Source organism: Netta rufina, assembly GCF_964035555.1.
Source record: "Netta rufina genome assembly, chromosome: 1".
Taxonomy (NCBI): domain Eukaryota; kingdom Metazoa; phylum Chordata; class Aves; order Anseriformes; family Anatidae; genus Netta; species Netta rufina.
Genome location: NC_140123.1, coordinates 11,839,811 through 11,981,923, shown reverse-complemented (window position 1 = coordinate 11,981,923; position 142,113 = coordinate 11,839,811). Strand labels below are relative to the sequence as shown.

Here is a 142,113-nt window from a genome sequence, read left to right as displayed (position 1 = left end):
CAGGTGACAGGGACGAAGGGAGGTGCTGCAGAAGCGGGCAGGGAAGGTGAGGGGCCCGTCATGGCGGTGAGCCAGGCCGTGAGGAGCAGGAGGAGGCATGGCGGCCAGAGGGGGTGACGGGCCTCAAGGACGCCATCTTGGCCGCCTTGCCTCTATGCCCTCGCTCTGATAGCAGGTGCTCGCTCTGCTAGGTGCAATTTGTGCTCTCAAAACTCCTTACCCTTCCTCGCCACTATAGCAGCAGCCTGCTAAAAGCTGTCCTCTGTCCCAAAAGGGCAAGAGGACACCTCGCACAGGCACCCATGCAATGGAAGGAGAGCACCTCAGCCTAGCCCTGAGAGCACAGCCAGGCTGAGGTGAGGACAGGGACACCTTCAGCTTTCAATCTCCCCTTCCCAAATTCTCCCATCACCTAAAAGGGGGCCACCAGTATGACAGCCACTCTTCTGGGACAAGGGGGAATGGCTTTAAACTTCATCCTGCCTGCACACAGCGCCCACACCCCAGCACCCAGCTCCAGCATCCTGCCCTCACCCTGCGCCTGCCTCAGCTCTGAGCTCAGCAGAGCAAAGGTGGCTACAAAATGATCACTGCTGGAAATTTAGGGAAAAAAAAAAAAACAGTTAAGGAAGAGTTAAGGTGAGGCATACTTGTTGTCATAGGGCACTAGCAACTTTTTAAGGATTCCTTTTAAATATAACAGACTCATGGAGCTGCTGAAACATGGTGGATGTCAGGGGAGCAAACCCCACCGAGGCTGCAGCAGCACTCAGGTTGCACCACACAGCTGGCTGCGGGACACGGCACCTCCCTTCCCCGCCCAAACCTGCAGCCGGGGCACGCTGTAACACTGCGAGTCAAGGTGGTGAGCCACGAGCACACGCTTTGTCCATGCTGTGAGGCTGAACAGCTCTTATCAGGGCCGGCAGCAGGGCAAACTCCAGCTTGGCGCTGAGATGTTTAACCCCGTCACCCACCGGCAGTATCACCCGGGTTATCTAGTGCAGGGGTGACTTTCCTTGCCCCCACGCTGTGTTTCACACCCAAAAGCCTCCCAAAAGCTCTCCTGACAAGCTCCATGGGACCAGGAACTGTTTGTTTGTCCAGTTCCAAGCACTAAAATATCTCAGTTCTGCCCATAGGGAATTAATATCCAAAGGGGGGTTCACAAAATCCACAGAGCTCTGGGGTATTTTGTTAAAATCCTCCCCCCTGCTAACAGCTTCTCACCAGGAAATGTGCCCAGAAAATATTTGATTTACAGCAAAGAAAACACTGACTTACCTGCGGCTCGACCAGCCAGCTCTCCTCCTCATTTTGGGCTGCTTTTGTATATTTAAAAGCTGAATAAAGAGGGATTTTGTCCTTGGTACTGTAGAGGGTTGCGAAGCGCGGCTCCCTGTTGTACTGCTGACAGATTTTCACGTGGAAGGGCTCGGTGAATCCTTCTGGTGGGACTTGTCCGGGGAAAAACACGTTGCACTCAGCAAAACCAGCCTCGTCCTCTCCCACGACTCTGCCCTGGGAAAAGCCGGGAAAAAGCGAGACGCAAAGCCAAAATAAAATCAGCGCCTTCATGGTCCGCTCCCTGGGGCTGTCTGCTTGCGCTGGGTACGGCGAAGGACCCATGCTCTGCGTCCATGCAGCGGCGGAGCCAGAAAGTGTCTGGAATTGGGGTGTAGCGTGCGAGGGAAATGAAATCTGAAACCCGCTGGTCCCTGCGGGGAGCGAGCGCTTCTGCAGGCAGCAGCCGCACCGCCCAACGCCAGCGATGCCTCAGTGACACCCGCTGCGGGCACCGCGGTCCCAAGGAGGTGATGCCGGCCAACCCAAAATCATCGGGGCTAATAGGGAGGAGGAGGAGGAAAGCCCTCGGCGGTGCTGGTCTGTAGCTGAGTGGCACCAGCGGGGTGTGGTGTCTGCATTGCAGCACAGTCCCCGGGAGGAATTTTGGCTGACGCAGCCAGAAATCTTCCTGGGGCTGCCAAGGGGGATGCTGCAAAGTCGGATCCACCGCCCAGGAGAAGGTGTGGGCTGCTCTGCCCAGCCACGAGCCTGGCCGAGGGAGTGGGAGGAAGGGAGAGGAGAGGAAAGAAAGAGGCAGCAGGTTACTAATGCTGCTGGGAACACACTCTGCCTCTTTTTGGGGTGTCTATCGCCGCTATTGCTGCCAGCACTGTGCTACACAGGAGCCTGGGAATGGCACTCTCCTGGAGCAGGATGGGGTGTCCGAAATCCTCCTGCAGTGCAGCATCAGCACACCTTGGCAGAACCTCCCCCGGGGGAGGCAGAAAGGCAGAGAGTCTTGGATCGCACGCCCCAGTCACAGCCACCTCTGGATGCCTGACCAAACATAGAACTGACAAAAAAAAAAATCTGTCTAAAGGGAATGAAAACACTGCTCAAGTTTATGATCAGCAGGGCTATCACCTGCCCTACACTGGACTTCTTCTGGGCAAAAGGCTGTATTACTTCAGTGAATGGGAAAATTAATGCTCTCACAATAATGGGGATGGAAAGGAGACTGTACAGCAGTTCCTCAGGGTCAAGAAAACGTGCAGTTTCCCACCCCAGAAGTTCAATATGATCCGATGTATTGCCAACAGCACCTTAAAAAATCCGAGGTGCTGAAAGCTCACAGGGTGTTTTCAGACCAAGCTGTCTCATATCATTCCAGCGATTTCCAAGCATGAATCCCCAGGTTCAATCAACCCTCATCTGCACATGAGGCTATATTGCAAATACAGCCCATAGTGTGCGTGACGCAAGGGGATGGAGGGTTGCTAAAGCTCCTGCCCGAGGTCGGAGAAGGAGCCTGTAAAAGTGCTAAAAATAATCCGGGCTCTAAGACTCATTCCCGCACTGGGGGATGACTTGAGTAGCACGGTGAGGAAGTACGTCAGTGCCATTTTTTGTGATGTTATCAGCCGGGGGAGACAGAGGCGGGCTGGACAGGCTGGGGAATGGCAGGAAACGGGGTAAGTGGCTTGTTTGGTTTGCAGGCAGATGCCTGGTCACCCAGCCCTGGCAGAAAGAGTTAGTCATGTGCAGGAAAGATGATGGGAATGAAAACACAGACGCAGCCCAGCCAGAACACAGCAGCTCCAAAAGGCAGGCTGAACATTGCGTTTCCCAAATGTAAAAAAAAAAAAAAAAAAAAAAAAAAAAGCTCCTGGGAAACTGAAAACTGAAGCTAAACCTGAGCTATTTGATGTTTATCTGATCCCAGGCTTGCAATTATCAGGGCAGCAGAAGAAAATATTTCCACACATGCGGTGAGCCCGGTGAAAGTGAGGCAATGCTTTTAAATATCCCACTCCAGCTCTGCTCTGCAGTATCCCGAGCTAGGCACGGTCCCAAGGCAGTGGAAAGCAGCTTGAGGTGTCTCCAGATGGGCATGACAGCAAGCAGCACGCCAAGCAGATGGATGGCTCCCACCAGCAAATGGACACCCTGCCTCTCTCCTGAACCTGCACATCTGCCTCCTGCCCCCAAGGGCACCTCAGCCTCACTGGGATGTGCAGCCCCAAACTGTCTTCCTAGCCTCAAAGGACCCTTATCTGCTTTTCTGGCTCTTTTTTTCCTTTCAGGCTGTGAGGCTGGGCTGTACCTGCCCTTTTTTATCCATCTACCAGCAAAGAGGTAGCCCTTGGCTCAGCCTGAAGAGGGCTTGGGCTCTCTTTCCCCATGAAGACCATCAGTGTGGAACCCAACACGGACCAAGGGGTGACACTGCGACAAGCCCAACAGGGCTGGCAGTGAAGGCAAAGGCTTGCGGTTGATGTGAGGGAGAAGAGGGAGCCCGCAGAAGATGCGTGGAAGATGCCAAGAGGCAGGTGATGTGGTTACAGGGAAGAAAAGCGATGTCTCAGCAGCAGGAGAAGGAGTGTGGGTGGAGAGGAAAGGCTGCACACAAGAGCTTGCCTGCATGCTGAATTGGCAAGGAGAACCAGAAAGTGCATGGGGGAGAAGAGATTTAAGACAGGGAGACTGGAGAGAGGAAAGGGCAAGTAAAAAGGTGAGGCTCAACAAATGTTTGGGAGACTGGGGCAAAATAATTGCCCCAATTGCATTGCATAAAACTGGAGGACAGGTCAAGTGAAGAAATAAGAAACTGCTGAGGAAAGCAGCCTCCTCCTGTGATAAGAAAATGAGGAGAACATGAGAAGAAGGGGGAAAGGAGCTCCTTTCTCCTCACGCGCACGACCCTTCAAGGCTGATCTTTCAAAACACACTCCACTCTAAATAATTCCCCAGGCTGGAGCTCCTGCCTCCTGCCATGACCTCCGGGTGCTGCGTGTGACTGTCCTGTTCTTCTGGGAAGAAAATGAAGCAGAAAGTGACTCTGAGGGCAAGCAGTCCTGCTGGAAGCAACACCATTTGATTCAGTGGAGACACCGCTGCCAAAGATTTGGCTCGGAGCAAGGCAGTCCCAGCAGACACGCCACGGCATCTCAGAGAGCACTTCTGTCTCTTCCTTGTCTCATGGGGATGGAGTCTTTTTAAAATTAGCTTCAAAACTCAGTCTGGGAAAGAAGCCCAGTGCTGAGCTAGGGAGAAAAGCAGGGGTGAAAAAGTTTTCTGGCTAAAACTAAGAGATTCATTGATGGGAGGGAGAGGAGGCAGAAGGAAAATAAACTCTTTAGGGACTTGTTTTTAGGGACTGTGTTAGCAGCACATTGTTGCAATTTTAAGTCCCACTTTAAACCAGGTCTTTCTGACAGCCTCTGCTGCTTACTCTCCGTATTATAAAGATGGAGTACAAAAACCTGCATAGCAGGAGCCTGGTCCTGACAGGGACCTTGTAACCTGGAAGTATCAACACATTGCATAAGTATGGAATAACTAATAACATCCAGAAGCTACATCCTTTAGCACTTTGTCACAACCTTCAGACCCAAGATATCTCTTCAACTGAAGGGACCAGAAAACAAGAATTATGAGGAGCGACTGCAGGACCTGGGATTGTTCAGTCTGGAGAAGAGGAGGCTGAAGGGAGACCTGATTGCTCTCAGCAACCACCTGAAAGGAGGTGGCAGTGAGAGGGGTGCTGGTCTCTTTTCTCAGATGGCAAGTGATAGGATGCGAGGAAACAGCCTTAAGTTGTGCCAGGGGAGGTTTAGGTTGGACGTTAGGCAGGATTTCTTCAGGGAAAGGGTGGTCAGGCATCGGAACAGGCTGCCCAGGAAAGTGGTGGAGTCCCCATCCCCGGAGGGATTTAAGGGATGTGGTTTAGTGGTGGGACTCCGTAGCTCAGGGTGATGGTTGGACCTAATGATCTTGTTGGTCTTTTCCAACCTGGATGATTCTATGAGTCTGTGATAACCCCCAGACTGTTAGAAACAAGCACAACAACGATCCTGTGTCTGACAGCCACAGTTAGTACAAGGCAGGCTTTTTAACAGTGTGAATGTTGAACTGTCGGATTGAGTTATTTAGGGATGTGCTGAAAGCTCCAGCACTTCCATTCTTGAAATCAAGACAGAAAGAGACAACGAGCTTTGCTTTGCATATTGTCGTTTTGTCACAGCCACAATAGGCCCTTCACACCTTAAATTTGTTCTGGACAGGGAAGTCAGTCACTTGCATGCTTTTCTTCTAGGTGTTATTACTTACTAATTGTCAACAGCTGATATTCCCAGGCCCCGTGTGCTTCAGGCCATGCTGAGACCTGTGCCAGGTGCTGCACGAGAACAAGCCGTGGCTATGCCTCGCAGTCTGTGCTGGCAGAGGACTCAGGGGTGGGACCGAATTTAGGCACAGGCTTGTTGCGCTTGCATCACCCCCGAAAAGGGGATGAGAAAGCCATAATCCCTGGGAAAGCCCAACCTGCTGGCAGGACCCAGCTTTAATCAGGAGGCAGGAGAGCAGCCGCACCCAGGGCTGCCTGTCTCCAGCAGCAATGGTTGAGAACCGAAAAGGGGGAGAAGGAGTGAGATGTTCTGCATTAAAAGCTTGGCCAGGCCAGTGGGCAGTGCTATGAGATGGGGTTTATAGCTCTGTGTGCTTTGTGGGGCCAGTCAGTGGGGTTTTCCTCATCCTTCATGGATCAGTGATGGAGACGGAGCCACCCCCGCAGCCCACACAGAGGAACAGGCACTGCAAGGAGGGGGGCACTCATCCCGTGTGGCTACGTGAGGATGAGATGGCATCCCCGAGACAAAGCTCTGCCTCTGCCCCGGCTGGGAAGGGAACCCAGGTTGGCTACGGCCGGTGAGACAATCCTTGGACGGGCTCTGACACATTCCTGCCCCTGTGGGAGCTCAGCTCCTGAAAAATGGACTCGTTGGCCATGGTAGGGAAGAGCAAGTAGGTCTTTATCCACGCCTCGTTGCTAAAATACACCTTGGGACTGCTGCTAGGCGTGGATGCAGTATCAGATTTTCCACAGGTTGCTTCTGACCGTGCTGCTCTTGCCCAATACTGCCTTGGGATGGATTCAAATGAGAAGAGCAGAGCCATCAGCCCCGGGATCCCGTCACTGCCCTGCGAACACAGCGGAGCTTCTGCTGTCCGTGTGTACACAGCAGCACGTGTGCTACGGCCAGGCCACGGCTCTTCCCCTAAACAACAACAGCAGCAGCGCTTTCAGGAACAATAACTGACAACAGGGTGGAAGGAAGTGCTAGTATTATTTATTTATTTTTGTTCTAAATAAAAGGGTGGCTGATTGGGATTGCAGGTTAAATTACAAGCGCAATGCTCTAGGTCTCTGGAGAGCAGACCTGGCAGGCTTGTGGTTTTTTCCCCTCCACCAGGAGGCAGGAAGGGCTTGGGGTCGGCAGTCCTGCTCCTGTCCTAGTGCTCCACTCACCGTCCTGCTGCCCCGAGCCATTTCTCCTGCCGCTGGGCTGCACAGAAAGTCACCTATCCAGGAAATCCAAAGGCAAAACGCCTTCTGCACTTTAATTCTGTAGTTAAAGCAGGGACAGGGACCTCCTGGAGAGTACCTGGTCTCAGAGCTGCCACTTTGGCAGTGATGGGGTGCAAGGCAGTGCCCTACCTCTCTCGGGGACTGCAACACTGTGAGCCTGGCTAGCACAGATTACGGGCCTTGCAGCTGGCACAGCAGCAGTCGGGAGTAGGCAGGCTCTGGACAGAGCAGAGGATGAGAAGCTGAAGGGGGGAGAGATGGGAACAATGCAGAAAGCACATTCACCACGCTCCAAACATTCCTGTGCAGCCCTACGCCCGCCCTGTGGCACCAGCCCCGTCTGTGCTGTGGGGGAATTCCCCTCCAGATGGATGGGGCACCATGCACAGCGCTGGGCTACTCCTCCTCGACCCCTGCTTCACATTTTGTCCACGAGGATGACGAGATGAAGTTACTGCAGGCATGGTAATGCAGGGATGGAGGGGAGCGACGGGGTGCAGCCGCTTCGTGTATGCTTTGGTGTCTGAGCAGCCCCTCGCACTGCAGGCCAGGGGGAACGGGAAAGGGAGGGGACACAAAGCTCAGTTTCAGTCACCGCTGCTCAGCAGTGATGATGTGTCAAGATCGCCTTGTTTTCATAGAATCATAGAAGTTTTCCAAGCTAGTGTTTGTTGTTTCCACTTGGATGGCAGTGAGCTGGCTTCTGCCCATCTCCAGAAGGAGCAACACGGGCATTTGAGGCTCCTCCAGACCCCGCAGTGCCTCAGGACTGGACACGCACGATGCAGAGCTGTTACTGGAAGCTATAGCTGTGCCTGGCTTCTACGGAGCCACGCCATCCTGCCTGATAACGTGGCTTGTGGGGTATTTCACTGGTTTCCTTCGTACTGTATCTATACAGAAAGGCCAGAAAGAGAGGAAATCCAAAGATAGAGCACAGTGATGTGTGGGTGGCAGCCCCTGCCTTCTGGCCAGGCAATAAAATGCCAGTTTTTGAGTCTGGGAACTGCGGTGCTGATGCTCCTCCCCGACAGGCCGTGAGTGTCATTGTCAGCCAGCACTGAGAAGAGGATAAAATTAGCTTAGCTATTAGCGGAGCTGTTTGGTTAATGAATCAAACAGAAGGATATTTTTGCCTAATGCTGGACGCAGTCGTAGACAGAGGTATGGGCTGGCTGCTCATCTGGATGCAAACATCACATGGCTAAAATTAATTGCTTTACCCAAGCTCAAAGAAAACATTTGATTTTTTAGAAACAAGGCAGCTTCCACAGGAATGAGCATGTGCCCAAGACCGAGGCCAAGAGGCACGAGCTGTGTGCTCCTCAGTGTCACCTGTGCTCCCTCCCTCCCTCGCTGGGTGCCTTTCGGTTGGCATCGCATCCGGGGTGGGCAGTGCAGTGGGATCTCAGGGAGCTGTGACCATGGGGACGCAGCGAGGGGAAGAGGCAGCAAAAGGAGGCATGTGGTGGCTCCAACTGATGGGCAGCTCAGCACCGCCACGCTGCTCACTCATGGCCTCTCCTCACAGGAACTTACGATGAAGGGAAAATATGATGGGAAAAGCTCGTGAGTTCAGATAAGGACGGGGAGATCACTTACCTGTTACCACCACAGGCAAAACAGACTCATCCTAATGGAAATGAATGCCATTTGTTGCCTATTGCTCACAGACTTGAGCAGTGAGAACTAAAAGCAACCTAAAACCACCTTCACCCCATCCAACCTCTTCTACCTCCTCCAGTCAAATGGTGCCGGGGAACAGGGAATGGGGGCTGCGGTCAGTCCCTGACGCTTCATCTCCGCCGCTCCCTCACGGTCCCTCTCTGCCCCTGCTCCCCATGGGGTCCCTCCCACGGGATGCCGTCCTTCCCAAACTGAGCCTGCGGGGGCTGCCCACAGGCTGCAGCTCTTCAGGAACTGCTCCCACACGGCTCCGTCCCACAGGGTCCATCCCCCAGGAGCAAACTGCTCCAGCACAGGTCCCCCACGGGTGGGCGGCAGCTCCCCCCAGACCCCCTGCTCCTGCGTGGGCTCCTCTCCACGGGCTGCAGCTCCGGCCCGGGGCCTGCTCCTGCGGGGGCTCTCCATGGGCCGCAGCCTCCTCCAGGCCACATCCACCTGCTGCACCGGGGGCTCCTCCACCCATGTGGGGGCTGCAACGTGGAGATCTGCTCCATGTGGGACCCATGGGCTGCAGGGTTACAGCCTGCTCCACCAGGGGCCTCTCCACGGGCCGCAGGGGAACTTCTGATCTGACCTGTGGCAGCCGCTGGGCTCTGCTCACAGAGACCAACCACCCCAGCAGCCTCCCCAGCCCTCCCAAGCACCCACTACCAAACCCTTGCCACATAAGCCTCATACAGCACACTCAAAGCCACTGTGTCAGACTTCGAGCACAGCTCCAGCCCATTTCAGAGCCTGCAGGGTTAGATGAAGGTGGTCACACCTCAGAGATGGTCTAGATCAAGCCCTCACCCTGTGCCTTTTCTTGCAGGGGATTCCTGCCAATTCTTGGGATTTTCTCTCTGTAGTGAACAGGTTACAAGGTCTCTTTCTCAGTACAAAGCCACTTACACCTGCTTGTGCCACCTTGAACCTGAAGGAGCAAAGGGAGTCAGCAGTGCAGTGTATGCGATTGAGCACAGAAGCAAACCGGCACCGGGCCAGTGGGGTGGGAGGCAGAAGGGAGGAGGTTTGGGGACAGGATGGCTCCGTGAGCATGTGGAGAAGCAGCAGCACGAGGGTTTAGCAGCAGCACGAGGGTTTTATGGCACCGGAGCAGGAGAGGGTGTGACGGCGAGCTAACCCTGCGAGATGTCCTCATCGGAAAGCAGCCCCGCGCTGACTCACCGACTGAGTCACAGCCCTGCCAGGCCTCTCTGCTCTTTTCCCAATCAAGGAAACAGCAACTCCTCGCCGACTGCTTTTAAGGCTGCAGTTTGGATGCTGCGCATTCCTGTGCTAAGCCGCCACCCCTGACGATCCCTTCTGACATCGCTGGCCCAGTGGGAGGCCCGATCCTTCAAAGCACGCTCCCGTCCCCAGGGAGGAAATGTGCCGTGGCCTCAACTAAGCAGAAATCAAGTTTCTGAGCCGTGCAATCCACGCTCTGGAAAGCAAAAGACAAGCTCTTACAGGAAAGGAGGCAAGGAAAAAATTCCAGCAGAGAAATTTCCATTCGGGCACTGGATCTCTGCCCCACTCAGGAAACATGCTTGTGAGCTGTTTGCCATCCCATGCTGCTTTAAACGCACAGATCATACATACAGCCCCGATGCCGTGCTTCAGGGTGGGCAGAGGACGGCCTCAGAGCCTACAGCATGAGACCCAGGGATTCATGGAAGAATAGGGCCTTGCCTAAGTTCCCAGTCAGTGAAAAAGTCAGAAAAAGTCAGTGAAAAGCACCAGTTAAAAATAGAAGTAATGTTACAAATGGAAGAAAGGGGAAAGAGATAGCAAAGACTAAAAATAAGAAGCTTAAAAGAGCAGAAAAATAACACAGGAAATGGGGGTAAAAAAATCCCTCTCTTGGCAAGGCTAAGAGGGAGTTTTTAATGTCCATTAGGAATATAAGAGATCTTCCTAATGTTATAGGCCAAGAAGTTGATGAGAAAAACATTATTAAGTTTCCAAACAGGCACAAGGTTTCTGTAAATGTTTCTGTTCTCTTTTAGGAAGTGATGCATTCTGCAGCCCTTCAGTAAGCCCAGAGAAAGACCAGCATTTAGGAGGAACACACACTTGCTAAAGTATATGCATCCTGGAGCGCCGAGATAACCAGAGAATATTGGTCTCCTGGTTTTAATATATTTAACACATCTTTGAACATGGGGGAAGCTCCAGAGACCAGAATGCTGTGGATCCTGGGGAACTGTCATTCTTCAGCAGGAGCTTGGCTGGTGACCTTGTCCTGTTAATGGAACGTAGTAAGAGCTAATGAAATGTCTGCTCTGTGGTGTCATTATTACAAAGTGGGCACTCTGGTAGGAGTTAGATCCCTTTCCACGTGTGTCAGACCCTGAGACACCTCCAAAAGCCGGGGTTTCTAACAGGACCCCAGAGGAACTGGTGTAGTGGTCTCTGCTACTCTGCATTTGCACCAGCAATCTACAAGTAAGTATAAAATCACCCTAAAACTATACACATGTGCCATAAAGGATTTGGGATGGTGACTAAGAGACCACGCCAGTGACACCAGCAGGGATTTCTTTTCAAGCTAAATGCACTTAGCACAACCAAACAAGTTTATTCATCTTGAATCAAAGACTGCATGCAAATTTTTAACGATGAAAGCAGCAGCCCTGGGAAGGATTTAAGAATCACTAAGGCCAGGCATCTGCACCCAAGCACCCGGTGTAGTGATGTGGGAAGAAAAGCCAGTCTGATCCTTGGCTATATAAACAACAACTGTGTAGAAAGCTGGGGGAGGAAAATGATCTTATCTGCCTCGTTCACCTTTTTGGGGCCAAGGATGAAATAGTTCTTATACTTCTGATGTTGATAAATTGGAGACAGAGCAAAGAAGAGCTGGCAATTAACTGGTGGGAAGAAGGAAGGGACTAGAAGAGGCCAGTCAGCTTGCCTTATGCAAAGGTAGTTGCAAGACTAGATTGCAAAGCATAAATACCTAGGGAGAAAATGGGCTTTCTACATTACCAGAGGAAAATGCAGCAGGCACTCATGGTTGGGAATAAAGCCAAGCAAACTGAAATTAAAAACAAATGAGGTGCCATTTTAAACTGTGAGGATAATTAATCACTTAAGGAAATTATTAAGGGAAGTTGTGAATTTTCCTGTTTTTCGTGTTACCTGTGCAATACAGAATCTCTTCCTGAGTTGCCACAGCCAAAATGCTCAGCAAAGGAATAACCAAATCCATGATGTAAATTGTTGTGTGCAGAGAGGTCCAAGGCTCAAAGTGACACAGGGAAAAAGAAGGTCTTGAGCTGGTCTCAAAGAAAGGGGGAAGACCCAGGATTTTGTCATCGTCTGGTTGTTTACCTTATCTGACAATGCTTTGATGTATAATGCTGTAAACAGAGCCTGGAGTCCAGGAATTCCCACCTGCAGACAAGCAGCCATACCAGTGAACTTGACTGGTACTCCCTTCTACATACATGCTCTCTTTCTCAATTATTTTTTTATTCCTGTTCTTGTGGGATGGGAGGAGCTATGAGAGGAGAACCCCCCAAGTTTACTTTCCTTCTCTCCATCCCTCTCTCTGTGCAGTGACAACCCAAGACAGGGTTCGTGTCACCAAGTCCCAACAATTCATGCAGACACACATGCTTCATTCCAGGAGCTCAGGGGAATGCAGTTGAGGGGCTGCCCTGTGAGAACCTTCACCACTGCAAGAAAAAGGGGAAACCACACCAGGGTGCCCAGGACCAGCTCCAGGTGACCCTGCTTAAGCAGAGGTTGGACCAGATGACCTCCAGGTGGCCCTTCCAACCTCAACCATTCTGTGATTCTGTAAACATACAGAGTTTTGGCCAATTGTGAATTTGTTTGGAATTAGTTCAGGTCTAGGAAGTTTAGCATCCTGCTCACACCAAGGCCTCACAAAAACAAGATGTATTCCCCAGCTCGAGTGTGCAGGCAGCTCTCATACAATAATTACTGAGAGGTCTTTAATGATTATAAATGAATAAATAACAAAAAAACTATTATTTAGAGATGTTTAAAATCAAAAGTTGTGGATCTGTGAAGGTTCAGTGTTGCTGCATAGGAGGGATTTCCAGGAATCTGGACTAAAGCACCCCATCTCCCCTGGTATCCTTCTTCAGTGCCCAAGTCTTTTAAGGAATCTAGACCCTTGACCACAAAACGCACCCACGGCTATTTGTACTTCACATCTATATACACAAGCTGGGAGGAAGCACCTCAGGGTTGTGGGGAACAATTTGGCTCTCATCTTCAAGTAATCCCCTACTCAGACGATTCTTGCCATTTACTCATACCCAACAGCAGAAGTCTCCTCAGTGCCTGAAGTCTTTAAAACAGGACTTGATACCTTCTGACAGATCATTACAACCAAACAGTAGCCTCTGCCCTCAGGACAGGTAACAGAGGAGAATGCAACATTCTGCTGCACCAGTGTAGTCAAATTAGCTCAGCAGCTCCTTCTGATTTAAAGTCCAGAGATAGCTATTTATAAAGTTACGAATAACATTTGCCATCATAGGATGACGTGCTGATTTCAGCTTGCTGTGATCTGTAGTCTGCTGACTGGCAAACACTGAATTCCTGACTGCCCAGCTGGGAAGCCAGACCCCTCTCAGAGGTTTGGTCTTGAGTCTAAGCTGCCTGTAGTGAAATCAATAGCAAACCAGGCACGTGGACTGAGGCTTGCAGATAGGAAAATGCAGTTGTGGATGCTTGAGTATTGACATACAAAGTGACACAGTAATTATTGTTACTACCTACATGTTCTGCTTAAGTTTGAAACTTTTGTCAAGTTGCCTAAAATAACTGATGTAAAACTTCTACCATTGTCAAGAAGGAGAAGAAAATTTTCTTCGCTGCCAGCCAAAAGGATAGCTGCCAGTCTGTCATTTTCTAAGTGCTGGAAATGCAAAGGGAAAGTGGACTGGAGCAACACTGCGGGTGACAAACTCTGAAGAAATAATCAACCCGAAAAATAATAGAAGACAATGTAAATAAACATCCCTCGCACCTCTTTAGACAAAGAGTGAAGAAACGCATCAAAGCAAAATTCCCAGAGGCAGGGTACGCAACTGGGAGTGTTTCCTGCTGTTCCTAGACGTGTCTTCCAACCCAAATGGAAACGACACAGACTTCCTCGAGGTTCAGTGTGCCTCGGAGCTGGTTTATAAATTCTTCTCGCACAAGCCAAGAACGGGACGTGGTTTCTTTGTACAACAAGGGCCCACTTCTTCCAAGTGCTTTCGTTGATGGCTTGCTGCCCACAAGGGTGTCATTTGCATCAGTTGCTGTAGCTCTCTGCATCGCAATGTCTTTGGGGACCTCTTGCGGGCTCTCTTCTAAATTGCATGCTGGGTGAAGAGTAGTTTAGGAAAGTTTCCGTGTTAGTTTGCAGATCACAGAGTCACTATGCAGCAAACCCCAGAATGGCTGGGGTTGGAAGGGACCTCTGGAGATCACCCAGTCCAACCCCTTGCCAAGCAGGATCACCTAGAGCACGTTGTGCAGGATGGCATCCAGGGGGGTTTGGGATATCTCCAGAGATGGAGACCCCACAGCCTCTCTGGGCAGCCTGTCCCAGTGCTCTGTCACCCTCACAGTACAGAAGTGCCCCCTCGTATTGAGTTGGAGCCTCCTGGGCTTCAGTTTGAGCCTGTTGCTTCTCATCCTGTCACTGGGCACAGCTGGAAAGAGACCAGCCCCATCCTCTTGACGTGCTGCCCTCAGATATTTAAATACGTTAATAAGGTCTCAAGATACATAGGAGAACCTTTTACTTCACATACCCTAATGCAATTCACAATGGCTTAGCAACCAAATGCAATTTAAAAACAAGGGCAAGCACAAGAGAGAAAATGTGTTTAATAACTGAGTAATATTCGTTCACACTCTGGCTTCTTTTTTTGGGGGGGGGGGGAGTGGGAGGGAAGGGACAGCAGGGAAAACACACCAATTCGAGGGGATTTGGTGGGGACAGCAATGAAAACACACCACTTTAAGTGGATTGGGGGGGGGAACAGCAGTGAAAACACAGCAGTTTGAAGATATTTTGGGGGTACAGCAGTGAAAACACACTATTTGAATGGTAATTTGGGGGGACAGCAATGAAAACACAGCAATTTGAGGGGATTTTTAGGGGGCAGCAGTGAAAACACTCCAGTTTGAGGGGATTTATAAGGGGGTGGGTTGCTGACTGGCAGGCTGAGGCTAACACTGTCAATGCACACGGCTACGCAAAGGGAAGATCTGGGCGTTTTTATCACCCCCGTACTCGTTTCTACACTTTTTTTTTTTTATTTGTGAACCCGTGTGCTAGAGGAGGAACAGCCTGCAAAGGGCCAGCGCCGAGGGCAGGGGGCGCCATGGCTGGGTAGGCCGCGGCGCCATTTTGGGGCGTGCCCCCGCCCCGGGCAGCCATGATGGCGGGCGGGGCCGCCTCTATGGTAGGGCCTGGCGGGCGGGGTGATGGCGGCGGCCTAGGGACGGGCTGTGAGGGGGAATCTGAGGGGCTCTGAGGGGCCAGGAGGGCTCAGGGACGGCTCTGGGGCATCCTAACATCGGGGTAAGCCCCCTCGTTGTCGCTTGGGGTGGCAGGGAGCTGATGGGCAGCGAGGCGGCGCTGCCTTGCTGTGGGCCCTGAGGTGGCTGCGGTCCCAAAACCTGAGGGGTCGGGTGTGGGGTTTGGGGTTTTTAAGGCCAAGGTGAATGCGGGCAGGGCTCGGGAAGAAGCAGGGGTGGTTTAGGGGGCGTTGGGGCTTCGGGTTGGGCTTTTGTACGTCTTGTGGAGGCCGTGCTGAGCCCCAGCTGGCTCGCATGGCGTTTGGGAAGGTGTCAGCAGCTCGCAGGGAGCCTGGCCAGCTGCTGGCTCCTTTTTTTATTTTTATTTATGCTGTGAATTGTGCTTTCTGTGTAGTGCTTCAGTATCAGTGTGTTCTGCGCGGTGGGATGTCGCTGTGAGCAACAAATACATTGCTTACTTTTAACACAAACCCACGTGCTTTGTGCAAGGGGAGCATACATAACTTTTATTTGCAATATGACAAAAGCACATGGAACAATATCATCTGCTGGGTTTTCTCTGATTTAAATTTGTTCTCTTGACAGCTTTGAACACCTGGCCCTGTGGCTCTTCCTGTATCCCCGCGGATGTATCTGTAGGCAGTGGTGAGTGGGAGCGCGTGCCCTGCTGGAGCAGGATTAAGCGCTGCTTTGCGTAACAGAGTTACGGTGGCACTGGTCAAGCAGACAGGCAGTGGTTGTGTACTGGCCGTGGTGTCCTGAGTGCACTGCATGCTGACAGGGAGTCTGTGTGGCCAAGGCTGCTCAGAGCCTGTTTTGCTCCTTTGTCACAGCTGCAGCTCTTGGCTCCCATTATTCTATTCTTAGGACATGCTGGTGGTAGGTGAGATCCTGCAGGTTCTAAAACAAGAGCTGCTGAAAACTTATGCCTTTGCCTGAGCAGGTTGTTTTGTTATTTGCATGTGGTTTATGTATGGTCGAAGCCATCAGCCTTGTGCTTGCAGAGAAAACATTAGTCCTAGTGCTTGAGAAAGTTCCTCTGGCCAGCTGGAGCTCTGTGCAGGGCAGTCCCACAGGGCTCTGCCACGTTACTAGTGTCAGTGCTGTGCCTGCACAGAAGAACTGACAGGGCCAGGGCAAGGGCTAGAGCCTACAGGATGTGTGACCATCATTGCTTTTTAATTACCAGCACCATCCTGGGCATGCTGTGAGCTGTGTCAGGCAGCATTGGTGGTAGTGATACCGAGTCACACTTTGGGGAATGAAGGAGAAATCATTCTGAATAGGCAGGGAGTTTTTGGCTGTCCTTTTTCCAGGGGAAGGAGTTCAGTTACTTGCTTACCACCGGGACTTAAGGAGAGGAGACTGGCTCCTGGCAATTTATTTACTATATTAACATGACCTTGCATGCTCATTTACATCTGTATGTCAGTTTTCAGTCACATTGGAAAAGACTTTCTTTTGAAAATCTGAACAGATTCTGTCAATAAGAAGCTCCTTAAATTTTAAGGGTCAGGTGCCAAGGGATGGTTAGAGATCTGTTGCTACAGTTCCAGGAACGACGTAGCAGCTTCTGGTGAGTGCCTTGTGCTGTAAGCTCTAGTAACGGCTGCTTCTTGCCCTTGATTCTGTAGCCACCAAAATGACGACAGCAGCAAGGCCCACATTTGAACCTGCGAGAGGAGGAAGAGGAAAAGGCGAAGGAGACCTAAGCCAGCTATCCAAGCAGTATTCCAGCAGAGACCTTCCCTCTCATACTAAAATCAAATACAGGTAAGTGCTGTGTGTTTGGTCTGGCTTATGAGAAAACAGAATAGGAATGTTTGGTGGTTTTTTTTTGTTTGTTTGTTTTAACCAGATACTGTGCAGCAGTGCTGAGTGAGTGGGCTGAAATTGCACATCTCCAAAGCAGATTTAGGAGACCGAACGGTTTGCAGGTTTGAGAAGTTTAATTTTAGTGGTACGTACAGGTATGGAAGTGAGCCATCAGAAGGAGCTTTGGGGACCAAGTGTTTCAGGCAGTGGAGTGAAAAGAAAAGCTTTGGGAGTGGAAGGAGACAGCTGAGCCATTCAGGGTCTGTCACTTGCAGGATCAGACTGAGCAAGTCTCAGAAGGTGGAAAGTGTTTTATGTCTTGATTGAGAACCACTGGGGTATTAAGAGGAGGCAGGGAAATCATGGAATAGCACTCAGGTGTTGGAAGAGCTGATATCAAACACTGCAAGTGGTTCGTGCAGGTCCCAGAAGAGGCAGTTGCTTTAAATAGTCTGAAAGATAATAGGATTTTACATAAATATTATCCTCTGTATGAAATTTGTAATAAATTGTTGATGCTCTGCTGAAAGATGATGTGAAATCTGAGTCAGTGCGGCACAGGCACCTAGAATTTAGCTGAAATGTGTCAGCCTAAAATCATTTTCATCTAGCTGATGTTACTCTTGTCAGTGAAACTCCTGCTAAGGTTTCCCACTTGCACTTTCCCTGTGCAGATTTTTGCCCTTTCACCTCTTCCCTCCTGCCCCTCTGAAGAAAACCTGTGGATGAGGGAGCTGGAGAGGTGGTGTGTTTTTTTTTTTTTGGACAGTACCAAAATCAACAGCACAAAAAGTGCTGTCAGGTGCATTCTGTTATTACAGGAGAAGTGGCTGGTGGTTTGCCTCTTTAAACAGCACTGGGGTTTGGAACACGAGGCTCTTGTTTTGAAAGGAGCTTGTGGGGAGAAATTTATACAGGGCTACAGTGTGTGTTTTAACTAGTCCCTTGGTGCGTGCAGGAGAGATGGAGGGGGCAGTAAGTGTCTCCTTTCTCCCCAAAACCTAATCCAAAGTTGACTTTGTTAAACTGCCAGGCCTGCATCACTGCAGGAAAGATGCTGTGTTTCAGTCCCACTCAGGCTTGCCTGAGTGACACAGGGCCTCAGGGGATTTTTGCAGCAAGTCAGGGATTCTGAAATCAGGTTTTTAATTACGAAAGCAAATGAAGTACTCCATCATGAAGACAGCCTCTGCACACGGTGTATTTATAATGGCTAGAGCCTGGGTTTCTTCAGGCACTCTTACTTCCAGAAGTGGGTTCACAGAAAGGTGAAAAGAATTGCTGCTTTCTTTTTTCTTCATTAGTTCTCCTCCAGGTTTCCACACAAATCCAGCACACTCTGGGTGGAATTCAGTGTGACTCAAGTATAAACAGGCTGCTGCCTTTGGCCAGCGTGTGTTGTATAATAGAGAGGAAAAGGTGTATTTGCAATGTGTTTTGCTGCTTCTCCCTGATTATTTCTTTTCCAGACATGGGACTTTATCTTGTTTCCACTTGGGGGGAAAAGGTTTGAGAAAAGTATACTCGAGTTTTGGTCTTATTTACAAGCTTTAGAGATTTCTTTCCAGTGGCAAATTGAGATGATAAAACTGAGAGAAAAGTTGACCTGATAGATGTCACCCTGGACTGCAGGAGAACAGATTTACAAATACCTATAGGAGGTAGATGCAGTCAGCCTGTTTTTGCGTGAAATTATGTAGGGTTTTTTAAATTCAAGAGTCACTGGAATGAACATGTGTAGGTGTCATTGCATGTCTGTGTGTGTGCAGTGTATGCAAGGAGAAGAGGACTGATGAAGAGAATGAAGAAATGCATGTCTACCGTGTACCCAGTTCTTATTCTCTGCACTTAACTTGTTCACCCCTGGGTTTATTCTTCAAATATTTATTTATTTATTCTTCAAATATTTATCCTTCAAATATTGCTACCAGCTGCAGGCTGTCACCTTCAGCTTCTCTCCCTCCTTGTTATTTCAGACAGACCACTCAGGATGCTCCTGAAGAGGTGCGTAACCGTGACTTCAGGAGGGAGCTGGAGGAGAGGGAACGGGTTGCTGCAAGAGAAAAGAACAGAGACAGACCAACAAGAGGTAAAACCAGCACTTTAACAAGAAACAATACCTCTGTGACATCGCATTTGCACAGAATTCCATGTTACAAGGTTCAGGTTGCAGACAGCGTGTCATGAGAACAGAATTTAGGGTATTGCTCTGATAGCTCAGAGCTGTTGACCTGCAAGGGAATGTCCGCTGCCTTTCACGCTGGCTTCGAGCTGGCGAAAATCTAGGCCAGCCAGTAGAAAAGCAGAGTCCTTCATGCAGGCCAGCTGGTACAGTATGATTGTAATGGTTTGGCAACGGTACGTGCAGTTAATAAAGGCTTTTTTTGTGCTTGGACAGATGAGAGAGGAAGGAGAAAGGGAATGACTCATCTTCTAGTGAAGTAATACGTTGTTTTTTAAAGTACCTGGTTCTGTTCCTGTAGAGTGAATGAGAATTAAAACAAAAATCAAAGGCTGGGATTTAGTGGGATTGTGTTGGTTTTTTTTTGTTTTTTTGTTTTTTTTGAGGAATACTCGTTTTTAATATTAAGCTTGACAGAATTTAGATACTTGAGGTTTAGTTGTGATGTGTACAGAAGTCTTACGGGGATTTCAAATTCACAGATAAAAACAGGTGTCTTTTGGGCCAGACTAGGTAATAGTAATGCTTTGGGGTGGTCCACAGTGGAAACACTGCAATTGGATATATCAAATAAAGATATTTTTCCACAGCTTTTCCTTCTGTTCTTCTTTCATCTTGAAATAATAACTTCAAAAACCACTTAGAGGCTAAATAGTAAGTTTGGGGATGTTTGTTTGAGGATACAAGGGAATTAGCACAGGCATTAAGATTGAGAGGTGAGGAAGAACTAAGCATGAGCTCATTTCTTTCTCTAATGCAAGACAACTTCATAATGGAAATTTTTGTTTTCTGACATTAGGTGCTGTTAAGTGAAATTAACTTAATCACTTTTTTTAATCCTGTCCCTTAGAGCACACGACGTCATCTTCGGTGTCCAAGAAGCCTCGACTAGACCAGATTCCTGCAGCAAATCTTGATGCAGACGATCCTCTTACTGATGTATGTATCTTTTTCCATCTTCTTTCCTTTCATTGTCCTGCCTTGGGGATTTGCTATTAATAGAACATGTACTTGTAGGTATGTTAAAGATTTAAGACAGGTAACTAACAGCTGCTTCCAGCATAGTTTCCTTATTCAGTTGCTCTGCTCTGGCAGAAGTCCAGAGAGCTTCAGAGGATTCTGTTCCACGCTGCAGTGGTGCTCTTAGAAGGAGCAGTTTGCTGTGACTCCTAGCGCACAAAAACTAGAGAACTGAAAATACCTCTTAAAATACTGTTTTTTTTAGACTCAGTCAAGTACTGGATTAGTTAGAATTTCCCAAAGGCAGAACTGTTGAGATAAAGAAGCTGGGAAAACAAGTACACTCTGGGAGACTTCTCATAATTCTTTTTTTTTTTTTTTTTTTTTTTTTCAAATAAGATCTCTGTAGTAATCTTCAGAATTAAAAGATGCATTTATTTTAAAAATGTATTTATTAAACAAAATGAATTGAACTACTACTCTCTTCCTTTTGTTGCTGCTAGGAGGATGATGAAGATGAGGACTTGGAAGACAGTGACGATGATGACACTGCAGCTCTTCTGGCTGAACTGGAAAAAATTAAGAAGGAGCGAGCTGAGGAACAGGCTCGAAAGGTAAAATCTCACCCATTAAAGAGCATCTGCTTTTTGCAAACGTGCTTATCAAAACTGTTGTGCCTTAGGTATTAGGATAAGGGAGAACTGGTAAACAAAGTAAGTGCCAAGCTCCCAACACTTCAAAACAAACTTCTTAAGTGGAGTCTGATGGGTTTGTTTTTCTAGGATTTGCTGTCAAGAATTTTTTCTTCAGCAGACATATTTATGGGTGAATATTCTACCAAAATGTTTTATTTACTTTCCCAGTGCTTTGTAGAGGTGTTTGACTGACGACAATCTTGCTTTTAACACACAAGTCCTTCTCTGAAGGCAGCTGTCACACCAAACCTTATAACGGCATTGGTGACCTACCTGTCATCATCCAGTAGAATTTCATTTTTAACTAGCTTGTATAGAAAAAAGAAATTTGCCATTTTTGTTCATGAATTAAAAATATCAGTGTGCTCTTTGCTTTTGATTCTGGCTTCAACTTCTGATAAAGTTTTTGATCTGTTTACAACACCAGTGCTATGTTGCCTTGGCAAGAAGCACCAACTGTAACTGTAAAGCCAGAACTACTTTGATGTATTCATACATGGATGAATTTATTTAGAAAACGTCTCCATGGAAATTAATAATGTGGCTGATAATCTTTCCAGGATGTGGTAAATCAACTTGCGTATGGCCTACGATTCCTATACCACTGACTCCCCCACCTCCTTGGTGTAAGAGATGGTTGGGCTGGAGTTCGTTACCGAAATCCTTGATTAATGAGAGGACTTTAGGGACTTCGTTCTGGGAATTGTCAGTGTTAGCAAAATGCTGAGTGGTCAGGATGGAACTGCTTCGGCTCTAACACCGTATTGCACTGGAGTTTGCAGTCTGACTATTTCATTTGCACTGCTGAAACGCTTTACCTATGGAGGTGCACGAAATTTGGTGGATACATACAGCATTCCCTTTTCTACTTTGAGTAAGCTCTTTTTTGGAGGTAGGGCTTAAATGGTTTTAGTGCTTTTGAACAAAAAGTTACATACTTTGGTCTGCGTAGTTTTATATGTTGTTGTTAGTTCTGTTGACACTAATGTAGAATCTATCATCTTTATATAAAGTAATCTGAGATAGCATGTGCTAAATAAATCTAAAAACTATTGAATATCGATCGGGATCTTTGCTGCTGTGACAACAATGTTTTGATACCTCCGAACAACTCGTAGCTTTTTCTGTAGCTCAACACGCACCCTTACAGCTGGAATGTTTTTTCACAAATGCTCTCCACGAGATTCAGCTGCTCTCCACTAGAGTTAGTGAGCAGGGCATAGCCTCTAGCAGACACTAGGAGCAGCTAAGAGAGAATAACATGTCAGCTGCTGCAGGCACCAGGGCTTGACTGCTCTTTCAGCTAACAGTATGGAAGTTAACCTTTAGAGTCAGCAAGACCTGTAAAAAAAAACAAAACAGTGAGTTTAACCAAAACAAGTCTGCAATCTTAAAGAAGTTTGGGAGGTTAAAAGCTGTACTATGTTGCTTCAGTGTAGAAACTTTCCTTAAAAGACTGTTGATAATTGGTTCTCCATCTGGCCTGCAAACAGTCTTTTAGGTTAAACTGTAGCTGAAGCATCTCCCATCTCTTGGCCTAGCCATTTGTCACACATTAGGTGAAATTGTCTTCTGCAGTTACAAAATGGCAAAAATGACCTGAAAACACTGGCAACAGTCCTTCCTGGTATTTTTGCTTGAAGTGTATCAAAATACAACTTAAGAGTAGCAACGTAGAGGGAAGGCTGCTAGTTGAAATAACCCTGCACACAGTGCCTAAAGTGAAAACTTGTATCCGGGTACGTTTTCAGTTTGCTTCATTGTTGCAGTTATACATCAAGAATAAACAGCGTAACTTTTGCCATGCTTCAATTTGGAGACCTTGCCTTGGGAAAATAATGGTAGTAAATTACAGCACGCACAACCACACAGGTGCTTGTCTGTTCATTTGTGGAAGGCAGGGCTGTTAGCAGTCTACAAAGTTCTTATTTTGTCACTAGAGGGTGCTAAGAGCTCTGAAATTTTTCTTATAGCACTTCTTTTATCTTGCTGTCTTTCAACTGGTGTTATTCTTTGCCTTCATGGGTGCTCCCCACCCATAGAACAAGGGGTTTACAACGTCCAGCACCACGTGAATACTTAATAAATGCACATTTATCTGAAATTAATCCCTTTATTTCATCCCTAAAATCATTAGTTATTTGCAATAGTATTGCACACTCACTACCTACTCTGTTCATCTTAATGAATGGTGGTTAATTAAAAAGTGACATCTATATTAAACAGCGGGTGCTCTGAAGTAATTGGAACTTTATTTTCTTTAGGGTAATTTTTTGAGTGTAGGGAACTAAGAGTATGTTCATGGAAAAAAAGTAAAAACCAACGCAGAGTGCAGTGTTGGAAAGAATTTCTGGTACTAAGGGTTTATTTAGGAAAGGTTTCCTAAGGGCTGCAATCTGTCTAGGTAATGCTGTTTCCTGTGTCCTTAAAATAAGGTGTTATTGACAAAGCATTTCATAACCATTTAATATAAATCCCCTTTCATAGGATATATGTGGATTTTGTATTATCACATGTTGCAAACTGTAATTTAAATCTAATTTTGTAAGTAACTTTATATTAGTCGTGTAGCCGATTTCGGGATAACATCTCATGCAAACTGTTAATTGTAGCTGCCGTTAACCCTAAGCCAGGTAAAGAGTTGGTTTATCTGCTGGAGCAGCGTTGTCCCCAGTGGACGGGTTGGGTAAACTGGTGGCAAGGCAAAAGGGAAACAGCAGGGAATGCCTCTTCACTCTGCTGCACGTTATTCTCACATCTGTTCAGTGTTATACAGGCAGATTAACATGTCCGTGCATCTTCTTGGAAAAGATGACATAGCTAAAATGTAGCACTCGATCCCAAAATTGTGCTATATGTGGGTCTTTTCCTTGTACTTCAGGTACGCTATCCAGCAATGTTAGTGCAGTTACTTCTGAGACTTCATTTAAAGTAAATGCTGTATTTTTGGTAACTGTTTTCACTGGTCACTTTGGTGCTCAGTACTGAAGTTGCCATGGGAGGAGGACTGTTCCTTTTAAAGTGCATTACTGGTCAGGCAGTAAAAAATAGGAGATAGGAATGTGCTGTTTTTCGGTTCATCATGTTCTGTGTTAACTTCCCTCATGTGGTAATGCCAATCTCCGCCAAAAACCTCTAATTTTGGTAAATGTTAGTGTGAAGAGGTCCTAATTTCCTTCATGCTGGTATTTCCTTTAATCTGTGAAGGAAATAGTGGTTTTTTTTGGTTTGTTTTTGTTGTTGTTTTTTTTTTTTTAATCAAATAAAAGATTGCCATCAAAGCCTATTAATATCCCAAAATGCTTTCATTCCCTTTAATTTTTAGAAACAAAACAATTACTATAAACTTCTTAAAAAGCTGACTGGGAATGGAAGTTGTTCTGACTTTTCTCCTGCCCTCTGCAATTTGAACCTCTTTAACCAATTTTAACCTAGCTCATTTCTAGGAGAGACAGAACTGACCAGCAAATCTTAGTTTTGGGAGCCATTTCTGTGGAATAATCCTGAATCTGTCTAAAACTGTACAAACACAGGAACTGCTGCCTGTGCTAACCATCCACGGATAGCTTTTGTGGGACCACGTTTCAGTATTCCAAATTCAGCGTTACAGCACTCCTAATTTCCAATTTTCAAGACTTCCTTAAAAGGTAAATTGCAATAATTAAAAACAAACCTCAAACCAGCGAGCTGCTGAATGTACAAGCACAGTTCCAGCAAAGCTATTTTAGCATCCAGTCATTTTATGCTTATCTGAGCACAGACGTAAAGTTTCTGGCTGGCTCTATTACAGTTTCATTTCACCCAGTGCTTCTCTGTAACTGGATGCATTTCTTTACTCTAATGGCCAAAGGAGATCTTAGCTCTGTCCTGTGTTGTAGCCACAGTTTCTCTCAATTAATACATTAAATGAGTCTTGATTTTAACCCTTTCATTTAAATTTTAAGTATATAACTAAAACTGGAGTGCCAAATTGGTGATTAAGGAAGGATTTCAATAAAGAAGCAGATGTTGGAGTATGTTTCTTCATTAAATGTTTGTGAGACGTGCTGGCAGTGCCTTCCCTTGTCAAAAACTAATGATAACATCCCATCACTTGTGGGGAGAATGACAACAAATTTGCATATAGGCACTGCAATTACTCTGTATGTTTATTTTTTGGAGTTTCAAACAATTATTTGAAACACTGTATTGCACAGAGTTAGTGATCTGGGTGGGATTAAATTACTTGAGTTGATTTCTGCATTATTAAGTTTTGTTCTGTGCTGCTAAAGATGCTGCTGTCACAGTTTGTCATTCAAAAAATATCACTTAAATAAGGTTTTGTGATTTTTAGCCTTCAATGAAACAGGGATATTTCAGATTTTCTTCAACAACTCCGTTTCTGTAAGAACCGAGCAGGGTAACTTATTTTAATACAATGGAGTCATTTCAGGAATTTCAGCACTTTTCTGCAAAAGTAATCTTGCTCTGTGCGAAGGGTAGCAGCTATACTGGAAGAAAAATAACCATGGTAACAATACTGTTTTTCTTTCCTTTGCGGTCAGAAACAAGTATGCCAAGGGACTGTTATTCTTGCAGCAAGATAAGGAATGATTGTTCAGTTCAGGTTAATGCAGCTTTTTCTGCTTTTTTTCCCCCCCCCATGATGAGTTCAGGCGTGCAGTGGAGGCTTGCTGTGACTCCCACTTCTCACAGCATCACCTCCGTCTGCTTCCTTGGGGCACAGGGCTCCCTCTGCCAGTCCAGTTTTACTCCCCACACCACAATATTCCTCTTCTCTTGCCTCTGCCACTACCACGGGGGCAGCAGAGGGAGGAGCTGCTTCCCACCACCGTGGCTGGCTTCTGAGTCATCCCTGCAAGCAGTTGGTACAGCGCTGCTGCATGTAGTGATGGAATAACCTGCAGCGTGGTGGTTTTTTTTTTTTCCTGTAACAGTTTAGGAAAAGAATTGTATGCCTCATTTTGCAGAACGGAAAGGCGGACAAAGAAACCTTATTTTTAAAAGGGTGGAGTGAACAGAGAGAGGCTATTCTCTCCCTTAGGCTTTTCTCCCGTTGTAGGTTCGTTGTACCCGCAGTGTTTTAACCTAATCTGCCTTTGTTCCACCACGCAGGAGAACGGTGCAGGCTTTGGAGGAGGCTGAGCCGTTTATTTTGCAAACAGCTGTGCTGTGTCGTGCCCCAGAGGTGTGAGGCTCAGACAGCTGGGAAGCTTGTGTCTGCTCTGTTGGGTTTGATACAAGCCATGCTCCGTCGCCTGGAGGAGTGGGCAGTGGAAGATTGATGTGGAAAATTCTGAAATGTAACGAAAACCTTTTTTTGGCTGGAGATGAGGGGTTTTACAGCTCTGGCCGGAGTGTATAAATGAGCCTGAGTGTAAATGTCAGCTTTACAGCCCCGTGAGTTACACCTCGGGTTTCCTCCGTGCCTAAGATACAGAATTGAATAACCAACCGATTTCGTACTTTCTGCGTACCTTCCTGGGGAGGTTTTAGTAAAGCTAAATGATACAAAAGTCTTCAAGACTCATCTTCAGAATGAGCCTACTTCCTAAATCTGGAATGATGGAATTCCTGCAATAAGCCACCGCGTGCACCACGTCGTCTTTGTGAGGTGACTGAGCCTGGCGATGTCTTACTCAACAGATCTGTTCCCCATTTGCTTTTGGGCTCTAATCCGTTGATCTTTAATGACAAAGATAACGCAGCTTGTTCCTACTTGTGGTTGTGCTGTCTCTGCAGGTCTAAAAGCAGGGTTCTGTTCACCAGCAGAGCGGCAAAGCAGCCAACAACGTGCCCAGGGGCTCTGCGGTGTTGCTTGCAGCAGAAAGGGAAAATGGATCTTTGAAATAAGATTCCTGGGTGTTTTCTACAACTGCTGTATCTCTGAAAGATCTGACAGCTTCTGTTGGCATTGTGTTCTTAGTAGTTTCTAATAATTTACTAGGTGCAAAAGTAAAATGTAATCATTTGAAAGTCCTAATATAATCCTTTGTTTCTTTTATTAATAGCGTGATTTATTTTTTTTGCTGCCTTTCAGTCCTCTGGAATTGTAGGTGACTTGGGTCAAAGTATTTTTTTTAGCAGGAATGTGCAGTTTTAGACAGGATTCAGTTGCCCTTGAAATGCCAAATGGGGATGCACGTACAGCTTACTCACCCGAGCTTCCATTCTGGTGCAGTGGAGACGAAGCCAGCACAGCAGGCAGAGCCCGGAGTGTGGTTAGTTCCCCGGGTGCGTGGGTTAGGGCGAGCAGCACAGCTCTCCTGGCACCACGCTGTATTCTCCAGATCTCCTCTGAGATGTGAGCTCCGATGCCTCCAGGCAGATGTCTAAGTGTAGGTGGCTGAATCTGGAGCTAAATCCTGCTCTTGCACTACTCCTTGTAGGATAACGCTTCTTAAAAATGTGATGTCACTCTTCAATTTGATTTTTTTTTTTTTCTGTCACCAAATCTTAACATGTCAGGCTGATGATACTTTTTTCATTATCAGACAGCAAAATATGTTAGGCTGATCGAGACTGGAAGGTATTACGTGGGTCATGCAAAGCGTAAAGGTTGGGATGATGGCTATGTGCAGTTTTAAAATCTTATTACAGAAAAACTAGATATGCACACATGCATTCGGGTCCAGTAACTGGACCGTTGCCGAGGTTGGTGGCTTAGAAATCTGATGTGCCGTGCTCTGCATGCCTCCTTGAGAAGAGTTCCCCGGCGTTCAGCTCTAAAATGGAAAATTGCTCTGGTGGTTGCATTTATAGGACTTGAAGGAAATTCTCTTCGCAGAAACTTTTGTCAACAGAGGAATATTAATTCATTACAATGCTTTTATCAGTACCAGTTTCTCTTGAGTACCGTCCAGTATCGTTTTTGTTTGTTTTTTTTATGTCTGTACCAAATTACAGGTCCCTTTTTTTTTTTTTTTCAAAGTCTGACTTTTAATGGAGCAACAGAGATTTAAGCTTAATGAGGCAGAACCCACCTCATTTTGGATGACACAGGAGCACTTCGTGTGTTTGCATCCTGTTGTAGGTTTGCCAAATGGGATTAAACACAATCTCTTGGGAGTAACCTGAAAATCAATAATGATACATATATATATACATATATATATATATATATATATTTTTTTTTTTTTTTAATTTTATTTTGCTCATATCAATATCAAAGTTTTTGCTTGGTTTCCGATAAGTCCTCCGTAGGCACCAGGGTCCGGGTGAGATGGATGTGCTGGGCAGCCTGAGGGCTGGTGGGAGCACCTGAGCTGGAGAGCAGCACATCTGATGGCGCTCCTCTGGGCTCCTCCTTGTTATGAGGAAAGAAAATGGCAAATCAAAGGCTGGCATGCCATGATAAAGAGGTTGCAGGCATTTCTCCTGTGTAATCCACAAAGGAAACAAGTGTAAAATTTGAGTTTGTAATTCTAAAACGGGGGAAGTTGCTGCTCTCTATAAAATATCTTTTGATTTCTGTGTTTCTTTATTTACTGGGGTGGTAACGAGTGATGTTGGAATGCAGATGCTGGATTTAGACCCCTGTGTGGAATGCAGAGCTTCAGTTTATTTGTGTTAATAACACTCACGGCTGCAGTCTGTGGTAAAGCTCCGTTGACAGCGCAGAAGGAGCAAGTTTGCCTACCCACGTGTTTGGGTAAGGGTACCATGGGGTTGTCCTCAAGCAGTGCCATGTTTCCAAGCAACATGCTCTTTTGGGGAGCTCTTCCATTCCATTGGCAATTAATTGCAGCTAGTTACAAACTCTGTTTTTGAGAAGCAGCCTACTGGTAGCTGTTTTTTCATAAGTAGAACTCAGATTTTGAAAGGTAAAACCTTTAGCAGTGCCCCTGCCTAGTCTGGTGTTTGTATACATGGCAAGCTGGGATTGTTCTCAAGAGGCTTGGGTTGTCTTAGAGGAATTTTCTACATACCTGGGCTGTGGAATTGAAAAACGCTGCAAGTTATAGATAGATTTAGTAATATGTCACTTAGTTTTGATTAAGTGTTTGAAGCTAGAGAACTCTGGCTAGGATCAGTTTTCAAGTTTAGCACTTAAACCTTGTAAATGCTATCATCAAGGAAAACATTTCCTCTTCTGGGGTCCCACAGCAGCCCTCAGCCGTGAATTTGCTGCACGTTCGAACACAAACCTTACTCGTGATCTCTGTCTTTCATTTGTATAATTTATGAAAGCAAAGCTTTGAGTTTCCTGGGGCGCTAATGAGACTTGAGGATGTTTTTTTTTTATATATATATTTTTTTAACTAGGCTGTTTGCAGGCCATACTTCAGCGCGCAGGGAGGGGGAAACATAGTTAGTCATCCAAATGAGAAAATGTTGTTTTCCTTCTGGTACGTTCACCAAAGAACCCTTGTAATGCATTCAAAAGGGTGTGGCAAAGCGTACTGATGTAAAATGAGCATTACATTACCAAGCCTGAGCATTTAAGTCACTAAATGTATGAATACAGCTTGTAAGCGCGGGCAGCAAGATCCTCTTTGTGTTGCTTGTAGTGCAGCACCTTGCTTAGGCTGGAGTTGGATACCTCTAGCAGTGCAAGGAGAAGTAAATATTGTCTTTAATCAGTCCCTAGGGAAGGTGTAGCTGTAAAACCCAAGCAGATTGCTCAAGATGATAGAGAGGTTTCAAGAAGCTGAAAGGTTTTTTCCACCTAGTGAACACAGTGTAATGTATTCTCTTCTCTCATGAGGATAAAGCAAGTCTTTTAATCTGGATACAGTTTTTCATATAATAAATATGTAAATGGTAAAGCTAGAGTTTAACTGAATATTTGATGGGATATCAGAAGCAAGTAGAGCAGAAATGAGCATTGCTAGATGTAGGGTTTATTAGAAACGTTAAGCTCTTTAGTGTATCCCTGCTTCTGTCCTTACTCCCGTCGTATACAAGTGTCAAATGCTCTGGGAAGTCGGAGCTGTGACGGTGGGTATTTGCAGCCAAATAATGTTTTATCTGTCTCAACCAACTAAATTAGAACAGTGTCCCAGAAGAGTAATCTGTCCTTTTTTGGTTCTCAGGAGCAAGAGCAAAAGGCTGAAGAAGAACGAATTCGAATGGAGAACATCCTAAGCGGCAACCCCCTGCTGAACCTTACGGGCCCAGCGCAGCCTCAAGCAAACTTCAAAGTGAAGAGGAGGTAGGGTGCAGCCTGTGCTGTGAGGTCCCCCCCCCAAGTTCCCTCACATTGCTGTGAGTCTGTAAATGTCAGCGTTTTGCTCGTTTCTCTGAACAAACCATCCTGCTACTTTTTGGTACAAAACCAAAAAACAGGTTAAGAATTGTCTGTGACATTATTCATATTGATACGAAAAGTAGCAGGACCAAAGTTCCTAGAGAAATCTGATGTAGTGCTTCTCTTTAAAATGTAACTTTGTATTTATAGGGTAGCTGCAATTAACAGTCTTTTTTTCTGAAAAGGATTCCTGTTTGCAGATATTCCAATTACTGTTGTGTTTATCAGAATTCTGGGCCATTTGTTTTCTGTTCTGCTCAAATATCCAATATTTTCTGCAAAGAGAAAATAACCTTTAATCCACAGATATTTTTATTGCTTCTAACTCGAAAGCATAGAGAAGGTGGCTTGGATTAGAAGAACAGATCTCTTATTTTTAATGACTGAATCCACTCCTAATGACTAGTTGCTCTTTTAAACAGGAGGGCCAGATAACATTTAAATATTTTTATAAATTGCACTGGATTTTCATATAACCCCACTAAAGTACATCATTTCTTTATTTTCAGATGGGATGACGATGTTGTCTTCAAGAACTGTGCCAAGGGGATAGATGAATCAAAAAAGGACAAAAGATTCGTCAATGATACCCTGCGATCAGAATTTCACAAAAAGTTCATGGAAAAATACATCAAGTAGTACAGTTTTATGTGCTTTGGTGCTGAAGGACTTGGCAAGTCATGGCTGTTTCCCCCCTCCTTGTCTCTGAATCCAAGGCTGAACATTTGGTCATGAGTTCCCAAATGCTTTTCCAAGATCATCAACGGCTTCATAATTAATAATTGCTGTGTATCTGGAGTTTTTATTCCTTCAGTGTGCTTTCCTTTTCAGTTTTAATTAAACCAGTTTGTGTTTCACGGATGTTTTTCTGTTCATATTTCCTTTTTCTGGCCGCCTTGTAAATGGTAGGAGAGAGAAGCTGGTTTGCAGTAAACACTCGGATTGTTTGGATTGCTTTCCAAAACAGGCTGTGTTTGTAAGGACGGGGGTTTGTAACTGGCACAAATTGTATGGCAGTGCTGTCAAGGACAGCGAGCAGCTGAATGCGATAGGGTGCACTGAGAAGGCCTAATCTTTCTGTAGCAAAGTGGACTGCTTCCTCTTAATATCTAGTTTCAAACTTGGTTATTCTTCAGTTTTGTTTTCTTCTGTTAGCAACCGAGTTACCGTTCTGTGGGCTGCCTCCAGGTTCTCACCAGCCCCATGTTCTGGGATGTTCTGGGGAGGTACAGCCTGGGGGGAATACTCAGGGACCTCAGGGGGGTTCTTCTGTAATAAATCATCCCAGTGCTCAGTCCTTCAGACGCAGCCACATGTCGAGGCTCAGCCTGTGTGCGTGGGGTTCAGCCGTAATGGCATCGTCAGAAACTTGCAGTGGTTTTTATTACATGAGCGATCTCACCAAGATACCATTGTATGCTTCAGTTTCATCTTGAAATGTCCATTTTAACGTTTAAGAGGATGACATAAAATCTGAATGACTGAAAAATCTCAGTTGTGAACAGATTTGTTTCTTTTTTCTCCTCCATCATCTCGGTTGCACTTGAAATCCAGGCCACGCGACGCGGTGGATGTGAACCAGCACAGAAGGTGGTGGGAAGCCCTCTGCCTGGGAGTTACGGTGGCAGAGCTCGGATGTGTTTATGTAAAATCAGTGCCCTTGCCAGTGTTACTCCCAGTCTAGCTCATTCTCCGTGCCACTTCCAGCAGCAGTGTTATTTTCAAGCTCTTAATTTGAAGCCGTATCCGATTTCATTTTCAGGACAGCGAGCGTAGAGCACCGTTTGAGATTTTTTGCTGGGCATGACTCTAGTGTCCTGTAGAAGGTTTCGGTAGTTGTAGCTGTATTTTCCACCCTCTCATTAAGCAATGCATAGCACGCTAATGCCAACAGCTTATACCCGTGTTTACTTGGAAGGGAGATTTTCGGCATGCTTAGGGTCATGTGGCTCCTACAGCTCCTGGAGGAGGGTGTGTGTGTGTTGCCCATGCTACCTGCCGCGTGATAGTAACAGCTCCCCAGGGTCAGAACGTGGCTGCAGTTCAGAATTCGCTCCTGAATTTAAAGCTACTAAAATCTGGGTGCACAGGCAGCGTGTTTGGGGGCGGCAGGAGCTGTTCCTGTCACAGCCTGGCCCTGCTGCTGCTCTCGGCCTGACCCAGCAGCGCTGTTGTGGTGCCCCTGGAGAAGCAGCCCCGCAGCCCCCAAAGCCCAGGGCTGCAGCTCCCTGAGGTTTTGTTGGTGGTGTTCAGCCACAGCACAAATCCGCAGATCTTATCTCTGTCCTCCCCCCGACACAGCCCTGTATCATGGCCTCCTGCAGCGAAACCTGACCTGAGTCTGGGGACCCTGCAGCACACCAGCACAATTAGGTAATTAATAGGCTCGAGCCTTGTCCCTTTGTGGGTTTTGCATGAGTGAGTACTGAGTTTTCCTCCTCGGTGCTGGAAAATTGTGAAGCACTCTGCGTTTTGGCAGGGAGAGCTCTGTGCCTTCAGTGGTGATGCTGCAGTGGTGTTTAATTTTGCATCGCGCTCCTAGTGTTTGTCAGGAAAGTCAAACAGATCACTTGGCTTCGTAAAACTGCATTTAGACAAGTTCTTTAAAGAAATAAAAATGAACTCAGACCGTGCTGTTCCACACCTCTGCTCCTAGCCTGGATTTTTCCAGGAACTTCTGTTTGGTATGACAAATAGCTGCACGGGCAGCGGAGCTGGCGAGCCAGCTGTTGCAGGAGGTGAAACGGGAGACGGTTTCTGCTCTGTCCTTCAAGGAATGCAGTATTGTCACAGCTCTAAGGAAGCGGGGTTGTTCGGTCCTGTGTTTTGGCAAGCAACACCTGAACTTGCTGTAGCTGGTGGCTCAAAACAAAGCCACTTGCTTGGGAAAGATTCCTCCTTGCTTATGGTTATCCTCAGTGTAGCATTGGGAGTGAAATCCAGGACTCTTTCTACTAGAACTCAACAAATTTTAATCGGGGGTGGGTTTTTTGTTTTGTTTTTAAAAAGGCATTATCTTTCAAACTTAGACTTGCAATGTATTTTATAATTCTAAAGGGTTTGGTAGTACGAGGAGTGAAGTTTAAAGTAGTTCTGTGCCTGGGAACAACTGTGCTGCGTGTAAACACAACTCAGAAATGTTCAGCATCTATTTTTGTTCCTCCGGTCACTGACTGAGCATGAAAGGCTTCAGCCTGCGCCAGCAAAATCGTGAGGGGCATTTTCTAGGATCTCACCTAACGGCAGGTATGATGTAAGCATCCTACGGATGGAAGCCTGGAATTAAACTTTTTAATTAAAAAAAAAAAAAAAAAAGACATTTTTAGTGTGTGCCTTTTCCTCATTGTTTGAAATGAAACCTGGGGGCGGAGGCGGTGGGGTGCTTGCTCCCCTTGCCCTGCACAGGGTGGTGGCAGCCCGATGTCTCCTTTTGGTCGCCGGGGCAGTACCAGTTCCTGTCAAGCTGCCGAAATTCCTCCTGTTTTTTTTTTTTTTTCTTCCAGCTACAAATGCCTTGCGAGTCCTGCCTGCTGGAGGCTGGGTCTGAGGACAGGTCAGAGCTCAGGATGGATGGGGCACGGATGGGGCACGTTGCCTTGGGGCACTCGCTTTGAGGGCAGCCCTGTAGGACTCAGGTCTGTAGGACTCAGCCCCAAGGGATGCGCTGGTGCCTGGAAAGTGCTTCAGGCTGGAGCTGCTTACCCACAGGCAGGGCTCCTTGGGGCCCGAAGCCTTAATCTTAGCAGGAAGGGCAGGGTTGTGTGTTAGGGGGGCTTCAGGGTTTTATTTCCTTCTCAGTGCCAAGTGCTCTGTGGTTCAGCTTCAAGAAGGGGTAAGAAAACACCCGCAGAGATGTTCTTGCCTGTGGAAGCTCTCCGTGCATCTCCTGCAAACTTTTCAAGTGAAATTTAGCTAGCTCCTGGTCAGGAACAAAATTTCCTGTCAAATTTTGTCCCGTTTATTGGGGGTGGGAGGCAGAAATGCTTTTTTTTTTTTTTTTTTTTTTCCCAAAGAAATAAAGCCTGTCCTTTGGTGTAAGTTCAGCTGCTTTTTCTCTAGGCGAAGTGATGTTTTTAAACATCATCCTCTGTTCATCCCTAAAAGTGAATACAGCCTCATTGCCATTCTCGATGTCCCCCAAGGTAGGATTTAAGCAGAGCACAAATAGGCACAGTTGGAAATGTCGTGCTTCTACAAGAAAGGCTCCTGGAGCTCTTCTTTTCAACTGAGAGAAAGCAGAAAGGAAAAGATTGTTTCCATAGGTGCCCAAGTCACTTAAAAATAAAAGAAAAAACCCTCTTATACTTTTTTCAGCCGCATACATCTTACTCTTATGCTGCTTTCCCCCGTTGACTGAGACCATAGAGGGTTGGCTTTCAAGAATTTCAGGCTCGGGCACATCGCAGGATGTAGCTGAAGAAAGCTGCCTGATTCTGTGACCGGCAGGGAAATGAGATTGCAAATGAACAAGTGGCTGCCTGGTTTTTAAATTGCTTCGGTTTGAAGACTTGGGATGTGCTTATAGGGCATGAGAAAAGTATGGATGTGCCATAGGGGCTTTTTCCCCGGGAGCAGAAGCTTGTGGTCACCGATCTTGGCACAATTTGATCTTGCAGGTGGGAACCGTGCCCAGGTGATTTAAAAACAAAGGGAAAAAAAAAAAAAAAGTGAGTGAAGAATTCCTTCCTAACATCAATCTAAATCTCCCCTCTTTCAGCTTAAAACCATTCCCCAGATGGAAAATCCCACCTGGGATCCCATCTGGGTGGCCCTGTTGGACTTTATGGTATGCATGTGGTTGGGTCTGTGAAGCATCGTGTGCTGAAGGACTGCTGGGGAGGCTGGTTGAAACCATCGTGATGTGCTTTGGAGGATGGCGCTGCGCTGGAACATCTTTTTGGTTCCAAGCTTGTAGGGCTGGATTCATTTCAGATGAAGGCACACGTGAACTGACAGTGGTGACAACGATTCACATTCCCTGAGTGCTTCAGAACTCATTCGTAGATGTTGAAAACTAGAACTGCTTCACGCACGGCTCCTCTCCTTTCTTTACTTTTTGGTCATGGGCTTTCTAAAAACATGTAGTTTCTCTTTCAATGCAGACGGTGAGAGAATGAATATTTTTAGAGAGTTTCAGAGCCAAAAAACAACAAGAATAAAAGCAGATTACAGTCCTTCTCTGTGTAATCCCTCTTTCTTCCAACAAGGACTGAGAGCTGGATGGTGTGTGTAGGTGCTGGGGCAGGAGATGGCACTCAGGGCTCCTGGACCTTGTTTTCAGCCACCAGCCCGGGATAAGGGGCTGGTTTTCATTCCCCTGGATTGACTCATGCTGCAGGACTGCGTTATGTGTGGGGTCGGGATCTTCCCCTTGTCAAGGCCCTCTGCCAATCCACCAGAAAATGGGCTGAACCCCACGCCACCCGGGGTGCTGGATGTCACGTGTGGGAAGGGATTTGCAGAAGTGTAAATCCTTCCAGCCCTACCCCAGAAGTGAGCACTGCATCCCACCCCACGCAGCCCTTCTGTGCTCACAGCTCTGCCCCGCTCCCCGTCGGGATCATTTTAAAGGATCCAGTGTATAGAGTTAGGGTGAGGAGGAATGGGAATCCCTGGATGGCCCTGAAGAGACTGAACCCTGCAGGGCATCACCCAGCTGAGGCTGTTCAGGTGTTACAGTGAAAAGAGGAGGGCAGGGAGGCAGAATGAGTGAGAAGAAACCCTATCCCAGGTCTCTTTGGGTTCCTGTCCTTTCCCAGACACACGTTTGTCTGTGGAGCTGCCCACTTACCTCAGCTGCAGAGCCTGAGGGCGACTGGTTTTCGTCATCAAGATTTTATTAAATTACACACTATCAAAGGCAATGGTTTTGCTCCCTCAGCACTGATCTGTCCCAAAAAGACCTGTCCCCAGCAGGAGCAGCTCTTCCCACCCCGCAGATGGAGGCAGATGAGACCAGGACACCGGGAGGCACCGAGGGGACGTTGGGAACGGCAGCACCGGTGTGAGCGGTGTCACCCGTGGGACCGTGAGGAGCTGTCCCTGTGTCCCAGCCGAGCTCAGGAAGGATCTGATAAGGATCCTTATCAGATGGACCCATCTGGCCTCTCTTCACAGCACTCGGCTGCTGCAAAAGGTGAGCTCTGGAGCAAACCAACGTGCTCAACGCCTGAGGTGAGGGTGGCAGCGCTGGGACAGGCCCAGGGAGGCTGTGGGGTCTCCTTCTCTGGAGATGTTCAAGGCCCGTCTGTGATCTGCAGGAAAACGCTGAGCAGCTTCTGAGCCTGCGGTCAGTCAAGAGGTGTCTGAAAAGGTGAACGGGAGGTTTTGAAGCTCTGATTTCTGCCCCGCGATGCTCAGCGAGCAGAAGGCTGAGGAATGAATCCTGTGGAGGCCTCGAGGCGTTGCTCTGGGTTCTGAGTGGTGAAGTGAGACCAGGACGCTCCTAAATGCTTGGAATTCCTTTTTTTTTTAGTGAAACGTGTTTCCTCAATGGAAATAACCATAAACCCGAGGCTTTCTTGGAATATCCCAAACATCCCAGGAGCCAGCTCTGTTCCTGCTGAGCACAGGGCAGGATCTGCCCCCACTGGCTGGAAATGGAGGTGGTGGCTCGGCTCCCGTGGGCTTCTGTGATGCCGGGGGTGGCATGGGGACAGCCCTCACCCAGCAGCTGCTCCTCCCCAGGAGAGAGATTTGTCAGCAAATCGAGATCTGTCCCCGAGCTGTCCTCAGGGATGCCCCAACGCTTCTGCTAAGCCAGTCTCTGCCAGCAAAGGAGGGAGTCCAGGGCTTGGTTTCTGCTCCTCACTTCAGCTCCTTTCCTTTCCTTTTGATGCCTAGATTTAAAAGACAGGCAAGGCACTGGATATGTCTTTTTTATTTTTATTTTTTTTTCCTTTCAGCATTCAGTAAGACAGAAAATCAGTGCTAATTTAAAATCTATACCCAGACACCTCATATAAAGCTACTTCTCTTCTTTTTTCTTCTGAGCTGGGAAAGGAGAGAAGCTGGGTATCTGCAGGCAATGCCTTGTGCAAGACGGCCTGAATTTTGGCACTGGGCACCATGGCAGGCTTGCAGTCCATATAGGTACCTATAGACGGATGCAGCACCATCTTCAGCACAGCTTGGAGCAGCGCTTGCCTTCTGGCATCAGCAGCCACAGCGTGGGCCTGCTCCTTGCAGAGTCTCTGGGATCTGCTGGGGAGCTCGGTGGTGCCAGTAGGAAGCAAAAGGGACAGTTCTTGTGGTTTGGGTGCTGCATGAGAGCCTCCAGGGCAGAGGAGGAGGAGAGACCCCCCCCCCAAATATATGCTTATGATATCCTCTGCTTTGCTGAAGGTCTTTTATCAGTGCTGTGAGGGCTGGAAATCTGGAGAAAATACCCAAAAAGAGGGACATGAAATGAGAGGAGGAGCTGTACTGCTCTCCCCCGAGACCTCCAGGCTGTCGTTTCAGCATCAGGAGCTGACCAAGACAGGGTCCTGGTACCCACCCAGCCCCCTGTCCTGCAGCTGTGCTCCCCGAACTCTTCAAGGCGCTGCCCTGATGCCTGCTGTCTCATTTTCTCCCAACCACTTATTCATGTCCCTTCAGCAGGTTTCGAGCTGTGCTGCCCAAATTCCCTCACGTAATGTCCCTCGTTGCACAGTGCCTGGCTGCTCCTCGGGGTCACGGTGCCCAAGCTGACCCCTTCCCACCAGCCGAGGCTGCTCCCTCAGGGTGACTCCTCCCCGGCTGTGGGGCTGGCAGAGGGAGCCCAGTGCTCACAAAAGCAGCCCCCTGTTCCCTTCCTTCTCATTTCTGGGAAGATCCAGCTCCCAGAGCCGAGCCTTGCACTCCTGATACAGCACAGGGCAATGGCAGAGAGAGCCACCCCACGGGGGTCAGGGTGCCTCCTGCACTGACCCCCCTGCCGTGCCAGCTCCTACATCCTACAGGCTGGAGGGCACAGCAAGAAGGGTCAAGGCAAGGACATGGATTGCAAGGGAAAGAAATGAAAACAAGCCCGTTCAATATAAACTGCATGTTTTCTTGCCCCTGCTTAATTTACACGCCGCGTTTTTGCCTCCTCTCTGAGCAGCAGTGTTTATCTTGCAGGGCACAGCCCTCAGCAGCAGCGAGGAGCAGCATCAGATTTTTCTGTGCTTTGTTTAAACATTATCTCGGGCGTGTGTTTTCCTTATAAAACCATCGAGCAACCGGCTCGAAAGCAATCCAGGCGTGCTCCCTGCAGACTCTCAGCTCCCCGCGGCCATCCTTTGGTGCCCCCCGCTGCAAAACCCCTGCTCGACGGTTTGGTGGTTTAGGAGTTTTAAGGAAAAGACAACACTGAGTCAAGCAAAACATCTCAACTCGCTGCTTCGGAAGGGTTGGGGTGGGAAAACCCACTTCCAACAAAAAAAAAAAGAAGAGGAGAGCTTTCAGTTCTCCTGGAACTGCTGGCACTTAGGCAAGCTGCTGGGTCGTGGCAACACGGATATTTTGGCTCTAATAATATTTAGAATAACGTGTGTTTATGCAGCGGTCGTGTTTTGCATGAAGGTCATTTCTAGTAAGCGGGGAGCTTTCTATTTCAGGAATAGAGCCCTTTTTCTTCGGCAAACCAGAAGAAAAGAGCAAAAGCTGTGCCTTGCCTTGAGGGCAGATGAACCGGGGGGAAGATTGGCTTTGTTGTGTTGGCTTTTGGGCAGAGCGAGCTGTATTTGGGGTGAAGGGGCTGCTGGATGCTGGGCAGCACGCCGGGGATGCTTTCTGGCCACAGAAAGGCACAGTCTGGTCCATGCAGCTCTGGAGATGCTCCACGTGTGGGTCTGACCCCAAGGACCCAGCCTTTGGTGGCATCAGGAGCATCCTTGGCCCTCCATTCCAAGAGGAATCCCCCTTGTGCTTCCGAGGTGGTAAAAGCTGTATTCAGAAGGTTTCTTCCTGCAGGTTTTTAACATTTTAGCATTTCCTGGGTGGTTTTGCTCTCCGCTGACCTACACACCTGCAAAGCTCTCACCTGGGGTGGTAAGGCTGGAGCAGAGCCGTAGCACCGAGGCATCGTCCCCGGTGGCTGTGCTGGATGAAGAGAGGATTTCTTGTGGTTTCCTCCACCACACAGCAAGGGCTGTGCCCTACCCCGCCGGGCTGGGTGCTGGGGAGCCAGGTCCTGAGGCTGCCTGGGGACACCGAGGGCCCACGTGGCGGACCCCAAACCCAGCACCTCTCCGTGTCCCCCAGCTGCTCTCCCAGGATGATTTCGCTGGCTCTGTGGATTGCAGAAGCAGCTCGTGATTTACCCACAACAGGAGACAAGCCGAAGGGCTGATCCTCACGTCAACGCCGCCAACCCCCCAAGGAGAATGATTAAACCCACAGAGTCGTGGGCTTGCTTCCAGCCTCGCTGGCTGCCCCAGGATGTTGCTGGCTGCTCCGAGGGGTGCTGGCAGGAGCCAGGACCAACTTTGGGCCCCCAGGGGACAGCACAGATCTTGGGGTCTGGCTCTGAGCATCCTCCTCCCTGCTCCCAGCAGGGGCTGGGGATGACGGGGTGCTGCAGAGGCCGGTCCCTCTGCCCTGGGGAAGCACGGAGCAATCCTTGGGCGGATTTCTGCTGCGGCCCTGTTACACGTCAGGAGGAATTTGCAACTCCCTTTCCAGCTCTGCTCTGCCAGACAGCAAACTGCTTTGCCACGTTGCCTGTAGCAACACCTCCTGCTTGAAAATAAGAGCTGTGACCCGCGGCTGGGCCTGCTGGTGGCTGTGTGAGAAGGGCCGAGCTTGTTAATTCCTGCCATTACCACCACCCCCGTTAATTACAGCTGCTGGGGCCCGTTTGGGTGGGATGCAGCCTGGGGAGCAGCCTCACCCAGATGGCACCGCTGCAGGCAGAGGGCACCGGGCGCAGCAGTCTGGGGCAAAGGCACAGCACGGCGATCGCAGCGGGGCTGGTTTCCCTCCTATTGCTCAAACAACTGCTTGTCTTGGCAGGGACCTTGTGGGAAGAGGCCTGCGGCATCAATAGGGAATCCTTTTTTCCTGGAAAAAAAGAAGTATAACGTACGTCAGCGTGGCCAGGGCAGCAGGGCAGGGCGGCATGTCCCCAAGGCTCAGGCTGGAGCACGTGCTGCTGGCCTCCCGCGATGGAGCAGCTCCGTGAGGGTCGTGCTCAGCAGCTCACAAGAGCTGATGCACAAAGCACAGGGCAGGGATTTTGGGCAGAGGGTGCCCTCACAGGGGCTAAGACATGCACAAGTGGCTCAGGGGTTTCTGGGTGACCCCACTGGAGTTATTTGGGACCATGCAGGCAGCCCCACAGCTTGCAGTCACCGAGCGTATTTGCAGCTCTTGGCCCTTTTGGTCCCTGTTAATAAAGCTCTGTTAGGTTGGCGCATCCATCAGTCCTTTAAGGCCAGGGAAATGGGGACACAGAGACAAGTGCTTGCTGCACAGCTTGATGCTCCTGTGAGGGTACCTCGGTTCTCCATCATGCTGATGGATCATCACCATCACCTCTCTCCAGCATTTGAAAAAAAAATATATATATAGCCTGTGTTTTAGTGAACATTACCATTTTACACAAATTCAGGCTTTTTATCCCATTAAATTTCATCCTTTTTCTATTATTCCACTTTATGATACCACAAATTCCACTAGCAGGTAACTCATTGTGCCAATGGCATTGCCAGAAATATGAAGTGTAACCCAAGACCCATCTTTGAGTATCTCCAGTAGGCAGCTCCTTGCAGCCTGGGAAAAAAACTTTTCTGAAACGGAACACTGATCCCTTAGTCCATTTGCTGCTTATCTCAGTTTCCTCTCACTAAAAGAGATTGTCTTCCCAATTTTAGCTAACAAATTCATGTGGGATGCCTTAAAAAAATCTGCTGAAATACACAGAGGTTTGACTGAATGCCTCTCTTTTGTCTAGAAAATCAATTACTCAGGAAAGCTCACAGAGTTCTCGGGCAAGAATTTCATTTGGCAGACTTACTATAGACAAGCAGAGCTGTAGTTGCTCAACGCATCTTTCTTGCCTTTCTTAAATTACTTTTTTCCAGTACCAGTTCTGAAAAGCCACAGATTAATTTCAATTACTTGCTGTTGGACTTGCAGTTTGATGGCCCTTTCTTCCCTGGCTCTGGGATGGAGCTGGTCCAGCTCCTCCAATTTGCACGCACTCAGCTCTTTGAGATTTTCTTTCCGTTTAGATGTGGTCATTTCCATATCCTGATGTCCCTCATCCATCTTCATTTTGTCCTGGGATTCAGCATCCTCTTTCCTCCCAAAGCCTGACACAGAACAGCCACCTCATTTGCGGGATGTAGTTTTAGTATCTTTAAGCTCCACCACATCCTGGGCAAGCAGAAGCCACATTTCTTTGTTCTTTTCTCATTTATGACTCACGAACATTTTACTAGTTGTTTTAATTTCCTTTGCAAGATCTAACGCAGCTTGACTTTGGCGATTCTCATGTTACATTTCCTGACCTTTAACATAAAACTCTCTTTGCTGGTTAATCCCTTTTTCCATTCACTGCAGTCTTGTGGTTATTCCTAATTTTCTCTTTGTGGTAATTCTTCATCCAATTAAGGCTTTGGCCTTTCCCCTGAGAGTTCTCCTCTCTTGCCTGGGATATATGATCCAGATTGTTGTCAGCTCATTTGATTTCTATGACTAATTCCCTTAATTTCTCTAAATTCCCCCTCTGAAAAAGTTAGTGTCAAGCTAACTTCTTTATGATTTAAGGCACTGAGATGCCTCGAGGGCACTTGATCCAAGATATTTTCTATGACAAATTCCTCTCTAATGTCCTTACGTCTTATCAAAGACGTAAGAAAGCAAGAAAGAAAGTCTTCCCTTTTGCTGGTTTGAGGGCACTTCAGTGAGGAAACCAGCCCGTTGTGTCCAGGAGTGGCTGCATCTTGCAGCCACCAGCAATGGGACGGGGGGTCAAGGTCTTCATTAGGGACAGTACTCCCACACTTGGTGGCATCAGCTGTATGACAACAGTGCAGAAATCCCTGCCCTTATCCACACCTGACCCTAATGACCTAGAGGAAACTGCCACCCCACCCTTGTGCAGGCTTTTGATGCTCCCATTTCCTTCCCGTCACTGCTGGCACCCCCGAGACACTTCCCAGGCACAGCATTGGAGGCCGTGGCTCCTCTCACCCAGACCCGTGCTCTCGTGGGACCGTATTTCCGCACAGCCAAGACAAGGCCCACTTACTTCTCCATCCCTGCTGCTGTTTGTGTCCCTTTCATCATTTCCCACATGATTTCCCAGTCTGACCCACACTTTTTGCCCGGTCTTCTGCAAACTCACCCTGGAAGTTGCCATTAGAAGCACCTGGTTCGCTCGATACAACCAACCCCTTTGAGAATTACACGATCAGCTTTCCCTTTCCTCCACCATGATTCTCAATCAAACCTAAGCTCCTTCGATCACCATTTAGCTGAGGCCCCTAATTAAGGTGTCACTTTGAAGCACCTGTAGGTTCTTGCTTGGTATCTGGGCCCCATCTCCAACCCCGAGGCCAAGGACGAGGCCGATTCATTTTTACTCTCCCCCTTTTCCTGCTGGCCTCCTCCTTTGCCTCTCCATTGCTCCCAATCCATGAAGTTTCCTAACTACCCCCATCTGCAGCAGTGAGAGTGAGGGGATTTTGAGACTCAAGGCTCTTGGAGAGCTAAATTCATCCTTCTTGGCACCCAGGTACAAACACAGCTGCGATGAGGAAAAGATGAAGTGAGCAGGGCAGGCCAGGCTCTCCAGCACCTTGTCTGTGCCAGGCCACAGCAGAGCTGAGTGTTTCTAAACGTGTTTCCTCCAGGGGAAGGGTTTCTCTGCCACTTGCTCCAAATCTTAATTAAGGAGAAGCACAGCAAACTGCACTGAGCTTTCATCATGGAGAGCAGGGCTCCAAGAGGAACGTTTTACCAGCAGAAGTTCCTCCCGTGGCCAGCTTTGTCTGACCAAATATACTCACACCTCCTTACCCTCTGACAACAGGCTTTCAAAAAATGCTGTGAAAAGGAAGGGTGACGAAAAAATACCTGATTTTTGGCCCTTTGAGATAGCAATTGCTGATGTCGCATGGGGTGGTGCTCCCCTACCCATGTCCCTTGTTCCCAGCCAGAGAGCTGGGGTGGAGCTGGCACGTCCCAAACATCTCCCCTGGGTAGGCCTTTGAGTGCATTTTTCACATGGGAAAAAATCTTGCCACCAGTGAAGTGTCCAAAGGGGCAGCTGACGTGTTTTGGGTCAATACTGCCAACTGCTAAAAAATGTTTGCTTTAAGGTGTATGACATTCCTGTCTGAAACCGAAATTATTCTGGTCTTCTGGAGCATTTTCAGTTCTAACCAGTCAAGTGGATGATGAGGCACGGAGGACTTCAGTGCCCAGAAGCTATGTAATAAAATAAAAAGTTTTAAAATATTGGGCAATTTCTGTGAACACAGCATCCTGTCCTCTGCATGCAGAATCCAAGTTCAATGCTCAGGCCTGGATGTTTCACCTGGGAGGGCCCGAATGGAGCTGGCAGCACCAGCCCAAATCAAATTCTTCATCTTTGAACCTTTCTTTTGCCACCTGTGATGGACTGAATTTCTTATTTGTATTCTTCCCCTTGCCCTTCTCCTTCTTTCTCTTTCCCTTGCCCTTCCTCCTTCCCTCATCCTCCCCTTCTCCATTCCCTTCCTTTTCTCCTTCCCCCTTCCTTTTCTCCTTCCCCCTTCCTTTTCTCCTTCCTCTTCTTGTTTTTGTTTGTTTGTTTGTTTTGTTTTGTTTTGTTTTTAATTTTCCTTCTCCTTTGCCTTTCTTCCCTCTTCTTCCTTCTTATTTTTATTATTTCTCTGACGTTGCTATTTATTGAGGATGGGAACGAGGGAGGCCAATGGGGTCGGGCGAGGCTGTGGGGCCCCGTGCAGGAGAAGAGCCATCGCAGAGATCATCATCTGGGTAACATGATAAGGAGCTCAGGGTGGCCGAAAATAGAGGCTCACCCAGCTGAAAAAAGCCCCATGGTGGCACGGAGGGGCATTACTTAACACCTAAGTGACAGGGCCCGTACCTCTCTGCTGGATTTTGGCTCAGGTGTGCAATCTTAATATTAAATAGGGGAAATGGAGGAGTGGTGCGGTGATATCTGACAGCGTGGGCTTTCCCTGCCTCTTCTGGGAGGGTTTAATCAGAAAAAAAATAGGGGAAGCAGCAGGGTGAGAGGGATGTATGGGGGCAGGATGGGAGGAGAGCTGCGAGGATGCAGCAGCCGTGCAGGGGAGTGGGGTGGGGATGAGGACATTCACCTCGCTCATCCGCTTTGCCTACTCGTTTCTGGAGCAGCCAATAAATATAAAATAATAATAAAATAAATAAATAAAGATAAAAATAAAATAGATAATGAAAAATAAAATTCTTGTTGTTGTTGTTGTTGTTGTTATCATCATCATCATCATCATCATCATCATCATCATCATCATCATCATCATCATCACCATCATCATCTTGAAAGTTCTCAGAATTAACAGGCCAAGGGAGCACACCTCATTTTCCTCACCCACCCTCCTCTATTCCACTGCTTTATCCCAGGGGGATTTTGCCAGTGTTGGTTGATTAAAACCCCAATTAGCGACCCCACGGAGAGCCCGGCTGCCACCGTGCCCCCGGCCCCAGCCCGAGCCCAGCTGTCCCACAGGAAGTTTTGCATTCCCGCAGGGTCACCAGCTGCCCTCGCCGCTTCTGCCGAGCTTCCAGGTAATGGATATTTCAGCCCTAGATGGGGAGTTGGCTGGGCTGGAGCCCGGCCACGCCGGCCCGCTGCCACCGCAGCAGCCAGTGCAAAATAAATAGGGTCGCAGCAGGGTGAGGATGGAGGTGCTGCTGGCTGTGTTCCACGCGGAGGGGTTTCTGCTCCTGGACACCCACAGCCCTGCATCTGTGGGGGCTCGTGCTGGGACCGGTGCTCTGAACTGCAAAATATTTGTGATTTTATTCATATTTCAGCTCAGCATCTCTCTCGTTTGCTTTAGCAGGCAGTGGTGTCAGGTCCTCGGTCTCAGCTCCTGCTTTTTACCTGTCTTTTTAGCCAAATCAGAGGATGCTCCCTGCCTGCCTGGAAAGGGACCGAAAGCAGGCGTAGGTTTTCAGACAGTCCTGCACAGACTTTTCCTCTGCCCCCCAGCAGCGGGGACTCGCTGCCCTGCTTCAAAGCAAGGCTGGCGAAGGACCAAGCATCGCGCCGCGGCAGGGCCACGCAGGGTTACTCTGGAAAATATGCACGCTGATATTTTATTCATCTGAAGCTGAAGTGGTTGGTATGAAAGAAAATACCCCGTGGGGCTTCATACCTCGAGTCAATGAATTCCTGGTCCTTTTATAGCTCAGGAATGCCGGGTGCTCTCTGTCGGTTTTACAAGGCCGCGAAGCCGCAGCTTAAGGTCTGGATAACCATTAATCACGGCGGGGACGATGACAGCTGCTCTTGTTCTGCTGAGCTTTCAGACGGGCACCGGACTTGTGCAGGCTGTGCCCTGCTCATCCCGCTGGTTTGAGACATCGCTGCCTTTGCTTTGGTCTGAGGGTTGTCAGCTTTGTGCTTGTGGGACCGCCAGTTTTAGTACTGGTCATGCCAGGGGTTCGAACGGGGCAGTCCCTGCAGGGCACACTGTTTGCTCAGCACTCTTGGAGCATGTGGGCAAGGATGGGTGCTTCCCAAATGACTGAGATCCCTGTCCTAAGAGCTACAGACCTGCAAGAAGATGGGCTTCAAGGTCCAGGCGCAAGGGGTCTCTCCTCCCATCGCTGATCCACGGCGGTGCCGTGCATTTTCTGTGATAGCAGTGGCTGTGCTATCCCAAGGCTCGGTGTGATGGGCTCCTTGAAGTCCAGCTCCGAGAGTCATTTAATGACATAGGAAGTCACAGCTTTTCCTCGAGAACGCATCTCACCAGTGGCTGTGGTTGTTCCATTACAACACAGGGAGCAGAAAGCCCTGCTTTCGGTAACAACCCAGGACAGAAAGACGTCACAGCTGTGCAGCGCACCAAATCCAAGTGAATCCTAACAAGGTCTCCTAATTTTGGGCAGGGTTGACTCATGATTTTTGAATGCTTCTAAATGGCAATTTTGTCAACATCTTCAGCTCTTCTGAGCTCTCTCCCTGTGTGCAATAAAGCAGCGAGGACATTGTCCAATGCTTCCTTTTGGGAACACACAGTAATCAGGGATTTTAACATTTAAACAAATCGTTTCTGGAAGTTTGCTTTTTGCACTTTTTTTTTTTTTTTTTTTTTTTCAGAGAGTAACACGGAAAATGTACTTAACCTGCAGACAGTGTTACAGTGATGTTCTCAGTTTTTGGCCAAAGGATTTGTGAAGGCACAACCCAAAGATGGGATAAAACCCCTCCTTGCCATATATCTTAACGCAGTGACGAGGCTTTTCCCACCTTCATACAGTTTTTGCCTCTGCTGGTTTCTTTTCTCCAGTAAGAAAACAAAGAAAAGAAAAGCAAGCTTGAAACCACAAGCTAAACCTCCAATCCTAGTGTTAAATCCTGACTCAAAGCAAGCTGAAAAGCCCCAATCTAAGCAATCACCCAATTTTTATTCCTGGTGGTAAGCAGCCAGGGCACTCCCAATACTGAGAGCTGCCGTGTCCTGCAGAGGGAGTGATCAGAGGCGTCAGACTGACCTGTGCTCACACGGGGAACATGAGGTGCCACCACGTGGGTGAGCACGCTGCTGCTCGAGCTCCTGCAAACCCCCTGGGCCTTGCCGACACACTCCTGCTTGGGGCAGGTTGCTTTGCTTTCGTGCAGGGTTTTGTGGAGGGAGCTGGGGCAGGCAGAGCCCAGAGGGGAGCGATGCCCTCAGTGGCATTCGTGCCTGTCGTGCCGGCAGCTCGGCGGGACCCGATTCAGGAATTTTCTGACAGACACTGTCAAGAGCATGTGAGAGCGCGCTGAGCAGATCTCACTCACTCATCTTTCAGTTCCATAAGCAAACATGGGTGCAAAATTTCCACAAGGTCTGAGCGTTCCCCTCGTCCAGACAACAGCTTGAAATGGGACATGATCTTTATTCCTTACTGAGGACATCCTAGTAATTCAAGAATACCGATATGCACATGGTATTCAGGTATCTCAGTCACTTTGAGCCAACACTGCCAAATAAAGAAGTCTCAGACCCACAAGGATAAATATATTTATATATATATCAATGGGAGTGCTATGCGTAATGGGATATAGGGCTAAAGTAACTTGTGATGCTCACCAAAGTGTCTTGTTAGCTTTTCAGCCTGATTTCCTTCAGATAAAGATGATCTTGCTAAAATCCTGCTCTTGCAGCTTGGCAAAGCTCTCTGCTTTACAGACTCACTGATTTCATGCCCACACCTTCTAACTGATGGCACCTACCTACCGTGGGGCCTTTCATTAGCAGCTGTGAAAAACACAGGAGATACAGCATAAGGTCAATGAAGTACGACTTTTTCATCTTAGCACGGGGTGTGAAAAGCTCAGAAAACTGTTTAAAAAAATCCTCCCAGGGACTGAACATACTCACACTAGAGAAGTGAGGAAAGAAACGTGTTTATACATTTATTATATACAATATTAAGGCACAAGTTTCAACAGCAAAGAATAAGAAATCTTTGGCTGACCAACAATATCAATATTTGCTGTGGGTGACACATAACGTTCTTCGTTTACCCACCTATGTACAAATAACCCTCCAGCTGTACAACGCTGTACACCAACTTCTCTATACAACCAACAATAAAAATCGACAGTATTTTACAACTAGTCACCGACGTCACCTGGAATGGCTACAGCACGGTTTCTCAAAACACCACACAGGTCAAGGAGCTGGGAGAACCAGTACAGACGGAGCTGCACCGCTCTGCTGAGGGGCTGGTTCGTGGCAGCTGTGCTCCATGCACGTCCTGCCAGTGCTTGGGCTGCAGGGGGGGACCCCTGCGCCTTCAGACCTTCCCTCCAGAAAAGCTGAAATCTCCTGAGGTCAGTTAAATTGAGGAGAAGGAACCTGTATGTTTATCTGAGCTGTGAATCTGAAAAATTTGCCCGCATTGTGCTTGTAATAGATGGTTTCCCCTATGTGAACACGTATGTGGGAGCAGCACCAGTTGGAAACGCACCTTTGGACACCCAGAACTGGAGGGCCCGTTGTCTCCACGAGGAGGAGGAGGAGGAGTGTGATGTTCTAGCTGACTTTGAGGAGCAGAGCTGCACCGCTACGAAACACATCACGCACGCTGCTCCTGCCGGACCCCTAGCTGTCTGCCTGGACAGGAATCATTAAATAGCATCATCAAAAGAAATAATACAGCCAGTCATACAACGCTGAGGGACTTCCAAGCAGCTGGGCATCCTCCTTTCTCGGAGAAAGATGGGGAAATACTCACTACTGTTTAACTCCTGTTCCTTTGCTCTGTCACCCTCCTGCCCAGCTCCCTTGCGGGAGGGTGACCGCGGTGGGTTGGGGGGTGCTGGAGCCTGCAGCCAGCCACAGCCACACACAGACCCGGCTTTTATGCAAACGTTTACAACATTTAAATTAACTTCAGAGAAAAAAAAAATAAGAATTATTTTACAAGGCATATATTAAGCAGGGTAACATCTTCAAAGGGTTTTACACATTTGGTTTTGCAGAGCTGGTAATACTCGGAACACACGATTCTCCTTACACAGCCTACTTAGCACTACTGCAGCTAAACAAGTGCAAAACTCAGCGACACCGACGGACGTCTAACTCTAGGTACACACACGAGTAAGTGCATAGCTTTAGCACAGAGATTTTGTTTTTAAATAATGGTCTCTCTCAGCCACGCAGCATTGAGCGCAGGGCTCTAGCACCTGCCGGCTTTGAGCTTGCAAGGACTTCAGTTTTCAGCAAAAGCAGCGTTTAAAGTGCCTGGTGTGTTCACAGGAGTGTGTTCACTCCGTTTCGATGCCTACAGGAAGGGACGACCTCGAGGCGGTCCTGAGCACACGGCCACTTCCAGCCACATGAGCACCCATCGCTTCTCCACTTCAGGCAGCTTCACACCAAATCCCATCACCCTTTTCCCAAAGCCAAATTCTTCCTAATGTCATTGGAAGATTTAGGAAGACAAAAAGCAACATCAAAATCCCTCAAAGAGGAACATTTCCCTGTCGGCATTTGCAATATAGGAAGCAGAACGTGTTATGAGTAACACTCCTGGTGAGTTGGCTGTCTTACAGACAGTTGCCACCTCTTAGAGAAATCAGGGACTGAGCTGAAAAGGAGCAATTGTCCTGGGAGAAACAAGGTGAAAAGAGACTGCAGCTCAGCACACAGAACGGGTGATGCTTCCCGGTGTTACAGAAGGGATTGCTTCAGCCCCTGCTGAAGGAGCTCCTGTCCTCCCCCGCCTTCATCCTCCATGGGAATTCCAGCAAACAACTGCTCCTACCAAAAAAAGAAGCCTTAGCAAGCTCTGAGTTTGCAAGACCCGAATATTTGCACTGCAATCCAGCTCCAAGAGTAACATTTGTCCAGCCAGGAGCGAGGCACCTGACCTGCATGTCCAGGAAAACCACACCACACCACTTCAAACGAATACTTACAAGAACCTGCCGTGTACATCTACAGACCAACGCTTCACTAAAACTCAGCAGTGAATACTTTTAAGAAATGAACCAATACTGAGGAAGATGCAAGTTTCTCCTGTTATTTTCAGAAACTCGTACGGCCCCAGAAGAGCCAAGATTTTGCTCCTGTCCTGGCTGCAGAGGCAGTAAACCAAAACGGCCCCATGCACCCAGTCTGTAACTTAGCCCCTTTCTCTTTAAACCAGAAAATGCAGTTTCCTCTTTCCTCGATGATCACCTTCTCAAGCCACCTGCAGTTTTCCATGTCCCTTTCTGCTCAGAAAGTCCCAGACATTCATTTCATCTTTCCTCTTCGGTGCTCTTTACTTCTCACCCAGTCCCAAGTCTCAACGTAGCAGACCCAAGCTTCATTTCAGGCACAAACTTTCTCCGTCCTTCTTCAAATTCTCCCAGTTCGTTTGTAAGGTTGGCACACCGACAACATCCTCGGGCCTGGAGGTATGCCCATGACACCCCAGAGACGCCATCCTCTGCTCAGATGAGGACTTCCATCATGTCTGTGTCTGGAAACTCGGGCTTGTGGAGCAAGCTGCTCACCCTGCCTTTGCTGTCGGGTGGCTTCCCGTGGCTGGAGTTCTCTGCAATGGACACAAGGGAAACAGGGTCAGTCCTCAGCTCAAATTCAACAGCAAATTGTTTGAAGGAAATAGAAAACCATTCTTGGGGGAACAATGGGGTGGAAGGCTTGGGGCACAACTATATGTCCTAAAGACTGAAAGCCAGATTTGCTCAGGAGGCCAGGAATATGTAATCCTGAATTCCCTGCACAGTGGTGGAGTATCACTGATAACAGCAGGTTTGTCGGTGTGCACAGACCCCAAGGTAGGCATAAAAATGGCATTTAAGAGAAATAGACAAAAGCACCCTTTAAAAAGTGTTTATGTATGTCCCTAGAGAGAAGCAGGCATCTGTGGAGAGTCTGCATCACTTCAGCAGCTTACTACTTATTATCTGATCCGTGCTAACTCTGCACGTCTGCATTCCTGTTCTGCTTCAGGTACAAAATCCGGGCGTTTGAAACAACATGAAGGCAGTACGCAAATAATTGGGTGGGTGTTTTAATCTAAAATATATTATTTTACCAGTGAAACAGGCTAACTACACGTGTATGGCCAATTATGATAATCTATGATACATTTTGTCAGCTATTTATTTTTATCATCACAGTTCACGGCATTGTCAGCTTCACCAAGAAGGACTCTCATTTCTTAAAACAGAGAAAAGCTTCAAAGGCTAATTTATGGCTTCCTGGGAACAAACTCCGGTCTGAATTGTAAGAAACACACTAATCCAGAGTTTCAAGTAATTAGAGGTATTTAGCTCTACCAGTGATATATATGAAGTTCCTAGGGGGGGAGACATGTTTTTGAGAACAGATAAATATGTAGGAAAATGGCTTGTTCAAAACAGCATTTGTAAAATAAATGTTTCCCCTTGCTGTGGTCGCAAACCAGCAGTTTCCATTTTTCAAAAATAATTAAAATCATATTTCTTCACCAAAACCAACCAAACAACAAGACATTCTCTGTTTTCTCCTTGTATTTTCCCCCCAGGCTTCCTTCAAAACCTCGGTGGTGCTCTCACGAACAATGACTGAAGCTGAGAAACAAGATGGGGCTGACTGCATGAACAGGTACGGAGTGTTTTCAGGTGTGAAACCCTGTGATCTCGTCCATGATTGATTTTTATCTCCGGCAGCATGCGTAATTACTACATTTGTCAGAAACTCTGCCTGCCGCAGATGAGCAGAACCTTATAAAAGCTGCCAGGGACCGAACTCTGCCACGCCAGACTGGGCAGCGTTGGAAACTCCCCTCCCTTTAATTTTTCCTCCATCAACACCGGGGTGTCTCGGGGAACGTGCACATCCCTGCAGCCCCGCGGGGGGGTCCAGCAGCACTCACCCAGTTTCTCGCCCGCTGGCCGTGCCCCCGGGGGCCGTGGAGCAGGGCTGTGTGTCGGGGTGGTGCCCAGCCGGCCCCGGCCAGGGAAGGAGGCGGTGGCGGGCCAGAAGAGCTCGGCGCTTTTGTCGGTCTGGGTGCTGTTGTCTTTGCTGCCTGTCTTCGCGTGGGAGGCTGCTGGCACCGGTGTGCACGACAAGGAGGGCAGCGGAGGAGGCAGCGAGGGGCCCGGCGGGTGGTCGTGGTGCTCCTTCCCCAGGAGCAGCCCTGAAAACACACCCAGCTCAGCCACATCCCGGCCCAGATTCAAGTGCTGTCCCCACGTCCCACCCCACAGCTACAAGGTGCTGGTCTGGACATGCCTCCAGCCCTCTCTGCTTATTTTTTCCCTTGGACACTGCATGATTCTCTTTTTCCTGACACCCACACAGTACTTTCCCAGGCCAGATGTGCTTTTCTGCAAACACAGCCTTTGGGGAGCAGTGCCCTGTCCTACATCTCCTTCTGCATCCCCAGCAGTGCCCCCGTTCCAGGCATCCCTCTGCACCCCCAAACGTGGCCCCAAACCATTGCACTTGTTTCCCCACTCAGCTGCCACATCCCATCATGAACTCCCACCCAAAGGAATGCTCACCCTCTTGTTTAGCTTTAATCAAAACTTTTTTTCTGGTCCTCCAGAAAGTTTCAGACATCATCTACTTGTGTCTAGGAGTCTTTCCCCAGACTATGGCTTTCTAAAATCAGTGCAGAACAGCTTAATATGATTAAAAATACAGTTAAGATATGAAGCAAGGTGAAAAATGGACTAGGTTTCGACTTTGGCACAAGGACAGCGCCACAGCCATAGGCACTCCTGCGAAGCTCAGGCAGAAGGATTACCACAAAGCGATGAATGAGCCAAAGCTTGCCCAAAATGACACTCACCTATGCTTCCCTTCCAGATCTTCTCCTCCTTCTTCTCCTCAGCTATCTGGTTGCTGGTCAGCGAGGTCTGGCGCGAATGCGTGCCCGCGGCAGCAGCGATGGAGGGCACGGACCGAGCAGGTCGCAGGCTGGCGCTGTCGACTTTTCCGGGATCCTTCCGTGAGCGCTGCTGAAGGACCTTGATCATGGCATCCTTCTCGATTATTTTTGCGTGGAGATTCTTTATTCTGCCAAAATATGAATGCTCTGCTTACGGGGATGGACAATGAGATAATACAGACAGTAGTTGGCACCCTAAGGGAGCAGGACCAGTCTGTAGGGACGTGCCTTGCTGCTCTGCTATCTCCACTTGTGAGTGACTTGGACAAGGCAGCTCCCACCAGGTCCTCCGAGGGCTAATGATGGGTTAAACGAACCCACCTATTGCTGTGGCTTTACCAGAGCAGCAGCAACGAGAGCAATATCCCGACTGCTCTATGGATTGCTACCTCCACTGACATAATACAAAAACACCAGCAACATTCCCCCATTGCTGTCAAATCTGGAATCCCGTGCTTGGCGGGCTGCCACAGGGAGGGGTTTGCCTGAGTAAGTATTATCTGAATTAAAATCCTGAGTTAACCTCATAATTCGGGCCGGTTGGCAGCTGCAGTAAAGCTCTGCTGCTGCCGAAGCGACTGAAAAAGTTCCCTTTGGTTCCTGTAACAGCTGGGCTGGGCTCCTTGTTTCCACTAAACTCTGCAGAAACCATCTGCCTGCGGTGTGCAGAGCCGAGCAAAGCTCCCTGTGCTTTTCTAATACAGACCTAAAGACTCTCTAAGCACACAAAAATGATTATCTGAGACTTTTCTCTGGGCATTATTAACACCAAATCATACTGAAAGGGCCTGAAACTACATTAAAAACAAAACAAAAAACTTGTACGTATAAAATATGATAGTCAAAGGACTGTATCTTTACTGCAAAAGCAAACGCAGCTCCATTTTGTGAAGCAGTGAAAGCTAAAATGCCATGTCTGGAAAGCATATACCTAAAGGGAGATAGACAGCAACTTAACGTTGGCTTTAGTTTTCACAATCAGATGTCTAATTTGCAATGAAAACACCAGATCCTAATCTATCTTTAATGAAGCCAATGGCAAAATTCCATTGCTTCACTGGAAGCAGGATTAGCTTGCATGTGTGAGTGGAAAACATAAAATAAACCCAGTAAAAACAATCATTTACATTTTCCACAAGCAACAAATATTCTGCTTTATAAAATCGTCTGCAGACTTGTCATTCTGCGGCAAAGCCAAAAATGAAGAACAGATTTTAAGTAATTTTTCATTAAAAAAAAACAGGGAAATGCACAGCCATTCTCAAGGGATTTTTACTGATCAAAAGGCCACTTTTCACCAGAAAAAAAAAAAGCAAGGAATTATAAATGGTGCTGAGTATGTAGCTACATGCCTATTTGTGTGCTGAAAATGGGAAGTGTCTGTGCCAAGGAATGTTACTCTTGCTGATTGCCTGTATCCCAAAAAGTTTACTTTATACCTTTTACTACTGGAAAACAGCTTTTTTAGCAGTGCTTTTGGTGCTAAATCCTGCAGGCTTGTTCCTAAATGCCAGTGTGAACATCCCCCTGCTCGGATGTGTGAAACAGAGCATCGAGAAAACAAGCAGGCGACTTCCGAAGGAGTGAAGAGGAAGGAAAACGCAGATGCTTGTGTTGCTGATTATGTAGGAGTGGGATTACAACTTCAGCTTTTACAACCAGACCCGCTCGTTTCCAGAGGGGGATTTTCAATGAGATTAAGCAAGCATTTAGCTTCCTCCCAGGCCAACACATTTTAATATGAGAACTGCCTCTGTTTGTCAAGAAGGTCATTTTTGGCACAAAGAAGGCGTAACTGCAGTTAGGGGGGGAAATATCTAAGAACAGCAACTATTTAATCACTGCCTTTATGCTGAGGAGCCTAAATCATAGCGGAGCTAAGCCCATCCTTCCCAGGGGTGCATGCAGGAACCCGAGGGCATCCTGCCCTATTTCCTCAACCCCCAGCTGCAGCCAGGTGGGGTGACCCCGTCCCCAACCCCACGGCGAGCCGGCGCGGCCCCTTACGTGTACTCCATGTCCTGGCACCGCCGGTTGGCCTGCACGATCTCCTCCTCCTCCTGCCAGCCCCGCACCTCCAGCGCGCTCTCGCTGTAGCTGCCGTTGCGCGAGTGGCTTGGGGCCGAGGCGTCCCTGGCAAAGCGGTGAGACACGGTGAGGGGGGAGGACCACGGGGTCGGGCCCTGCAGCCACGAGGGCGGCTTCTGCAAGGCAGCTTGGTGCTTGCAAAGAAAAAAACCCAATCCTGTGTTTGAAGAGCGAGCTAGCAAGGGTTGGTTATCAAACCAGACGGCTGCCTGGTTGTCTTGCCACGGTCTACTCTTGGCTGAGGTCATTAATGCCATTCATAATTGGGATCAAGGGGACTCACTCACTGGGGAAATGGTCCCAAGTCTCCAAGACTGCATCGCAAATGAGAAGCAAAATGGTAGGAAGGTGAAAAATAGCATAGGAATTGCTGTCTAGACTGGAGAGCAAGAGGAACTATCATACCGGGACAGGCACTCAATCACATTTAGTAAGGCAAGTCTCTTCCTGGGATGTATTCAGGGGATTTGGCTCTGAAGAAACTCGGCGAGAGGTTAATTATCCCGACCCCCTCATTGCTGGAAGCCTTGCTGCAATATGTTGTGTGCTTTGGGGCACCGTGCGTGCAGACAGACAACCTGGAGACAACCCAGACGAAAGCACTGGGAAAGGGAAGGGGTTTACTACATGGCTGAAGGAAGGGAGCTTAGCTCAGGCCAGGGAAGACACACGAGGGGATATGTGTCTTGCACTATGTACGAGGCTGTTACGAGGTCGCCAGTGATCTGTTGTTCATCATGTACACCTGAGAAGGACAAGAATAAATTGGCATAATCTGCAGCCAAGAGGTTTAGTTTCGATATTAGGAGAACCTCTTTAATTTGAAGCTTAATGATAAACTTTTGGATATGGCCAGAAGGGTAAATCCTGCTGCATTTCACAGGCGTACCGCCAGGGACAGATGCATTCACCTTGCCAGAGCCTCTCAGGGGAAGGCAAAGCAAAACCCAGCTTGGAGAAAACACCCATCCCTTGTTTTCTGCTGCAAACAGAGAACTGCCCGTTCCCGTTAACGACATCTCACCTCTCTGTCGCAGCCGTAGCTGCGGCGTTCATGGCGAAGTGCCTGATGGTGCTCTCCTCCAGGTATTTCTGCTCCCACTTGGTCATGTCGGCTTCCAGAGCCAGGATCCGCTCCTCCTTCTCCCGCACCAGCTCCATCAGCGCCGGGGTGTTGTGCTCCGGGAGGCTGTTTGCCTGGTAGCTTCCCTGCCTCTGCCGGGAAAAACAGCCACGGATACTCACCCTGATGAGTAGAGGAGGTACCAGACCCTTTTTTTTCCCACAGCACACAGCTCAAGACTTACAGAGGGCTCCTCGTCCCACAGCGAATTTCAGAGACAAAGGGTTGCAACCATGGAGGTGTAAATGGCCCCGTCTGGAGTTCCTGGCACTGGGACACCTTGGCCGTCCCCTCAAAATGAGGCTGGTGCTACACGAGGGGACTGCCGTGCCTCTAAGAGCTGTGGTGTCCAAGTGGGCTCAGCTGTGCTAAAAGGGTCAGGGGCAATCCCAGGCTAAGCCCCAGGGTTGGTATCGGAGCCTGACCTGGTGTGCAAACACCAGCACCCACCTCTCAGGTGCCAGCTGCAGGGGCTTGGCTGCCCCCTGCATACACGTGGGTTTTGTGGGATGCCCCAAGCCAAGGGAAAAGGTAGGAAAAAGAAGCAATAAAAGAAGCAATAAAGCTTCAGAGGATATTCTTCTCGCTGGGGCTTCATCACACGGCTGGGTGGTGCTCGGCACGGGGAGGCAGTTATTACCAGAGGGTTTAGGTGTGAAAATATAACAGAAAAAGGTGGCGTGTAACCTAGCTACAGCACAACAGAGAACGTGAGTTACAACAGCAGCTGGGAAAATACCCCAGGTGCGGATTCATGCCTGTCTCTTCTGGCACATTTCGGCTCTAAGGTGCCCTCAGGAGGTGCTCTGTGTGGGCAGCAGGTGACTTCCCACCTGGCTGGGCAGGAGATCCCCAGAGGCTGCGAGGTGGCTCCCGGGGGATGCTGAATGCAGCTCACCAACCCTTCAGATCTGCGCTGCGAGGGAAGCACTCAGCCAGGCAGGATTTATCGCGGGCACTTCATTACAGCACCTCCGCTGCACCTGTAGCTGCCTCGAGCTTCTTCCTTTGAAGAAGCAGAAGATCCAGCCCAGGGGAAGTTGGCTGGATGAGCCCAGAGCAGAGAGACAGGCACAGAGCTGTGTCAGAAGTCAGCAGAAGGAAATGTTGTGTTTTTTTTTCCATAAAAATACAAAAGATTTGTTACTCTCCATGGTGCACAATACTGTGCTAGAGGGGAACCTGTGTCTCAGGAGCAGCAGCTTTGCATCTCTGCCCCACCAGGATTTTCCACTGGTGAAGCAGGTTCCAGGCACACGCCGTCCCAGCAGAGCAGGGGCTGCAGCAGATATAATTCTGACAGCTCAGAGCAGACAGCTCTGAACTGAAAAGTTGGGGTGTTTTGAAGCAATGTGGTTTGTTGTAGCATTGTGGCTCATAAAGCAAAAAGTATAAGACATAAAAGTAAAAAATGCCCCAACGCCTCCCCCTCGACACTGATGTGAGAGGTGAAATCAAAGAACCTTTCTTCTTAAAACTTCCTAAAGGGGATGGGTGCAGGCGTTTGGGAACTATGGCAACCTAAAATGCAGTTGCTAATTGCAGTTCTAAAAAAAAAACTATGAAGGAATCGGTAAGTTAGAGAATTTTGGGGGGGCAAAAATAAGCAGACAAAGCCTGAACTCCCATGGCAAAGACTTAGGTGAGAGTCCATCCCAATTACTTAATCTATCAATTTGTCCTTCTGTTCCAGCCCAGAAAGCAAAGCCTTTTCTAGTTCTAGTTTTACCCTCACTTGAATTTTAAACGTATTTCCTCAAATGATCTTTACACCAGTGTCAGCACATTATACCCCCGTGTGATTTCTTTTCTAAAAAGGAGAAGAGCAGGCGAGGAGGCTGGAGTGGATGAGAAAGATGCAGAGCACTGACACGGCAGCAAGGGAGAGCCAGGACGGAGGGAAGTGTTCCCAGCGAGGGCCTTGCTGTGGATTAAAGCGAGGGGTGCTGGGGCTGCCCTGCCCCGGGGATGCCGGCTGCGAAGGGGAGGGTTTCAGGTCCAGGCACCCTGACTCTGCAGATTGCTGCCTGCCCACGGAGCGATTTCCCAGCTGCGTCCTGCTGGCAGGGTCAGCCCCTCTGCTTTCTGGCACCGTGAGCTCTCTGTAACAGCTGCCTCGCTCTTCACTCATAGCTCATAAATAAGGCAGGGTGGCTGCGGCAGATACATTTCTTGACAGAGACAGGAGTGAGCCCTTCAGGAGTTACGGCAGCATCGTGCCTTGCTTGTGTTGCTGCTTCTCCCCAGGCAGTGGTTTGATATATGTAGTGCATCTGCTCACATCTCTGCTGCAGCCAGTACTCGTGGATTTGGCACGTGGTGCTGGCTGTAACCTGGAAATCCTCCCCGTGACCTCCTGGTGCTTCCCCTCCCCGTGCCTTTACACAGCTGAATGGACTTGGGGCTTGGGGATGGGGGAGAGTGTAAGAACTGAGGTGCCCACCCAAAGGGATACCTGCATAAAATACAAGCTTAATGCCTCTCTAACCTATAACCCCTATAAATACCTCTAACCCTATACCTCTGAGGTCACAGGCTGTCAAAAAAAAAAAAAAAAAGCACAACAAGAGGACACACAAAGAAATAGAAACCTGCATTTCTAGCCCATTATGGACTAGGCTCAGATCTAATTAATTTATTGTTGATGATGGCACCATTTGTCTCCAGATCTGCTGTGGACAGAGGTCTCTGGAGCCTGGTTCATCACCTTTGCCCAGAATTGAGCACAGCCTGAGCACAGAGTTGCTCCCACCTAACCCCACGTCATCCCACTTTGCTTTTTCAATAGATTTCCCAAAGACCATGGGCTAAATCTCCTGCCTGGAGGTACCACAACTTTCCTCTCCTCCTTCAGTGCGGACCTGATGTTGCACAACCTGCAATTTCTGGAGAGAAACCTCTGAGGACACCATCCCCCAGCAGGCAGGGGGAATGGGGACAAAAAGTGGGCAGGGATTTGGCCAAGCCGGCAGGACTTGGCCACATCCAGCAGCCCCGCAGCAGAGTTCCCAAACCAACCACTGAACACCTGGGGTTAAAAGGGAGCAGTTTGGTGAACTGCACAACGACCTGAAGCCTAGGTCAAGGCGAGTCCCGGCAGGGCTGCCAGCTCCCCGTCCTCACCTGCTGCATCCGCAGCGAGTCCAGCTCCCGCTCCAGGCGCGTGCGCAGCCGCCGCTCCATCTGCTCCCTCTTCTCGCAGGCCGCCTGCAGCTGCGTCAGCGCCTGCTGCAGCTTCTCCACCTTCTCCACGTAGGCCTGCTTCCTGCGCAGCTGCGGGGACAGGGGGTCAGCAGCTCCAGGGGATGGGGCAACCCCCGTCCCGCAGCCAGGACCCCGGGCGCTTGCCCACAAGCAGCCCCCCGAGTGTTTCGGAGCAAGAGGCACCGTGTGGGACGTGTTTTGGGAAAGCACACGGGTCACCCCAGCTAGGAGGCATCACAGGATGGTTTGGGTTGGAAGGGACCTTAAGGACCTCATGGGGTGTCAAAGCCCGTCCTGAAACCAAGCCAAAATCTGGCAGCAGGAGCAGTGGGGTCAGTCTGCTCACCCCATGGGCTGGGGTCCCAGCCTTGGGAAACGCAGGTTAGTGCCTTCTCCTCCAACCTTTGGAATTCTGAATCCTGAATTTTGTCACTGACACTGAAAGTTTTGAGGTTTTAGAGCTTCAGGCTTGAGGCTTGGCTTAAACCCCTAACTTGGAGAGGGAGGGTGAATTTGTTTGAATGCTGGATCAGATGAGCATTGGCACCTCCAGTCAGACCCTATCTAAAGTCTGGGGGATAAATTGGGGTGCTCAAGGTCATTGAAGTGATCACCATGATGCTCTTTAGGGCTTCTGGTCTCCTTTTTCTCATTTGTTTGAGCACCTGTTTGAGACCTGAGGCTTTTCAGAAGCAAAACAGGAGGCAGAAAAATGCATTAACCCTCATCAGTGCTGGAGACCCACTTGAAATATCAAATGCTAGACACGTACTAGAAGCTGGCTAGGACAGAGCCAAGAAGATATTCTGGTGCCGACCTCTTTTTTAAGTACTTCAATTTTCTTAAAACTCTCCCACCATCCTAAATCCCCCCATGTCCCAGATGAAGTGAAATCGTTCACAGCAGAAGAAAAGCTCGGTCAAAGCAAACCTCTGGCTCCCCAGCCAGAGCCAACAACCTGCAGCGTGACCTCCTTAGCCCCGCTGTAATCCAGGCTAATGCTCACAGCTCCTGGGGATCACCACGAAAATTAATGAGATTATAATCCCCACTGGCCTCTGGCAGCAGCAGGGAGATTGCATTCCTCGGGAGCTCCCAGCTTTGCGAGACAGACACGGTGGTGATTTCTTAGTGGACGTGCTATTTTGCAAATAGGAAGGTGCCTGCAGCACCTGCCAGCTGTGTGAGCACAGATCTGAGAGCTGAAGTGGGCTCCCCCAGTCCCTCCTCAGCAGCAGACCTCATCCCTGTGTCCTGCCTGGTGCTGGAGAGCCTGGCTGTACCATGGCAGCCAGAACTGGGCCTTGCAGCAGCCCTTCAAAGCCCAGGGTTCACAAATTTATGTGTAAGCATCCCTCCGTGTATGGGGGTGAGGCCATGCACACATTTACTGCCTCAGTAATCAATTCAGTTGGAGATATGCAACAAGACAGTTCCCACATTCATAAATTTACAGGAAGGTTCTTGAGCCAATTTTGCCTTTTTTTTTTTTATCCTGCCTTAAGATCTGTAAGCAAATATTTCACCCACGTACATTTAAAAATCAAAGTGTAACATGTTGTCAGTGAAATTAATGGGCTTGCCAATTGAGTGCGCATCTGTGAGGGAGGGAAACTGCAATCAGAAACACATGACTGTAAGCTCCGTTACCTCGCAGAGATGCACTCAAAGAAAGAAACGTCTGGAAGGCACGTCGGGAGGTACCAGGCCACTCTCCTGCTGCCAGGAAGCCTCAGCTCTTCCTAAAACCTGTTGGATGCCTGCCTAATCTGTTTGCAAACCCTGCAGGGGTAGGGACTCCACAACCTCCCCCTGCAAACTACTTCACGGTGTATTTTCCTTTACTGCCTGAAAACTTTTACCCTAATGTTTAATCCGTCTTTCTCTTATGCAATTTACACAAATTACTTCTTGTTCTGTTTCCAAATTGTGATCTGCTAGAGCAAGAAGCATTTAATGAAACAATTCACACGTTCACAAGATCAGCAACTTGCCTGAACATTGCCCTCAGCCCAGTGATTAGGAAAAAAAAAAAAAAAAAAAAAGATTAAGAAGAGCTAAGTCCAAAAAGGGGCTGATCCAAACCTGGTCTTGATCAAGCAAGTAAGTCTGAGCAGAGACCAGTGGGTCTCATGGAAAAATATCACTGTGAACATAACTCCAGTTTGAGTTACAGAACTCAACTGGAAAAAATCTATGGGTTTGAGTTAAAGATTGTAAGAGATGGAGAATCCACTATCTCCCTAAGTAGGTTGTTTCCATGTTAATTACTCCGACTCTTTACTTTTGGCTTGATTTGCTTAGATTCAGCTCCCAAACACTGCATCTCATTATTTGTTCTGATGTTAAAAAGCCATGTTTCATCTGGCTGACAGCAATCTCTTCTTAATGTTCATGCATATGGACTGGGGCTCAGCCATCCCTTAACTCTAATTGTTCACAGCAAAGAACATCTTCTGGGCCTCAAATAACTTCTACAGCTGTTTCCTGAACCTGCTCCAATTATTCAGTCTTCTCTCTGAAGCGTCACCCAGACACACGATTCCAGCAGCAGTCTCCTAAATGACATGTGGTGGTAATACCACCTACATATTTTTGAATTAAATCCTTCTACTAGCAGACACTCAGGATAATGTAGATTTACATAGTTTGCTATTTTATGTTAATTTGACTCAATAACTGCTGCTTGTTTCTCAAGCCCTGATTTAAAAAGCTTTTAAACTTCATTATTCCGATGCTAGAAGAAATCCGTGTGGATTTACAAACCAGTGCATGAGGTAGAACTCCATTATAATAATATAATTTTTTGTTTGAGAGATTTTTTGATCTTGTATCACAAATTATAGTGAGAACACCTGGTTTGAGAGGAAGGTTCAAAACTTCAGCAATATCTGGCTGCATATATGTCAAATTGAGCTCTGAAACCTGGGGTCTGTTAAAAAGGTGGTTGCATTCACTTGAACTCCCCCTAGAATGATAAATCAGTTAAACACTACCAGGTGGGTCTGCTGAGGCTGAGGCTCTCTCTGATAAATTCTGGCAAATATGGTCACATCACCCCCGAATGGTGTCAACCCTTAGGTCTAACATGCCCTGGGCATGGAGTTTACCACCTCCATAGCACCCAACATGCCCCAGGCAGGAAGTCACCACCTCTGTAACATCTAAAACACCTCGAGCAGGAGGTTACCACCCCTGTAACACCTAACATACCCCGGGCATGGGTTTCCCAGGTCTCTAGAGGGGACCATTTGCCCTCTCCTCAGTTTAACTTCTGATCCCTATCCAACAGTGGCACATTTCTGTAGGATGACTAGCTCGGAACTGGCAACCACAAAGCCTTTAGGCACAGAGCCCTAAGGCTGCCGATGTGTTTACCACAGCCCAGCAGGTTCGGGGTAGTTTCTCATCCCACCTGCCTGGAAATCTGCATTTATGCTTCTGCTGCCTTCACCAGTTGCAAAGTGTCACACCACCAGTCTGTGGAGCAGCCAGCAGCTAACCATGCTTCTTCCCATCCCCTGCAGGATGCTGTGATTGCAGGAGCAGGTGTTGCTGCCTAAAACGTCCCTTTATTCAGCCACTTTATAATAAAATGCAAATCGAAAACCTCTGGTTGCCTTTAAGGCAAAGAGTATCAGGTGAATAACAGACAGATTAAAGCTACTCCAGCTCCTGCAGCTACCCCAGAGGGACTGCCCTAAATACACAGGGACAATGACCACACATCAGCTTAACAAAGGAGCACTTAAACTTAATGTGATCCTCTTCTTGCCATTGAGTGTATCTACCAGAGGCAATGGGGTTTTTAAAATGTTTCCAAATAAGAACTCAGAATGGTCTAGTGGTCAGGGACAGAATAGCAACCACCTTTATATAATACTTTAAATCATCCAGACTGCGAGTAGCCATTAGTTAGCCTAACTGGGGGTCTGTCATGCTGGATACCCTCATAAAAAAAAAACAAAAAAAAAAACAAAAAAACAACATTCAAATATCACAGAGGTCAATCCATCCTTTCTAAGACAGAGAGAAAAAATGAACTGCACTTTGTTAATTGCATGCATTTGATAAAAGACCTTGCATGCTCTGCACAAGACCCCTGTGCACACAGCAGGCTCCTGTGGATTCATCCCCAGGCCAGCCCCAGGGAGAGTGCAGGTGGGAAATGAGGCATCGAGGGGAACAGAGCTGCCCAAGCTCATGCCAGCAGTCTGTGCCAGAGCATGAGCCTCTACCTAACGCTGCTAGGTGAGCATCCTTCCCCTCACCAGTGGTCTGCCTGCTCAGATAGTAAAGACTGCATCTATTTTACTCCCCATAAAACATCCTCCCTCTTTGCTGGTCACAGGGACAGAGATTTCAGGGCCAAAATGTCCTGTTATGACAGTCGTGTCTTATCTGCCAGAGAGCATAGACTTTCGGCTAATCATTGAAGGTCCTTAAGGAATGCACTAAATTCAGATTTAGACACCTCCAGTAACGAAGAACTGACAACATCATTCTTGGTTATAGCTAAAACAGACCATTACTTCCACTTTGAATTTGTCTAGCTTCAGCTTCCAGCTACTAGATGTTCTGTATCTGTCTGTCAGCTTGAAGAGCCCTCTGTTCTTGGGATTTCTCTTCCCTTCTGAATACTGATTTTCTCTATCGGGCCTATAGGAACATTGCCTAAAAACATCTTGAGGGTTTTGAATAGCTGGCACTCCCTGGATTTCGTTGTACAATCGTTTTTTCAGCTCTCATAAATCTTATAGCTGTAAATCCTGGAGGTCTTGCCTCTAGCCAGATCAGCCTATTCTTCTAAGACTACCGCTGACATGAGAAGTTGCCAAGCCCTGCATTGCTGTGCACAACACCTCAAAAGCCCCCTGGAATTCCCTGGGGAGAAATGGGATGTACCAGCACCATGTTTATATCACAGCCCTGAATCAGTGAGTAGTCAGCTTTTTGCCTGATATCTCTGTTAAGTCCTACCAATGCCTCAGCCACCAACTCAGTCCATTTTGATGACGGTCCTGGTTACACGTTGAAGACTTTGCTCTGGAAGTATCTGTGGTTGTGGTCTCCTTCGCTTGCTTGCCTGGCTCGGTGTTGTATAGCTATGTGTTTGTTTTCCCTGTGGGAGGGACATTGCTTGGGAGCAGGAAGACCTGCCACACCATGGCCAAAACAGATGTAGGATGTGGATGGAGAAAGCCCTAACTGCAAGGCACTGTTAGCCTGAGAGCAGAGGAATGATGCCCATGCCTCACCTCCTCTTCCAGTTTGATGACCTTGGCTTGAGCATTGTTCAGCGCCTGGTCGAGGATTTCGATGTGCCTCCGCTGATCCTCGTTGGTGGAGCGCATGGCTGCCAGCTCCATCTCCAGCTTCTCCTTCTCCTTCAAGTGCTCCTTGTCTGGAAGAAAGCCAAGAACAGGAACAGCTCCATGAGAACAGCTCACAGGCCCTGGGCCACACGCCCGAGGTAAGCTGCCGCCTTCCTAGAAAAGTAAAAACTATGTGAAGCAGCAGCGAGTGGATCCATTACAACATGTGCTGAGGCACAACAGGCAAGGAATTTCTGCAGCCAGAGCTCAGCCTCTCGCTGCCCATCCTTATGCAAGCACCAGAGACAGAGATGAGTGGCAGCTCGGGCTGCAGCTGCACTAGCAGAGCTTGTGAACCCTTGAACCTCACTCTTGTCCTTACTGCTGAACTCCTAGCATCTTCCCCAGCAACATTTTGGCTTGCACCAGTGATCCCTTCACCCCACACGATGCCCAGGCACTGCTTGAGGACAGCCTGCATCAAGGATGGTTTGTAGCTGCCAGCTTGCATGTTGCTGCCCTGCTCTAAGGGGCAAGAAACCTTGGTCACATGCGTGCACCAGTAAGGAAGGATAAGACAGGGGACATCCACATGGGCTTTTTCTGTCTGTGCAGGGAAAGAGGAAGCTGAGATGTCAGCCCTGAGGGGGCCTTCGGTGGCTTTCATGTCCTGCCTGCATGATCTAAGTATCCAGCATTCGGTGCTGCTCTCCTGATAAGCACCTTAATGGATCAAGAGCAAGCAGATATCCAACAGATAATCTCCATGCCAAGAGTTATCTCCTTTTTGGACAAGATTTAAAATAACACTTTAAAAAATGGCTAAATTCAGCCAGCTTTGCTCACGTTTTTCCTTCATCAATGAACCTCGGGCCCATCACCAACTTTACTGGCAAGCTGCATGTTGAAAGGCTCAGCTCCATCCATCCCTGCCCTGACAGTGCTGAGGAACCATTTCAGGGAACACAGACATCACAGGCTGGTTGTTGGATCTCCAGCCTCAGGCTGCAAACAGTTAATGATGGGAGGAAGCAGGGGATGGAGGTTTCATTCAGTGAAATCTGAGATTTCAAAATCTGGCCTTCGTTTTGGATCACAGCAAAAATAGAACACTTGGAAAGCCTCCAGGAAGGAAAACTTCCTCCAAAAATTAATTTGGCGCCAATTAAACATTATTTTGATTTTTGATTTTTTAAACACAGCATTACGGAATTTATTATTTTTTAAATGAAGCAAAAAAGTTGTTCCAAAACCATCCAAGTGTGGAAAATCTGCCCCTGACATCTATCCTCAGCTCCACCTGAGCGTGAACACTCAAGTTGTGAGGCCCAGCAGTCCCTGAGGAGGGTCAGGACATCTCACATGGATGAAGCCAGCCTATTTCGGAACTGAACTGCCCCAGAAGGGCTTTATTCTTAAAATATATATATTCTTAACCTTAATTATAGGTGGAATGAGAACAGCATTAATTTACAACCTACTGGTACTCCTCTGCAGTGAAGTGAGATGAATATGAGCCGAGCCATGTGGATCAAGGCACTAGTGGCCCAGGTCACCCCAAACCCACCTAGGCATCTCTCCATTTGTCCTAAAAGGAGGAACACCACACCACCAAAGCAGACCCTGGCAGCAACACCAGCTTATCGGGCTCTGGGGAGCCTGTGAAAGAAGCACAGTGACTGCTGTGTGCTCCACATCGCCAGCTGGCACCAGGACCAGATGAGTAGGACATGGCCTTCATCTTCCCACGCAGGCCAGGAATTCTAAATCTGACATGTAGGCCTCTTCCCTTGACACAAACACATTTACTTCAATCTGATTCACCAGCAGAAACATCAATATCTATTGTATGAAAGTGTAAATCCAGGCAAATTAACAAGCAGCTCATTTTGTTAGAGGGTGAGGAGGCCAGAAGACAAACACTATTTCAGTCCTGTGGCATTCAGTCGTCTCATGCTGGGACCATTCTTGCTGTGCTCTGGACTTGAAACCTATGTTATATGAGGACAGTGTGTACAAAAACAGGATTTGGGACCTTCACTTTCAGGTTTCATCCAAGAAACTCAAAACACTCGGCTCGCCCTGCTGCAGCAAGTTTTCTAGTGCCCCCTGAAAGGAGGACAAGATCACACTGTCCACAAAATGACTGCTGAACCCACTAGAAAGCTGGCAAGAAAAAATTACTTAACAGCTCTAAACAATTTTCCATGTCAGCTTTTCCCTGCAAAATGCTGGAGGTATACTTTATAAGCACTTTCCTACACTCCATTAATTTTTAGTAAAGAAGAACTTCATCAAACATACCTTAAATTCTCTTTAAGTACTTAAAAGGTACCCTTAAAGTCTAAAAATCCTGTTTTACTGTATTACACTGTGCATATTCCTTCTATTTTGGCATGTATGTTTTACCCAGCAGACTCCAGCTAAGAACTGTTTCCATTTTCTGGCAGGCCACTGCCACATCCCATTAATAAGGAATTCCCAAAAGGCTTCTCTGCTCTGGTTTGCAGCACAGCTTTCCACCCACTGCCTCCGAGTGGCATACTGAAGACGACACACCTACGCTCGGGCTGGGTAGAAAAAAGGAGAGAAAAAGCAAAGAGTGAAGCTAGGGTGCTTCACAAACAGGCATTTTGAGTTGCCAAGCTGGGTAGTTCCACCAAAAATAGGCCTGCTTCTGCTTTGAAGCAGAAACTAGAATTATGAGAATTAGAATTAGAATTAGAATTAGAATTAGAATTAGAATTAGAATTAGAGTTAGAGAGATTCAGCCCATCAGTTGAACGCTTGCCCTCAAAGCCACCCACACCTAAATACAGCATTATATCTAAGTATCAACTTATTTGAGTAATTATGTGACCATATCAATACATCCCAAGCTGTTTTTCTCCTTGCTGTGATATTGCAAAGTGGTACAGCTGACAAACACACTCCTTGTTCCTGCATTGTGACCACTGGTGGAAGAAATTACATCAAAGGAAGGCCTGAGGCAGCGAAGCAGAACTGGGGAATGAAGCAGTTCTTTGCATCCTCACTGTCAGGTCCCAGCAAAAACAAACCAACCAACCCCACAACCCTCTCCCCCCCGGAACAAAAAAAGGCAATACCAATGGCCTCACAAGATTTATCAGACAACGTGCATGAAAGAAGCCTACCCTGGATGGGAGGCATAACCAAATGCTCTGTCTCAGGAGAGCATTTTCTGAAAAGCAGTAGCACAGTCTCAATGGGTTACCATTTCTTTTTAGCTCATTCCTGCATCCAGAATGGGTTGGATTAAGGCTCTCTGTATGTTCACCCCCATCACTTCTGTGAAGATCACCTTCCCACCAAGCAGGCTGAGCCCTGGCCGTTGTGCACACACCAGTAATGCAGCTCCAATCTTACAGCATGGACTCCCTCACTGCAGAAAATGAGACAGCACAGGACCCCCCTGCACTTCATAAGTGCTGCATTAACCCCTGCATCCTGTCCAAATGCCAGCAGAGCTCATTACAAGTTCCTCCTCCTGCAGTTTTGCTCACAAATGGCACGCTCCTGATAGCTCTTTCAAGTCTTGGCCACGCAAAGACCAAGGAAAGGCTGAGAAGCTGCAGGACTTTGTGCTCTGAGGAGCTGAAGTCCCTGGGTTAGTTTTCTCACATGGTGATTAACAGAGATTTTGTGCTGGAATTAATCATTATGATGAATTTTAATGTACTTAACGAATGGCTCAGTATGTGCTTATTTATGGTCACCGAATTACGTAGGGATGCAGAAGGGTTTGAAGTTCTTTCCTCCTTTGTCAGAGAAAGTCACCACATCTCCATCTGCGTGTGCTTTTCCTCACCCTACAGAAGTATCACCGGCAGCTTAAATGTGCTTTGATTTACAGCTTGGCCATTGCCAGTTGCATGGCATGAGGTTCAAGCCAGGGGAGAATTTGACCTTCACAAGCTGAAAACTGAAATTGGATTTCCCATTCCCCTTCCTCTCATAGGGTGGGGGGGAATCATGCAGAACAGATGCATTTTTCAATACAGAACTATTTCTTCAGGCTCCTGCCCTTGGCACTGGGTACACGAGGGCTGCAGCTCTCCCATCTCCCACAGGTGAAGCTCACGGTGGTGAAACAACAGAGCTAGGGCCTCCCTTTCACTTGCTCCTGAAACATATGACTCTGCACCGATTATTTCCCGTCTTAATACCAAATGGCTCTCAGTCTGCCCAAAACACCACTCTCAGAAACATTTACTGTGAGCGTTTTCTTTGGCTGGGCTCATTCGATGGGAATATTTCTTTGTCTGGGATTTTTGGGACAGAGATACATGCACAAGTACTACACAGCATATCAGCTGCACGTTCCCATGAAGCACGAGGCTCTACTAAGACGCTATAAAAACTGTCTGCACATTCCCCCTAATGAGTCCAGAGCTGTGCGGAGTTAACCCGGATGTGTACAGGCTCCAGTCTGCCCCAGACACCTGAGAAAACAGTCCCTTGGAGGAACCCCTGCTCTGACAGAGTGGCTCAAAGTCCAGAAATCCCAGAAAAATACACAAAATTCTCAGACTCCACCAGAACAAATGTTTCCTCTGACACCCTGTATTATAACCTTTCTCTCCAGCCTGTCTTTGAAACCATCAGTCTTTCTGCCTCTCCCTTTTCAGAGCATCTCTGCCTCCTGCCTCCTCTGTTGCCTGTATGGGCCCACACACCTTCATCAGTTGCTGTTTCATGTCTTTTTTTTTAAAGAACCTTTTCCACTGACAAAACACAACATAATTACCAAGGAACTAACAGGCTGTGAGTTCTCTAACTGCACCCGCCACAACAGCAGCATTTTTCATTCCACACAAATGCCTAGCACTTAATACTTCGAGGCATGCAGCCTGGCTTTGTCTGTCCTTATTACAAAGAATGAGAGTTTTTGTCACCTTCTGTCCCCATCTCAGAGCACACGACTGCTCCGTGCTGCTGCACTGCTAATGGAGAGAGCTGCCAAGAACTGAGAAGTGATCCCTGCATGCCCGCCCTGCAAGACTTCTTTCAGGGCATTCGTTCTGTTACTGGAGTTTTACCACTGTATTAATTCTACATTTGCAGTATTATCAAGGGCAAGTGTTAAAAAACCTCGGAAGTTTTGTCTTTCTGCCTTCATCTCACCATGAGACAGGCTTAAAAGTGGCAACATTTAGGAAGCTGCTAATGTTGGAATCTTTTTATGTACCGTTTGTTTTGGGGATGTTAAGGGTCATGTTTTCAGGTTGTTTTCCAAAAACTTTCTGAGCCCTCGGAGGAATGTTTGAGGCTGACAGCCTGATATCGAGCTCATTGCTGTGTGTGCCAAAGCAGCCCAAAGAACACGACTGAAGAGGACCTGCTCTACATGTGCCCACTTTTCTATTCTTGGAAGCACTCTGCCTCACATTGGTAACATTGAGCTCTCTGGGCTAGACAGGAAACACTCCAAGTATCCAGCCCGTCTTATGTGATAGGATCTGAAAGGCTATATTTGTATTTGGTCGTTAGCTGTGAATTGATAGCAGCAATATGCTGAGTGCACAGCACGGAGTTTTACTGCTAGATGTTTCGCATTAGAAGCACAGAGTGTGCTTATGTGCTGGAAAATAACTTAAATTCTGTCCATCCTGGGGATTTACCTCACCCTTGCAGTTACCATCGCATGTGAACACCGCCAGGCTGCCTCTATATGAAGACAGCAGAGCTCAGTCTGCAGCTTGCTGTGTGCAGCTTACCCTGTTTGAACTCTTCCCAAGGCAGACAAGACTCACACAGCACTGCTGTTTTCTTAACAGAGCAGCCATTGGGATTCACAGCAGTACCTACACTTGCTAATATGGCCAAGCCAACACAGTCAAGGAAAAGATAACGAGATTTTCTTCTTCTTTGTGCACATACACACCAAACCATCAGCCATGTTGCTGTGCTGGCATCATCGCCGCAGGTGGGAGCTAGGAGAAGGCTCTCCTGCATTTGGAGCAGCTGGGGGATGTTGCAGGGCTGGCAGCAAGACACAACGAGTGCTGGTAATGGAGATGGATGGCTCTCCAGCTAACCACTTGCAGGTGGAGCTCATCTTCCAAGAAAGCTCTCGGTGCGATAAATAAAACAGAAGAAATCAGCTGGATGCAGGGTTTTGCTTTAGTGGGATTTGAGCCCACAAGGTAGTGCACAGCTCCTGGGTGGTCAAAGCCCTTCTGGAAGCATACTGAAGATGCTCGGGATACACAAGAGGCTGTCACACAGCATCCAGCTGCTCGCGTTTCGGTTTGCCTGGTCACGTGCAGCCACCAGCACATGGTGGGGAAATGCTGTAGTGCTGTGCTCCGTCATTATGGGAGCCTAAAATTGGATGGGAAGGGGAGTTTTGCATAGCAGTAGAAACTGTAATTTTTTTGTCTCAGCAGTCCTCTGTGAAAACGAAGGTCCAGCTCTTCTTTGCCTCTTGCTCATCAACTCATGGCACTGACAAATCATCAGAGGCTGCTCTAGACTTTTCCCAGCCAAGAGAAGAATTTGGCCTCTCTAAAAAACATGTATTTTGAGAGATGATCCCTGCAAGCAACACTTAGCAATTTCAGACAAATATTTATAAAAAAATGAGCTAAGCTGTGTTACCATTAACTCCCACTGCCTGTTTCTGGTGCTCAGAGAAAAGAACAGTCTAAACAATCCAGTTTGCAGCTTAAATAAGAGTGTATTATGAATTAGCTGAGGAGAACCAAGCCATAAGGACAATAAAATTAATAGCAAAGCGTTCGCCTCCACTCCCGTACATATATGTGTGTGTGCATATATATATAGGCACCTTGGAAACAGATTAACACAGAACTCACTCTGAGTGACATAAAGGCCCTCTGTGGACTTATCCTCGTGCCCATCGAAGTCTCTGCTGGCTAGCTGCCTGTTGGCTGTCTCCAGTCGTTCTGCAAAAAACAGGAAATACTTTAAGTATAAATATATGTATATAAAATTGTAGGCCAACCAAGAAAATAAGACGTGTGCCAGCAGCGCAGTATAAATAGACTCTGAAGGAGGGCATTTAAATGGAGGCTGACACATACATAAAAGATGAGACCTTTGACCTCTTCCATGAAGCTGTGTCATTCAGATTTCCAGAAGGTAGAGGAAAAACCTCTGCCATCTGCAGCTAACGTGCCCAAGCAGTTCATTTCTCATGCTGTCCGAAATGTGCAATGCACTTGCAGTCTGCCTTTACCCAGCTCTGCAAGGTGATGGATGCCTTCCCATGGCAGAGTGCAGCCCCTGGTGCTGCCAGATGCGCTGGGGCAAGGCAGCCTCCACCCTAGTGTCACTGATCCTTGGGACTTTCATGGGAAAGGAGCAGCTTCTGCAGCCAGGGATGATTTCCCCTGGGAAGGGCGGCTGTCAGAGGGATGGGACTCCCCTGCCACTAGCCTGCAGGGACACTGTGGGCAGTTTCCCACTGCCACCTGCCTTTGGGTGTGCTCCCCACCATCACCAAAAAGAGCAGCCAGCCCCCTCGCCTCCTCTTAAAAGTAGGAGGCTGCTTGCAGAGAGCATCTCACTGCATGAAAAGGTACCAACGTGCCCCATCAGGCACCTGGACAGCCAGCAGTTACTCCTCCATTATTTATTACTCCTCCATCCTTGTCTTATGCCAGTGAGCAGGGCCTGATTTCTCAAGAAGGTTATCTAAAACGGGTGAAATTAATCCTCTAAAGCCTGCTGCTCTGGAGCTTGTGAAAAGTGAAACTCGTGTCAGCTGTGGAAAACAAACAAAGAAACATGCAAACTTAACATACCACGGAGATCCCTGTTGAAATCGTGAAGTCTCCTAATTTCTCCTTCCAGTTTGTTTCTCATCGCTTTGTCCAGAGACTCCCTTTTAGTGGTGGTCTTGACCAGGCCCTCATAAGCTTCTGAAATCCTCTGAATCTCTATTTCAAACTGAAAGGAGAGAGAGCTCCCATGAAAGCCTAGCAGGGAAGTGTCCCACCTGGCATTCACACAGAGCGTTGCGATGGGGCACGGGTGCTGGGGCAATGCCTGTGCCCAGTGTCATACCTGGTTCTAAAATGAGAAGTTCTGCACACCACCAGGAACGTTATAGCCTTGACTCTAACCTCATTTCAGCTTTAAACCATCGCAGTTCACTCCTTTCTTCCCTTGACTGCAAACTGCTCTACACAAGAACAAGTTCTCTATAACAGGCCAAAACAATTCTGGGGGGTGTTCAATCTTCCTAACATCATCTCCTTGAAACCTGGCAAGCTTGCAACTTAAAACCTGAATCCAGAAGACTGACAGGAAGACAGTCCCAGGCAGGCTTTTGTTGTTCAGGTCATTCAGATCCAGCTCTTTTAATTAGCTGATTTCACGTCGGGTGTTACAGCTTGGCTAAATCACTGCTGAAGGAATGATCAGCACCAAGGTGGGAATCTGCTCCTGCATGCCTGGCTCTCGTGTTTGTGGAGAAAAGCTCGATAATGTGCATGGGCTGGAAAACCAGGAGATATATATAGCCTCCCACATACCTTTCTAAATCTGGTGCTTTCTGAGCCTCTTGAGTCACGGGTGGGACGGATTCGTGATTTGTGAAGCCAGGGTGCGAGCCCACCTCCACTCGTTGTGGAGGCAGGTCCCTCTCCAGGGCTCATGAAGCTTTAGGTTTAATTTGTCAGCTGCAGTGCTTGCAGAATACAAGCTCCAGGACCAGGGATGCTGGAGCAGTCACCTCTGCCATTCGTACAATTGTTTCAGCTAACAATTCCCCACGGCTCCAAGACACGGATGACATGTTGAACCAGCTGTATGCCATGCTATGGCACTTTCTTGGGTGAAATACAAATGATTATTCTGACTTCCCTTTTTTTTTTTTTTAATTTTTTTTTTCAAAGCAGGACCCGCAGGAAGCCCTGTTATATTTTAGCTAATCACTCCTGGAAATGTGGGTCCCCAGGCTGCTGAGACACAGCCAGACACCAAGAGGGTTCCCACCATGGGGACAGCACGCTCAGAGAACACTGCATAAATCCTAACTGCATTGCAGCAAAGTGTATGCAAAGATTTGTTTTATACTTCCCTGCACTCAGAATGCTTGGCAATGAATTTACTTCCCACAAACAGGAAATCAGTATTAAAAATATCATGCACTGGAGAATCTTGGTTTAAAATTCATCCTGAACATTACTGTTGTTCGAAAACACACAATAGGTTTTCTTTTTCATAGAACCACAGCATGGTTTGGGTTGGAAGGGACCTTAAAGCCCACCCAGCTCCACCCCCTGCCATGGGCAGGGACACCTCCCACCAGACCAGGTTGCCCAAAGCCCCATCCAGCCTGGCCTTGAGCACCTCCAGGGATGGGGCATCCACAGCTTCTCTGGGCAGCCTGTGCCATAAGGAATTTCCTCCTTATATCTAATCTAAACCTCCCCTCTTTTAGTTTAAAGCCATTCCCTGTTGTTCTATCACTGCCTGATAAAGAGCCCCTCCTCAGTTCCTCTCCCGAGCTGTTACGTGTATTTTTCCTCATACACAGAACAACGCAAGCTCATACAAAGCCTCATCCAAATGTATGACATATTTCATGAGAAAACCCATTTAGTGTGAATTTTGCAGAATCAGAGCATACCAATTAGTTACTCAAGTAACAGCACGGTTGCAGTCACTTGATCCTCTTATGGCTTTTTCTTTCTTTTTTTCCTTTAACGTGACCTCCGCTAGCAGAAGTTCTCTTCCTGTAAGTAGCAGAGGCTGTATTCAAGCTACCTTGCTCCTTTGACCATTTACACACACTGAGTTTCTCTAACGCTCCCCTTGAAAGGAAGGTTTGGCTCAGCAAAAATCGTCTTTAGGGCACTTTCCTGAACCCTTAACTACAGGATCCTGGCCAAACATCATGCTCAGGAGGTGTCCCAACACCCTCCTGCACCTCCCTTCTCCCGCTGAGCTGTTTCTGCAGGAGATGCCTGCAGATGCTGCAGGAAAATTAAGAACTTCCATCAGTGATGAACAAAATTAAAGGAGGGCAGAACAGCAAGAAATTATGCTGATCCTTCTCAGGAGCTCTGGGATTTCCTTTCCCTTCTTCTGCTGGTGGAAAAGAACGATTCAGCCTCCTCTCTCCCTGGTAGCATCTCGAGCTGACCTACTCAAACAGCCCCCACAAAACAGCACGGGAAAGAGCCAGCCCAGCCCAGCAATTAAACTCCAGCAAGGTAACATTGCCCAACAAAAATACAACGGCAAAAAACCATAATGCTCTACTTTAGCAAAAAAAAAAATAATTAAAACATGCCCTTCCCTCCCAGTTCTCTTTTAGATAAGAAAACCAGACAACACATCAGACAGCACAGGGATTAATCGCTGCCTTGTACCTCTCTGCACAATGTCTGTTCAGACATGACGTAGAATTTGACAGCCCTCCGGGCTGATCCGTTCAGAGGAATGCCCACGGGAGCAATCTGCGTCAGGCTGATTTTCCCTCTCTAATTTCTTCTCCTAATTCTGTTATGGGAATACAGAAGAGCAGGGAGGGTTGCCCTACCTATAATAACCTCGTTACACGCAGATGAGAAAGGAGTACTTCTCACGACCCTTCCACTTCCAACAGCAGGGAAGAGTTTCCACACCCAGCGCAAGGAATTTAACTCACTGTTAGGTTTTTAGGGGTGGCATTCAGCTCAGGCGGTGGGAACACAGGAGGACCTGCCCCGTCCATGTGTTCAAACATGAAAAAAAAAGCAGGGCAGAAATGATAACATGCATTAAGATTTTGGTTCAGGAAATTTTCCTGAAGCAAGAATGCACTCGAGCATGTGTTTTGCTTTAAGAGTCTGCTTGCATTCCCCTGAAGTCAATGGGATTCGAGTCCACGCTCTGTTGACTGAAGTGAGACTTCAGCCCCGTGCCTGAATACCTTTCTGTTGGTGTCTGATGCAATCGACTCGCAGGGCATCCAAGATAAAGAGAGAGCCGTTCCTAAGAGTGTGAAAGGAAAACTGAACATTTTTAGGGCATCATACCTCTTACTGAACAACATAGCTTTTGTAGAATTATTAACTGGAATCCTTACTTTTGCCCACAAAGGCCACGGGGAAGTCAGCCTTAAAAACCTTACAGCCATCTTCCCCAATAATGCTCCTGCAGAAATTTCCTGGCTAAGTTTAGGAGATTTTGTGAATCCAACACAGAGGAGGAGGCTGCAAAGATGAGGGTAGCTACAGCACAACAGGTCTTCTTTCTAACCTTTTTGAACCTTCTGGTCACAGACTTTCCCAAAGCTGAGGCTGGGACATGGTCTCTCAGAGCTGCCTCTCCTCCTGTGAAAGGTGGCTCCAACAACACCCTGACAAAACAGCATGGGAAAACTGAGCTGCTCTTGAGACTCCTAAATTCAGAGAGAAAAGACCTGAAGCCTAGGCCCACTGTGGTGGGAAGTCATAAAATGACTTCCTGAGGATGCCTTCCACTCAGATCACGGATAAAGGGGTTGCACAGGACTGGCCTTAAAATTGAGCCCTGGGGACACCCCTAGTGACTGGCCATGAGGCAGGACCATATTGCCATGCCTGATTAACTGCTTTGTTCTTTGACTGCCTTCCACCAGCACCCAGGATAACTGTTTCCATAACTTTTCCACACTGAGGTTAAGCTAACAGGTCTGTAGTCTCCTGGGTCTTCTCTTACACCTCTTTTGTAGATGCCTACAACATTGGCCAGCTTCCAGTCAGCAGGGACCTGCCTGGGCTCCCAAGACCTTTGGTAAAGGTCCAGCTACAACGTCTGCTAACTCCTTCAATAGGCTGGGGTGAATCCCATCCGGCCCCATGGACTCATGAACATTCAGCTGATACAACTGACTATTTTGGTGACCACACATGGGTAGACTCTGCTCCTCCAGTCACGATCCTCCAACTCAGAGGACAAGGCAACCCAAGATCTATCATCAATATTAAAAACTGAGGCAAAAAAAAAGAAATTTCTCCACCTTTTCCTCACCCTTACTTCTTAGGTGACCATCTTCATCAAGTATCTGTCCAATGTTTTCCTTAGGCCTCTTCTTGCTGTTGACATACTTGAAAAAGCCTTTTTGTTGTCGGACACCACAGTGGCCAGTGTCAACTCAAGCTGAGCTTTGGCTTTTATGTTATCTCCCTACAAATGTGAACCGTAGCCCTGTACTCTCTGCATGAAGCCTGACTTTGCTTCCAGAGTTCATATACTTTCTTTCACTTACCAAGTTCCAGGAGAAGTTCCCTGTTCAGCCAAGCCAGCCTTCTGCCCCTCTTGCTTGACTTGAGGCAGAGTGGGATCGCCTGCTCCTGGGCTTTTAAAATATGGCTTTTGAAAAGCAACCAGGAACTTTTGAAAAGATTTCCAGGCATGGACTCCTAAACCTTCTACAGCAGATTCCCAGGGGACACTGCTAACTAGCTCCCTGAGAAGCTTAAAGTTTGCTCTCCTACAATCCAGGGTGCTAACTTCACTGACCTTTTTTCTTATTACATCAAACGTTTTGAACTCAACTATTTCATGATAGCTGTGGCAGAACAGCCACCTGTTGTCATATCTCCCACAGGGTCTTCTCTGTTCCCAACCAGCAGGTCCAGGAGGGCACCTTTCCTCTTTGGCTCACTAAGTTGTGACAGAAATTACCTTCAACGTGCTCTAGCACTTCCCCAGACTTCTTGCAGTAGCTTACGTGTTGTATTTCCAGTTTATATAAATAACTCACACAGCCTGGGCCCTTGGGACCCAAAGCCTGCAGACCTGAGGAACATCTGCACTGACTTCAGTGAGCTCCCAGCATCTCTCTTGTTTAATTTCCCCTTCTCTTTCCTTGTCACTGCAGGCCATGAATGAGGCATCATCCTTCTCCAGTGAAAATATGCAGTGTGCATACAGAAAAAGGGGGAACAGAATCTCTGCAAACACGTTTTTGAGTAAAATCTTTACCACATAGTTCATTCAGCTATGGGGGCAGTGCTTTTTGAACCAAGATGTCCAAACATGTGTCTAAGATCACTTTTTAGAAACTCAGAGCAGTCACTGAAGACCTCTGTGACAACCATGTTGTCCAAACCTCGTCATTTTGGTTGTTCAACCCCGTTGTTCAAATCACATCAACCCCACTGCCAGCCTTTATGGTTCCAGAGGGACATGACAGAGGATTGTGTTGAATAAGACAGCTCAGGACAGAAGTGGCCAAGCTCTTCAGCTGCTCCTCACGTGCAGCCCTGCTGTCTGTGCAGGACTTGGCTGCCCTGGGAGCAGACCCTGCCTGCACAGGGCTTCTGGGGCATGTTCACGAGAAGCTGGCACTGATGGGTGGATGGGGAAAGTTTCCATTTGAAGGACACTCGATGGGCTGCCCCATTAAATGCAGAGGGACCTTGGGGCACGGGATTACACTTTTGGGAGACCACCACGGAGAGGCGATGGTCAGACATGACCCATTGATACATCCCCATTGCAGACATGACTGCGAACATCTTGAGGGACCCGAATGCACCGGGGAGCACGGAGCCCAGACCCCATCCCCACCTCTCCACGTACCTTCTGCAGCTTGTCGGCCTTCTCGTAGTACCCCTCCAGCTCCTGCCGCAGCACGTGGTTCTCCTCGGAGAGCATCTCCACCATCTGCTGCGCCCGCTCCACGATGGCGAAGGCGTCGGGCGTCAGCTGCGGGCCCGGCGGCTGGCCAGGAGCTCCCAAGGAGCCCGGGAGCAGGGGGCCGGCGGCGGAGGAGGCCTGCGAGGACATGGGGCTGTGCTGCTGGGCCGGCGGCGCTGGGAAGGGCGGCTGGCATTGCCGGCTGCAGGGAAGCACAGGCAGGGGAGGCGTCAGAGCCGCACGGCCTCAAAACGCACGCGGGGGCCTCCGCGTGGTTTATTCAGCGGGTTGTGGCCGTACGGGTGTGATTCCGGCCCTCGGTCACTCCTAAATACGGGGAAATTGTCTCGCCGCCGGCTCCTGACAGTGATGTATACATCTGGCACGGCGGGATAAAGGCAGCATTGAGTGCAAAGCGGCATTTTGGCCTAGGTGCACAGCTAATATTTCAGCTCGGGCGGCCTCTCCCTGCCCCCAGCTCACCGCAAACCCCACCGCAGAGCGGCTTAAGCTGACGGATGGGACAGCAGCACAAGGGACACGTTACTCACCCTTCCAAACCCGAGCCGAGGGGCTGAGCGGCCAAATTCGGCCCCACCTGAAGTCCATCAACCAAGCATTTTCCAAAAAGTGCGTTTTAGCTTAGCGGCCAGCCATCAGGCTTGCTGCAGCCCCCGCACAAGGCAGGGGATCTGGCAAATGGATGCATTTACGCCGTTTGGCCTCGCAGATCCATGAATGCTGTTTTTCAGGCAGACAATTTTGTGCTAAATGAATACATAATAAACATGATGGCTTGTCTACACGGCTCCTCAAAGTGGGGTTTTCAAAGGCTCTTAGCGCTGGCCTAATTCTACTGCCGACAATAACAACCTGTCACTGCCTGCCGTGGTGGAAGAACAAGAGGAAAAGCCAACAGGCTTTTGAAAAACCTGCCTGGCTTTTTTGAAAGTTTTTTTGAAAGTTTTTTTGAAAACCTGGGCTGAGCTCATAGCGATTGGAGAGGATGCCCCGGCAGCTCTTTTCCCTGCACCCACTGCAGAGCTTTGCAGCGGTGCTTGATGCTGCCTGAGCCTGGAGGGGACACAGCAGGGGGAGCACACCGTGTGGGCTTGTGTGCTTGCATTTGTCACCGGCCCCAGTGCCAGAAAGGAAAGGAGTGTGCGGAGCCCTTCCCACGCTGACTTCCTGGCTGCTGCAGCTGCATGCAGCGGCCTTCTGACGGTGCTCGGCAAAGCCCCGGCTGCAAAAGGAAGCAAGCCTCAACTTCCCCTGAAATGTCCTCAAAGCGAGGGGTCCGAGGCGGCTGCAGAGCTCCTGGGCACTGGTGCTAGGTTAAGACATTGGTCCCTGCTCACCCTCCTTTGACTCCATCCTTTGTGTACCCTGCTGGCAATGCTTTGGACCACGTAACACAGCCCAGAAGACCACCAGCCTTCTTAGTGCCAAGGACACGTTGATGGCTCATGTTCAGCTCGGCGTCTACCAGACTCCCCAGGTCCTTTTCTGCAGAGCTGGGTGGTCCCCAGCACGTGCTGGCACCCTAAGGCACAGATTTTGGTGCTGCCATCACTGCTGGGGACCATAACGTAGGGACAGGGCCTGCCAGAGACAGGCAGGGACTTCTCCTCCAAAGGAGCTGGATCTACAGAAGAATACATGTAATTGCTTGTGGCCAAAGTACCCGTGTGGAAACAGACCCGCAGATGGGCAACAGATCAGCATCTGATTCGGGTGCTGATTGCTGGGAGCATTTTAATCCATTTTCCCCACAAACTCAGACTGCTCAGAGCACGGGAGGCTGAGACAGCGCTGAGGCCACCAGGAAGACGCAGCCCAGCACAGCAGCCATGAGGACCGTGTCAGTGCCGCTGCTTGGCTCCACTCCCCTTTGTATTCGCAGGTTTGCAACTGGGGAGCTCAAAGGATTCATCTCCCCATTGTTTTGCTTGAAAATGCAAAACCCCTTGCAGTGGAGCAAGGGATGTCACTTGCGATGCAAGAGGTGCTCCACATGTGTGCAGAGGCAGCCAAGCACACTGCATCTCCTCGGCGCAGCTGGCAGCCAGCCTGCACTTACCTGTTGTACCACCACAAATAGCTCAGCTAAACGTGAGCGAGTGTGTCCTAAAATAAATATAAAACAAAAGACACGGGTATATTTTATGCGGGTTAAAGCCCTGCTGTCTGGACGCAGTTATGCTGCCCCAAAGACACCCATTTCCTACAGATACGGGTTTTCTCACTTCTTTCTGGGAACAGCTTTGAACAATATAACACATTTCTAAATTGATCTCTGAAACTAAACCGGGGGAGATGAAGCACTTTCTCATTTTCAACATAAAGCAGTGCAATCTCCTGTTGTAGATACACCCTTCGAATGCTTGCAGGAACTCTTGACACTGTACTTTTGGAAAATCTCGTTCTCCCATCAGTTTGACCTTTTCACATGTTTCAATCTGTTTTGCTTTATACTAAAGAGGGAGGAGAGGTGCCCAGCATCTCCTTTTTCTTGAATTGTGAATTGTCCATCGAGCTACTAAAGACTTACACACTGTAGCAGCAGCTGGGCACCAGCATCCTTATAGCTGGGGCCACAGGAGAGATTCTCCAAAGCATTTCCAACTCAGACACAGAACCAGCACAAATGCCACTGCTCCTTTTGAAGCACAGCAGTTCAATGGGTATTAACTGTTTCTGACATTCACAGGACCACAGAATGGTTTGGGTTGGAAGGGACCTGAAATACCACACATTTCCACCCCCCTGCCATGGGCAGGGACACCTCCCACCACACCAAGTTGCCCAAAGCCCCATCCAGCCTGGCCTTGAGCACCTCCAGGAATGGGGCATCCACAGCTTCTCTGGGCAGCCTGGGACAGGGCCTCACCACCCTCTGAGTGAAGAATTTCCTCCTTATATTTAATCTACATCTCCCTGGCTCATGCCAAGCTTTCTGTCCACCAGAACCCCCAAGTCCTCCTAATCTTTTTAAAAACAGGATGTTTCCCTTTTTCCAGTCACCAGGGACTTCAACTGACTGCCAGGGCTTTTTAAATATGATGGAGACTCTTGGCACCTCCATCAGCCACTTCCCTCAGGGCTCTGGGATGCACGGCATCAGGCCCCACAGACCTGGACCTGTTCTGTTTTATCAGTGGGAAGGATTTTGTTCCCCCAGCCCTCATCCACAGGTTCAGAGATTTGAGAGGTGTGGGAAGCCTGACTATCAGCGAATATGGAGGCAAAGAAGTCATTGAGTACCTCAGCCTTCTCCATGTCTGTTGCTACCAGTTCTCCCTTCTCATCCATCAGAGGGGGCACACTCTCCTCGGCCTTTCTTTTCTGGCCAATGTACCCAAAGAATCCCTTCCTGTTATTCCTTATCCCTTGCCAAGCTCTGTTCCATCTGTGCCTTGACTTTCCTGATCCCATCCCTGCACATCCAAACAGCATCTTCAGTTCTCTTCCCAGGCCACGTGTCTCTGCTTCCTCTGCCTGTGCGTTTCCTTCTTGTGCCTCCATCTCACCAGCAGGTCCTTGCTCAGCCTGGTTGTCTGCCCTCCCTGCCCGCCTTCTTATCATGGGGATGGAGATAAAATAATCATTTAATCTGTCCCAATTTAATTATGACTTAGCCAACTGTAAAATCTCTGGCTGTATATATCCCATCAAATCAACACAGCGAGTCACGTTAACAGATCAACATCTGTAGGAACACAAAAATTAAAACATCGGCTTTGTTCACATCCAAGCTCTCGTGGAAAAACTCCAAAGAAACAAAGCAATCAGGATTATCCTGAGCTCCTTTGGACTTAGTAAAGAATGACATTCTCCGAATGTTTCTACCGTATTTTAAACATTGATCTTACTCTGCCTTAGAGCAGGTTAAAATCTTCCAGCCCATCACATTTTCGTCAAAAATTGTCCTTCTTAAAAGCATGCAACTGTGGAACATCGTGAGTTCTGAGTATTTCTGCGACACTACTGCAGCATTTGTACTAAAAACATGTATTTTTGTTGATATGATTCTAGAAATAGGGCTCCCATAGACTTCTGCGATGCAATACTAGAAATGAAAAAATGCAGGAAATAAGAGAGAAACACAGATATAGAGAGAGCTTTTCAAGGGCTATCACGCTAGGCTCACTATTCTGCACTCTTAGATGATATATGGATTGCAGTATATAAAACCTGCCATAGATAACTTGCAGTACACTGTCTTCAGCAGAATACTTGGCCATGGATCTCACTTTCGTAAGAAATCCCACAGAATTCAGCACGGCCATCCACAACCCTAAATTCAGGCACGGTCTCAATACACCTGTTGGACTGGAGCCCCTGGGAGAAAGAATAATCAACACCGAGGAATATCGAGGGCAATCTGCAGCTGTATGTAGGAATAGGAAACCAATTAATGATGAAGCCTACTTGCCATTGACTACCAGGAAATTGTAACTACAGAAGAGCTCTTGCTCGATGAAGCAGGGCAGCATTAAGAAGCAATGAAACTAAAATCCCTGTAAATATTCTGGAAAGTCCACCTGTGCACGGTGCAGGTACATCTCGGCTCTCTGTGCAGGGACAGAGAGCAGCCAGCTGAGTAAGGACTTTGGTTGCAACATACCACGACATTTACATTCATAATTAAAATGCCCTCCTCTAATCTCTTTAGCTTATCTTTCTCTGAATGCTTTGCCTTCCTCTGCCTCCGGGGCAGCCTGGCCTGTTTTATCTCCCAAAGGACTTCATCTCAGCTTCACGTGTCTGCTGGGGATGCTGTACCTGAGTCAGCGAAGAGAAACCGGCATCACTGGGGTGAAGGTCTTTGCCTGAAGTTTCTGCCTTACAATGAGAGTAGAAAGTGCAATAAAGCTGCTTGTTTCTGCCCAGCGACTGAGAACCTTGAGCCTGGATGCTAATTTCAGAGCCAGGCGTCCCCCTGAGTTCCAGCACGATTTCTGCAGCATGAAGCAGCCTTTAAATGCAGTTCTTTGTATCTGTGGGTAACATGGAAGAATCGGTGATCCTAACATGTGGGAAAAGGGCACGGTTACAGAGAAGCCAGTAAGCCCAGTCTGCAGGTCATGGTGCAAGGAAACACAGTTATATGCCCGTTATTAAATGCTGATACAGCCAGAAATGGGAGAAGTCTTTCAGTAGCCAAGACATAGCCCTCGTAGAATTCCCTGTTTTATGGGAAGAGCAACAGCCTAAGCACCTTGCAGACACAAAGGTGCATTTCAAACCCATTTTTGCACACCTGGACTCACCCCTCCAGAATTCACCATTTTGTTAGTGATGTTTATTAATGCTGGCTGGACTTGGTCCAACTACTTTGTGGGTGACTACATTACGATTTGCAGGGGGAAATTATCTGAGAAGACACACAGTATTCAACATATACATAGTTAAGAAAGGGAGGGGATATATTCCTTCCCAGGAAGCCACACAGAGAATATTCTTTATAAGGCCAGCTGATATTCAGCAGAGGAAAAGGTGTCCTAGAAGAATCACCTGGGACGATAATATAGAAGGAGAAAGAGAAGTGACACTGGCACCACTGATGCTGCTGGAACAGCTTCATTTTTCTTTTGTTCATTTTAATGAAAGCCAGACCGGGCCGGGAGATGATACAAACCCCTTCTGCAGTGGCTGGTGCCACAACCTCCATCAGCCTCGGGGACGTGATGCAATGCTCCAGCCTTCCTTACGGCCGCCAGCAGCCACGTCAGCTGGCCGTGCTACCTCGCCGAGAAGCATCAGCGCACGTCAGCATGGGTGCCTGACAACGATGCCTGCCCCAGGGACATCCATCAGCCTCCCCGGGGTGTCTCCGGGAGAAAAAGGACCTCCTTGTAGCCCCCCGGCTGGCTGCAGACATGTGGTTGAATGAGTAAATATAGACAGGTTGTCTGAAAACAGCAGCGGTGTGGGGGGGTTAAGGCACAAATAACCAGAGAAGCCGCAGACTGTGCTAGCAGTTAAATATAGGCTTGCAGATCCAGGCCGGGGGGAATTTTCTGAGGCACGTAAAAAACTGGCCTGGCTTTAAAACAGCCTAAATCCACCCTTCGGTTTCGTGCCATCTTTTAACCACACGGATTAAATCAGGTGGCCGCACGGAAGACTTCTGCACGTCGCCCCTTGCCAAGCAGTGGTGTTTGCAGTTCCAGGCCTCCTTCACATCATGTACAGTTTTTATTATTAAATTATACATTTATTACATTACTTATTTATTAAATACTTATTAATTAATCATTCTGGATAAAGGACACTAGGATCTGACTGGGGACACAGGGAGCAACGGGAAGGAGTCACTGCTCACTTTGAGCGATCTGGATCGCTGCTTAAACAGGGAACAGAGAAACAAGATGTACTTGAGCAGCTCCAAAAGTCCCCAAGGAATAAATACAGCAGGCTACAGCAAGGGGTGGGAATCCCTGTCCTGGGACTACCCTCACACGTCTGAACAGGTAACGAGGTGGAAGGCGGGCTCCCACGGTGCCGATGTCTGACATGGAAAGTGTTTATGAGGTCCATAAACAAGGACCATGCAGTTGCATTGCAGAGGTGATGTTACATCTGATTCGCCTTGTGTCTAGTTCAGCTTTCCACAAGGAAAAAGGTTCTTTTTTCTTCCCCTTCTCAACAGTGAAGTAATGAAAGGGCTCCTGGCTCCATCTGTTTAATGCATTAAAGAACTGACAGCATGGGGCTGCTCGCTGTATCTGAGGAAGATATTGCAAAATCCAAACTGGTAACTAGAAAAAACAGGCTGAAACTGAGATGTAAATCTGTGCCAGAGATGGCAGCGAGCGAGTGGAACAAGCCTGTAAAGGCCGTGATGGATTCTCCAGCTGGAGACTGAACCATCAGGACCGAATGTTGTGCAAACTGCAGTTAATTCACTGTGTCCTGCCACCAAATCAGGTTATTTCAAAGCCCTTTTACCTGACAAGCTCCAGGTCTCTGAATATGCACCTCAGGAATGTTAGCAGGCATCGTTAAGGAATAGCTGTGCTCTAGAAGCTAGCATCTAGGAAAGGAAAAGTTGTTTTATTTTGTTTTTTTTTTAAAGATTATTACACCTGGCCAGCTTCAAGCATTCACGAGTTGTGAGTCAGGGCCTGAGGCACCACGCAGCTGACTGAAAAATACACGTATTTAACAACAAGAATAAATATCGCGTCTTTTTTATTTGCCTTCTGTCTTTTTGGATTTTTAAGCTTCAGGTTTCAAGCTCTGCTCTACAATCGTGATGTCCATGAGGTAGAGATCACTGAGCCTAATTTATGTAAATACACTGATTAGTGCAGTATCATATAACTGTAAGAGGTGTCCGGGATAATACCAAGTATTTTGGTATAGCATAGTTCATTTGGAAGGGATATTCAAAGATCATCTAGTCCAGCTGCACCACTGATATTTGTAGTATCAAATCCTACCTGAACTGGTATTTACAGGAAAGATGTGAGATTTTACCACCATGATTATTAAAGGCAGTCTTCCCTTTCAAAGCCAGCCACATTGGAAAGAAAAAAAAAAAAAGTTCAGCAGCAGCTGCAGTTATTCCATCTCCTTCAACAGCTACCTGCCAACATCTGTGGGTTTCCAGTCGCAGTTCCCTCATCGCACAAAAGAGGAAAAGGGGAATCAGTGACCCTACAGGCCTTTTGCATCTCTGATATCTGTGGGTATTCCCTCCAGACCGATGCAGCTTTGTGCTTCTCTCCTCTCTTTTCAGGAATGCAGAAGCCTTTTGCACAGTCCCTCCTCCCCAGAGGATGCCAGGACGGATGGGCTGGGGAACAGACACCGGCCAGGACAGAGATGAGATGCTGGGCACAGTGAGATTCCCACAGGCAAAGCTCCATTTCCATTAGGTTCCTTCCCAGCCCTCCCACAGAGATGAAAGCTGGAATTTCTCACCTCAGTTCCCCTAATAGAAAAACCAGCATCTCCAGACCCTACCCCTTTTGTCACCCAAACATTCCTGGAGACCAGGGCTGTAAGGAGACCCTGCAGCCCAGGGCGGGCAGATAGGAGCTGGTATACAGCAGGGGAGACAAGAAACCAAACCGAAAACTCCAAAATTAGGAGAGGTGCAAAGACCTCAGGTGCGTACCAGGACACGGAGCAACCCCAAAGAGACCGACCGTGTGCTGGAGGTGAAACAGAGCACACAGAGTGGCAGAATCCCCTCTGCGGGGTGATTTGGGGTCAAACTGTGCTGCCTTACCGGGAACTCAGCAGGACTGGGGATTGAATCAGCATCTCCCAAAAGCCATAAACTCCAACCAGCTCCTTTCATGTGTGGGTGAAGGCAGTGCTGGAGATGTTTGTTAGCACAACCAACAGCTGCTGGAGCCCTGCTCAGGCTTCCTGAGAGCACAGCCTCAACTTGACCCCGCTGCGCTTGAGTTCATGTAGCTGTTTCTTTGCATAAACAGAGATTTTCGCTTAGCTCTTTAAAATATCATTTTGCTCTGAAAAATTACAGGGACTCCACACAGGGAAGGCTGGGAAGCAAAACATCTCACTGGGGCTAGGCCAGCAGCGCTCCCTGCTCGGAGGGATAGCGAAGATCCTACCCTTGTCACAACTTGCAGCATTTACCAAAGCCACGCTCCGAATTCATCCCTGTTCTGAAGCAAAAGCAAAACTTCTCCGAACACTGCCAGTTTGAGCATCCTCTCCCTGGTTTTATGCCCTAAGATCTTCACAAAGGGAGCAGGGGGGAGCTGCACCATCATTTCCCCGCAGCAAAACAAGTGCACGCACCAAGTTACACACCCAGTTAAAACCTCGGGGCATTTTGGGGTCAGTGAAGACCTAATGAAGCAACTCCCTGAACGAAAACCACGTTCACACGAGACACCTCTAGCCGTCCAAATCCAGCGAGGCCGGCAAAACGCTGCCCAACAGGTCAAAGAGCGGGTGGGGTGGCACAGAGGGACGTTTGCATTTAGGGAGAGCAAGAAAAGCAGGTTAACGTGGCGGTGCCGGGGACAGAAGAAGCCATATAACCAGGCAGAAGCCATATAACCCCACGGGCCTGCCTCTGTTTGCAGCCCCGGGCAAGTGAAAGCACCCGGGCGGTGCGGTGCTGGCAGGAGCCACGCGGCTCTCAGCAATCAGCTCACAGGAAATAAACACTCGGGATTATTTTTAATGCGCTTGGAATAAAACCACCCTCACGCAGAGGCCCAGCACGAGGGGCCAAGGACCATAAAAGTCTCATGTAAGCTTTGTTTGGAGGATTTAAGTAGGGCATAAGTGATGTATACACTTTATCTGGCCCTCTTCGTACGGGGAAGAATTTCACCCCGCTGGTGGAAGCATCATCGAGTGATGAGAAAGGTCTGAAACAGAGAGGCCTCTGTCTCAGAAATCAGCCTTGTGCTGATTTTTCCACAGATTTTTCAATTTGGGGTTTCAAAGATCTCAGGGATACTGGGCTCCGGTTATAACCTTTCACATTTTTAGAAAGCAGCCTTTCACTCGCACTCAAGTACAGACCAAACCTCATCTCCAACCTTCTTCTCTCCCACGTGCATCACAAAGCACAAAACCCCAGCTGCTGCTGAGGTACAACACGGCCTTGCATTTCCTCACTAAAATTCAGTGTTACAGCAAGAGCCGGACACCACATCAGCTGGATAGAGATGATTATTTTTTATCATGGAATCAAAGAATGGTTTGGGTTGGAAGGGACACTAAAGCCCATCTAATTCCAACCCCCCTGCCATGGGCAGGGACACCTCCCACCAGCCCAGGTTGCCCAAAGCCCCACCCAGCCTGGCCTTGAGCACCTCCAGGGATGGGGCATCCACAGCTTCTCTGGGCAGCCTGGGCCAGGGCCTCACCACCCTCAGAGTGAAGAATTTCCTCCTAACATCCAACCTAAACCTCCCCTCTTTTAGTTTAAAGCCATTCCGCCCTGCCATTCCCCCTCCCCAACCTTCCTGTAGCCCCCTTTAGGTACTGGCAGGCCGCTGTAAGGTCTCCCTGGAGCCTTCTCTCCTCCAGGCTGAACAGCCCCAGCTCCCTCAGCCTGTTTTTGTAGGAGAGGTGCTCCAGCCCCTTAATCAGCCCTGTGGCTCCAACAGCTCCATATCCTCATGGTGGGGCCCCAGAGCTGAACACAGCACTCCAGGTGGGCTCTCACAGCTTTTTAGGTGAAGAACTACAAGCAGGTCATGAACGGGGAATCCCCCAAGGCAACTTGGCCCAAAACACCCATGGCCACAAGCCACCAGCCCCACTCCCACTGCCCGCCACGTCCCGAACAAGGCGGCGCAGTGCCCCCAAGCCCCTACCTGGTCACCCCGTACTCGGGGGGCGGCTGGTATCGGACAACAGCCACCTCTGTCCGGGCAGGCTGGGGGGCCACATAGGAAGCCTTGAGGACGTCCTGCGCTCCCGCTGGGTGCTGCTCACCGTAGAAGAGCCCGTGCTCAGGCACCTTGCTGCTGGGGGACGCCGCCACTGCCGCCGCCTTGGCTTTGTAGGGGTATTCAGGCGGCGGGCCCCGCGGGTCCATGCCCTTGTTGGGCGCCGGGGTCGCCTTCAGCCCCTTGCTGCCCGCCGGGGCTGGTGGGTGCTGCTTGGCCCCATTCCTCTCCAGCGAGAGCTGCATGATCCTCTCACTCAGCGAGCGCACGTGGCCCTGCTTCAGCTCCTTCAGCGCCTCGTCCTTATGCGCCTGCCCGCTGCCGACCCTGCTCACCGTCGGCCTCCCCTCCGTCCTGGATTTCTGGCCGGAGGCGCCGGCGACATAAAACCCCGGCCCCGTCGGCGGCTGGCCCCGGAAAAATTGGGACTGGGCTTTGGCTTCCTCGTAGGTGGGGAGCTCTTCGCTGCTGTGCGGGGGCTGCGCGGCCCGGGGCTGCTTCTCCATCGCAGCACCGTCCCCCTGGTGCTCCTGCCCCTGCGGTTCCTGCCGCGCCGACGGCTGGACCATTTGTGGGTCCTCTGGCACGAGGTTTTCTGTGGAAGAGAGAGTGCTGGCAGTGCTGTTGGAGGGGCCGGCGCTGCCCGTGGCTTGGTGCTGTATGGCCAGCAGGTTCATGTTCTCGCTGGGGTTGCCATACCTCAGCTGCTCCTGGATCAGGCGCTGCAGGACCGTGCCGGCTGCCACCTCCTCCGAGCCTCGCATCTCCACCTCTGAGCTCCGGAGGAAGTTTGGAGGGTGCAAGGTGCAGAGGGCTTCCTCGGCTAGGTGGGGAGAGAGAGGCAGCGGTTAGTGCTCACCAGCCCGGGGGTTTGCTCAAAGATCGAGGTGCCTGGAACCAGCACCATGCTCTTCACAGGGAGGCCTGGCACCCCTCTGCCCCTCCGAAGCCCCATGGCTGTGATCCTCACCCCCCACCCCAGCTCATCCCTCATTCTGTGCGCAGTGACCCCAAAGAAACACACACTCGTCCCCTCAACACCCTCCCTGTGCCCCACGCTGACCCCAGTCAACAGAGGGACAGGGAAACATGATCTTTTCCAGGACATGAGTTGGGTAAATCCCTCCCTGGAGATGCCTTGCACAGATTAGAGGCAGTCTCCGTGGTAATGCCAAATCAGATGATGCATTTTTGACAGCTGAGGTTTGATGAGACGAATCCCCTCACAAGTGCACTGCTTGCCACAATACAATCTAACACAGAACACATCACATAAAAACTCTAAAATTATGCTGAAAAGAAAAGGGCTCAGAAAGTGTAATTAAAAAGGAATCTGTGCTCTGGCATCTTGTCTTAAATCTGCAACTTCCCCTCTGGCCAACAACGCTATTTCTATGTGAGTCAATACCAGCTTTTGTAATTTTGCTGGGGGAGTACAACGACGATGTTAAGGTCACGGCTGTGATATCAGCATTTTAAACATCACAGATCAAACCACTGTAGCAGAGACTACTGAAGTAAAGCAGAGGAAATAGTGTAATTTTTTCACCCAGTCTCCCAAGCTGCATTTGCATGGGGTAAGGTGTTACTGATGCTGTACCAAAGCTGCACAGCTTGGGGGTTGGTGGCAAATACTGGAGCAGGCTCCAACTCCCTTTTCCAGCTCACCCCTGCTTGTTGTGTGTAGCAGCACAGGCTTCAAAAGCCACAGAAAGTGATATATGCAGTGAAGTTCGTCTGGAGCAAAGCATCTAATGGCATAACCCTTCCTTCCAGGAGCCCAAGGAGGAGTAAAGACCTGCAGGAGGGCTGCCTGCACCCAGAGGGGTGCTCCTGAAAGACTCTGGTGTAGGCAAAAGCAAAAAGAAGCCCTCAGCTCTGCTCACGGTCCTCCCAGTTTCCTAGGCAAGAAGGAGGTGCTGTTGTGAGTTTAGTTTTTGAGGTCATTCTTGGCAACTCTTTTTCTCTATCCTGCTGTTTCCAATTCTCAAAGGAGTTCTGCAGCAGTGCTTGCATTTGTTTTTTTGGCATTCGAAAGTAGTTAAAAAGCAAAACTTTCTCCTGAGGTCTGGTATTTCCCTGAGGTTTCATCAGTTATTGCACATGCTGTGGGATAACTTCTATACAATCCGGATGCCAGAGGGGAAGAGAAGCCTTTGACTCTGAACTGTGAGAATAGGTCATTTCCACTAACATTTTTTTTTTTTGTGGCAAAAGCTTAAACATGATCGTAGGGCTTGAGAGAGAGAGAGAAGATTCCCAGGCTGTTCCACTCCACGCCTGCTCTGCAAAATATATTTCTCTGCTTGCCCTGGGACAGTATTATCTGCCTGTCAGCCTGTCTTGGGGGTGGCAGCCTGGCCACCAGGTTTCTGAGGGTCTGCCAGCTCCCCAGGCTAGTGCTGTAGCCAACAAGAAGCAGGTAGGTGCACAGCCACCTGTCTGCACACCAGCCAAGCATCCACCTACATTTTATGTCCCCACAGTTACAGCAAACCCTTACTGCTCTATTTGCGTTATCACAGCGCACAGAAGTCTTGCCATAATGGACATTTTTGCAGACTTGCAATAAAAACCTCCCTTACGTGCGAGAAAGCTCGCAGTCTGGTTATTAGGCTAGGAGTGAGGGAAGTGGATAAAGCCAACGCCACGCACTCCAGAGAGCTCTTTATCATACACCACGAGGATTTTCTCTCCTTTGCTAGTCACCCGTCGGCATCCTTCTATTCAGGAGATGCACTTTAGGTGACTATTTTTCAGGTCCAGAAGGACTTGGTGGGAAAAAGCTACGGACCTTGGTCCAGCTGTTCAGAGAAGAGCAGCCACGTCCAGAAGGACGAGAGGAAATGTTGCATCTTCCACAAGCACAGGTGACAAACGATTGTGGGTTGTGACACTCATGTCAAAGGCAGCTCTCCTTTGGCGGTGTGAGGATGAGGAGCTGGCCTTCAGCTCTGTAAATATTGCTTGGAAAGGGTCCAAGCTGTTTGGTTTATGCTCAGGGAAAAGCCTGCGATGGGTTCCTGTGGAGGAGTGGCCAGCCACTTACCAGCTTTTTCTTTAGCGCTGACGGCTTCAGCTGTTAGTGGAGGAACTTCATGCCTGCCCGCAAACAGCTGGTGGTCCTGGTAAAGAAAGCCGGCGTCTTCCAGGAGCTGGCCTGGGGTGGTAGGCTTGTAACAAACAGCTGTGGAGCCTGCGAGGAAGAAAGATGGGTTGTCAGGAAATAAACCATGTGCATGACAAAATATAAAGCCACGATTAACGAGAGAAGACCAAAAAAAATATAATCATGAGCGTTGTTAGGTGCTTGAGAAGCCCTGCTGGGGTCACCCAGCCAACCATCTCTGCTGTCCTCACCACCACATCAGCTCTGAGGAATGAGTGGCAGCCACCAAGTCATCAGTGCCATTACGGTGAGGAGGGTGAGGAGGAGGACAGACGGATAGGTGAGGACCCAGCCGCACGTTCAACAGGGCCGCAGCCTGAAAGGCTCAACCGCAAAATCTGCTCGTGTCTAACAGCTCGGGAAGACAGAAAATTACCAAGACAGAAAATTACCAAGACAGAAAATACGGCCAACGCTATCAGGGGAGTTCATAAATCACTCGGGCCAGATGTTCTTAATACGGGACAGTGAGGATGTAGCTGGAGAGCCCCCAGAGCGTGCTCGGCAGGAGCTACACGCCCCAGCTCCGGCATCCCACGGACAGGGGAGGCTGGATCAGTCCCGCAGCAGCAGGCTCTTTGGGCACGCACTGAGGCCATCCAAAATCTGCTCTCAGGTGCCTTTTTCTAGCAGTGCTCGATTTAACGAGCTCACGCAAAACACCTCTTGGCCGTGTCGAGGTGGGGTTGGTGTCTTCCCCTCCCGACCCCTTTCTCCAAGCGCTGCCTCAGCTTCCCAAAGAGGAGGCTCGTTGAGGCCAAGCCTTGGAGCTGAGCATCTCATCCCCCAGCAGGGATATAGCCAAATCCCTCTGCACAATGTTCCCAAACATTTGGGGCCAAGAAATGGCCATTGGCCTCCAGCATTGCCGAGGGAAGTGCTCAGGCAGCAGGCGAAGGCTTTGTGGTGGCACCAGCGGGGCATCTGTCTACCCTGGCAGGGTAGGAAGCCCATGAGCACGGGGACAAGCTTGCAGAAGCAGCTCACATTTTACATCCAAATCATGGCTGATCCCACACCCCTGCACGGAGCAGGGCAGCAGGAGGAGGCAGGATCTAGCCCATGGGTATTTACAGCCACGAAGACGCAGAAATTATTTTCCTCTGAGTGCTGAGGAGAGGAACCAGGCATTTCTGCGAGATGTTGATGAATCCAGCACTTCACCATCCACATTATGCACGGATCTGCGTGGCGGTTTGCTATATTTAGGGAGCAAGGAGGGAAGAGTGCTCACTTGAGTAGATACGAGGCAAATCTGTTCGTCAAAATTAGCACGGGAGACAGCTCCAGCACAAATGCTGATGCTGATAAAAATCTCAGGACCCAGTTTCCAACACTATCCCTGTGATCTGGCGCAGACCATCCCCACAGCCACCCTGCCCTGCTCCCGTACACACACAGCCCTGCCCTGGAATTGGGGGCTCTGCCCGAAACAGAGGAGTTACGAGTCTGGGCTTGGTTTACGAATAAAAGCTGGACCGGGATAAAACAAAACCTGCACACACAAGGAAGAAAAACGGTCCTGAGCATTACAGGCAGCCTAAACCACCAGCCAGGCCTCACCACTCACCAAACAAAGCCTAAAAGAAAGAAACTGCTACCAAAATTTTGCTTCCTTTCTTTTGCCTCCTGCATTTTGAGCCAGCAGACACCCTCGGGTTGCGCCTTCAAGTTTTTCTATGTGCAAAAAAAGCGAATAAAGACCTGGTTTTCTGAAATGGCAGCAGAAATCCTCACCTGGCCACTTGTCTTTGGGGATTGTACCCATGGCAAAGAACACAGGTGGAGGATTGAGAGACTGAGCAACACCAGACGCTTGCTGGGACACCTTGCACAGGCTCCTTCGGTCATAAGAGAGAGCTTCATCCTCAGGGCAGGACTGAGCCCTCCAAACAGGGAGCAGAAGCTCCCCAGCTAAGACCCTGGTGTCAGGCACTGCCCCGAAATTACATGTTTTGGACCAGCCCCCTTCCAGCACAGCTCCGAGCCTCTCTCCCCCATGAGACCTCAGCCTGGCCAATTGCACTGCCATCAGGTTCACCTAAAATGTTGTAAAATGACACCATAAATTAAAGATAAAAGTGAGGGAGCCGCGTCGCATCGCTGAAAGGCGCAGTTTTATGGAAACCCATTCGTTCAGCCAGTCAAAACCTTCCCACAAAGCAGCTCCGCTCCCCGAAAACCTGAACGCTCACCATCCACAAGCGTAAAACTTTAGGAAAAAAATAAAAAAACACAGCTGCAAGTGGGCACCAAGGGACCACCACCCCTCCCAGGACACATCCCCAGGGAAGGGTTTTAGCCCGGAGGATGCACAGACATCACCCTTCCAGCTGCTGCGTTATCCCGGAGCCTCACCACGCGGCCGTGCAATTCATTCGAAGATTCCCAACTATTTCGGTGAATCACTCGCTAAGATTAACGCCAGGGACTCAGCGAGGACCCGCAGATGGAGGAGCGATGCTCGAATACTTCCCGTGTGTGATGTGGTTTCGGTCTGGGTTTGCGTGGGAGCTGAACCAAAACCCCAAAGGAAGCGCGGGGCCGCGATGTTACGGGAAAGCCACGTCTGTAGGGCAACGCCAGCACCTCCCAGCAGCACGTTTCCTCCTCACACCGTATCTGGAGCGGGTGGTGGTCCTCCAGCCTGCCTCTACATCTTCACCCAAACAGCCCAGAGCTGGCAGAACACAACCGGCAGCGTTTCAGAGCCCACATCTGTCCTCCTGCCTCGCAGCCGAGCCAGCAGGGAGTAGAAATGCCTCATTCCACCTTCGAAATGCTTCCTCCGTGGAAGTTTCCCAGGTCAGCAAGAAAGGAAGAGGATTACCCAAGGGCTCTCCAGCCCCAAAAGAGCTCTATGAGCCCCTCCAGCATGGGTATCATCATTTTCCTCTCCAAAAACTGCATCATCCAAGCAAGCACCGAACTACAAAGGCAAATTAAAGGAGATGTGGGTGTCCAAACCCCAACACTGCTGAGGAATAGGGCGAAAATACCCAAATTTAAGGGCAGCTAAGGCAGAACACTCTCCATTTCGCTTCAGCCCGACGCGCTGATTCCCAAACATGTTTCCCCTCAGCAAAAAAAAAAAAAAAAAAAAAAAAAAGCAGCCCAGCGCCGAGCTCGGCAGAGAGCAGAGCAGCCACCCTTGGAAAGCAGCTCCCGGAGCTGGCAGAGGATCAGATGGATGCGGGAAGAGCGGGGCCAAGCCTCCCTGCCTGGATGCTCGCAGATCAGGTGCACGGGCGTGCAGGGGCACACGGGCGGCGGCAGAGCTTTCATCTCGCAGGGATAGGAGTTGTATGAAATTTTAATCACTCACGGGTTGGTTTTTTGTTGTGTTTTTTTTTTTTTTTCTCTCTCCTCTTCCCCATCTTCCCAGGCTCGCACGCTGCGGAGGAGCGGGATGCACGGGGGGGGGTTAACAGCAGCGGGATGTTATCGCACCTGCACCGCCAGGCGGGGCGAGGAGACACGCTTTCATGTGGCTTGGGCACAGGTTTGCAGGAAAAGACGTGCCTCCGTTTATTACGAGCTGCGAATTCGCCTCTAAGGCTCCGGCAGCGATCTGCAAAACCGCCTGGGTTTGTAACGAGGGCCTGGGGAACCGGAGCAGGAATTGCACGCCGTCGAGGAGCAGAGCACAAAGGCTGGGGCATCAGAGCAGCGCCCGGACCGGAGGCATTTCACCACCCTGTCAATTCCCCTTCCCAAGGCATGAAGAAAGCCTTTCATCCGCGAGAGGAGTCATCATGCAAATTCTTAGGGAATGAAAACGCCTTTTTTTTTTTTTTTTTTTTTTTTAGCAGGAAATAATATAATCAGGCTTCGGCCAGCCACAAGGCATCGACAGAGCATCAGCGGAGCCGGAGTTGAAGCCAGGGTCAGCTGTGCTGTACTTAAAGACATGATGGCGCTGCAGACAGGCCCTGGCCCGGTTTCATGGGATATTTAAGCCCTTCCATTAATTAAACAGGAGTGAAACGGGACCTAGGAGGGCACAGACACTGCGGGTCATTAGGTCTGGTTCCTCGGTACTTCAAGCAACCGTGTTATAAAACTCCCCTCGCGCTCTGCTTCAACGGCACCTTAAAGAGCAGAATTTGTTAGTTTTTGCCCCGTTCCTCCCCTTTGGAGGCTGTTTGGGGTCCTGTTCCTCTGACACACACACAAACCCTTCTCGTTTCCCCGCCATGGCTCTCTACCCACGGATTTTTGCGCCAGTGCCGTCCTTTAGGTTAAATAGCTTTCTCCCTGAGTCATTCCCACAAACTTGCGAGCGTACAAAGGAGCCTGGGAGCCGGGCAGAACAAAAATAGTACAAAGCCCGTACAGTGCTCTTGAGCGGAAAACGCAGCCATTGAGCTCTATCTGAAGCATCTTCATATTTCTCGAGCTTTTCCTTTTTTAAACGCAGCCAGCGCGCCCCACTGCAGGCACCTCGTTTGATCCACGGTGAGAGCCGCTCGCGATAACCCGGCCCCGAGCGCAACGCAAGGGCTCTGCCGACCTCAAACGGCACATCTCGGGGGAAAAAAAGACACCAAGCCTTCCTCCCGCCCCAATATATATTGAAACGATGAGCCTCCCATTATTAAATCATTACACGCAATTTATATGCGGCCGCTTTCGAGAGGCAGAAGCGCTAACGAGGTAATTGCCTCCCGCTCCGGCTCCCGAACGGCTGAGCTCAGATTTGCAGCAGGGAAAATCGCTCCAACAGCCCACAGCGAGCAGCCTGCGGCTCCAAAAAGGTTCAGAAATGGCCCCAAACCGACAGATGCTGCAGGCAGGGGAACACGGACCCACTACAGGACACCCAAATGCCCTGCTTGGCCCCAGGACCCGCTGCCCACCCCGAGCAGTGCGCGTCCCGGTGCCTTCAGCCACCTCAGGGGACCCCAGTGGGGTCCCCAGATCCAGCAGGGATTTCCCCTAAATAAACCAAACTGAAACACATTTACATCTAGAAATTCTAGTCCCGAGAACTGCTCCGTTGTTTAATCCCAGGCTCTGCTTTCCTGAAACGCAGCATCCCACTGCTGCTGCTCCGGGACGCCTGCGGAGGGACTTCACGCTGCTGTCCCCCAGCTTTACGCCCCAAAAATTCAGTGCTGGAGCCCACCCACTGAAAAAGCCCCATAAAACACCACAGAAGGAGATACGCTTTCTAAACGCCTGAAATTTCAATAGAAACAGTTTCTCTAATGATTTTTTTTTTTTATAGAAAAAGGTGATGTTGTTCTGGTTATTAGCATTATTTTGTATTTCTCCTCCTGATGAATGAAGGCCGTTCTATTTTAAAACTCGGGGCATAAATGGGAACCAGATGACATCCACCCCAAAGCTGCCAAAAAGAAACTGCTGTAGGAAAGCACAAATCCTCCCGGGGTTTTCCCAAACCCACCCAATATTCCCCAGCACTGCAGTTTCCACTGGGACCCCTCGGCCAGCCGCTGGGTGAGGAGCGCTCAGCCCTCCTCTTTGTGGTTTCAGGTCCAGGGGGGCCACGAAAGGCACGCTGTCCCTCCTCACCCCAAGGAATGCTGCCCCTAAAGCCAGCCAGCTGCTGAAAACACCTTCAGCATCGTCCCCAGGTGCCCACGGCTCCTCCTGGGTGATCGGATCCTGGGGAAACACCAGAGCCCTCCCCGGTGAGGCCGAATCCCCGCAGCTTTCCGAAATCGGGTTGGATTTGTCCGAATGTCAGCGAGGGAAGAAATGGTTTGAAATGAGCGAATCTGGAAGAACAAGGACAGAGCAAAGCAGCCAAAGCTTCTGCAGAGGAAACCTGTGCTTCGATCCGGTTTCACACCGCTTTGCTCCGGCCGCTGTGGACCTGGTGGAGAGGCAGGGCACGGCCCCGAGCTCCTCCGCAGCACCTCAGTGGTTATTTGTGGGTATAAATGAGAAGTAAATTAGAGCAACCCCAAATCCTGCCAGCTGAAGCTGCCCTCTCTCAGTGCTTCTCCAGGGGAAAGCCAAGCCCGGGGCTCATCCCTCCCTCATTATTTGCCATCCCAATGCACAGCATCACCCCGACATCACCTCCTTCTGCCCTTTCTCCCCTTCACAGCCTTGCTCCCCGGCAGGATGGGGACAGGATGCTCTTTTTGTCCGAAACACCCCCTTGCCAGCCCCAAGGGCTGGATCCCTTTCAGAGATTTTAGACCAAAAACTCATTTGAAGTCATTTCCTAATGAGACGTACACACACACCCACGGCCATACACCTACGGGAACGGCACCCTGGAAAAACAAGGGGACACCCCGACTGCAAAGCCTCTCAGAAAGCCAAATTAGCTTATTTTGGAAGGGGAAAAACACGCAGATCCCTACACAAATACCAAAGCAGAAAGCCCCGAGCTGGCTGCACGCAGCCCGAGACCCCACAGATACCCCAGGAGCAGCTCTGGGTCCCCACAGGCGCGTGGCAGCCCCGCACGGCACCAGGAAAAAGAAAAAAAAAGTGAAAAACATAAAAAAAAACACCACCGCACACCACTTTTTTTTTTTTTTTTTTTTTTTTTCCATGGGCAGAGGAAAAGGAGCGAGCGGCGACCTTCCTGGATGAAAAACCACGGAGCACAAAACCTGCCAGGAGGACTGCGATGCCGGGGGGGGACTTGGAGTAGGGTTTGGGTTTTTTGGGGGGGTTTAACTCCTCTTTCGATGCATTTTGGGCTCGGACATGAGTTTCTCTTTGCTCTCCCTGCAGGGGTAGCGGGGTGAAAGCTCACCCCCTCCCTGCACCACCAGGAGAAGCAGCGGCAGGCCCCGGGTCCCAGCCGCAGCGAAGCCCCAAATCCCCCCAAATTCCCCCAAAACATCACTTTTGGGGGCCGCCCCGGTCCCCTTTCCCCGCTCCTCTCCCGGTTTTCGGTGCCGAGCGGGGAAAACTCCCCTGGGGTGCCCGGGGAAGGTGCGGGGGGGGGGAACACGGACGGGCTGGGTGAGCGCGGCCCCAAACCCACCGGAGGGGTCCCCACGGTCACGGGGGGCGTCCCCACGATCGCGGGTGGGGTCCCCACGGACACCGAGAGGGGGTCCCATAGTTATGAGGAGGTTCCCACGGTCACGGGGGGGGGTCCCCACGATCATGGAGGGGTCTCCGCGACCACCGGAGGGGTCCCCACGGTCACGGGTGGGTTCCCACGACCACCAAGGGGGGGGGTCCCATAGTCATGGGGAGGTTCCCAGGGTCACGGGTGGGGTCCCCACTGTCACGGGGGGGTCTCCGCAGTAACGGAGGGGTCCCCGCGACCACCGGAGGGGGTCCCCACGGTCACCGGGGAGGTTCCCACGATCACCGAGGGGGGGTCCCATAGTCACGGGGCGGTCCCCACGGTCACGGGTGGGGTCCCACGATCACCGAAGGGATCCCTATGACCACCGGGGGGGGTCCCCACGGTCACGGCGGCTTCCCCGGGCTCCCCCCCGGCACATCCCCGGGAGCACACGTGGCCGCGGGCAGCCCCCCCCGGTGCTGGGGGACGGCCACACGGACACAGACGGACAGACGGACAGCCGCGGACACACGGCCGGAGCCGCCCCCCCCGTTGCTCACCTCCGGCTCCGCGCCCCGCCGCCCCCGGCAGCCCCGCGGCCATCCGCGCCCCGCCGCTCCCCGCCGCCAGCAGCGCGGGGCCGCGGGGCGGGGCGGGGCTTAACCCGGGGGGCGGGGCTTAGCCCGGTGGGCGTGGTTTGGGTCCGGTGGGCGTGGCTTAGTCCGGTGGGCGGGGTTTAAGCCTCTGGGTGGTGCCGGGCGTAGTGGGCGGAGGCGGGTTGGGGGCGTGGCTTGTATGAGTGGGCGGGGTTATAGGCTTGGGGGCGGGGCTAAGGGCAGGGGGCGGGGCCTGGGGAGGCTGCGGGGGGAGGGGGCGGGGCTGGGAGCTCCCCCTGGGGTCTGTGGGGTGCGGGCAGGGACGAGGCACGGTCCCTTAGGCCCTAGGGCAGCCTGCCCAGCCCATAGGGCAGCCTGGCCGCGTCCTAAGGCACCCTGCACACCCCCTAGGGCACCCTCCACATCCCTAGGGCATCCTGACCCCATCCCCTAATGCACCTTCCCCATCCCCTAGGGCATCCTCCACATCCCCTATAGCCCCAGCTCCTAAGACGTCCTCCCCGTCCATAGGATATCGTCCCCATCCCCTAAAATATCCTCCCCATCTCTAGGGTATCCCCCCCATCTCCTCAGGATATCCTTCCCATCCCCCAGAGCATCCTCCCCAGCTCCTACGGCCCCATCCCCTAAGACATCCTTCCCACCCCTAGGGCATCCTCCTCACCCCATAGGACACCCCTCCAACACCTAAGGCATCCTCCCCATCCATAGGACACCTTCCCCATCCCCTAGGACATCCTCCCCATCTCCTAGGGCCTCATCCCCTAGGGCATCCTCTCCATCTCCTACGATATCCTACCCATCCATAGGATATCGTCCCCATCCCCTAGGGCATCTTCCCCATCCCCTAGAGCCCCATTCCCTAAGACATTCTCCCCATCCCTAGGGCACCCTCCCCATCCCCTAGGACACCCCTCCATCTCCTAAGGCAACCCCCCCATCCATAAGACATCTTCCCCATCCCCTAGGGCCCCATCCCGTAGGGCATCCTCCCCGTCTCCTAAAACATCCTCCCCACCCCTAGGACATCCTCCAGCTTCACCTCAAAGCCCCGAGCAGGGTGCCACAAACTCAGCCCCTTCCCCTTGCTGCCCACCTGCGGCATCGCCCAGATTCACGCATGCAGGGCGCTTCACCCCGACCCCAGTGTTTATGGGGCCGGCTCTGTGGCAGCTGGTACAGGCTGGGTCTGCGCTTGAGCAGAGCAGGGAGCTGCAAATCCCTTCTGCTGGCCAAGGGGGAGGGCAGGAAAAGCATCGCAGCCTTGGTGCACATTTAACTTCCTCGGGGAAAAATAAACTGATTTCGGGGAGCAGGCTTGGACGAGAGAGGGATGCTCAGATCCCTCACCTGCTGCGCATGCCCTGAGTACCCCACAGCAGGTAATTTAGGTCCAAATTCAAGCTTTTCAGTGACTAAATCCTCTGTGAAATCAAGGGAAACCTTGACGATAGATAATTAGGCACCTTGATCCGATGGATGAAGGGGTCTTTATTACCCCAGTTTTCTGGAGCATGTTTCCAAGGGACTTTTTCAATTCCATTTTGATTCAATAAACCCAGAGCTGGAGATCTCTGCGCTGCTGTCCCCTCCAGACCTGGGGCAGGACATCCCAAACCCCAAGTGCCCCAGGAGTGGATGCTCGTACCATTTCCACCCCCCCACGTGTACAAAGCACTCAGATTCCCAATGCCACAAGCAAACAAATCATCCTACCGCCTGCCCCACGGGGTGGAAACAGCCCCAACTTTCCTATTTGTCAGGTCCCCTCGGGTAAGTGCTGTATCTGGAGGCAGCAGAAAGCGCTCTGCACATCTGTTTTTCCCGTTCTGCCAAAGATCCCTTCATTTTCCCCCACGAGCCTGACCTGCCTGGCTCCTGGCAGGCGCAGCGCTGCTCCCTGGACTCCCTCCAGCATGGGATGAGCTCAGGGCAGCGAGGAAAAAGAAACAGCTGGGTGGCTGCTCGGCGCCGGGAACAAACACAGCAGGGCCCGGAGATTTTTTTTCCTTCCTTCCCTTTTGGTTTACCCAGTGGGATTTCGTTCCTGGACCTGGGGGAGCCTCCTGCTGCGGGCCGTGCTGCAGGTGCACGGAGCACATGGGGACAGCCACTGCTGTGCCCGCTCATCCAGCGCGGCTCCTCGGACTTGCCACTCGTCCACACGAGCAGTTTGATCCTGATTTCCCTGGGTGGCTTTTGCACCTTGTCCTCCCGCTCTATTTTTCCATTTCCAAATGGAAAAATTTCCAAATTTCCCTTTTCAATCACATTTTTTTTCCCTTTTTTTTTTTTTTTTTTTCCCTGCCATTTAGGCGGATCACCTAAAAACAGCGAGCAGAAACATTTCCAGAGGAGAAGGGAGGATGTGGAAAAGAAGGGAGGGATGAGGGAATGGAAGAGGAGGGAGGAGAGAAGGGAGCAAGCAAGGGGGAGAGACAGAACAGCCATCTGCACGTGTTCCTCCGCGGGGAAAGCTTCTCCCTCCCTGACCTCACTTTCTCCAAGGCCAGAAATTCCACCTCAGGCCTTGCCAAGGAGACAATGCAGGGTGTGAAATGTTCTGGTTTCGTCGTTTGCAGAACAAAAGGGACACAAGAGCCACGGCCTGATTCATATCTGCTGCAGCCCAGCAGCCAGGCCACGGGAGAGGAGAGGCACGGAAAGGAAAAGGAGAGGAGCTGAGGGCTGCTGGGGGTTGTTACTCACGGTTAAGCACCGCAGGCACACGAAGCACCACCTTGGTTTGTGCTAACCTGGTGCCTTCTCTCTGACATGGCCACAAAGGGGGCGACTGCAGGGAAAATACGAGGCAGAGGACAAACTGTGCTGTTTCCTCCAGCACCCGGACCCATTCTGCTGCAGTTCCTGCTCTCTGGGAACTTCCTGAGCCGGGGCCTGCAGCCACACCGCGGGGTTTGAGAGCCCTTCGCGGCCCTTTCTTCCATGATGTTTTCTCATCACTTTTTGAGCCCATTCATGCTTTTTGGCAAGCTGGACATCCTGTGGCAATGAGTCGCACAATGTGATTGTGCACTGCGTGAAGACAAACTTCCTTTGGGGTGTGCGAGGGCTTTCCTTATTTACTCCCAGGGCATTCATAACTCCCATGTGTCCACCGTATCCTCCTTCAAGCACCTCTTTTCCACCTCGGCGAGCTGTGGTTCACCCAGTGTCTGCTTTCATGGAAGCTGCCCTGTCCCTTGGTCACCGTTGCCTCCCTTGCCCTCTGCTTAGAACCACAGAATCACAGCATGGGTTGGGTTGGAAGGGACACTAAAGCCCACCCAGCTCCACCCCCCTGCCATGGGCAGGGACACCTCCCACCAGACCAGGTTGCCCAAAGCCCCATCCAGCCTGGCCTTGAGCACCTCCAGGGATGGGGCATCCACAGCTTCTCTGGGCAGCCTGTGCCAGGGCCTCACCACCCTCTGAGAGAAGAATTTCCTCCTAAAATCCAACCTAAACCTCCCCTCTTTTAGTTTAAAGTCATTCCCCCTTGCCCTATCACCACACCCCCTGACACAGAGTCCCTCCCCAGCTTTCCTGTAGCCCCCTTTAGGTACTGGCAGGCTGCTGTGAGGTCTCCCCAGAGCCTTCTCCTCTCCAGAGAAGCCCAGAAATGGGCTTGCAGCTCAAGGTACCGTTGAGCCATGCCCTGGTTACTCAACAGCAGAGCAGGGAGGGGTTTCCAAAGGTTGGGCATGGCAAGCAGAGCCCCAGTCCTTAAGAGGCAGAGAGAAAGAAGTGTTAGGAAGGGATTTTCCAGCCATTGTTCATTCCATTCTTGGAAACATCGGAATGATCAAGGGCTTTGCAAATGTGCAGGAAAGGAGGATGTGAGTAACAGGCAGCGCAGACTCAGCAAGAACAGGGCTGGTCAGACTAATTTCGTCTGCTGTGATGAGGTGATAAACCTTGTAGATGAGGGGGGAACTGCAGATACCATTTATATGGGCATATATGTAAGGACTTTAATGCTGCATCATATGGTATCACTCTAAGCAAGAGAGAGAGAGGAACCTGGGCTAGAAGAAAGAATTAATACATGGCACCACGACTGGTGAAAACCCTTCTCAGCTCTTAGTTACTAATGCCATGAGGCTACACAAAAACCTCTCCTAAATCTGGTACTGATCAGCATTTCCAGGAATGACTCAGAACCCAAGCACAGCTTTTTATGTTTGAAGTTGACATCAGGCTGGGACAGACTGCCAGCAAGCTGGACACAGGACTGGAGTTCAAGGCAGGCTTGACAAGCAGGGAAAAAAGGATGCGAGATGGTGATCTGCAGCTGGGTAGTGCCTGGAAGAGGAGAAACATCAGCTGAAGTGGCAGTTGTGTGTGACCTGCAGATCCCTCACCAAGCATGAGCCAGGAGCATGCTCTTGTGAGAAAGGAAGACCTTGCAAAGAGGTGTTGGCACTGCCCTGGCCCACAGAGGGGCTGTCTCCAGTCCTCCTGGCCTCTGTCAGCCTCAGCCAGAAGGCCTCTTCCAGCTCGGGAAAGATGAGAACCATTTAGAGACAAAGGAGAGCAGGGGAAACCACGACAGGTCTAGAAAAACATCCTGTGGGAGAAGGGATCTGGGTTATTTAATGCTGCCAATGGAAGGATGTATTAAAGGAAGAACAACCTTCAAGCACAGAAGGCACAAAGAAACATAAAGAGAAAACGAGTAAACTCTTTGTGCTTGTTTTTGGCAGCACAACGCGTCACTGGCTTAAATTACAGACATTTAATTAGATATCAAGAAAACCTGCAGCGTCTGGGGCAGTGCGGTGCTGGAGCAGGCTCCCTGGGAAGGCTGCTGGAAGTTCCCGAGACAGGTTGCTCCACCATGCCTCGGTGGTTTTGTCTGTGAGCCGTGCCCTCGGGCAGAAGGGAGGTGTAGCTGACCTCCCGAAGTCCCGCTCAGACCTGCCTTCCTGTGACTTTGGGGATACCGAAGCTTTGTTACCGTACTGACGTTTTGTCCCAGGATATTATTATTGCCATGCTGCTTTCTTCTCTGCTCCTCTACCAGGCGGCTCTTTTCACAAGCACCGCCCTGGTGCTGCCAAGCCCTGGTTCCACCAGCAGCAAACGTCTGAGGGATGCTCTCATCCGCTCCCCCTGCACCCCGTGGTTGTTCTTACCACCCGGCCGGCCTGGCAGAGGAGCTCGTGCAGCTGTGCATGACTCAGGTCGGGAGGCTGATCCAGCTGAAAATTCACCAGCCAGGAGGGAAGCAAGGACAGGGCTCGGTTTTCCATTACTCCTCCTGCTATCTCACACGCTTTTGTCTGCTGCATCTACCTCGGATGGAGCAATCTTGTCTTGTGCTGTGCTTGGAAGGCAGAGTGGAAATGTAAGGTGAGACGAGCACTGCTTTCAATCATCTTTTCCAGACTGAGCGATGTCTGATAGCTCCAGGCAGAGGGAAGTGGTGGCCGAGGAGCTTCTGCTGCCCTTCAGCAGGGAGCAGGGCTGGGCAGAGGCCCTGGGAGATGCTGAGCAGCACAGCCAAGTGCCCCAGTAGGAAGCAGCTCGCTCTGGATGCCACACACCGCTTTGATAACATGGGGGAGATGCCAGGAACCAGGCTTCCCCGCGCTCCATCCCTGATCCCTGCCCCATCCAGAGTCCTGCCCCTTGACCGAAGTCATCAAGAAACCAGGGATAAATCTAATTTTGCACATCTTAAAGATCTGCTTCTAAACTAAAACCAACCAAGTCTCGTTATGTCGGAGATGGAGCTTGTCTTTGTCACTGTTTGCTCAGACTTGGAGGTTTGGCCAAGGCTCAGGGAAACAGGCACATGTCCCTGTAGGAAGGCACCAGTCAAGGGAAAACTGAAGAGATGCAGAAGATGGAGAAGAAAAAGAGCTGGAGGAAGCTGTGTCAAAGAAAATGTGCTTTAAAGTAACTTCATTCGGTTTAAATCAGCTGGGCAGTGACTGAGGCAGCCAGGGGGAGGTTGCTGGCTTTATTCCCATCCCTGTTAGACACCCGTCTGGCCAAGCGCGTGTCAAAGCAGTCTCTATCCTGACACCAAGTGGAGAGAGCTCACAAGAACTCCTTTAAAACACAATCAAATGTATCAGACTGCCAGTGAGGACAGCTGCTGGCCCAGCCATCCCTTCCAGAACCAGCAAGGTATCACGCAGCTCATGGGCATCTCCGGATTTATAGGATTTTTTTTTTTTCCCAAGATCCTGGGTCTTAACAGCAGTGGTTTACAGAAGAGGTGGATGCAGATGATAAAAATCACCATCTGGGGCTCCTGCACTTTTACCATCCTACCCTGAGTTTCGACCAGCTTCTCATGTATTGAGCAGCCCAACACACGTGCACCGAGCATCCTTACTGGGGACGAGGAGGGTTTCAAGAGCAGCGGCGAAACCATCACCTGTAAAGGGAAGAGGAGGGCTCCTTTCCGTGAGGAAGAAGGGCTGGTGCTCTGCCATTTGGTGATGGGAACCATGGTCCCGTGGAATGTGTCTGAGCCCAGCACCATCCCCAGCCACCATCATCTGCTCCATCTCTAGCCCTCCCCCACATCCTCAGGAGGGGCTGGTGCCCCCCTGAGTGCCAGACCTGCAGGGTTGGAGGCTGGGGGACCTCATGCAGAAGCTTCCCACCCTGCACCTCATCTCCTCACCCTTTCCTCTAATTCATCCTGAGAAATGCATCTTTCTTGATTACTACCATGGGATTAAGGGGAGATGGCTTTCCACACCCCTACTTTTGTCTCCCAGGACTGAAAACGAAACAACAAAACCCAAAGCCAAACAAGCAAACAAAAACTCATCCTGTTGCAAGGCATCAGAAAGTCACAGAAGTGCCAGCCGCAGGTTGGACTTCCAACCCAGCAACACCCAAGCACTGGGAAGGTGGCAGCTCAGCTCCCAGGGAGGAAATTCTGCACAAATTTCACACAGAAAGGTGTTCAATGTCACCAGCATCCATCCCTCTGGTGGACAACATTCAAAAACAACACACAGAAAAAAAGCACTGGTAGTGATGAATTTAAGCAGTGGGAAACATTCAGCATCTGCCCTGGGTTTAACTCAGTCATCTCCTAATCACTCGGCTGGGTACAGAGGAAAAAAAAAAAAGAGGAAAACATGTTGTATATGGACTTACCCAGCTGATCCCGAGCAAACAGGGCTGGTGCACCTTCAGAAATGTCATTGTCTGAGAGAAGAAGAAGAAATGCTCAGAAAGGTCAGCTCAAGAGGTAGGTGCAGAGAGCTTGGGTGAAAATGCCTGCTTTAAGCCCACCCTGCACGTGCCTTCCCCCTTGGGGACAGACAGGTGATGGCAAGGGCTGCCCAGGGGCTGTGCTATCTCTGACCTTGCAGGTTGTTGAGACCGACAGGATATGGCCCTGAGCAGCCAGGTCAGACCCCCCAGGTCCCCTCCGTCACCCTACAAGCCTATGGCACTGCAGCAAGGGCAGGGGATGTGAGTTGCACAGCTCAATATGGGCAGGACTGAGAGATGACTGCTTTGGAAGTGGTGGAGGTTTATTTATTTTCCAACATTTCATTCAATAACACAGTGCTGCTGAAGTCCAGAAATTCAATGTAATTTTCAAAAAGAAAAAAAAAATGCAAAGTGTTCATTATTATTATTATTATTTTATTTTATTCTATTCGATTCTATTTCAGGTTTAAAACTCTTGCTCAATACCTGGTCCAGACTAAATAAAAAATAATAATAATAAAAAAAAAACCTTTTAGTCTGGAAACTGTGGACTGCTGCTAGGGGTGATGGAGGAGGTGATGCTGTCCTCAGCGAGGGACAGCTGGTGCTGGCCTGGGGTGATGGGGCATGAGCACATGGGGTTGCATCCGCCGAATGTTTGAATGGGAAATAAAAAGCAAATCCCAGCAGCTGGCTGGAAATTAAGTAGAGATTAATTGATGCAGGAAATTGGTCTGTTGGCTATTTCCCATTGCATCTTCCCCAAGTACTTTCCTGGCAATTTCTGGAGAGTCATGCACTTGGGCTGGGAGGTCTGGTGACATGTTGATTTGGGATGAAACCTTAGGTTTCAAAAATTCAGGTTGGAAACCTTAGGTTTCCAAAATTCAGCACTAATCCCTCCTGTCACTGCTAGGACAGTGTCCCTGGGGACCCATCCTAAATGTTTCCACACAAATATGATTGAAGAGAGAATAAAATCTTTTACCAGCTCTCTTCCTCACTCCTTAACCATGGTCACTGTGGACAGTTAGGGTGGTGACACTTACCATAAGGGGTGTCCTAACTTACCAAAACTTAATTTTTTATTTTTATTTGTATTTATTTGGCAAAACGCTATTCCGAGGAATGAAATCAAGCAACAGATCAAGCGTGTCGGTCAATCTGCCAGTCCCTGCAGTTTGGATCAGACCTTTCCCACCTTTACACTGAGCACTACTTGAGCTGAATATAGCCACATAGCACAGTGATGGGCAGCAGCACATCGGGAAGGCTCCCAGCATGGTCACCAGGCAGATTAAACACTGCAGTGATGTCCTACCTCCTTTCACACTGGCAAAGGGATGGATCCCAGCACGAGACAACCAGTTGGTTTCATCCAGCTTCCAGTTTTCACCAAGGTCCATCTCTGATCTGCAGCATCAAAGCTCTGCTTGTGATGCCCCCTGCAGCTCTCTCTGGGGAATAACCAGAAGATAACACTGAGTGTTAACACTGGCAGCTGCTGAGGAGCTTCTCTCGGCAGAGGAAAATGTCTTGTCAATGTCTCAGGCAGAAAGGAAAAGATTAAAAATTTCATGATTCAAGGGGGAATTATTGGACCACGGGGTTTCTGCCAAGCCTCAACTTATCATATTGACAAGTTTGTTGGCTGGGTCAAAAGGCCAGTGATACTTGGACCTTCTCCAATTTCTGTTAATGCCAAGAAGTTCCTAAGCCCTTGCAATATTTCTGGGGATGGAGTTTTCTTTCTGAACAGGATGATGTACTGTGAGGGCATTAGTCATGGCTGGGGTTCACAGCACAAGAAGACAGTGGCTCACATTTTCCCTCCCAGACCCCTTGGACCTGTGCACCCGTGACGCACTGGGGACATTTCATCCATCTTCCTTTCCCTAAAGCAGGGTTATAGAATTATAGAATGGTTTGGCTTGGAAGCAACTTTAAAGACCATCCATTTCCAACTCCCTGCCATGGGCAGGGACACCTCCCACCAGCCCAGGTTGCCCAAAGCCCCATCCAGCCTGGCCTTGAGCACCTCCAGGGATGGGGCATCCACAGCTTCTCTGGGCAGCCTGTGCCAGGGCCTCACCACCCTCCTTGTATCCAATCTAAATCTACGCTATTGGAGTATAAAACTATTACCCCTTCCCTTGTTGTTAGAGACCCTATTAAAAAGTCTTTCTGTCTTTCTTATAGGCCCCTTTTATCATCACAGTTTATAGGAATGTGTTGGAATTTGATGCCATCATGGGCCTGAATTCAGGGTGCCCCTGGGAGGAGCAGGCAGCGATGGAGGGACAGCATCACAACAGCACCATTTCTTTAGGAAACCAGGCACAGAAAGAGAAGGATGGGCCCTGTCTCCATAGCCTAGCACCACATATATGGGCCCTGTCTCCATGGCCCAGCCCCACCACATGCATGGGCTCCATCTCCATGGCCTAGTCCCACCACCACCACATGCATGGGCCCTGTCTCCATGGCCCAGCCCCACCACCACATCTCCTGTACATGAGTGAATCCCGGCCACCACCCCACCACAGGGAGATGCCATGGGAAGATGTGGCAGCCCTACAATGCCATGTCAGCCCAACAAGCCAGCCGTGTCCCCGTCGGGGTGAATCATGGCTGCACCAGTGCTTCCCTGGCTGGACAGGCCTGTGGGAGGTCACTGCACCCGCTCCCTTGCCCAACACCTTCATTAAGTGGAATTAAATCCTTGTGCGGGTGCCTTTGCTGAGCAGCACACAGAACAGGTCACTGCTGCGTGCAGTGTGATGGGTTTTTTTGATGTTGCAAATTCACCCGAAGCACAATTATGAGGTACTGAAACTCTCAGAGAGTTTGGATTGAATACGTAATTAGTTTTAGCTGAAAGAGAAGAGAAAACATTCAGAGAGAAGCTGCAAGACTCCATTTTGACATTTTAATAATGAAATATTTTTTGTTTTTCTTTCATATGATGTTTTCTGTCTGAGATTGACCTAGTTTGCTTTTTCTTTTAATTTTTCTTTCTTTTTTTAAGATATGAAAAGCACCGAATAATTCTAACCAGAACGTCTCATGCAATGAAAGGAATAAAAAAATGCAAGAGAAGAAAAGAAACATTCTCCTTTAGGGGGTGACCCAAAACAAAAAGTATTTTCTATTTTTCAGTTCAGCAACTGAAATGAAAAACCTATTATTTGCACAGATCCACTACTGAAAGGCATCTCGTAAACGCGTACTGCTGGCAATTTATTCTTTCCACCTGCCAAGGGACAGGCTTGCTTGCAAGTTCAGTAAAAGTATGAGAGAGAAAGAACGAAAGGGCAATTTATCAACACTGCAGAGAAGATAAAATGGCTTTTCCATATTCACTCGTTTCTTTAACAGAAGAAAAAAGCCAGCTTCCAGACCCCAGCCCTTTGCCTGCTGTCCATCTCTGTTCAGAGTCACATGGACATGAAACGATTCAGACACAAGCCCTGAGTTCCATCAAAGAGAAAATTAATTGCAAATTTACGACTTCCAACTTTACCAATGCATAAAATCTAGTCAGTACAGGAGAAAGGAAAAGTAGGTTGGCATGGAAAGGGATGGACACGGAGCAGAGCCCACCAGCTGTAAGCAATGTTTGTGCAGAGGACTTGCTAAAATACAAAGGAAAAGAAAGAGGCATCGCTGCTCTGCCCAGTGACTTGTGATTTACACTCTGGCTGCTCCAAGTGCTTGGGCTTGTTGCAGTCAATAGCCAGCACGTATTACCTCCATCTTTTAAGAAAAAGACGAGCAAATGTCAGATTTCCAGAGTGCCTCCACTCAGATCCTGTGCTCAGTCTCCATTTAGAACAGAAGCTCATGTTACACACCCACAGCTTCCACCAGTCCTCTAAAAACACAAGATGAGCAAAGGCACGACATTCCTGCTATGATACATGATACCTTAATACAATATAAAAAATAATGTAAGGCAGGGTAAGTTAAGACCCCATTTACTTCACAGCCTTCATTATGCTTCAGCTAACACCCACACAGATCACAAAGCACTCTCCCTTTTCATCTTGACCTATAAAGCTCTTCCACACTGCAGAATAAAATAGCATAACACTGGAATACTGATTTCAGCAATATTTTACCACCTCTCTGATCTGTAAGAAATGGCTGGCAGAGGACAAGCCTTGTTCAGGCTCCTCATTGGGAACATTTCTGGTTTAAAACAATCTGCCACACAGCACCTCTGGGCACCCAGCAGCTGCACTGGGAAATTTTTTTTCAGTGTCATGAACTGCAGAGTTCACATTGCCAGACCAGGAGGAATATAAAAGTTAATGACTTGAGACTAACCCAGATAGACAACTGATTACAGTGTCAAACCCTAAACACTCCAGCAAGCAGGGCTGAAGATGGACGACAAGAAGAAGCTGGCAGCTCTCACCCAAGCACTGCCCGCAAAATGTGCTTCATCCTCACAGCTCATCAAAACAGCATGTACTGACTGGACACAAGCTGTTGCATGAAGGATCTCCCATTTCTCAGAGCTACTCTATCTCCTTGCTCACAGTTCAACTCCAGAGCTGTTGAACAGGCTGTAGCTGCAACCACCTACTTGATAGGAGGGGAAAAAATGGTGACATCTTCCAGGAGCCACAGACTGGAGGTGGTTTCCATGGTCAAGCTAAGTATTTCGGGTCCTTCTTTCTTCCACAAGGAGTATCAAGCTGATACTGCCTTGGCCCCTATGGGAGGACACATCACAGAATCCCAGAATGGTTGAGGTTAGAAAAGACCTCTGGGTCCATCTGGTCCAACCCCTGCTCAAGCAGGGACACCCAGAGCAGGCTGCCCAGCACCATGTCCAGGTGGCTTTTGAAGATCCCAAGGAGGAGACTCCGCAACCTCTCTGGGCAGTCTGTGCCAGGGCTCTGTCACCCGCCCAGCACAGAAGAGGTGCCCAGTGGTCAGAGGGAGCCTCCTGTGTGCCAGTTTGTGTCCATGGCCTCCTGTCCTGGCACTGGGCACCACTGACAAGAGCCTGGCCCCATCCTCCGTGCTCCCTCCCTTCAGGTGTTCACAGACATTGCTGAGATCCCCCTGAGCCTCCTCTTCTCCACCCTGAGCAGCCCCAGCTCTCAGCCTCTCCTCACAGCAGAAGTGCTCCAGGCCCTTCATCATCTTCATGGACCATGGCAAGGGCCAAGCCAAAGCAACTTGGGAGAGTGGAACATGGGAGAGAAATCTCAATTTCTGCTCATGTTGCAACCCCCCCAGCAGGGGCTGGACATTTCTAGTGCACTTTTCCAGCAAGAAGGAGCACCAATCCTAGCCTTGCAATATGTGGGATTTGGGATGGACATTGGCCATGGCAAGGGGATGAGGTGAGCAGCCAAGGCAGGACTGAGGCAAGCGGCAGGGGCTGAAGAAGGGCACTTGGTCTGGCTGGGGAAGAGGGAGAGAGCTTGGGCAGGTTGCTGCATTTCACCTCCCACTGCACCACCTTACTGCCCTGAACACTCTCCTTTAAGTAGTCCAAAAGGTGACTAAAGAGCTGTTTGTTAATGCCATCATTCAAAAAGCTCTATTTGTAGCTGGTCTTAACGAGGTTTTTTTTAAAGCGGTGTGTTTCAGCCAACTGGCACAGAGCGTGATCGCAAGTTAATTACATGACCTCATGGTAGTTATCTCAAACTAATACATCATTAATCTGATCTTACGACAGCTACAGGAGAAGCCCAGAGCCAAGAAGCACTTGCAGGCTCCCCAGTCCCCAGGACAGAAGCCCTTTTCATAAAAGCTGAGGGTTTACATACAGCAGGCATGTCAGGACAGGCTTCTCCGCAAGTTGTATCGCTCCCTTGCCTCAACAAAAGAAAGAAATGAAAAGGAAAAAAAAAAAAAAAAAGAAGAAGAAGAAAACAAAACCATCCAGAAGCCATGAAACACATCTCCTCCAAAAGAATCCTTTCCCAAAAGAGCAACCACCATGGAAGCAAGCAGGTGGGCTCCCAGCATCACAAGGGGACATTGGGTTGTCTCTGGTGCATGATGCTCTTGGAGGACCTGGCCCAGGCTGGTATCAGAGGAGGTATTCACAGGTCTCAAGTCACCTGCACTGATGAGGACAGGAGCTCAAAGCTCTGCTATGTCCCTTTGGGTATGGAGTAAACGTGGAAAACAAATCAGTAACTACACGGCTATTTACATGTCATGATTTCAATTGAATAGCCCATCCCTATCTGGGTACACGAATCTACATAGATATTCAGTAACAATAGCTGGCAAAGCTTTAAAGATCTTGTCTTTAAGGTCAACCAAGCTCTTACTCCCACTCCTGAGCAAAGACCCCCCAGGAATGGCCCCAAAGAACCCATGGGGATGCCCACAGCCTCTCCCAGCACTGACTGCCCCTTCAGTAAAACCCATTTGGGGTTCTGGTCAACCCAGGTTTTGGGTGGTTTTAATGTCCTCCAAGTTACTGCAGGGAATAATAACATTTCTCTGACTTTTCTGTCTTCTTCCAAATTCAGCAGATTAAACTGTAATGCAATGATTCAGATGTTAAACCACTTAACTCAAAGACAGTGTCTCCTTTTGTGTCTTCCACAGACCTGCCTGTGCTAAAACAATGCTACCAACCACCACCACACCTCATTTTTTGCCACTTATCTTCACCGGGGATTAGCTGCCAGGTTGTTTTACCTGTAACAATCACTTATCTAGTTAAGAGATGATAATTTCTCCATGCTGTTTGTTTTTTTTGCATCCAGATTTCACCTCCCTGCTCCAGTCTCAGTTTGTGCACGATCTCTCAAGAAGCAGTAAAATGCAAATGGTAAATCTTACCTCGCAAAATGTCCGTGATTTCTCCAGCAACAAAAAGAGCCTGTGCCTCGGTGCTGCAAGACCAAGCTTTCTTTCTCAGGGAGGTGTTTGTCCTTCGTTAGGAAAGGGCTCCACAAAAACTATGCAGCCATTGCCTGGACTTGCTTTGGGTTGTGTGGGTAAGTCACGGGAATTCAGCTGCTCTTGTGTGTTCAAAGAGCTTCAAAATACTCTAACCCACCTATCGGCATTATGGTTCCCGCAACTATGTGAAGTATGCATTTGTCTTCCTGAGTCATGTAATTATCTTGGGGAAAGTAAAGCCACGGAAGTGCAACGGAGGGGAAAAACACGGACTGGCCACTTGAATTCCTCGAAGGTCAGCAGCGACCCAGCAAGAAGATCACCTCCAAAAGGTGACAATGGCATGAAGGAGACTTTGCTCATTCCTATGTACCAAACATGGATCTAACAGAGGTGTGGGGCTGTCTGCTTCCACGCCTGCCTTTCCCCATACTAGAGGTGCCAAGGAGAAGCAGCAGCACCTTCTCGAAAGCAGACAGGGTGCTAGGGGAGCTGGCAGGAAGCTTGGTGGATTGCACAGGTTACAGTATGGCCTCTGGCCAAGGGGAAATGTAGTGGGATGATTCCCGGATGACTGACGGGGAATGGAGACTGAGTCATCAGTGATATGAACTGAAAAAATGATCTGAGGCATCGGTGTCTGGGCTAGTTCCATCTTGATAAGGGTGGTAGGTGGCTTCCTGCGTTTTCTGTTGAGTCAAAAGCACCTGGGGAAAGGTGACAGCAGCAAAGGAATTTGTGCTATGATCAAATGCCACCTCAGGCAGTCCCAGAAGAGGAATAGATACCATGAGAGAACAAGGTACCACAGAGGTGAGCTTCCCAGAAAAGGCCCTTGTGCCAAGCATGAGAAAATGGTGAGCAAAGAGCAAAGGGGTCCTTGATTACACCATCTTTTTGCAGGGAAGAATATGGGCTTACCATGGAGCACATAGCTCCAGCAGATGCTGACACATGGCAACACTGAAGCAGATTTGCAATTTTTCCCAGATGTTTAATAATGAAGACATCTCAGCAGTGAAGCTCCAGATCACTCCAGTTCACTCAGGAAAACAGCCAGCTCTCTTGAGCAAGTCCACGTACCTGAGACGGTTGTAAATAGATCTTAGGTTTTGGTCCATCTCCCAGAAGACCAAGCCCATCCATCATTTTCTTTGGCAGTGTATGGAGGTGATTTCAAAGTTATGATCTCAACCATGAGGCACTTCCAGCCACCAGGTTAAACAGAAAATCTCAGACTTGGGAAGCCAACAGCTCCCTCTCCTATGGTGCTCCAAGCACCCATGTGGGGTGAAGACATAGAGAAATGTGCTGCACAGGCTCTGAGCCTTTGTGAGTCGAGAAGAGCCCTGGTGCTGGGATATCCTGAGGATGTCCTCAGGTCCAGGCTCACCCATGCAGTGCTGAAGCTCCCCCAATGATCCCCAGGGTGCTGGTGACCCAGAACCTGCCCCGAGGATGGGGAAGCCCCAAAGTGCTGACTCTGTACTGGGAGACACTGGGAGAAACCTCACTGCTTGAGCACAAGTGAGCCATCAGAAGCACAGTATTCACAGCAGAAGTTTTGGATTATGCTTGTTGTTTTTTTTTTTAAAAAAAAAAGAAAAGGAAAAAAAGAATTGAAATCCTACATAGCAGACTTGTAATTACAGAGGCACAGTGAGTCACTAGTTCTCCTGTAGGTTTACAGCAGGCTGCACCAATCTGCCTTGCAGGCAAACGAAGCAAGCACCTGCAGCCCAAATCCAGCTCTTCCTGGTGGGAAGGGGCGAGGTGTTGAGGAGCTGTCCCTGCGTGGCATTGTGCCTGCGGAGCTGGGATTGCCCACGAAGGAGTGGCTCTGCTCTCCTCCCAGCCCATGCTGGAGAGGGGATTCACACTGGGTGTCACCAGCCTTTATGCTCCTTCTCCAGCCTCTTCTCCTGAGCCTTGGGTGAGTTAATCCATTCGGCATCAACAATGCTGAGGTCCCAACCTCATGCCTCCGCCTGCCCTCGGTCTGTAAGTATTCACTGCACAGACAGAGGTGTGTGAGGTACCCTTTGTGTATTAATTAATGAGGTCTCCTTCTCAAGACTTCTACCTCTTAATCACAAATAACTCCCTGGTGAAGCACAAGAGCAGACTGAGGAAGATCCTCTACCCCAAAACCTAAAGTGAACCCTTCGATGTAGCTGCAGTGTGTCTCAGGCAGGGTCTCTGCTGTCAGATGGGAAGTGCTAGAGCTTTTTGTTTAAGCTGCATTGTTTTTCAGAGAACTGAGTTAGAAGTAAACCTGTAACAGCGCTGCCTCCAGAGGAAGCTTCTTTGGGGGATGTCACTGTGCTAAAAATAAAAGTAATAAAATACTAAAAAAAATCCAGAGCTCTGCAGGGAAAAATAAAAAGGGAATCCAAACAGCATGACACTGAGTGGTTTCTCTGGGATCTGAAAGGAGCTAGAAATGGTTTATTAAAGCGATGATGCTTTGGTGACTCTGGGAGGAATTGTGTCAAAAACAGACCCCCAGCTTGCTGGTCCATGTGAAGGATGCTTGTCCTTCCACCGTAATCTGGCTGCATACACAGGGTGTGTGACCCTGCACCTGGTCTGGCTCCTAATCCATCCTCCTATATTCAAGGTTCACCCAGCTCCCTCCGGCTCCTCCTGCGCAGCTCTGACCTTCCCCGGTGCCACGTTTCACCATCCCAGGACACGCCGGTGCTTGCAGCCGCCGTGCCTCTCCCCGGGGCCTCCCAGAGCCCCAGCTCCTTCTGCCAAACACGCCCAGCACCGCGCCGCTCCCCAGGCTCCTCTGCATGGTGCTGGTGCCTGAGAGGTGCCGGTGCTGGGGGCTCGCCTCACCCTGCACACGGTGCGAGCCCCTGCCTGGAGAAATGTCTGACGGAGGCACAAGTGACTGCTGGTTGACGGTCTCGCATGGGTCACGCGTGGGTTTAGGTATTTAACCCCATGGGTATTCGAAGGGCAGAGCGAGTGGGACCTCATCACGGCAGTAAAAGGCAGGCTTGCTCGTGCCCGCTGTGCAAAAGGGAGTGTGAAAGCCCCCGCTGTGGTGATGTGGAGAAGAGAGACAAAGCTCCCTTCTCTTTTCTCTAAGAGAAATGCATGTTGCTGATGCATGTGGGTATGATCTCTGCCCCCTGCGAGGAGAGAAGGAAAAGCAGAAACAGTCCATTGTGGCACAGCGACTTCATGTCTTGCTGTTGGGGCCAAAGAAGCGCAGCCACCAGCCATTCCTGGGGAGCAGTCTTAATTTCAGCTACAACTTCATTCAGCCTGGCACCACCACCAGTGTCCCAGCACAAAAGGACTTTCCTGATTCCACCTGAAGGCCCAAAAGAAGACCTCGTGCCATGCCTGGGGTATTTGAGCAGCCAGGCTCAGGGAGCAAGGACCTGGGCAGAGGCTACACAAGAAGGTCTGTGTGGGTATTGTGTGGGGAAAGGCTGTCACATTTGTCCTCCAACCCTTCCACAGGCATCATGTATTTGTGCACAAGGACATTGAGGCCCTGGAGTGTGTCTAGAGCAGGGCTACGAAGCTGGTGAAGGGCCTGGAGCACAAGTCCTGTGAGGAGCTGAGGGAACTGGGGGGGTTTGGGCTGGGGAAGAGGAGGCTCAGGGCAGACCTCATTGCTCTCTGCAACTGCCTGAAAGGAGGTATGGGGAGCTGGGGGTCGGCCTCTGCTCACAGGTAACCAGTGATAGGACCAGAGGGAATGGCCTCAAGTTGTGCCAGGGGAGGTTCAGGATGGAAATGAGGAGACATTTCTCCTCAGAAGAGCAGTCAGGCGTTGGGACGGGTTGCCCAGGGAGGTGGTGGAGTCACCGTCCCTGGGGGTGTTCAAGGAGAGGTTGGACGTGGTGCCTGGGGACATGGTTCACTGGGTGACACTGGTGGTAGGGTGAAGGTTGGACCAGATGATCTTGGAGGGCTTTTCCAACCTATGATTTTACGATAAAGGGCAAATGGTCTGGCTTGGTACTCTCTGGGGATGAGGAGGACACACCTGTGAGCCCCACCACTACTGACAAGGGGCTGGCCACGTGTCCCAGGTGCGGCCTGGTGGGGGTGAGTCCCTGTCACTGAGCCCAGGCCTCACTCTCTTCGGTTCTCAGGAAGAAGTAGATGCCTTGGCTTTGGTCCACATCAGAACAAAACCAAATACTGAAGTTTCTAAATACCTCATAAAAGAGAAATGCCATTTTCCAGCCAGCTCCACTTGCTGCTTAAGAAAACAAAGCTATCTTCACCAGAAAAGCATCTGCATGGCACTGATATTTTTTCCAGCTAAAATGCGAAGCGTACCAGCTCCATTTCTCCTTTCTCATTTCAAAGGGTTGACTGCCCTTTAGACTTGCACTTCGTGGCAATCAGGGACTGTTGATTTGTGCACGTTATTTAAACCCTCAGCAGGGAACCAAAGTAACAATTATACCTCCCATGGTCTGGTGATTCACAGGAGACCGACAAGCACAGTGATGCTGTGTAACCGCTATGAGCTATCGGTGAGGAATGACCATAAAGTCTGCTCAGGTTCATTATGGGAGGGCAGTGTCTAGCAGGACGTGTCCAGATGTACCATTGAAACTGAGGAGCTGGGTGATTTAATCGTTCCATGAGGTAATACGCAGCTGATTATTACTTGTGTGCATTACGGAAAAAATTAACAGTAATCCGACATCAGTGGGTAACAATTTCTCTAACGGAAACTGCTCCAGGTGTAGGGCAGAGATGGAGCAGCTCCAGGTCAACGACTTGACCAGACCCCAGGCACAACAAAGTGAGTGTATGGGGCTTAGCTTTATCTTTTTACTCTATGATACACAGCAATTCACCAGCACTTCATAATAGCTAAAAAGATACCTGCTTTAACACTGGAAAGGCTGGAAAAAAAAAAAAAAAAAAAAAAAAAGAAAGAAAGAAAAAAAAAAGCCAATAATCCAAACAATTTTCCTGTGGCTTTACCAGGCTGCTCACTGCAGCAGTCAGTCCTACCCACTTTGGTCCCTGTAGTTCTCTCTTTCAAGCCTGTTTCTGTTCTTACTGTGACCCCTGCACTGGAAGCACATCTGAGCAAACTGGAGGCACCTTCTGGGGCATGGAGCAATCTGATGACTCTTCCCAAAACGATGGTGCAACAGAGGCTGCCTTTCCCTTTCTCTCCTTCCAGTAACCGCTTAGCCCAAGCTCCCCATCTGGAAGAAACCTGCTGGTGCTCCTTGGTTCCCCCACATCTCAGTCCTGTCTCTCCTCACCGAGCAGGCAGGGTCCCTGCACACCCACCTTCTGCTCTATTCTGGGGACAGTGAACCCTACTGGATGTGCATCCCAGGTTATCCTAAAAGCCAGTTAGGCTTTTCTCTGTTTTTTTTATTTTTTTTTTTTTTTTTTTTTTTTTTTTTTTTCCAGAAGGACACATCATTACATACACGCCCTGCATGAACTGAAGGAGACATCTACCTCCATGAGCAAACTCTTACAGACCATTCTTGACCATCTGTGGCTTGGGCTGCATCACTGGGGTTTTCACTCTGTTTTATTTTTATTTTTTCCAGACACACAGACCTCCTCACTTTTCCAAGGGGCCAGCAGTGGCCAGTACACATGGAAGCCCCAGGGCTGCTCCCTTTCCATGGAAGAGCCGTGTTGTGATGTATGCACACAAGCAGGTCAGCAGCAGCTCCTGCAGCACCCACTGCCCACAGCAGGCAGAAATGCCTTGATAAAGCATATTTTCCCCTGGAAAATATGGATTCATCCTTCTTTTTTTTTCACCCTCTTTTTGAGAACATACCACTTTCAACAAAACCCCTGCCAGGAAAAGTTTCTCAGGCTGGAATTTTTAGTCGATGTGTGGAAAAGCCACCTGGGAGCTGCCAGCAGCTAGCGGACCTCAGATGGCCTGTTTCAAATAAACATCCCCAGTCCAAGCTTCCCACATCATTAACCCCTTGGTTATTATCTTGGGCTCTAAGTCTTGTTCCAACAATATCAATAAATCAAAAAATATGGAGATGAGGCTTGGTCCTCCTGCAAAGTAGGAAAAAAAAAAAAAAAGAAATAATAATAAGACCAAAGAAACATTTCTCACCAGCCACAGCTCAGGCTGTTTGCTTTCCAGGCAATGGTCTCCGTGTCTTTCCCATGATCTCTGCATGTCCCAGGCTGAGATCCCACCATCCACACCATGACTGCGCTCCAGGAGACGTGAAGGGCTACAAGCTACAGCAGGAATTTAACAACCCAAAGCCAAACCAAAATGCAGAGGTGATGTTTGTCCTGTGCTGCCTTGGCTCAAGCCTTCTGCCCACCCACATCCCGTCCTGCCTTCATGCATCCCCATGCAGTAAAATGTCACATGTTGCTGTGACTGACCTTTCCCTGATAGCACCAAAAAACTCCATTCCCACAAATGGCAAACCCTATCCAAACACCTTCAAGCCAAAACTCCCATCCCTCTCAGCTTGTCATGGTCCCCACTTCCTCTGAACTGATGGGGAAAGCCCTTTACACCAGGGTCTGTCTCCTGGTAAACATCTGTCCAGCTGCAAGCTCCCTCAAAAGACCAGGATGAATGGAGAGAGAGCTGATGAGAGGAGACATCCCACTAGGGTCAGTAAATTCCCAAACCAGACCCTTTTTGCTAGGAAAGCCTTTCTGGGTGAGAGCTCATGTGGCAAGTCATGGAGTTTGGTGGGAGCCTGTCCTCCACGCCTTGACCATCCCGTATGCTGCCTCCCGGGGGCAGGAAAGGAAGGAGGGAGTGGATGGGAGGCTGACAGAGGTGGCTGGACTCTTTCAAATACTTTTTGTGAGACGAGCCATTTGTTTCCCTTGTTCTCCTTACAGGCACCCAAAGTGAAAAGCCATCTCCATCCCCATCCAAATGTTTTCTTCTGAATGGAGCTTTTCTCTTCTTCCCTGTGTAGTTTTAATGACAATCCTCCACCCCCCCTCAAAAAAAAAAAAAAAAAATCAATATATATTTAAATCCAGACCAAAGTGGGTTTTCTTCCCCCTGCCAATGTGTCAGTTCAGAAGCCAAAGCAAACACAGCTGCCCTCATACCCAGGCACTGCTGGAGCAATAAATAACAGCGCTGCCCCCAGCCTACCTCGAGAGGTCCCTCCTTGTCCCACTGGCCGCCTCCAGCTCTCCTGCTGCGAGTTTGCCCCAGCTGTGGTGCTGCTGCCCCTGCACGAGGATGGCTCAGGGGGTTGTATTATGGGAATGGGCACCAGGAGGCATGGCCTGGGTTGGGATTCAGCCCTCCGTGTCCAGGGAGTTATTCCTGGCTCCCGGCGGGGTGTGTGGGAGCAGAGCTCAGTGCAGGGAGCTAACACGAGCCTTTGACATCAGCAGTTAAATTTAGGATTAACACAGTCCTAACATGGTCCAGGGGGAAGCTGGCAGGAGAGACGCAGCTCCCTGCCACCACCTCCAACCCAATACACAAACCAAGTGTGTCTGTATCAGCTGCATTGCTATGCTGCTCACACCTTCAGGAGGAGCAGCTTCCAGCCCCTGGCCTCCTGAATCCATCGCATCCCCAGATGAAGCCCTAAAATGGCTTGTACAGTGTATGGTCTACTTTCTTGGACACTTTTTTCTCCTTGATTCCTTGATGATTCCTGGAAATTCCTCTCTGTTCGTCATGTGAACAACATCCCAAGGCACCACCGAGACAACACCCTCAAATTTTCATGTATCGTCATTATGGACACCAAAGGGTTCCACCTTTGGCACGACCAGCAGCAGCAGCCCTCTGTTTCCGAGTACACCTTGCTCAAGTAACTGCTGTATTTTGCTGCAGTCAAATGGCACCTGCATAGCGAAGACCAGGGCATTCAGGGTGTGAGGAAAGGGCCCTCTGCATTCCTGTAGGCTCAGCTCTGCAGCCACCACACAGCCGGCGACACAGCAGCCATGGGAATCAGCTATTTCCAAGCCAGCCGGTGAGAAACAAGATAACCATTAATTGCTTCCTTAGAACTTGTCCCCAAAATCCAAAAGGTGGTGGAGCCAAGCAGGTTGGTGGCCCTCATGTTCTGCTTCTTGTTTCTGACACTGCTTGTGACCAAGAGTACACTAATGTGGCAGTTGTCAAGCTCTTCGAGGTCTCAGTATAAAGAATTTTCCTTCACATCTTAGTTTATTGGATATGTTGAAGGTCTGCTGTTGGCGTTTCCAAATTTCTCTGTCTCTGGGAAAATAGTCCCCATAGCTTCAGCTGCTGAAGGTTTCCCGTGCTCATGGGATGTGGAGGGCTCGTGTTCAGGGTGTTCCCCTAAGAGGTGAGCCCAGACAGAGCCCACAAGCATCACCTCAGCTACTCTTTAGAGCATGCAGTGTCCTTTCTAACCTCCTTGGGGAAGGATGGAAGCTCATTACGAAAGCCTGAAACATTTCTCATTGCAGAACTCAAGCACTTCTCACAGCAAAGCCCACGTTTCGTTCTCTGGGTACAAACACCTGATCAGCTGCCACTGCTTCCCTGCTGTTTCCAGTGTTGGTACCTGTGCAGCCAGACACCAGCATACTGATCTCACGACCACTTTTCACTGCGCATCAGTCTCCAGGTTTTCCCAGCCCATGACCACCAAGGACCTTTGCTGCAATTTGGCTCTGCAGCTAATGACCAAAGTGCGGTGTTGTTCTCGCATCAGTCGTTCTCCTGCCCTTTTTGTTCCTGCTTGATTAATGCCTCTCATGCTCAGGGACACATTTCAAGTGCCTTCATCTTCCCACCTCTGCTGCAATCACTGAAGGTCATCAATCATTTCCTCCGGCCCAATTATCTCCGCAGAAGAGGGCCTGATTCACCTCTCATACTGGAGTGCTTGAACATAATGAGCCCACAGAGTGATCAGAGCTGATCCAAGAACTTGTTGCGAAGAACAAGTCCATGGAGATTACCTATGTGAAAAGCCTTCACTGCATCATACTGGGACCAGAAGAAGAGCAGAGAGCTCCCAGGTCATCGCACTCCATCGCTGCCTGCCACAGGGAATCACATCACGAGATGGTGCCAAGCTGACCAAGGCGTATCTCACAGCTAGTGTCAGCCTCTATCTCCATTTTTCCTATCAGAAAGATGCTCTGAAAGCTCACTCTTCTGATGGTCACAGGCTTTCTTCCAGTCTAAACACAATCTCAGGCAGTTTACATTCATTTTTTCTTAAGCCTATGTTCTCTTTAATTTAAATAGCGTAATCCCATCTCCATTTTCTAGCCCAGGAATCTATTTTTAAAAGAGCAGCCATAACCCATTTATACAGCACAGAGCTGTATTAGACATTTCAGCTGCTGTATAGTGGCCCCCTAAGGCTCTGACATGCAAAAATTCCTCTGCTTAATTTTATTTTAACATGTAGGACTATTAAAATTACTGGGACTACTCAGAAATAAATGAAGCATAACTTTGCAGGGAAATTTGCTGTGCAATTAGCTGCATCTATGCCTTGTCTGCATCTAAAAGGCCACGCTGCTTTTCAAAAGGATTATAATAGGTATTTTCTGTCAATAGAAACAAATCTCCTTTAATTTGCCTTCTTTCGTTAGGAAATTAGAGAGCTCTACAAGAAATAAGTACAATTACTTTGGTTTAAAAACCATTACAAGCATTTCTAAAGCTGTAGAGCTGCCATGATTGCTTCGTATCAAGAGTAACACAAAACCCAGACCCAAACCCTGCACTCAGCTCCTCTCTCAGCTGAGCATCCCCTTGGCACGGGGTAAGGATGTGCCTCGTGGGGCCACCAGGCAGCTCCACCAGCTGTGTGGGCTCGGCTCGCAGCCCTGCTCACTTTATCAGCCCGTGTCTGTCTGTCTGTCCATCAGCACAGGCGTCTGGATGGGCTCTGAGGGCGGCGAAGGTCGTGCAGCTTTAATAGTGATGGTTCTTTATCGCTTGGTCTACAGCTCCCTACTGCCTCTGCTTGCTGTATATGAATTTTGCATGCAGTTTAGTAATAAAAAGCAAAGAAAACTTCAGCCAGGTAAGCGCCACATTGTCCATAAAAGTAGAGCATGCACTATTTTTAACAACACACAGGTTAGCATGCAGCTAACATAAATTTATTTATTAAGTGATTCTACAACCAACCACCTTCACCTGCACAGTACCTGGACACGCAGCTAAATTGCCTCATGCTAATGAACTTTCAATACAGAAATAACTAGTTTAGGTAAAATTGCTTTTTTATTATTTTTTACCAACATAAATTCCTTGAGAACACAAACATTCGCACAGCCTGGAATAACTGGAAACATGAAATACCCATGGCCCAGCACCACAGCTTCTCCTCCCACCAATGTCTGTAGAGGAAATTCTTTTCTGAGCAGCTGTCCTGAGAATTTTTGCTCTTTTAACCTGAATGCTGGGGCACAAAATGAGCCTCAGCAGCTCCTCTCTGACAACACCAGCTCACCAACACCAGCAATGAGGTGACCAGTTCAGGTTAGCCACAGCTGGGAGAAGGCCACTCCACACCTTCATGTGATCTGTGATCCATAAGGTTGGAGCAATCAACATGCTGGGAACTCTACAGGCAGCTTTGTTTTGTATTTCTTGCATTTAGAAACTAGGATCTTTAAAATTCTTTCAATTTCTTATAATTTAGGCAGATTTCCCCCTATTCCCACTGCTGAATTTGCATAGCTACATTGGGCTGTCTGTGCTCCTCCCGTGCCTGCTAGGTAAAGCATGCTGCTGAGCTATGAGGGCTTTCCCTGGAAAAGATGTTCTTCAGACTTCCTCAAAGCATCTTTTCCATTTTCTCCTGGAGATTTTGCTGCTCTCTGTTTTCTCTTTGGATGTTTCCTCAGCCTGCACTGCTTGTGCAGCATGTTCAGGCAGATCAGCGCATCCGTCAGCACGACAGGGATGCTCCATGTGGTGGCTGCATCTCCACCAGGCAGCAGCCACTCCAGAAACACTTCCCTACAGCCTAGTGGGATGAAAAAATGTCATTCTTTTCCCACCATTAAATCAAAATGCTGTGTTTCAGACAACATTTCCTTCTGTAGCACATCTTTTTTGCTCTCTTACATACACACACATATGTATTTTGCCCTCCTTCCCCAATTATTTTCATGGCATTACAGTGTAAATCTCTCCACCGTGATTTTGGTTTCAGTTCAGAGATGCTTCTGTCGTGGTTCCGCTCGAGTGGGCAGCCGAGCTCCACCACAGCCGCTCTCTCACTCCCCCTCCTCAAGGAGGAATGGGGAGAAAATATGTGAAAAGGGCTCAAGGATTGAGATAAGGACGAGAAAATCACGCAATAATTATTGTAACGGGCAAAACAGACTCGGCATAAGGAGATAGTAAGATTTATTGCCTACAACTAACAAGCGAGAGAAGTGAGAAAACAAAGAAAAAAAAAACAAAAGCACCTTGTCCCCCCATCCACCCTCTTCCATCTCCTCCCCCCGAGCGGCGCAGGGGAACGGGGAATGGGGGTTATGGTCAGTCTACAGCACTTCTTCTCTGCCGCTCCTTCTCGGTCACTCTTGTCCCCTGTGCTGTGGGGTCCCACCCACGGGATGCAGTCCTTGATGAACTGATCCGGCGTGGGCTTCCCACAGGCAGCAGCTCTTCCAGAACTGCTCCAGATATGGGTCCGTACCATGGGGTCCATCCCTCAGGAGAAAACTGCTCCAACCTGGCTCCCCTACGGGCAGCAGCTCCTGCCAGATCACCTGCTCCTGCGTGGGCTCCTCTCCACGGGCTACAGGTCCGGCCCAGAATCTGCTCCGGCAGGGGTCTTCCACAGGCGGCAGCCTCCGTCGGTGCAGGGCCACCTGCTCCACCGTGGTCTCCTCCACGGGCTGCAGCGTGGAACCCTGCTCCACCGTGGTACTCCATGGGCTGCAGGGGGACATCCTGCTTCACCATGGTCCTCACCACAGGCCACAGGGGACTTCTGCTCCGGCGCCTGGAGCACCTCTCCCCCTCCCTCTACACTGACCTTGGTGCAAGGCTGTTCCTCGCTCCTCTCACTCTCCCGGCTGCTGTGTGGCGCAGCGTTTTTTCCCTGTCTTAAATATGCTCTCACAGAGGCGAAAAACAACATCGCTTATTGGCTCGGATCTGGAAAACAATGGGGCCCTTCCCAAACATGGGGCAGCTTCTAGATCTTTCTCACAGAAACCACCCCTATGGCTCCCTGCTACCAAAACCTTGCCACGTAAACCCACTACAGCTTCACAGTTCCTCAGCTTCAGAGCTGACTTTTTCTTTGGGGCTGCAGGGTTTGTACTGTTTTTTCTTGCCTTTCTTTTGGAGCTTCATTAAGGGATGCTTCAAACGCAGGAGCAGCAGCCACCCATGGCTGCTGCCTGGGACCTGCACACTGACGTCCCTCTGCCCACGTCAACCAAAACCCCTCAGGTTTGCAAAGCTCAACTATTTGACCCACTTACATCCCAATGAACTGAAAATCTGCATGGACCCTCGAATTACATGGCAGGCTCTCTTGTCAGAAGCATGCCTGCCCAGGGTTGTGCCAGTTTAATTAAACCTGTGCAATGTTGCATGTTTAGGCAGGTATCTTTCAGTTTAAAGCAGAACATTTGATAGCTGGAACCGTGCTGGATTTAACAGTCAAAGCCAGACCACTCCTAAAATTTAGAGCAAATGTCACTGGCGTCACTCGGTTCTGGCTTGCTCCAGTAGGTAGGAGGCAGGTGCTACTCCTCAAACATCTGAACCTGGTGGGGAAGGCACAAGGACATGCAAGCACATCACTTCTCATCTGGTTGAAGTTACAACTGCCAAAGCAAAATAGTTTTGTGTTTTGACTTCCCAGAACTCATAAAAACAAAGTGGGCAGCTGAGATCAGCCTGATGGGTTAGACAGGCAAATGGTTCGGGCATGCATGTTAAGATAATTTTGTATTTTTGTGATATTTGTTGCTCTCTGGAGAATCTCAGAAAGAAAAAGAAAAAGAAAAAGAAAAAGAAAAAGAAAAAGAAAAAGAAAAAGAAAAAGAAAAAGAAAAAGAAAAAGAAAAAGAAAAAGAAAAAGAAAAAGAAAAAGAAAAAGAAAAAGAAAAAGAAAAAGAAAAAGAAAAAGAAAAAGAATGAATTCCTCTACCCTGCTGCTTTAAAGAGAGGGGAAATATTCCTGCTGACCAGAAATGGGCATGAAGGAAACATTTTTGTATTAAATGTCTAGAAACTTGCTGCTTTTGGAACTAGAAAACATTTTACCTTAAGCGCTCATACGTGCAAAAAAACCCTGAGCAGAAAGCCAACATGGCATGCTCTAATACAAAATGAAACATGACCTTTTAAGAAACCTTAAGCCTCTGGAAGAGTAAATGTTAACTCTCTATATAATTCAAAGTATGTTGGCTAAATTACATACTGGATTCAAAGCTGTCCTGTGTAAAACCATCTTCAAATTTAGTTTTTGGCTTTATTTATTCTGTGTGGTTAAAAAAAAAAAAAAAAAAGTCTTTGAAGATTTTCTGTTATTAAGCAATTTGCTGCATGGGCAAACCTGCTGTCAACAGCAGAGCTGCTGCAGAGCCTGTGTGGAGAAAGACACACGCACAGCTTTAATAGATGTATTGCTCAGGGCAGGATCTGGGTACCGGGCTGATGCTCGACCCAGGTTTGTGATGGAGCTGCCAGGGCAGAGCGCAGGGCCACGGGCTCAGGCTGCAGCTAAAATAAACACAAAGTAAGATATTGATGGTGATGTTCATCCCCAGGCCCTTACCACCTCTGCTGAGCTAGCTGCTTGCTGTAAAATAGGTTCTTTTAACAAAAAATGTAAAGTTACTTACTGATGCTTGAAAATCCCACCCCTTTCCTTCAGCCACAAATTACCATACTGACGTGTTATCAGGGAGTGAAAACATCAACTCAAACCCAGTGATTTCCCATTAAAACTCCCACTCATAGTTATTTTGAAAAGAATTTACTAGCTTTGAAATGAACTACTTTGAAAAGCATCTGAAAAGCAAGCACCCAGCTGCAATTAAGTTACTTTAATTTTAAGTTAATTACTTACCTTTTCATCAAGTACATCTGTTTAATAGCCCCATCACAGTGATATGAAGAACTTCTGATCTCACCGGGTATGACAACATGCTACGAATTCAAATAAATTTGGATATTAAGGCATGTCCTATTGATATGGTGGGTTTTGGTTGTTTGGAGGTTTTTTTGTTTGTTTGTTTTATTGCATATTATACATATAATATTTTAATACATATATTTTTATATTGCATATTATACAGAGCTCATCCTGGAGCACTGCCACAGGAGCAATGCTGCAGCCCATGTGTTTTCATGGATCCTTCTGTCCCTGCACTGTGACACCGTTAGCACTCGTTTTCCAAACCATCCTAGCCAGCGACTGTTTCCTTTTCGTCACGATCGCCTCGGTATCGAGACTAACAACATAAGTTCAGAAAAAAAAAATAAATCTGCTATAATATATTCTTAGTAATTCAACATTCATGTTATGTGTTAAAAATAGACCTTTAATTCTTAAAACATGTTTGAAATCTCTTGCAAATGGACAATCAAAATACAGTAACTGGAAAAGAGACCCCGAAAAGGAATGTAGAAGATAAATGGCAACTGAGTGCCTGCTGAGCAAGACGAGGTCTATTTATGTAGGTAAAATCTTCGTGGACAAATTGTATGCCCCACATCTCACAGTGTTAGAGAGAGTTTTGCTCCTGGACTCAAGAGACGTGAATTTAAACAGCAAAATTCCTGATGCTGTGCTGCACCGGGCATGCACAGTGCTCAGCTGGCCTAATGCAGAGAACAGATTATTCCTCATTTTAAATATAAAACTGAATATTTTCCCCTCTCTACTGTAAGGGAGATTTGTAGCAGAACTGTATTGGCAGTTGTGAGAATCCAGCAAGATTTCTGAAAATCATATTTATGGAGTGAAGTTATCCCCTTCACCAGACCCAGAGGCTGGTCGGCAGCCCCAGGTTTGGCCCTCCATGGCTGCTCCATCTGGGGACATCTGTGGAGACAGTGTTGGGTGTTCACAAGTAGACCAGACCTAAAGGAAAAAATATTTGTAGGAAATTTTAATGGTCATTTCTGCCCTTTCCATACACACCACTGTCATACGTTTGCTCTTCCCATCACCAGTGGGCACGGGCTGCCCAAGGTTATGCTCTGCATGTTTGGCCAGAGGCTCCCTTCCACTATGAAACTGTATTTCTGGGGTTGTGACATCTATACCTGGTGGAAGGAAAGACATTTTTCCCATTTTTGGACTAAACTGCATAAAATTCCCTATAACTCAGCTAATGAGAAGGCACGGTGCTGTCAGGACACCTTCTCCCACCATCTCAACAATTGGATGCTGTTGGAGGCTGCTGCTGCTCCTCCTTGAGCCTTTTCTCACCCCACTCAGGGCACCCTGGTGCCACTCAGGTCACCCACACTGTCCAGAGGTAGGACACAGCCCAGTGGTAGTACAAACTGTGTTAGGAGCACCGAGGACGGAGAGATTGCTCCCTGCAGAGCACAGACCATGTGAACTCAAACTTCCATGTTAGATTTGTCATCTTGACTTCTTAGCCTTCTCATCTTCTGCCTTCCAGCCTTCCACACCTTAGTCTTCACCTTAGAACTTAGAGACCTCTCTGGTAATAGTCAGAGACATTTCTTCGTGATTCTACTTGAGACTTTACTCTGAAATCTTTAATATTTCTACTGGCCACTTTCTCTGATGCCTCTGAATATGGTTCTCAGTCAATAGCTAATGCACTATTTCATTTCCATCTAATCAGATCTTAAAGCAATGTGTATTTTAGTAATGCACATATTTATCTCCACACCGCAGGGAGCCATGCTCTGCTGTCAGTATAAAGGTGCTGTAGCTGTATAGCTGTTTGAGACAGAAGGGTACATTTGGCACTGCACCAGTAGAAAATGAGGATATCTACTGGGGTCTCTAAGATTTTACTACATAACCTGAAATACAGGGACTGCAGTCACGAGTTGGCACCACATGTCCCCTGACTCCTTACTGCTGTAAGAGCAGTTCAGAGGCTGACCCCAAGCACCCAGCCCATGCACAAGTCTCGTTTGGTCACTAATACAGGTGGCTCCCCGTGCCCAGCACCAGCCAGGGCAAAGCTGCCTGTCCCACCCCCCGGTGAGCCCTCCCATTCAGCAGGAATCCCATCTTCCAAGGGGGCTGCACTCTAAGGACAATCCCATCCCAAAGCACTATGCACATTGAAGTATTTGTAAGTCTACTTTGGGACAAGCTACGCTATCTGGAGTTATGAGCTGCTGCAGGTCCCAAGGCTCAGCTCTTCCACGGCTCCATGGTCCCGTTGGGCACCAAGAAGCAGCTTCTGTGCAGGCATCGATCCTTGCACCTGCTGCAACCACACTCCAGGAGGTGCAAGAGCTTTTTGTGCACGTCAGCATCAAACCCACTTGTTTATAGCCTAGGAAAGCCTTTCCTACCCAGTGCACCCTCAATTCTGCTTTCAAACATTATGAAACAATATCCAAATGCAGACTTCTTCCATATAAATTCTTGAGGACATATATCTGTTGAGATTAATATTTAATATTGTTTCTTGGCTAGTAAGGTTATTACTGTATTTCACTCCGGTGTAATGGCTCTAAAATTACATTGGCAGCAACTCAGAACCGTTATAAGAAACTGGGGGATGAGACTGATGTGAATTGCTTTCAGAGAAATCTTACACTTGTAATTCTCTCCTCCCTGAGGGACACATATTAGGAATTATCTTTAAAATCTAAGGCTACGCTGGTGAAATTGGTCTAGATGCCATGTCTTCTATTTTTAATGAACTATGATCATCCTAGAGCAATAAGAAGTTAACACAGATTGTTATGCACCCATTGCAATGCAACTAATGACTCTGTCAGGAAGTCCTGTGCTGCAATTTTAATATACATTTGTAATTTTAAAAATATGAGAATTTCTGTAAAATAGTGAGATGAGGCAGATTTTATTAGCTGAAGACATAGTCACACCCTTCTTCGTTCATCTCAGGTATATGAATTAAATGCTCTCAGCAAACACTGAGCAGATACCCAGTGGGCAACACTTCTTACCTCTTGACTGGGTCCTACACAGATGTCAAATACTTGCTCAGCCCAATGCAAATTCCCCCTTGCCAGGGATGATTTCTTTCTTGCCAAGATGCTTTGGGTTTTGAAACAATGGAGAAGAAGTAGTACACATATCTGGGTACTTACATATGTTATATTTCCTAAATATAAGAAAATTTAAGCTCAGATTCATCTCACCTAAGGATGCACTTGAAACATCTAAGTCCTAGGATCTGGCCCTATGTGTGAGCCCTGTGAACTGAGCATCACTAAAGATGGGCTCAGTCCTTGTGTCATCTGGTTTCCTTCCTGCAGCTGCCCAGTCATCTTCTCCATGTGTCAGTGGAGCCCACGGCAGCTGCACATCTCCTGTGGTACCTGAGCTGTGTGTCTGGAGACGGGCAAGGCGAGCACGGACCCAGCAGCAGAGGCGGAGGAGCTCAGTGTGTGACACTGCCACCATTCACCTTGAACACAGCCTCCATGCCAAAGCAGCTTGTTAGGCTTTGTTAGGAGGTGAAAGGCATCCCGTGCTATGAAATTGGGCAGTGCCTCTCTAAATCCAGCTTCCCTATGGAAATCAGAAATATTAAAACTTTAAAGCTTTTGTATATCTATTTTGCTAGAAAACAAACAAACAAAGCCATAAAGGTTATATTCAAAGGACAAAAAAAAGAAAAAGGGCAAAGAATATGCAAAGGACAAAGTTTGTACATCCAAGAGTATGCATTAAGTTGGCATTATTTGAAATATAGATCAAACCTTTGACCGCCCATGGGTTGCAACACGGTAATGTTCATATGTGGCTTTCACCAAAAGTGCTTTGGATTTTGTTTTACAGAGCTGTGTAATGAAGCACTGCATTTTGGTGAGTCACTGTCTGTATCTGACAGCTGTAGAAAGAGAAGCACCAAGAGCTGACCATCCAATTGACCAGGTCCAGGGAACTATGTGTAATTCAGTCTGTTTCTAGATGATGGGAGTGTTGACACTCTCACAGCAAAATGGGGTGTTTTACTGAATCTCTGTCCGAGTAATTACACAGAAAATCAGAAACAGTCAATGCCAGGCAGCTTTGTGTGCCTTCACTGGGTGTTCCCAGCCCAGAGGATGAGGGCAGCTCTGGGTCTCAGGTTCTCCCACATGAAAAATAGGGCCCATAGTGGACGATTGATCATGCTACAACTTTTTCCAGTATACCAGAACACCCATCACCAAATCTGTTCCTCAAACAGCTACAGGGATCCATCGTCCTGATGGCCCTCTATTGGGATCTCCCCAGTACGTCCAGGCCTCTTTTCTACTGGAGGGCCCAATAGAGACCTGGACCTCCCTCACACCCCCGAGGTGACATCCCCCCTGGGGACACCATGGTCCCCTTGCAGTGACACATTTCAAGGCAGTGCTCCCAGGAGAGAAGCCCCACAAACCAGGCTCATCAGATACATCACACAGAATCACAGAACTGTAGGGGTTGGAAGGGGCCTCCAGAGACCATTGGGTCCACCCCCCCTGCCAAAGCAGGTTCCCTAGAGCAGGTTGTCCAGGTAGGCATCCAGATGGGTCCTGAATATCTCCAGAGAAGGAGACCCCACAACCTCCCTGGGCAGCCTGTCCCAGTGCTCCGTCACCGTCACCATGAAGAAATTCTTTCTCATGTTGGTGCAGAACTTTCTGGGCTCCATTTTGTGACCATTGCCCCTTGTCCTGTCCTGTCCTCATCACCACCTCCTGCAAGCATCTGGTTGTGGATGGAGGTGATGGAGGCCATTCTGCACCTGCAGCCCTGTCCTCCCTCCTCCATCTCTTAACATTTGGGTCAGATACAAGTCTCATCATTTATGATTTTGCAGATACTGCAGTATTTGCAGATTTTGCAGGTTTTCCAGCTCAGCGATGGTCTGATTCATCTGAGGCGGTCAGGGTGGGAAGGAAACCTCAGCCTGCCCTAACAAGGCAGGCAGGCACAGCAATAATAGTGGCAGTGTTAGACAAGCCTTACCTCACCCCGTAGGAATTAGGGTGGGCCACCAGCCCCGCTGCCGAGCCTTCTGCACTGAGGGGGTCTGTACCCACACCAACCACCATGAGCGATGTGAGACGTGGAATAAAGAATTTAAATCCAGAAAGATTTAGTGATAAACTGCTTCTGACATCTGCTAAAGCACCATCCGAGGCTTGGTGTGGTAACTCTGCCAGGCCCTGGCCTTCTGCTGGGCTAGGCCATGCCATCAGCCCACCAGTAGTGTCTTTCTGCCCAACAGTGATTTCCCATCGTGTTTTGTTCTCAATTCTTTCTTTATTCCCTCTCTAACCACAGAAAAAAAAATGCCCAAAATGTATAAATATATTTTAGATATTCAATGTTGTGTGTGTTTGTTACTGAAGGCAAGATCAAGGCAGACACTTTGCACAAACACAGTGAAAACAGAGGGCTACAAAACTGTTTACAAGCAGCTTGGAACAGTTAGAACCCATTGTCTCTTGGATTTTGGTGGTTCATCAGAAACAAACACTAATGAGGACATGGAAAGATGAATCTCAGGTGAACTACAAACCTTTTGTACGTTATTTTATTGTGCTTGGTGGTGCTTCTTGCACCTTGCACAATGCCCGTGGGCTGTTGGAGGGTTGAAGAGAAGACTTATTTTTACACCTGGCCCATGATGGAGCTGGGCACAGAAGTCAAACTAAGGGGTAGATTCAATAACGTGATGGGTCATGTCAAACCAAGTGGTATGGCTCAGTTACAGTTTGAACTTGCACAGTGCTGATGAACCTTTTTTTTTAAGTAAAAAAGATAGAAAACAAACAAACAAACAAACAAACAGTAAAGAAATCTAGACTTAGTGTTGGTGCATCAATAACATAGAGACAAACTTTTCGTATTACTAATACATTGAGAAAATGTACATTATCCAAGTAACTAAGCACCTGCTCATTTTTGAAGACTGAGCAATATTTCACTGTATGGGTGATCCACTCCCAAGTGGTCAAGCATTTCAAAGGCAACACCATCATTAAACCCTACATCAGTGCTTGCTGAGGTCTGAGGCTCATTGCACTTTTGTAAGGCACAGGTTATTAGTTTAGTTTCCAGCCCAGATAGAGCAAAGAGGAAATATTGAGTAACTTTGGCAGGTTTGTCTTGCTTATAAGGCTTAGCTTTGCAGCAAGGCGAGCCTAGCCAAGGATGGGCAGCTACCACCGTGCTTATGGTGCTGTGCCGGGTTCAAGTCTGCCTGACAAAACCTCCAACATCACTTGGCAGGCCACCAGGCCTCCAGAACCTATGTGAAGGAAAAGCTGACATGTTTCCAGCGCTCATTTGCAGAGGAAGAGGTTTTCCCTGTTTGGTTCTCGGCCTGTCTCCTTGAGCAGAGCAACGTCCCTGCAGAGCCTTCTACTAAGCCTGGGGGATACTCCCTGCTTTCTGCTTTACCCCCAGGCACCTGTGTATTCCTAAAATGTGTTCCCCTCGGCACTGGTAGCTTCAGATGCCTTCAGTATCAGGGACAGAAATGAGTAAAAGTACCAAAGCAGGCACCAGGACTCATGTACATGTACTTGTGAGACATAAAGCTTCATATCTGAATTTCACTAAAGCCTTTAATTTCTTGTTCTCTTAATGAGAAACATTTGCATTTCCACGTGTCCTTATAGACTTACTTCTCCATACCAGATGGCAGCTGGAGAATGATACCAGGGCTGAAGGTCTCTGCCTCCATGCCCTGTGATGAACAAGTCAGTGACTCAGCTTTGGGCCAAATCCTGCTGGGAGGAAAGGAGCTGAAGCACTGGAGGGTGAGCCCTCTGTGATGGTAACACTGCCAGGCAGGGGGAGCAAATGAAGAACACCTAATTTAGTCCCATTCTGGGGAAGAAAAGCAAACATTTCTATAGGAGATATGTTCAGCGGGACCCAATGCTCTCTGCGGCCCCAGTGTCTGCTGCAGGTCCACCAGCTCCTCCACATCCTCTTCGTGCCTACCCTAAAAAATAAAAAAATGACTGCACCTTGCACAAAAAAAATACCTCATATAGCTTTAACCAGATGGTCCCAGTTCTGATCACAGCCTTGCCCCAAAAGCACAAATTTCAGAGCAAGCTGCAGGGCAAAACTCAGTCCCCCTGCAGTGATGCTGGTACCAGTAGGCAGCTTTTCTGCTTTAAGGTTTCCAGCCTCTGAGCTGTCATAAAGGCAGGCTTTATTTCTTCTCCATCTCCCCTCCCTAAGAGCCAGAAGTCAGGCTGTATTTTTTCAAAAGCTGCACAAACCGGTGCCCACGTGAATGAAAGGCAGAACAGCCTGGCTGTGGATCTGAACTCCCCGCTGCTGCACTGCCACGGGAACACCACCAGCACCTGCAGCCTGAACAAACACCTGTGCAGTGCATGCATGCTCTAAACCCTCCCAGGTTAGTGGGTTTATTTTGGTTAAACCTGGTCTTTTGGGGTAACCATTTCTTAAAAGGAATAACTTGTTTCCAGAGTGAGTATGTAAAGCAAGCTGCAGTAATACCTGCTCATGGCAGCTGCTGAGGCAGCAGTCCATTCTTTGGCCACTCTGGCCCTGGAAACTGAGTCTGTGCAGGCACACACACCTTCTTCAAACACAGTCAATAGCAATTATCCACCCAGCATAAGTCTAGCTCTAGCTGAACCTAAGAAAGATGCTTAGCAAAGCAGAGAAATGCTGGTGTAGAACCCATGCAAGCACCAAGCCCCATGTCCAGCCCAGCAGGCTTGGATCTCGCTGCCAGGACGTGCTCCATCTCCTCTCCCAGCTCTGAAGCATCTTCTGAGACAGGATATAGAGAAGAATGTCCCTTTTTTGTTACCAGTTTGGACTGGGACTACTTCTGTCTTGGAGGGGGAGCGCTCTGAGATCCAACACAGCACTTGAGAGGGATGCAGGCTGAGAGAAGCTACTGCATTCTTGTGCCATTCACTGTGGCCTTTTTGGATTTTAAGAGCATGTGAAAGGTCTCTACATGCTGCTGGATGAAATGGGCACAGGAATGTGAGTGCTTACTATTGCCCTTCGCTGCAGTATGACTCTGAAAATGGAAAACAACCACTAAGGCAACCCAGGCAACTCTGAGGAACCTCACGGTTTGGGATATTTGATACAAAATCCCCAAACTGGGAAATCCTGGTATTTCTCACAGACCCACACCTGCCCAGGCAGGAGAAGCAGGGCTGTGCAGCCAGAGCACCTGCAGCTGCGCCTCCTGGGGCTGGCTGCAGCCACATCCCTGTGAGCCCCTTTCACTGCCTGTCCTTGAAAAGCACCCCCTGCACATCTGGATCACCCTGCCTGCGTGCCTGGAGAGAGGAGTGAGGGGCTGACAGGTACACAGGCTTCTCAGAGATATCAAGGGCTCGGGAGCATATTTCCTTTGGTCGTGTAAATAAGGACACCGCTGGCCTTTTAGTTGCCTCAAAGAACAGCTAGCAGGAAGTCATAGCATGTGGACAGACACAGAAATACAATTTAAGGTGAAAATTAGGTTTGTGAGCTCACCCTCTGCTCTTCCATTAAGATTACTCAGCTGGGAGAGTTTGTTCAGTCAAGGAAATCTGGCACACGAGCTGCATGGCCAGATCCCCAATATAAATGAGCTTCTCTGTTTCTGCAGAGCGTTTTATTTGATATAAAAGATGAGAATTTAAATACGCCAACAAAATCCTAAAAGAAACAGCTCTCAAATGAGCAAACCTGAGTTTCCAAAGAATCTGGTTGCATTTCATTTCCACCTTTATAATGCAAGAAAAAAAAAATACCAGCAGACTAGACTGGGTTGCATTTACTAACCCGATGCGAGCCCTCTGAAGACAAGACATCGTTATGGTTTGCCTGTGCTGTCTGCTGGTCCCCTGCGTGTCCAGAAGAAGCACCAGCAGGTGCTGAGCCTCGTGGTGCTGTAACACCTCCGAGGGGACTCGGTCACCTCCCGAGAGGGATGTGCAGCCGGGAGACCAGTGCTGGGTGAGAAGGGCACTGCTTTTTATAGAAAATTACATTGCTCCAAGCCCCAGGTGCCCACTTTCCCTGCCTTTTCCATACTGATGATTTGTCACACAGCTCTTAAACTCTCCTATTTTTACCTGCACTACCTCTCTCTCACCCTTTTTTTCAGCTTTCATCCCATTTTAGCATGTATGTTGCTACTCTAGTAGTCATTTTCCCTGCCTGTTGCCAACAGTGAGTACTGATTATGTAGAGACCTGAGGATGTGCTACACAAGATCAAGCACTTTAAGAGGGATTAGGCTGGTTAAATACAATTGGAACAAAGATGATTTTAAAGAGCTTGTAAACCCGTGAACACAGAGTAATTTTCTACAACATGAAGAAGTAAAATGAAGCCTGGCTTTGGAAAATGAATGCTTGACTCCTTCTGTTCACATCAGGCTTAGCACGGAGGAGCAGAGATCATCACCCATCAATTCCTTCCATTGCAAACCTTCCTGAGTGCTTTGCAGCCAGAGCAAATTCTCTGTCCGTATGATGCACAGGCGCTCTGAATCTCACTGTTTCTGAAAAAAATGTCATTTATTGTCCTCCTTCAGTGACATGAGCACATGTCAGCACTCGTTGGGCTGTGATGTGACTGTTGGGGCACTGCTGAGGTCTCAATTAGGAAGCTGGTAGGAGCCAGCACTTTCCAAATAACGAGACTGATGAGCCCAGAGCTACCGCAGAGCCCCAGCTCCACCACGATGTCCTTCTTTTTAGGTCCTGCTCAAGGAACAGACAAAAAAAGACACTATTGCAGATTCACAGAGCATGTAACAGCAGGGAATCCTTGTACAATTTCCCACAGACTGGTCAAAACAGAAATTGCTTTGGTTTGCTACTTTTTTCCTGGTGAGCTCTTCCTTAACGCCTACACTGTGGGAGAGGAAGCTCCTCAGCTCACCCGGGAAGCAGGAGCCCCATCCTTCCCTGGCCAGAAACTGCCTATTTTTGAGAGGTGGGCCTGTGCGAACTTCTTGAGGCTCAACAAGGCCAAGTGCAAGGTCCTGCACCTGGGTCAGGGCAATCCCAAGCACAAACACAGGCTAGGCAGAGAATGGATCAAGAGCAGCCCTGAGGAGAAGGACCTGGGGGTGGTGGTGGATGAGAAGCTCGATGTGAGCTGTACGGTGCTGCCAACCTTTGGCCAGTAGACTGTATCAGGCTGCCCAGGGAAATGGTGGCATCCCCATCCCTGGAGGTATTAAAGAGATGTGTGGACATGGCACAAAGTGCCTTGGTTTAGTGGTAGGACTTGGTAGGGTGGGTTGCTGGCCGGACATGATGATCTTGAAGAGATCTTGTAACCTAGACGATTTTATGATCCCTAATTCTACCTTCTGTGAGTCCGGTAAGTATCATGTCTACCCTGCTGATTGTTCCTTCCCTGGAGCTGGCAGAGAGACAAAAACAGTGAGGCCAGTGCCTTTCACAACAGAGGAAAAAAAGACATTTGGGAAAATAAAGACACTTTGGAAAGTAAAAGAAGGGTGAAGGGCTGAGTATATACAACCACTACCTCCTAAGCACAACACATTAGCAAAGCTGCTTGCCTGTCTAATTTCAGACTTTTCAGTGCCACCTCTAAGTTAAAAAGAAAAAAAAAAAAAAAAGGAAAAAAAAAGATTTTTTTTTTAGAATAGTTTTTAAATAGACAACAGGTAACAGCTCCATTCCATTTCCTGCAAGGAGAGTTTAAGAAGTAATTTGTGCTTTCTGAATCCCTAAGATAAGAGCCCACCCCTCACTAGCATAAACCACAGCTGCCCCTGGTCATTGAGGTTTGAGGGACTGTGTGGCAGCAGGGAAGCTGAGCAGACAGCAGGGTCCACCTGCCCTGCACCAAGCACCCTTTGAATTTCAGCCAAGAGAAAATGACTCCAGAAACACATCAAACAGGAAAACATTTTCATTTATACAGCTATTCGGTATCCACGCAGAAATTTGCATTTTTTAGATATCACGGCGTGGCTTTGATCTCTCTCTGGCATGATGGCGTTGGCTTCAGCTGAATTCTTTGTGATTTAAAGCAGGAAATAGCAACTGAAGGTAGCTTCGCTTGGGTGCACCTGTGGGTGCCTGACGTTGTGGCCATAAATGCAGAAACAACACAAAGCAGTGAGGTGGCCGTTCAGGAAATATATATATATAATCTCATACACTTTCTAGCTTAAATACTTGTTTATTTGAAAGGAAGGACATCCACATCCTAAACACACATTTTTGTTTGACAGGAAGGACACGATTCTACTCTGCCATGAGGCAGAATATCTAAATCTGAGTATTTGAGAGCATCTTAATCTGAGTATCTCAGAAAACATGTTCTTGTGCTTAAAACAGTGAGTTAACAATGAGTTTTAAGCACAAAAACATGGGTTCTGTCACATTTATCCAAGCCAAAGAATAAATTGGTGCAGAGAGGTAGTGTGGCAAGTTTCACTCGGTGTTTAGACCCCGCTGCCCCTGGGACATCACCCATATCACAGCACTGCCAGCACCTCCAGCCTGGCCTCACCCAGCACCACGTCTCCCTCCTGCATGAGATATTGTAAAAGGGAAGACTCCACTTTTTTCAGAAAGCAACTGGAGTCACCTAAAGGGGTTCTGCCCATGAGTATCTCAGAGGTTTTGTCGTCCTCACACAGCCAGGGACCAGGCAAGCTCCAGCTGTGGCATGGGGACAGCCCCACAGCAGTGGCTTTGCCATGGGGTAACAGACCCGAGAGCTGCCCCATGTCCATCCGTGCCACTGTAAGGGGGACGTAGGGTGTTGGGGAAGGAGGGGACAGCCCTTTCCCTCTTCACAGTGGGTCACTGGGGTAAGACCATCACCCTTTGGGTTCCCAATGGTCTTGTTCTGACGGAACTGGGGCCTTGTGTTGGGGGTGCCCTGCCCTACACCCCTCCCCTTGCACGGCCATGTCAGGCGGCACAGAGAGGGAGGTACCATTTCATAGGGACTGCAGGTTGAAGTCCACCCTTTTTATAGATTTTAAGCCAGAAAAGACCTCTCTTTAGACTGCTTGAATAACACGAAGCAATCATTTCATGCTCTGGCTCCAACGCCTTGGTTTAGACCAAAGCATTCGCATCCTCAGGAGGACACTGCCATGTAATCTACAGCCATTGCTACTCCTTTTTCCGACACTTTTTATGTGTTTGTAGAAACACATAAACCTCTTAGCACTCAGGGGGATAAGCCCAAACAGATCCAGATGCTCACAGAGTTCCCTGCCTTATGTTTGTGGTGGCTTATGGCAACAAGCGTGCTTGTTTTGGAAACGCGCGGCGTGCGAGAGCCCCAGCACATGTACAGCCGTGGAGTGCCACCTTCTGTTTCCCCACGAGCACAGAGCCAGGACAGCATCGACACAGGTGCTGCCTGAAGGTTCAGGTTAAATAAAAATTAACTCCTGCCTGTCAAAAGCAGCGCGATGCCGTTTCGCCGTGTACCAGCCGTGGGGTTTCCCGTGTTGTTATCACCCACAATTTCTGCAGGCTTGGCAGGCATTGCCGATGTTGGCAGCCACCATCCAGCAGCTGTCAAAAGCAAGCCAAAGTTAGCAAATAATACATTTCTCTTTTCTATATATCACACAGCTTCATTGAAAACGAGGTTGGGCTTCTTTGGAAAATGCCAGTGATTTGCAACAGTTACTTAACAATTCCCGTTCACAATTCCTAGCTGCAAAGGATGGGAATCAGCTCATTTCCAGGCACTGGGACTGTGAGCTGTCTTCTCCACCAGTGTGTTACAGGACGCTGGTCCATGCTTCCCCTGAATTTACAGGTGATTTGTTCATGTGACGGAAGCAAAAGCTCCATTCACCATCTCCTCAACAAAACTAAAAATTCATCAAACCCAAATAAATCATAAACCATAAAGCCCCCATTCCCCCTTCCCCTGCGCTGCTCAGGGGAGGAGGTAGAAGAGGGTGGATGGAGGGAAGGTGTTTGTAGTTTGCTTTTAGTTTCTCACTGCTCTAGCCTGTTAGTAACAAGTAATAAATTACATTAATCCCCCTATGCTGAGTCTGTTTCGCCCGTGACAATAATTGTTGAGTGATGTCCCTGTCCTTATCTCAACTCTTGAGCCCTTTCCATCATATTTTCTCCCCCTTTCCCTGGGGGAGTGAGAGAGTGGCTGTGGTGGAGGTTAGTGGCCCAGCTGGGTAAAACCACCACAGGTTCCTGGACCCCCCCCCTCCCATTTAAGCACCTCATTTAAGCACCCTAATCCCGAGCTGCATCCTGCCCTGAGGAGAACTTTCTAAAAGTAAGGTGGGTTGAGCGGAGTGTCAGTGAAACCACCCTCACTAGGGGACTTTAGGAAAAAAGTGAGACAAATCTTTGTCAAAAACATGGTGGTTTTTACGTTGTGATATCCAGAAAACAGCATATAAGCAAAATTCAAATGTCCTGTTTCTTACCCATAAAGCATCTGCACTATCTTTTTCTTCCTTACATTGCTTTCCCTCCATTTAGAGGTACTGCTCATGGGAGCAAGAATTTCTATCAAGAGTCTGGAGTATCCAAAGCACCGTAACAATGCTGGGTTTGGTGTGGTGGTAGGGGTTCTGCTTACAAACAAAATGCTGAAATAAAGATGATTTGCAGTAAAAAAACATAAATAGAAAAGTCTTTTAAAACTCTCAAGTTTGTTTTTTTTTTAATTATCCAATTCCAGGACAACAAGATCCAGAGAGGGAAAATAAAATAATATTTTTTTAAAAAAGGAAACAAACACAGATTTGCCACCAGCTTTGAATGACTTTAGATCTTCCCTCCAATTAAGAGAGGTTTTTTACAACCTTACCACATACCCCACAGGAGAAGATTTACCACATATCACATCAAAAGGTATTGGAAATGGCAAAACCACTGGCCAGGCTGATGGCAATGCATTAAGCATCAGTGTGTAGCTCAGCTCCGAAAGCTGCACAGAGTAGTTAAACAAAATTAAGGCTTCATTTGTTACTTTTTCATGCAAACCAAGCATGCAAAATTGCACGCCAATTTATCTGCCTTGGCAGTGTTAAATTTCATGTGGTTTTCTGGCTTTTGCAACTGAGGGGTTGCTCCATCAAATGCTTCAGCCTTGCCATGCAAACCCTCAAGGCTGTAAAGTGAAGCAAGCAGCAGGCACCTTGAATCCAACTTGGAGTCAGACATCGTATGGCACTGATAAGGAGGCAAGATTCAGCAAGCCTCAGCTACCGAGTCTCGTGTCCGTGTTCCTGCAACTCCACTGGTACCTACAGGAGTCTGTTTTAAATGAAAAAAAAAAAAAAATTTAATACTAATATCTTTATTTCTATTAATGTGTGCTGTTGCTGTCTTCTTTGGTGAAGCACAAGAAGATGTAAGCAGCCTGAAGTGAGAAAAAAAAAAGATTTTCTGGATTTTCTGCCATCAACATCTGTTACCTTATGGGAGTACACATTATGAAGTTGACAGCAAAATAGCAAAATTAAGTGGTGGGATAGATAAAGCTAACTGTAAGGCAGCGAGTAAACACGGGAAAACGGGCATTAAGTTAACCTTTTAGGGTCTTCTGAAAGGCTATAAAACAAGACTCAGAACCAAAAGATTGGGGACCACCTCCACAACTGTGCTGAGAGCACATGCAAAGAGCCCTGACAATCGCTGTCACCGGAGGCAGGTGCCTGTAAAACGCTTATTGCCACACAGCCCACCCTGCACCCATTTTCCAGTTATCCCCAGGCATAAGGGGACAGCTGACACACAACAGCATCCTGTGGGCAAAACGTGGCTTTGCATTGCTGCATCCTCTCCTGCAGTGTGGAAAAAGGTGGGGGGAAAATGGAAATGCAGAGAAAAGCATAAAATTGGTCATTT

General features: G+C 48.8%; 3 protein-coding genes across 7 annotated transcripts in view; 1 reads left to right on the top strand and 2 right to left on the bottom strand.

Moving 5' to 3' along the window:
• The window catches only part of ENDOD1 (endonuclease domain containing 1), a 10,104-nt gene extending 8,236 nt beyond the window's left edge, over nt 1-1,868 (bottom strand). For both annotated transcript variants that reach the window (XR_014618734.1, XM_084292808.1), the window contains exon 1: nt 1,285-1,868. Coding sequence is in view for 1 of the 2 variants with exons in the window: in XM_084292808.1 (XP_084148934.1) it covers nt 1,285-1,629 (345 nt within the window). In the remaining variant the exon portion in view is untranslated. The remainder of the gene's footprint in view (nt 1-1,284) is intronic.
• A 13,110-nt stretch (nt 1,869-14,978) lies between these two features.
• On the top strand, nt 14,979-30,824 carry CWC15 (CWC15 spliceosome associated protein homolog). Its single transcript, XM_084287997.1, has 8 exons — nt 14,979-15,104; nt 15,647-15,706; nt 16,696-16,834; nt 18,853-18,965; nt 19,909-19,997; nt 20,522-20,632; nt 29,749-29,867; nt 30,473-30,824. Exons 3-8 carry the CDS (start codon nt 16,704-16,706, stop codon nt 30,600-30,602), a joined length of 693 nt encoding a protein of 230 aa, XP_084144123.1. The 5' UTR covers nt 14,979-15,104; nt 15,647-15,706; nt 16,696-16,703; the 3' UTR covers nt 30,603-30,824.
• Nucleotides 30,825-47,545: 16,721 nt separating this feature from the next.
• On the bottom strand, nt 47,546-120,387 carry AMOTL1 (angiomotin like 1). 4 transcript variants are annotated; one of them, XM_084303033.1, is made up of 15 exons: nt 120,262-120,382; nt 107,575-107,710; nt 106,191-106,241; nt 91,317-91,463; nt 88,193-89,090; nt 77,814-78,072; nt 72,056-72,200; nt 71,105-71,194; nt 64,209-64,354; nt 58,870-59,019; nt 55,648-55,838; nt 54,543-54,668; nt 52,437-52,663; nt 51,516-51,779; nt 47,546-50,189 (listed from the first exon to the last, which is right to left on the bottom strand). In XM_084303033.1, exons 2-15 carry the CDS (start codon nt 107,657-107,659, stop codon nt 50,086-50,088), a joined length of 2,883 nt encoding a protein of 960 aa, XP_084159159.1. In that variant the 5' UTR covers nt 107,660-107,710; nt 120,262-120,382; the 3' UTR covers nt 47,546-50,085. The 4 variants fall into 4 exon arrangements, with proteins under 4 accessions (XP_084159159.1, XP_084159160.1, XP_084159162.1 ...); XM_084303035.1 differs by lacking the exon at nt 47,546-50,189 and having other exon boundaries at nt 51,641-51,779; nt 58,870-59,011; nt 120,262-120,387; XM_084303034.1 differs by lacking the exons at nt 106,191-106,241; nt 107,575-107,710; nt 120,262-120,382 and adding an exon at nt 99,006-99,094.
• Nucleotides 120,388-142,113: the final 21,726 nt, after the last annotated feature.

Bases quoted from the DNA above. Each gene is read 5' to 3' on its own strand.
- CWC15 (XM_084287997.1), top strand. From the start codon at position 16,704: ATGACGACAGCAGCAAGGCCCACATTTGAACCTGCGAGAGGAGGAAGA. The intron at 16,835-18,852 runs GTAAGTGCTGTG...TTGTTATTTCAG, and splicing joins CATACTAAAATCAAATACAG to ACAGACCACTCAGGATGCTC. The intron at 29,868-30,472 runs GTAGGGTGCAGC...CTTTATTTTCAG, and splicing joins AACTTCAAAGTGAAGAGGAG to ATGGGATGACGATGTTGTCT.
- AMOTL1 (XM_084303033.1), bottom strand. From the start codon at position 107,659: ATGGACCTTGGTGAAAACTGGAAGCTGGATGAAACCAACTGGTTGTCT. The intron at 64,355-71,104 runs GTGAGTTCTGTG...GCTTTCTTCCAG, and splicing joins GGGCCTTTATGTCACTCAGA to ACAAGGAGCACTTGAAGGAG. The intron at 54,669-55,647 runs GTGAGATGTCGT...CCGCTTTGCCAG, and splicing joins GCTACGGCTGCGACAGAGAG to GGACGCCTCGGCCCCAAGCC.